Genomic DNA, 121,896 nt, shown 5'->3' on the forward strand with positions numbered 1-121,896 from the left:
ATTCGCTACGTATGTACTACACCAAGGCATAGAAACCTTCTCGTATCTTAATATATATGTTATGGATGCATCAAGTTTGAAGGCGTCCCCTTGATGACTTGATAACGTTTGTGAGCTTAAAAAAAGAAACGTAAAGTCTATGATTTTATATTAACTAGTTACGGTTGCATCTAGAAAGTAAAATTTTGATCGATAATTTAAAATTAGGGTCAAAGCTTTTCGACAATTAAAGAAATAAGTAATTTAGTATTATTTCATAACCTTTGATGGTCCCATAACTTCTTGTCTTATCTTGACAAAATTTTAAATTACTATTGACTTGGCAATGTATGGTGCTTGTTTCCTAGAAATTTGAACATTCAGTCAATGAACTTTATACATTTTAATCATAGAGTAGAATCGTGATATATTATAGTAGAAACATTCCCCCTTTTAATTTGTTGGATTGTCTCTCAATGGATGAGAGAGTGGTCTGGCTGAGTCTTGACCATTAGATAGTCCTCGAGATTTTCACTCGAGGGTTGACTTTGATGTGGCTTACATGGTTCATTATCATGAAATGAGTGAGTATGGGTGGAGACTGTTGACTTTGGGCCATATATCTTTCGACACATGGGCCATCTTGGGTCAAGAATTAGCCCCTTATTTTATAAAATGGGCTTCTAATGGACTTGATTTTAAATTACAAATAAAAAATAAAAAATAATGAGAACTGCTATTAGCACCTCACCTTTTACCTATTACACTCCAATTTCTTAAATCATTTACTGGACACCGGTTAAAGATTAAAACATTGTCTTTAAACATTACGAAGGTTTGACTCAAATTATAATCTCAATATTACAAAATACTATAGAGTCATGCTGGGGTGACATGAACAGAGATACAAAGATGACAAAAATGATATGGTGGTGCGCACATTACCGTAGATGCATTTTTGCAAGATATGAGTAAAAAGCATCTACGGTTATATGCACGCCACGACATCATTTTTGTCACCTTTGTGTCTTCGTTTGTGTCATTCCAGCATTTTCCAATATTATATAACACCTATTCAAATAATTTCAGTAGTTATTTACAATTATGATTAAGTTCATTGAAAATCCTAAACCCTAAAAATGTAAATCTAGGAAATAAAAGATGAGAGAGCTTTTATTGGCACCCCAACTTTTACTTATTCACAGATATTCAATTATTTTCTTTATTTTTAATTCGGTTGTAATAAATAAAAGTCAGGTGCCAATAGCAACTCTCAAAATAAAACATAATTGAGCCCGAACTACCAATTTGATTTTGTGGAAAAGTCGTGATAATCTAATGCCCATCTCTTACGTACGCCCCCATCATAGAATTGTAGATCATTTGCCTTGGTATACCCAAGAAAAAGATTTATGATTTTGCATATCCCGAGTTAAATGATCTACGGTTCTATGATGGGGGCGGGGCGTATGTCAGAATGGGGCATTAGAAAATCATTATTCTTCGTGGAAACCCCAAACCAAACCAGGTTATTAGTAATTGTTGGATCGGACTTTTCCATTGCACACGCATTGTGCGAATCCTCGAAATTTGAAACAGCTAATGATTAGTTTTCTGAAGCCATTGGATCTTTCATCAAAGGCCCCTCATGATAATAAAATGACCGAGTCAATGTCAAGCCATAAGGTATGACCGAGTCAAGTCTAGCTAGAATGTAAGACTTGAAAATCAAATTCCACAGTTAAGATAAAGTAATTTGACCCCGGCCGAGTCAACTCGGATTTTTTGTGGTGCGGGTGGTCGTCAATGGACCACTAACGTAAGTGGCATTTGAGGAGGGTTGGAGCTTTGGGTACTGCCTACATTGGGCCAAACACTAATTTGACCTGGCAGTGCACAGATGATCATAGATTTATTCTCTCGAGATACAAATTAGGGTACCAACGGCTTCCTCTGCACTGCCAGGTCAACTCAGTGTTGGACCCACTGTCCAACGGAGGAGGCAGCAAAGCATTTTCCATTTTTCTAATATCCACCAACATTTGGGACACGGAACGCCATGAGAAAGAAAGGTGTCCAATGAAGTTTGTTTCTACAGAAATTTCAATTATGAGATCCTTAGAATGAGACCACAAGTGGTCCCAAAAATTGAATATTTCTAATCTGAATCAATTAATTATTCCGAAGATGAGAGGAAAAAGGAAAAAGGCTGTAGTAATATTGAAATTGATATCGTTTGGGACATTGGTGATGTTGGTGTGTTTATAAAACCACAGATGCTTTTCATAGAGATACAAGTGAGAAGCATCTATGGTTTTGTGCACGCCCGTGTCTCAAATGATGTCAATTTCAATGTTACTCCAGCACGATTCTAGAAAAAAAAGCCAATTGTATTTAAAGTGGTTATAAGAATTTGAAATATTCTTTGGCAATGAGGTTGAGAGTTGGGGAATATCGGAATGATGTTTTTGGATTTCTTGTCAAACCCATCATCTAGAACCTCCCTAGAAACCCTATCTTATTCTTGTGTATTGAATGTGTTTAAGAGAATAATATTTTTGAGGGCCACAATTAATCAATAGATACCATATTAACTTGTCAATTTGCCAATTTAATAGACCTATTCCTTATTAGGAGAAGTTTATGAATTGATGGAAAAATTCAAAGAATTTTGTGACTATGCTCTCTAGAGGACCAAAGTTAACGGGGTGTATCACCAATTTGAAAACTCAGGTTGTATCACAAATATTAGAAGTGGCAATCTCAACACAACCCATGAATACAACTCGAAAACGACACGAAATTAGTGGATTTGGATAAAGTCTAATTGGGTTTAATGATTTTCTGACTCTCCCCTTTGAAATATTCCATCTCTACTCTTCTCACGTGGCATGTGACAAAATCATAGATATCCTTTCTCGGGATGCACAATTGTAATTCTGTATCTCAAGGAAGAAAATCTACAATTTTGTCACATGCCCTATCGAGAGAGTAGAGGGGGAGTATGTCAAAGGGGGGAGTTAGAAAATCATAACTCAAAATGTATACCATGTAAACTTCTCCTGAAAAAGGAAAAAAAAAAAAAAAATTTCCAATTCAAAATGAAGGGATATTGACTCTAAATATATTAAATATGAACTCGTTCATTAATAAATTTCATAAGGCAGACTGTCTCTTTCTCTAATCCATGCATCCATTCTTAAGAATTATTAGATACGTAAAAAGAGATAATAGATATGATTCGCTAAGTTGACCACTAATAAGAATTAAAACAAGACATAAATAACAATTGACATTGTTGTTCAATAATCCAATCATCGCCCCCCATCGGTCGAGGAACTCCACTTCACCGTTTGTCTTGGCTCAATGTTTACAAATGAGACTCGTATAATTAAAACAAGACATAAATAACAATTGACATTGTTGTTCAATAATCCAATCATCGCCCCCCATCGGTCGAGGCACTCCACTTCCCCGTTTGTCCTTGTTCAATGTTTACAAATGAGACTCGTATAATGAGGCCATGCATGCACGAAGAAATACCATTTCTAGTGATAGAGAAACATGCACTTTGATTCCAAGTTGATGGGATTACGGTTTCGTATGTCTTAATCAACTACTAATTCAAAAGATGATAGAGAAACCAAGTTACTTCAAATGGTTGTAAAGAATTTGAAACAGCCGTTTTGGACTAAATTGTCCTAATAATAATTAAGGTTGAATACATGATTGATTGGAAAGAGGTTGAAAGCAAGGATATTTTTATCATTTTCTGTGGTCTCTCTAGAAAACTATGATTAAGGGTCTGTATCACTGGTTTGAAAACTCAGGTGGTATCTCAATATATATACCAAAACTCAGAGGGGTGTGTCAAAATCATCCTTAAATTTAGATATTTAAAAACCTTTTCTCACAAAAAGGCTAAAAAGAAACAAATAAAGTGGCATACCGTTCATTAGAAGAAGCTTCCGAGTTTTTTACTTCTTTTACATTTTTTTTTTTTAATTTAAAAAGTATAAACTCTAAATAAAAAATAAAATAAAAAAGACTTCATAATTTAATTTGTGGTTTCGGAATTTTTATGCTTACCCAATAAAATAAAATAAAATAAATACATAATTTAGACCTACCCTTGCAAGTTTAAATGAATATTTGAGATGAACCATTATTTTCTAGACCTAAATCTACTTCGGATGTAAAAAAAAAAATTGATTTTCGTGTCCTCGTATTAAAGTTCTAGTTAAAATCCTTTAATTTCAATCATCTTCGAACTTCTCAATATCCTTCTTTTTCAAGTCATCTATTCAATTTTGTGTTCAATCTTTTCTACAAAATTCTTGATTTTTTTCTTACCTATAAAATTTCCAAATCGAAAGTGGTATGTTGAAATTATCAAAACATATTGCATACTTGAGAACCCTTGACTCCGCCACTCTCCTAGGTGTTTGTTTTTGAAAAACAATTTCTATCTCATAAATACTACCATTTATTAGTAATTAGGAGTGAAGGAGAGATGATTGAGACAATGGTTTTCTAAGCTGACCATTAAATTTAATTTTAGAAAAAATACGTAACTGATGACGATGCCAACTATCATTTTCTAGTAGCCTAATCAACGAATATCATTTAAGGCACTCTATCATATAATTTTGTCTGTCACATTTCCATAGTTACCATAGTTTTATTTATTTATTTATGAATTATTAGGGGTGCAACTTGGTTCGATATGAGGTCAAATTAGAATTGAATGACAAAGGTTAATTTCACTAAATAAGAATCAGAATCAAATCAAATGTCATTGAAATCAAATCGAACTTAGGTCAATTTGGTTATGTTCAATTCAATAGTGTGTTAATATTCTATCAATTGGAAGTAATATTTTTTTAATCTATCCATAAAATGACATTAATTTATTTATAAAAATATTATTAATCTATATCCTATCTCCTAAAATAATTCACAATTATTATAGATATATATTAATTTGTTTACATAAGGGTAGGGTTTGATTAGGTTAGGTTTTATATGAGTCTGATTCAAAAATTGAACCAAATCGATCGATTCTCCATTTTCACAACCCATAATCGAACTTCAACTTATTCCAAATAAAATCACCTCAAAACTATCGATTTGAATCAGATCAAGTCACACCCCTAACCTATCTTGCACCCCACAAACCATACATACCAAATAAGTCGGGATAAAAGATCTTTATATCTTGTTACTTTCATATCTACCATAGTTCTATGCTTAACTATTGTAATTTATATTTAAAATACAATTTTAAAAATATTGAATCCAATACTATCAAAACATCATAATCCACAAGATTTGTTTATCGTGAATCTTGGACTATTCGCATATAGACCAATTGGTGCATGGCAGCAGGCGGGGTCTGACCGCAGCTCTGCCCTTCGTAATTTGGTCCACTTGAGTCCGATACTTAATTACGAGCCCACGTGTGAAGTTGTCATCAAGAAACTTTTTTTTTTTTCAAGATCTTGATAACAACCCTCCAAAAAAATCAATAAAGGATGATCGAATTTGAATTTTCCTTTTTTTTCTTCTTCTTCTTATGGTAAGTAAGCCATGATGCACTCGGGTTCTCAATCCAACTGATGTTGAATGAATTTTATTATATTTATACGCGTGAAACACAAAATTTCCATGTAAAAGCAGTTGAACAAAACAATTTCTCAATCAATTATTTATTTATTTATTTAAAAATAATGTTTTTGGTGAATATTAGGGATACTCATTTTGTTTTCACATTGATGACATTTTGGTATGTTTAATAGAAAATGTCTTAAATGCCCTCATGAAAGTAGGTATTTAAAAGTATCGAAACGTAAAATTCAATAATTGGTTTTAGAACTTTATTTCAGAAAACTCTAGCATGTATGACAAATCTCCCATTTAAAAAGAAAAGTGACCTCTTGAATGTATTGCATGCGAAATCGAAAAAAGTTACGTTTCTATCCAAAAATAATTTTATGCATCTTGGGTGTTGTGGGAATGAGAGCGGGGTGGTACTGCTCGGGACGCTCAACCATTTCCCTTTTGAGAGAATAACAAGGTGGATTGTCAATCCCATTCATCATACGTATTCTAACTATTGGATTACCTTGGAAATGGGATAAGGAGGACAAGGTGAGTTTGAGACCCAGTATGAACTTTAATTCCTCAAGGGCCACCAACGAGGGCACACCCACACTTGCATGTTATTAAGTGTGAGGTGCAGGCGATACATGTGTCTCGGGACAATCCTTAGACAAGACCATGATTTATAGACGAGGCAAAACCTAAATACAGGTCTAGTCCATTGTTTATAGGGATACTCGATTATCAGGAGAAAAAAAAAAGTCTACGTGATGAAAGGGAGCTTTGCATTGGCATGTAAATGCTGGTAGGAATCATGGATAAGTCCATCACAATCATTAGAAATCAGGGAGATCAATATGAATAAAGGGGATGAAACTTTTCGTTGACAGGGAGAATGAAATCCACATAAAAATGGCGTTAATTTTACTTCATGTGATTATACTTAAATAAATACTACCTACAAATCCGACTTAAAAATCTTGACATACATCTTTATTATTATAATGAGAGAAAGTGGAGTATAAATGGTTTGACACCAAAAGTTGAATGATCGACCTCCAGCTTTACATTTAAACTTAATATTATCAAAGTCATTTTCACCAAAAATCAAAAAAATTATAATTCCATGACCTTATAATCACGTTAGTTAAATTTTAAAATTATTAAAACATCCCTCTTTTATTTTATCTTCAAAATTCCTTCAATTAATGTTTTAAATTACTTAAAGGTCCACATGATATATGTGAGCTTGCACATACCCACGCCCACACCACACAACCCATAGCCCATAGAAATTGAATTCAAGGGTGCTTTTTCAAATTAAATGTGTCCTTGACGGACAGATTGGATCAAGGAAAGACTGTATATAAGAAGCGTCAGGTTACGAAGCCGTAGCAGTGGGAACAGACTTGAAGATTTTGGTGTTCAGCAATGACGTTGACCTTTATTGTTTATCTTAGTTTGACTTGTGGACTAACGGATCGTCGAAGTCTAGGAATCTAGTTTGTCTTTTAGTCCGTTACATTAGGTTTTGGAAACATCACCTAACAAATTCAAGGTAATTAACCAAAGACCATTTTTTCATGGTAAATTCTCAAATAATTACAAATTTTTTCCGTATTTTCAAAGTGTTACTAATATTGACAGTTGTCACGAAATGTTAAATTCCAAAGCAAACTACGACCCTGATTACACTCACTTGATATAAATAGTCTTGTCGTCAAGCCTACGTGTGCTAGTAGCAAACTCCAGCCCCACCCTGCAAGTGGGGCTTACCGGTTTAGTCAAGTCAAGCCTACGCACGCCAATTTTCTATCATATTACAATTTTTCAATCATAATTTAATAACATTACGTGATAGTTATGTCAACACATGTAACACTTCGATATTTTTGAAAACTGGTAATTATTTGAGAATTTACCTTTTTTTTAAAAGGACAATTTTGAATTATACATGCCCCACAAGGAAGACTGTCAATGGATCGGGTTAGACCCAAAATCCAAGCCATTATCTGATAACCTTGGGCATGGATGGAGGCTTTGGATTCCAATAAGGAACATATCCGACAAGGTTCCAATCCAATATCTAATTGGATTGATTCTAGAGTAACCATGTCTCGATCCGATATGGACCTAATATGATAAAAAGTAAGATAGTATATAAAATCTTACCAAAATAAAATATATTTTATTTAAATATATGAAATTTATTTAGATTTTGTCTATCAAATTAGATTTGACCCAATCCGAACCCAATCCAATTGTTATTAGAATGACGTTTGGTTCATAATATTGAGATCTGATTAAAAAGAAAAAAATCCTATCTGATTATTATCAGATCAATACCATAAGGTTTTAGGTGAAAATTAGAGATGTCAGGATGTTTTTGAACCTAATGACATACCCTGACTTCGATCATTCATGTGAAACAAAGAATGACCAAAATGCCTTTATCTTCAACTTAGTGACAAAAACCCTAGGGTTTTTATCCTAAAATACTTTTCTTGAAAATTTAGAATTCAAATGTTAATTTTGTTAAACAACATTTTATTCTTATATCGTTACCTGACATAAACTATAGCCCAATCATTATATTTATAATGGAACTCACCAAGTTTGCATCAAAACAACACATGCTTGTGCCATGGGCACAAGCGAACTCTAAGTATATACATAAAAGGTTGGAATCTGTTGACTCCTAAGAATGACTCATGAAAAAAACACATGATCCCAAGTTTGTCGATTGTGTTTGGTATAGTCTTACAATTTATAAAAATTATATATATATAATAAAATACAATTGTAAGACCCACTTTACTATAATTTTATGAAAGACAAACATCACATCCATTGCTATAGTTTTGTATGGATTTACATCCTATCTCTAGCTCAATTTTTTTTGGACCTTAAACTCTTCACCTCCTCCAACTTTTTTTTTTTTTCACTTTGAACATTTTAACCCCAAATAGGATGTTTGTGCCATGGGCATAGGCGAATTCTTGTTTATACATAAAGAGTTGGAATCCATTGACTCCTAAAAATGACTCCTGAAAAAAAAAAACACATGATCACAATCCTTCAAACACAAAATCTAATGGTTAAGATTTATCATCAATCTCAATTATTGGATTTTGCGTTTAAAAGGGTGGGATCATGTGTCTTTTCATGAGTCATTCTTAGGAGTCAAGGGATCCTACCGGATCCAACCCCATACGTACATAAATACCAATTACTTCTTCACTTGTCATAAAAAAATGGGATTTTACAAGCCGTGTGCTAATTACACAGTTGATTATGTCATTAATAATAGAATGTTCTTCTTGATAGGAATATCATGTTCAATTAAATATTAAAACATTTGTTTTATATCCATTATTATATATTCCTCTCAAGGTCTACTCCATCATCGTTTTTATAACTTATAATATATCCTTGTAATTTTACTTAGGTAGCTATTCAAAGGTCAGCTTTTAACAAAGCCTTTTAATATTGCAGTTCAATACATATATTTTGTAATATAATAATTTTTTTAATGTCGATATATATATAATATATTAATCCTCCATTACTTTGATGCTTCACAAGATTATTATCTATCATTCAATTCAGATAGTTCACATTCTTTGAGATCAATTCGTCTCGACTCATGGCCCACTTGGATAAGTGCCATATGAACTATTCAATCAGAGACCTGAGATTAAAACGCATCTTCACCTTCTTACAATCAACAAAGAAAAATAGGGATCGACATGTAAAGTCTATAATTTTATAATTGTGATAATATGATTCGTCAGGTGCAGAGTCAATCGACTCCCTAACGTGGATAAGTTTGAAAATCGTAGATTTGTACACCTCAGAATAAATTTTTTACAAGAAAGTGCAATCATATATCTCAAGGCGTACAATTCTACTATTCCGAACTTGTCACGTCAAGGAGTCGATTGAGTATGCCATCTGGTAAGTCATTATCAGGACTCAACTTTAGATTAGCTAGTAATGAAGTTACAACTAATTTAGTATTATTTCATAATCTTTGATAATTCCTTGATTTGTTGTCTAGTTAACTAAACTAAAATTTAAAATTATTATTGACTTGGCAATTGGGTTCACACTTCACATTCTTGGAGAGGGATTGGGGGAGCTGGAGCTTTGTACAATTGAAATAGAAAAATATTAAAGTGACTTGAAATAATACTCACTATGCAAGGGTGAAGACTGTAGAAAATTGTAGACGTTTTTTCTGAAGATACAAGTGTAATAAATTCGAGGGCACTCAAATGATTCTCTACAACTCAGTGCTAATTTGAGTGTTATTTTAAGTTATCGTAACAAGTGCATATGGTAAGTATTCATGGTTTTTAAACTCAGTATCATGTCTCAGCTTGTTCAACTTCGATACCGAGTTGACTCGGATGATACGTCTCGTCTCGTTCGACATTGAGACAATGATTTTTAACCATTTAAAAAATCTGAAAATTTCTAAAATGATTCCTATTAAAAAATGAACCCAAAAAAATATATAATTAAACGAAAAAAATTAATTTGGGGTGAAAGAATAAAGAGTTGAGACTTTAACTCGTTTGTCTCGGTTAAGTCGAACGAGATTTTTAAAATCTCATCCGATACGTCCCATTTAACTCGTGAGTTAATCATTTTATACACTATCTCATTTGTATTACCCAAGATATTGAAAAATATTGTCCGAGACAACTTACTTATCTCACGATACGCGGTCGTCTCAAAATACTTTGTAAGTTGGTCTTGTTCAGCTCCAATACCAAGTTAACTCGGACGATACGTCTCAGTCTCGGATGAGTTTAAAAATCATATAAGTATCTCCTTGAAGTTTTGACTATTCAATCAATGTATGTTTATTGACACTAATTTGATCATACAAAGGATGGGAGATTTCAATAGTTGTAGTGGATTATCTCTTAAACAATCGATAGTTTTCCTATGATATTGACCATTCAATGGTTCTCAAGACTTTCATAATACACATCTCAAGGGTCATAACAACAATTGAATAATCTTCAAGTAACCTTATGTTGTACTTCATATCTCACTTTCCTTAGGTATGTGGAAAAACATTTATGATTGTATTGGCTTTTCAATTTCTTTGAATTGTTCTCTATCGTCACTGGAACTTTGCATTACTTCTGACCTTTCTTCTATGTCTTCCTCAGTGTTACTACTTGAATAATCTGAATTGATAATTAAGTTAGACAATTGGTTTTTTAATTTTTCTTCTATTTCTAATTCATTTATTTTTTGTTTGACTTTACATTGGTTTTTGTAATGTCCTATCTTTCCACATTTGTAACAGGTTGATATTTTTCTTGTTTGTTTTTGTTGTTTTTTAGAACGTTTAAAAGATTTCTTATTTGATGATCTTGTTTTCTTTTTATAATATTATTTTTGGGGTTTTGTCATGAATTTGTTTGTGAATCTTCTATTATTACTATATCGGGGTCGAAAATGTTTTGAACGTCTGGAGTTTTTAGAGGGTAATGAGGCAAAAGGAAGAGGAAGTCCACATTGTTTACAAAATTGTCCTAATTCTTTTCTACTGGAGAAACGATCTTGTTTTAACTTGTGTTGTAGTCTGAGATCATTGCAGAGTTTTAAACCTTCTGAATGGATATATTGTATGATTTGTCCATATGTAAGATCTAAGTATGGAATGTTTCCATTATTAAGAGATCTAATTTTTGTCCTTACCTTTTCTGCAAAAAATGTGGGGAGTTCTGAAATAAATTTTTCTTTCCAAAATACTTGACCACAATCAGTTCTAACCATTACTTTGGTAAGAAATACATCTTTATACCATCTAAAATCATAGAGTTTTGGACATTTTAGATTGATTAGTAATTCTGCAGATCTATCTCGATAATGATCTGGATCTACAATCATAAATGTTTTTCCACATACCTAAGGAAAGTGAGATATGAAGTACAATCTTGAGGTCAGTCTAGTACATGACTCTAAACAAATACAATCATAAATGTTTTTCCACATACTTAAGGAAAGTGAGATATGAAGTACAATCATAAATGTTTTTCAAAGTGAGATATGAAGTACAATCTTGAGGTCATTCTAGTACACGACTCTAAACAATACAATCATAAATGTTTTTCCACATACCTAAGGAAAGTGAGATATGAAGTACAATCTTGAGGTCCGTCTACCACACGACTCTAAACAATTTGGTCAAGTGGTCCTATATGACATTACAGAGCTTGATACACATATGGATCAGGTCAAACTTTTCGTTTAACGTATCATAAAGGGAAAGTGTTGATTTAATGAAGTATTGTTGACTTTTGATGTTGTTCAATGTTAGTTCATTTAAATGAAAATTTATTATATGATGACGTCATACATAAGGTCGTAGTCCTTCCTCACTACAGTGGGCTTGGCTTAGATCTATAGGACTACGGTCCAGTATAGAGCCAAAAATTAATTATTTTTAAAAAATGGGCTTCGAATGGACTTGATTTTAAATCATTAAATCGAACTGGGCCGGAACTACTGACTTGATTTGGTGGAAAGACCGAACAAAAGCCCGTTTTGGTTTTTTGTAATCGTTGGACCGGACTTTTTCATTGAACCTGCGTGTATTGCGCTACTCCTCGATCTTTTCACCTAACGACTCTCTCATGATAACTATATGACGGAGTCAATGTCGAGCTAGTGAAACCATGTTAGATAAGGTACGACCGAGTCAAGGTGAAGATTCAAAATCCACATTTTAACTAAAGTTGTTTGACTCAGTCAACTTGTATTTCTCGTGCCACTTGGGGAAGGTTGTAGGTTGTTACTTGGGACTTCTACTTGAGAGACTTTTTCTAATATATCTAACAACGTTGGACATGGACGAAGGGCTAAGATGAGAAGAAAAAGACAGATGTCCCAATCCTATCTATCTCAGCCGTAAGTTTCAAATTTAGTTTCTAGAATTTTGATTTATGAGTCTCAAGTGGCCCGAAGAAAGAACAATATTTCTAGAGATATTAAGTGGGAGTATTCTAAGTCTGTTTCAATCTATTTAACCAACCAAAAAAATTATAGAGTTTGACGATTTCGTTAGTCTGTAATTTATTGTTGTATCGTGTTTTTTGTGTTCGGAATTAATGCCTTTTTAAAAGGAATATCAATGTGTTTCGAGCAAATGAATTCCGTCGTCTCATCAAGTCAACTCATCAATTCAATCGAATGGACTCGAAAATGCACCGAGGGAGATTAGACCGATTATTTGGTTATTTATAATACTAGAGTTTGGGTTTAGACTCATAGCTCAGTTGGTTCGAAACATTGCAAAATAACTTTGAGATAGTGGGTTCAAGTCCAGCTTACCCATAAAATTTTGATTTATGAACTCACCAAAAATCAGTTCATTAGAAAATTTCTAATCCCATCAAAAGTGGTTTACAAAAAAAAATTACGGTCCACAATTCTTCAACTTTTAAATTGAGGTTAGAAGTTTTAGAATGAACTAATTTTTTGTGAGGATGATCTCCTCGATGTAGAGATCATTCTTATAAAAAAACAATCCATTCTGAAACTTCTAACCCCATCAAAAGTGACTTACAAAAAATTGTTACCATAGATAATGTCACAATTGTTAGTCCTATGAACCATCCCCATAAATATTTATAGGGGGGCATACGGAGGTCCTAAAGAAAGTCAGACATTTTTCAAAATAAGGGTTACAAGTTTCAGAATGAGTTGATTTTTTTGTGAGAATGATCTCTATGGTGAAGAGATCATTATCACCAAAAATCAGCTCATTCCGAAACTTCTAACTCTAGTTTACAAGTTGAAGAATCGTGATTCGTTTTATTTTTGTAAATAACTTTTGATAGGGTTAGAAGTTTCAGAATTGACTGATTTTTTGTGAGAATGATCTCTATGGTGAAGAGATCATTATCAACAAAAATCAGCTCATTCCAAAACTTCTAACTCTAGTTTACAAGTTGAAGAATCGTGATTCGTTCTATTTTTGTAAATAACTTTTGATAGGGTTAGAAGTTTCAGAATTGACTGATTTTTTGTGAGAATGACCTCTATGATATATATATAGGGAAATGTTTAGCACCCAACCATTTGCTCAACATGTTTTGTCCTACATGGGTTAGAAGTTTTGGAATGAGCTGAGTTTTGATAAGGATGATCTCTACGGTTAGAAGATCATCCTCACCAAAAATCTGCCCATTCCAAAACTTCTAATCCCATGTTTACAAGTTAAAAAATCTTGAATCGTCCATTTTTTGTAAACCATTTATGATGGGGTTAGAAGTTTTGGAATGGACTGATTTTTGGTGAGGATGATCTCCAAAACTTTTAACCCATGTAAGACAAAACATGTTGGACAAATTGTTGGGTAAATGGATATATATATAATGCCCACCGACATGGAGTTAAAGGGGTAGAAGAAGAAATACAATAATGTAAGAGGAATATTATTGGGAAAGGCCGGAAAGACAAGAAGAGGAATGACAATAAAATTAGAGAGAATAATGATAAACTAACTCAAATATATTCAACATACGTGGAAAGTGCATAGAACCATTAATTTTTTTTATGTTAGGACATCATTTTTTTAAAGTCAGTTATCACAATCTATTAAAAGAGAAGAAAAGAGGAAAAACAATAAATAAATTTGAAAGAGTATTTTTTGAAAAATGGTTAAAAAACGAAAAGCAATAAACTTGAAAATTGGAAATGAAAAAGAAAATTAAAAATTGTTCAAAAGATGTGTTACAAGATTATCTCAACCACTCTTTGTAGGAGACAAAGATGGGGACGGCTATCTTATCTTATTATATAAATGTTATAGAGGATAAATTGTATATATTTTATTTATTTTAAACTATTTAAAATTTTAATATATATTTTTATTTGATTCGTTTAAGTCAACTTGCAAGTTGTCGACTTAACACCACTCATTGGATATTTGAGAGTTAAGTCAAGTTTATGAATTGTAAAACTATGGATTTAGATTTTTGGGTACGTAGACGAGTGGGGGATTTTGAACGAGTAATATTAGGAGGTGGAAAAGTCATTTCCCAAGATTGGAAAATTACTTTAGGTGGAATATCGAATTCCAAGAAAAATAAATCATCATATCGTACACCTAAAATTTGAATTTTCTAAATTAAATCATTTTTTCATCCATTTTCCATGCTCAATCATAAAGATAGTTAGAGCTCTCCCTGCCCAAGAAATTATGATTTCATGGTTGAAGGAGTTGTTCTTTGTCTTTTTAACCGGAGAGAAAAAAACAAAAAATCAAAATAAGGAATTAGTCCAATTTAGTGGACAAATTGCCTCTAATTCCATTATGAGATCCTTCAACCCATGATTCTTTTGAATTTGAAATGTCTGTCTTGTACACAATGGGTGACAACTTAGGAAACAAGTTGTAGTCTCGATAAATCCAAAAGGGTTGGCTTAGTGGCAAACCGAACCTTAATAAGCTCCTCAGGAAAGGTAGGTCAAGTCCATGTTCAAAATCCCATGAAGCAGTGAATTTCTTGGAACCACCCTCCAGGGTCTAGTTGACCCTCAACTCAATCAATTGCACATAGGACTTTCTGAGGGGGCGGTCCGTATGACTATGGGATTAGTCTCACTTGAAGGGTTGAGATACCCACGATAATAAATAAATAAATAAATAAATAAAAAAAGAAGAATTGTATAGTCTCTATAAGTTTTTATTAAAAGAGGGATAAAATGAGGAGGAGAAGAAGAACGATTATGAATTGAGAATTACTTTGATGCATGTCGAAATGTTGTCTTATAGAAAGTAGACGTCTCCACCCCCTCTAAAATTGTTTTGTTGTCTTAATATTTGCACTAACTTTGAAGAGAACTTGTTGCACAAATCTTTTGATATACAATACCTCTTAAAAATCATATTAAATTACAAGAAAGACTAAAATTAAATAGGAGAAGAGAGATTCGTCCTATTTTCCTGTTGTAGTGTTTCGTACGTAACTTGTCCCTTATGCCATGTCGACCGGGTACAGGCTGAGTGAAACGGGCCTGACATTTTAGCCCAGCCCTAAATATATTTAGGTGGTACGAGGCCCAATTTCCCAGTCCAAAATGAGCTGGGCTGCAATAAGACCTGGTTCATGATGATTTTCTGATGCCCCCTACGTATGCCCTCATACGCTCCTTGATCTGACATATACTAGAATCATAGATCTTTTCCTCGGGATACATTCCTGCACATATTTATGGGGATGTACAATTGTGTATAGCGAGGAAAAATATCTCTGGTTCTAGCCCATGCGATGTCAGGGAGCATATGTCAGAGGGGTGTTAGAAAATCAAGATTCTTTATTATAGATCTATTTATAATAAATTGTGATTATCTGACTTACCCATGTGACATATACATTGACACCCCTGACGTGACATGTTTGGAACCGTAGATCTACATGCCTCGGGATACACAACTTCACTTCTTCATAAAAAAGTGTGTGGAGGGATAAACCCCTTAACACAGAAGAAAGTGATTAGTTGGAGGAATGTACAGCGGTTCGCATGTTCCGGACATCCGAACCAATATAGGTTGGGAAAGACCTACAAGAATAACAACCCAAGAATATAAGGCGTGCAGATCCCTGAATTCTCGGGATTCAAGCGTAATTTCTTAAGAAAATTCTTAAACTCAAGGGATGAGGCATGAATCTTTTCAAAGAAAGAAAGAAGATAAGACCAAAAAACGAAGGAGGAAAGGGGAACTCTATAAAGAAAAAAATGGGATATGTAACAAAGGTATATGATCTTAACCAAAAAGATATAAGAAATTCTAAAAAATTGCTCAAGAGATCTAATTTTAGCATCGGAGACTCTGTTTTTCAGAGAAAAAGGCCAAACTGAGAGTGATACCACAAACAGGAGTCCTAAGAGCCTAAATAGATATCGAGGCTCGGTCGTCATCATCAGATCATCACAAAAATGGCCTCCACAAAGTGTATTTCAAGGGAACCATGTATCCCGAGATGTACAATTCTATGATTTCCAAACTTGTCACATCAGGGATGCTAATTGAGTATGCCACGTGGGTAAATTAGATTATTATGACTCATTTATAATCATAGTCGAAGGGAAGACAGATCTTCTCTATTTAATGGGCCTAAGCTATATCTACAGGTTCATTGGTCGTTATTAGGCGCAATTTAACATGTTACAAAAGGAAAATGCTGGACTGTCATCCTTTGACATTGCGTTCAACACTGTGCGAATGTGGCAGTGTGCAGAGAATCATAGATTATTTTCTTGTATTCTAGGAAAAAAATATATGATTTTCCATGCACTGCGTCATCAGCACAGTGTTGAATGCTCGGTTTAGAACGACTAACAAAGGAAAATAGGCTTCTCATGGGAGATTACAACTTTTCATGGACCAAACGTTCAAATTGTACCATGTAGCGGTGTCAATAAGTCCATTTCAATTCCTTCAAAATTATTAAATTTTATTGGTTTTGATTTTGGTTTTTGTGGGTTCTGATTTCCATCCTCAAATTATTGGACCATACAGAACCATCAAATATTTTCTCTTTTAATGGTTCCACTTCTCAATTCTTATCGATTCTAATTCTTAATCGTTTTGGTTCTAAGTAACCAGATTCTAATCTATTCTAATAAAATGGTATACAAAATCAGTTTCTTCCATTTTGGTTCAGGTTAAATGGGTACCCATTGACACCCACGTGGCAAGTTGGGGATGATACGGACTTCAAAGGACAAAAATATACTTATTTGGGAAGCCTTGATGCATGCAAGACCAACGAAATTTCTGATACTTTTGTTAGACGGTAGAAAAATCTGTGGTTGACAGATTGGTGGGTGCAGCTGAAGGTTTTAACCTATCAAAGATTATGATTTAATTGAAACGTGGGTTTTGACTTATAGAAATGTTGAATAATAATAATAATAATTTGATTAGTGATGTATAAATATTATATTTGAACACTTAGAAAAATCCACCAAAAATAAATCACCTATTAGTATTAGTGGACCTAATTGAATGCGCCACAATATATTTTAGGTGAACATCAAACTCTTTATTGTTGAGTATCGAAGATTGAAGGAGATCAAACCACAAGACTCAAGACAAGATTAAAACCTCTCTCCCCATTTGCCCCCACACCCTCAACTCCCTCCAATCGTATTTTCCAGTACAAATAATTTTCCCATCAAGTTCTTCAACTATACAACTAACCATAGTTTGCCCCCACTACAAGAAAATCCTTGCTCCGCCCCCTGCTTGGGGATATCTCTAATTTTCATCAAAACCCAATATAAATAATTGGGCCCAGGAAAAGGGCTTAATTTTTGGTTCAGCTTTATCTCCAACATTTCGGCCACGTGACTCAAGTCCAAGATACATTGGAGGCCATATCCAAAGATGCCCAAGCTTTGCCCTAAACTTGATAAGAAGGTACATCGGTCTAAGGCCCAAACGTCCCCAGACACTTGACGCCCAAACAGGTGAAAGAAAACAGGAGGTTCAAACATAGTCCCATACGTGGCGGACTATTAATATATAAATATGGCGAGTAAAAACGAAAGATGGGGCATTCCGAGAATTGAACTCGGGACCTCTCGCACCCTAAGCGAGAATCATACCACTAGACCAAATGCCCAATTCGCTACAACACCGGAAATGTATTTATATTTACTTAAAATATATTTACATAAGTAAACACATTAGTCTTTAAGATTTTAATACTATGACCAACAATCAAGTGACATGTGGCCTAACATTTTAATAAATCCAATACTAACACGTGCCTTCTGTATGAGAAAAGCTTTCACACAGAGCCTAGTGTTATAAATCTCAAGAAATATCATATAAGCCAAACAAAAATGACTTAGGGATAGATTTTCAAAAATATATAATTTTTTAATTTTTAGAAATCTTATTACTTTGTCAAAATTTCTATTAACTTAAACATCAAACTTTAATCACAAAATCAAAGAAACGGAAACTTGATAATCTGAATCAATTGTAAAATTGAAGTACAAAGATCGAAGCTGAAAAAAGTTGGATACCAACAATTACCTAATAAATTATTTTTTCTATTAAGGGCTATAAAACCCGTAGCTCTGTTGGTTTAACACATTGTAAAGCAATTTGATCACTAACGATAAGGTTGACTCGTTGATCACTTAATAGTTTTTATTCATTTTCCATTAAGACGTTTTCTACGAAATCATACTACAACAGCAAGAACGATCGAGCCATCTTCCTTTGCACCAAAACCCAAAAGTCTGTATTAGATACCTGGGCCTTGTCCAAGCTTTTCGGCTTGTTCATCCCGTGGCCCATCTAGTCTTTCAGGCCCAGTCACTCTGAATCTTTGGCACAAAAGGTGCCCTTCACTAAGGACTGATTTAGAAGGTGAAGTTGAGGAATTTGGAACTGTAGTTGGGTTTTTAAGTATAAACGTTAGACTCTAGACTCTGATCATCTAAAGGAGTTGGATATCAATTCATTAGTGTACCCAACAACATACAAAGCTAATATCAAACATCAAAAGATTGCCTACGTGTTGTGGCCGAGGTGGCATGGAATCTTGTTCGCATGAGTGCGCTTCGAAGTGATGAACCAAGGCTTGTTAATAAAAGCCCATGAACCAGTTCATAAAACCCATGATAAAAATGAATAAATGCAACAATTACCACAACATGAAAAAAAAGCCTATATCTGATGATCCAAGGCCTTTGATTTTCACAAAATTCAAAATTTTCATTGTCAAATTTTTTTTACGAACCAAAACCAAAACCGTCAAATTAATAGAGGATGGGAGAAATTTGATGGCTCTAAACTGTCAAATTGGGAAACATAAAAAAATTTAAAATTGATTTCTAAAATTTGTGGGTTTTGGCAAAGTAATCTCCGTATGCACCCAAGGTGGAGGATTGAAACCCTACTCCCACACCCCAATTATACAAGCCACGTAAGCCATAATCCAAAGAACTAACGTCAAAATTATCTCCTTCTAAAAATTTCCTTAGATTACGCCTTACATGACATGTATTAGGGTGTGGGAAGAGGGCTTCAATCCTCCACTCTGCGTGCATACGATCCGCAGTCATGATCTAAAGCATATAAATGGAAAATTCTATTACTTAGCCACAAAAAAAAAAAAAAAAAAAAAGGAAAATTCTAATGATTGTACAAGAGCATAAATTGATTGGTATTTGGTACATAGTCTTAAAGATTTCATAGAATGAGTGGTACATTATTCACCAGATGGCCATAAGTGGTATTATATGTGGGAAAAGGATAAGTGGACAGCCCATTAACAAACGAGAGAGGGGACCAAGATTGATGTACAACAACAACTCAGACTTACAGAAAAAAGATGAAAAAGAAAAAGAAAAAGAAAGATGATTGATTAAGTGATTAACAAAGGATGACTTGAAGGTCAGGGTATGCAATCGTAGGGACTAGTCCCATCTCATAACAGTGTGGGCGAAACCTTCGTATATCCCTCCCCACCACCCACCCACACACACACACACACACACACACACACACACACACACACAACCTACCTTTGATATATTAAAAGCCAATCTCAATCTCAACCGCTACCATGAGAGATAATCCTGGATCCCAAGAGAGGGAATCACTTTGTAATGCTAGCCGAGTTCCAATCTCAGCTCGCAATCTTTGATTAGAATCATGAAGATTGGATTATTTGCAACTATATTTTGCTGACACCAAAAATATGTCTTGGGACTACTCAAGACTACCATCCTTGGCCAAACCATAATGATCTAATGGAAATAATTGTAAAAATCTCGTTAACTTCGACTAGGCTGAATGATAATAATAGAGGACATGACATCTGACCCTCCTCCACAAGATCATAAAAGGACTATCATTGAAGGCAAAATTATGTAATCTTCCCTGACTATCTAGAAATAAAAACTCTTAGGCACTCTGAAATTATAAGTAGAAAGAAATGTTTGTCAACATCACAAATCCAGGAGCAGCTTAGATGAATTTACCCAAAATCAATTCAAAAGCTCACTTCATAATCAAATGATCCTTTCTCCAATCTAGAATATAATTTAAACTTGATGGACATTTTTTTTAATGACGGGGTTCCAGACCACAGACCCAACCTTTTGTTAATAATCTCCCGTCTAATTCTTGAAAAAAAAATTTCATTTTTTTTCTATGAAAGTATTATTCTTCGGATTATTGAACTATTCTGAATAATTCACAGATTTTAAGTTTAAAAAGAATAAAATTTGTTTCTTACGGATGTTACGACTTTTATGAATTTTTATAAAAATTCATAAGAAAAAAAATGCTACTATAACTTGTTGTAAGTTGCAAAGTGTAAACTTGTAAGTTGTGACATGTAACACAAGTTAACTTTGAAGCAGCCATGCTTCAAAATTTTGGAGGAATTCACATTTTCACGTGACAAATGTCCATTTTTTTATCTTTAAAAAAAAATTATGACGTGACCCTCTACATTTATTTGAGATTACATTTTAAATTTTCAAATTGATGATTTGAGGCTTAACTTCAGTCTTCTTTTAAAAATCAGTTGAACAACGCCCCCAATGTTCTCATTATCACCACTATCATCTTCACTATTACCATCACCATTAACATCACTAATTTCATCACCATCATTATTAACATCACTATCATATGTCTGAATTTTTGAAATGAAACGGATAAGTATATGCCGTATAATTTTCATTTATTGAATTTTTGACCGAATTTTTATAATCTAAAACCGAATATAACTCTAATTTTTCGCGAATCAAAATTTTACTATATTTTGAATTGCTAACAAGAGACCCAATTAGCATAGGTGAGGCAACTAGCCTCCTAAAGTACCATATCTCGTCCAAATCCCTTTGGGTATATGCAACACCCCCCACGAACCATACGTATCAAGTAAGTAGGAATAAATCCACGTAGATGGTTAATGAGAGGAATTTGAACTCAAGACATCTCTATTTATAATGGCTAAGAAACATCACCATCATTTCTTTATTAGGAGTGCAACTTGGTTCAGATTCAAATTAAGAATCGAATCAAATCAATGGCTTTGGACTGGTTTATTTCGGTTTGAAACAAATTACAATTTAATTCTAAGTTAAAAAAATGAAAAACCAATCAATTCGATTTAATGAGTAACTACTTTGTAGGAGTTATACATAAAGTAAGGACTCATTATTAATGGATTAATTACTTTTACATAAAATTCCATGGTCATTATTATATTTTATTTTTATAATTTTATTTTTTTTTTTTTGTGTGTTTTTGTTGGAGAATGTTTCCTGACACGGTTTATAACGTCAGTTGCGTATGTCCTTTTTTTTATTATATAAGAATGAGATCATTAAATTCTCAAAGTTACGGCTTACCCAAATCCACGTAATCACAAGGCTCTCTCTCTCTTCACCCAATAGGCCAATAGGGCAATAATGCTTACGTAGCCAAAAGCGAAGGTGGGTATGCGTATAGAGCACTCCGCGTATATTACAAGCACGCACATCTAATAACAGTCGGGAACTTAAAAGACTATGCAGCCTAAGTCAAGTGCGGGCCCACTTTTTATTAAAAATGTATGTTTTATACCCAAAATTTAACCGTTAAGGTAGACACGTGTCCCTTTTAATATATGACCTCATCAACTCCTTTGGATCCTCTCCACATATCAATCTCCTCCTTCTCTTTCTTTTGCTTTCAAGCAAATATCTTCTCTCTCTCTCTCTCTCGATTGATTGATTCTTCAACTCTGAAAAAGAGGAGAATTTAGATTTAGACACCCACTTTACAGTAATGGAAAATCTGAAAAATTAGCAATGTTGAACATTTCCTGCTATATTTCAGTGCTGTTCTTCCTCTACTTGTTCATTTTGCTTGGTTTCTTCGGCTATGGAGTTAACGGCGATATTACGGAATTTGACTTTGGGACGTTAACCATCGGTAATCTAAAGCTTCTAGGTGATGCACATTTGAATAACGGAAGTGTACGGCTCACGCGTGATCTTCCTGTCCCGAATTCAGGCGCGGGGAGGGTATTATACAGTAAGCCCGTAAGATTCCGGCTCCCGGGAAGTAATTTTCCGTTATCCTTCTCGACGTTCTTCTCGTTCTCCATTTTAAATCTGAACCCATCTTCGGTTGGTGGTGGACTTGCTTTTATAATCTCTCCAGATGATCAGACCGTTGGAGAGGCTGGTGGGTTTCTGGGCTTAAAGAGTTCTTCTCAATCTGCGTTCGTTGGAGTCGAATTCGATACTTCAATGGATGTAGAGTTCAATGATATTAATGGAAACCATGTGGGTTTGGATCTAAATAGCTTGATTTCTACTCAAGTGGGTGATTTGGGCGCAATTGAGGTCGACCTCAAGAGTGGAGATCTCGTTTACGCTTGGATCGACTACGACGGGTCAATTCGAATGTTTAATGTCTCTGTTTCGTATTCGAACCTCCGCCCCAATGAACCCCTTTTGTCCTTCCACCTCGATTTGGATCAATTTGTGAACGATTTCATGTTTGTGGGGTTTTCAGGGTCGACTCAGGGGAGTACAGAGGTTCATAGTGTCCAATGGTGGAGCTTTAGTTCTTCATTTAATGGGGTTTCAGTTTCACCTTCTGGTTCGCCTCCGCCGCCACCGTCGCCGCCACCTCCAACGGCTAGTTTGACTATCGCTCCAACGGCTATTTCGGTCAATCCACCACCTCCTTCGTTGGCTCCTTTTGGTTCTGTTTCAAATTCTCCAAACCCAGAGAAGACAAGTAAGTCTTCTTCTTGCCATAATCAGCTCTGTAAACGAAGAGCTGCAGCGGTCGCAGGGGTTGTAACGGGTGGGGCATTTTTTCTTGCAATTTTTGCTGGTTTTCTGATATGGGTTTTCTCCAAAAGATTCAAATTTATCAAGAAAACAGAGTCTCTAACATCTGAGATCATCAAAACCCCAAAAGAGTACAGTTACAGAGAGCTAAAATTGGCAACCCGAGGCTTCGATTCTGCAAGAATTATAGGCCATGGTGCATTTGGAACTGTATACAAAGGTATAAATCCAGAAACAGGAGCAATGGTAGCTGTGAAAAAATGTAGTCATAGTGGTGGTCAAGGAAAGGCGGAATTTTTATCAGAACTTTCGATAATTGGGACTCTTAGACATCGAAATCTTCTCCCTCTCAAAGGGTGGTGCCATGAGAAAGATGAAATTCTATTAATCTACGACTTCATGCCTAATCGAAGCCTCGATAAGGCTTTATTCGAATCAAGAATCCCCTTACCATGGCCCTATAGGACAAAAATTCTAATGGGTATCGCCTCTGCCCTGGCTTACTTGCATCACGAATGCGAAAACCAGGTAATTCATAGAGATGTAAAGAGTAGCAATGTAATGCTCGACGAAGAGTTCAATGCCCGATTAGGGGATTTTGGATTAGCGAGGCAATTCGAGCACGATAAATCTCCAGATGCATCGGTGGCGGCAGGAACAATGGGGTACTTAGCCCCTGAATATCTTTTAACAGGAAGGGCTACTGAGAAAACAGATGTGTTTAGCTTTGGAGCTGTAGTTCTTGAGGTTGCAAGTGGAAGAAGACCCATTGAGAACGAGAGTAGTGTGGTCGGTAGAGTGGGTGTGAATAGTAATTTGGTTGAATGGGCTTGGGGTTTACATAGAGAAGGGAGGTTATTAAGTGCAGCTGATGTGAGACTTGGAGGTGAATTTGATGAGGGAGAGATGAGGAGAGTGTTATTGGTTGGGTTGGCTTGCTCACATCCAGACCCATTGGCCAGACCTATAATGAGGGGTGCGGTTCAGATGCTTGTTGGTGAAGCTGAAGTGCCCATTGTTCCAAGATTAAAACCTTCAATGAGTTTCAGTACTACACATCTCTTGTTGAGTTTGCAAGATAGTGTGTCTGATTGTAATGGGATGATCACCATCTCCACCACCTCTTCAGAGGACAGCTTCAATGGAGGTGGACTACTAGCCGTCTGACTGGTTGGGTTTTTTTTTTTTTTTTTTTAAAACTATTGTGATTCCATTATCTTTATTTATGTATTTGAGTATTTATTTATTTATTTTTGTATTTAACACAATAACAAGAAAGTCAATTTATGTATTTAGAAATTAGGAATGAGTAATGAGTAATGAGTACTTCTATTGCCACGCCAACTTTTTCTTGTAACACTCCAGTTATGGAATTAAATAAGTGTTTAGGAGGTGGGCTTTACCATTCCTTCATTTTCAATAGCAACTTCATTTTAGCAAAAACATACGAAATAGCAAAGTTAACACAATCACACAAAAAGATGAGGATTTACATGGTTCAACACTATGCCTATTTCTACGGATCAGATTAAGAATAATCACTATTTTCTCTCAAGTTTTACAATCTTATAAATCGTTATTTATAAATCGGGAATTACAAAAATATGTAAATCTCTTCAAATAAGAAACCTTCAAAAATGAAAAATCCTTAAGAAAATATTATACGATTACTTTTTTTGTATCTCCTAAACAAATTTGGGCAGGGCCACTACAAGACATTTGCACGACAATTTCTTCTTTAAATCAAAATTTAGACAGAGAAAAACAGCATTTTTAATAGAGTTGGTGGATTTAATTAGCAAAAAGGGAGTTGGGTGGGTTCTAAGGGAAAGGTGTCAACAGGGTTTAAGATTGTCTTTCTTGGGTTTAAATCCCAAATTCATCATAAATAACAAGATCTAGAGTTTTATTTAACATCAAAATAAATTATAGACTATAATTAATGGTAATTTCACATATCTTTTGAGAGCAAACAATCAATCCTCCAAACTTGGTAGAAAGGAGAGTATGTGGGAGGGGATGGCTAAGGGTGTCAATGGATTGGTTCTAGTTCAATTTCTATTGGTTTGATTCTCAAATTAATGGAACCAGAACTGAGAAAAAAATTCTCCTTGAACCATTTTGATTTTTGGTTCTTATGGGTTTTTATTGGTTATGGTTCTTAATTGGTTTGATTCCAAGAAATATGATTCTAATTGATTCCAATAAAAAGCGATTCAATTAGAACCGGCATGAGAACATGTCAAATTGTCAAACAAAGAATTCCAATATTATCCTTATTAGATGTAGGCAACCTAAATAAGTAGGAATGTGTAACGATCAAAAAGTAATTTTTCAATCTTTTTAAAGTTATAAGATGAAATAATATAGTACCCTTTATTGGAAAAAAAAACGTCCCAAACACTGGCTTTCTTGCCCCTCTATTTGATCTTTCTTAGTCGTCTTTCCGTGCTTTATTCTCTTTGGGTTCCTTTTTTTTTCTTAGTCTTTTTATTCTAGCTTTTCTTCAAAGAAAATCTTGGAATAAGCTTTTAAAAGATAGATATTAATGTGTGTACTCGTGAAGTTAATATTTTACATATAAACCCTGCTTGGTAAACTACAAATGTTTTGCAATGCAAATGATTTGCGATGAATGATTTACTATTTAGATTTTTTAAATGGTTGAATGATTTAATGTTGTTTGGTAACCATTGGGAAGTCTCTTGTGAATCTTTTTTCGTGATTGGTTGATCATTGTAATAAAAAAAAAATTCATTGTGATTTTGAAAATGATTTGTGATACTTTTTGTACCACAAATCATTTGCCCAAATTTCTTAAGAATTTAGGTGATTTATGCAATTTTTTTGCAATGAAACTCATTTGCATTGTGTAACTAAGTACCAATAAAATTAATTTCAGAAAATTATTTGCATTTGCAAATGATTCGCAGCATACCAAACAAGACCATAGTTTCATTAAAAAAAATTGTTGATACTAGGTTTACCCTCTTGCAAAACGCAAGATTAGATTTACTCCTGTTGATTGTGAGTCAGCATAATTTTTTCTTGATAATTTAACGGTGAAATTTTAATATTTTCTAAATTTTGATTTTGTAATCTAATGAAAAGCATTTAAAAAATAATAATAATAATAATAATAAATAAATAAATTCAAAACGTTACAGTAAAATCATCAAGAAAACTCAACGTTGACTTATGAATAGGGAGTAAGGCTAATCTTACATTTTGCAAGGGGGTAAATCAAATATCACTAATTTTATTGGGGGTGTTTCTAAATTACCCTTAATTGTAAATGTTTTTTTTTTAAATGATGATGTGGCAATAGAAATTCTTTTTAGTAAAATAATGGTTATTTTTTAAATGAATAAGGTGTGAACTTCGGTCCTTTCTCATGAGAGTGAAGTTGAATTAGTAGAAACTATAGACAATTGGATCCAAGATATGTGTTTCTTCCATTTCTATGATTATTTAGTTTTGTGGTGAGGGTGCATTGTTGCTTTCGTAAGTAACCTTGTCAATGGTTGAGTAGAGAGTTATTAATCTAAAAATAAAGGAATGCGTGCATTGACTTTTGGACCATTTGTTTGGTTGGAGAAAAGAAATAATGCATTTAACCATTTTCAATCACTTTTCTTTGTTAAGGGAACCATTACTGCCTACATGACATGTATAACAACATATTGATAATGATTTATGTGGTGGATAAAGTGTTTAGTTATTCAACCATCAAAGGCAAATGAATGAGAAAGAACAATTTCTTAGAAATTAAGAGAGATTCATAAAAAAATAATAATCAAATTCTTGTCCATCTTTATCGAAAGTCAATCCTTGATTCATTTCCATGAGGGTACATAAGTGGTTATAGACTTTAAACATCAACGTTACGTAAATCTAAATTCTACCCTTTAATAAATGTATTAATATATACATTGTATTTCTCCATATAAATCCTTATAGTAAAACTCTTTCCTTACTAACATAGTAAGATTTTGAGCCTTATTAAGGACCGTTTTGCTCAAATAGATTACCACATCAAAAATCCAACGTCATAACCCTCTAAGTTTCATTGAAAAACTCAAATAGAAAAAAAAAAAAAAAAAAAAAAATTCTTTCGAACTAGGTCCAAGGTTTTGAAAATGGACAGTTATCGAACTTCCACATAACTCTCAAACTTAGCAATGAAATTTAACAGTGAAAAATATTTTTCCTTTTTTTCAAAATTCATAGAATTTCGTCCTCTACAATCTAAAGCATTTGATCACGTTTTTGAATGCCAAGAGGTGAGCCCAAGGACCCCTAGTAAGGGTGAAATTCTTACTTACTTAGTAAGGCTAGGGGGGCTCATCCAAGGGAGGAGCCAGGATTTTTTTGTAGTGGGGGCAAACTATGGTTAGTTGTATAGTTGAAGAACTTAAGGGAGGTGAGGATGTGGGGACAAATGAGAAGAGAGGTAAGGGAGTGGGGGCAAATGGGACGTGTAATTAGTTGAAAATATTGAGATGTTTCAAAGTTCTGTGAGGACAATTGCCCCCACCAGCTCCTTACTAACTCCGCCCGTGGGCTCATCTTTATATGGTCTATCATAAAGATGATAATAAAGTTGCCCTAAATTTAAATCCTTCTTTTCAAAGGATACCCTTCGATTTTAGGGTCTATATGATGGTGCAAGAAAAATCGTGGTAAAATAGTGTTTCAATGAAAATGTGATTTTCATGTGTGTTTTTATTAGAAATCAAAAAATATTCTTCGATATAGTCCTTGAAAAATGATTTTCTAATCAAGTGAGAAAATCCCCAACGTTATTCTCTCACGAGTACCATCTACCTCTAAAATGAAAAACCAACTCCCTTTTGGATTTTTTTTTAGGTATAAACAAACACTTATAAGAAAAAAGATCTTCTATGGACCATTTTCTACGACATTTTTTTTTTTCAGAAAATCTTATCCACACTAAATTAACCAATTTTGCTATATTTTTTCAAATCAAACCTACCACCATCAATTTATAACTACCATTAAAGATTCTACCATTTAAAAATAAAAATAAAGGCATATCATGTTAAATCATATTCTCTCTTTTTTCTCCCACTTTGATTTCATTAAACAAAATATATTTTCTCGATCCCATTAATTCTCCTTACTTTTCTTAACTCTCTACCATGTTAAATCCCTATTGTCGGTCGACTATCCCACTTCGAATTTATTAAACCCATTCAACTCTATTTTTTCGTCATCAATAACAACTATGGCTATAATTTCATTAAATTTCCTTCTCATCATAGTTGACAACTATTAATTTAATTTCATCTAATTAAACCATGTCATCAATCGATGATGATGTCTCAACCACAAATAACAAATTTACAGTTTTCATCAAATCTCATAGTGATCTGACCAATATTTAATACACATTTTCTTTTCTTTTTTCAACTCACCTACATTCCAATAAATTAAATTAAGGTTCAACTAGCCTTACTAAGTTAGTAAGGATTTCATATATGCTCACTGAGGGTCCTTGGGCTTAACTTGTGGCATACAAAATCATACTCTGATGCTTCAAGGTTGCAGAGGACAAAATTCACAGTTAAATTTTGCTTTTATATAAAAAATATATAAAAAACTTAATTTTCACAGTTAAATTTTAGAGTTATGTGAAAGTTAGGTAGTCGTCCATATTCAAAACCTTGGATAAAGCCCAAAGGGAAAAAAAATTGAATATTTTTTTTATCTAAGTTTTTTCATGAATCCATAGAGGAATGTGATAATCTATTTGAGTAAAACAAGCCTTAGTAAGGCTTAAGATCTTTCCTAAGTTAGTAAGGACAATATTTGTCATAATTTAATACCTCTTTTTATGTTAAGAAAGAATAATAATTTCCTGACTCCTCCCATCATAGAATCATAGATCATTTGCCTCGAGATACATAAAATTATAAATCTTTTTATTATGTATCTCGAGAAAAATGATCTACGATTCTGTGATGGGCGTATGTCGAATAGAAGTGTCAAATTATCACGACTCATTAAGAAAGAAGTTGTGATTTTCTGACATCCCCTCTGACACACATCCCTTAACATGGCATGTGTTATAAAACCTTAGTTTTTTTTCTAAGAATATACAACTGTACATACTATGATGCATGGTTGTGTATCCCGAGAAAAAGAATATAATTCTAACACATGCCATGCCCGGGCCAATGTGTCAAAGTGGGCGTTAGAGAATCATTACTCACAAGTCCCTAGAAAACCCAAACAGGGAAGATCATCTACACTATAGAAAAAATAAAAAATGAAAAAAGAGGGATAGAATCATTTGCGGCAATTTTAATATTTTAGGTGGGAATCTTGTCCACATTGAAAATGTTAACGTATAGCCAGTACTTAATTAATAATGTGGCACAACATGCATTAAGTGGTTGGTGGCACACATGCAGCACAGTCTCTGGATTCTGGACTCCCTTCCAACCGATGGGCCCACTTCTCATTAATATTAAATTCTTATATAACTTGAAATACAGTCATGATTCGATGTTGGGATGAAGACTTTTCTGTTTGACAGAGTACGAGAAGTTAATCCTCAAGTTCAATAATGGGTGGGACCCACACTTTTGCATGGTCCCGTAAGTCCAATCTTACTGAACTTGATTACTAGATTTGGGATAAATAAATATCAAAAAATTTCGTGAAAGTTCTCAATTAGGAAAATCGTTATTCTAGTACCCTCTTTTGTCGATTACTTACCTAATATTTTCATGGTGGCGTAGATTGTAGACAACTAAACATGGCCCTCTTGACCTTGATCTTCTCTCATGGACTAATGGAACATAACCTAAATGCCCTCCTCTCAAACCCAACATCTTGTAAAAAAAAAAATCACCCCTCAACATTTCAGTCAATAGTTTAGTTGCCCTGTATATCAAAATGATGACATACCCCTTGACCTTAGTCTTCTCTAATAAAATAACAAAATGACTCAGATACCTCAATGTTTTGGTCAAATTTTTAGATGCCCATGGGTTTCAAAATGATGACATACCCTTTGAGCTTACTCTTCTATAATAGAATAATAATAAATAAATAAATAAATCCCTTAGTTTGTTCCTGAAAAACCAACACCTGGCTTACCGTTGAATGGGTAAAAAATTGTATCCAAGATGTTAAAAGAAATAGGATTTTAGTTGTGGGTTGAATATGAGCGCATTTGGATCATTTTATCATTCTATTAGAGAAGGCTAAGGTCAAAGACTATGTCATCACGAGATAAACAAGATGTCTCGGATGATATTTGGAAAATCTTTATGACTCAGTAAAACTTGGCCAAGTCAATTAAGATTTTGTATATTTTAAATAAAATAATTATTTTTTTTTAATTTAAATATTTATTATATAAATAAACCATGATTTCATTAACAAACATCTTCAAATCTACCTTCTCTTCTTAAAAAAGTTATAATTATTTTCATTTAAATATATAAGAAAAAATCATTAAATCGTGATAATCTGACTACCCCACGTGGCACACTCAATCGACTCTTTGACAAGTTTGGGAACCATAGATTTGCACTCCTTGGGATACAAAACTGCACTTTTCCATAAAAATATGTATCTCAAGAGAACTGTGTATCCTGAGACATACGGATCTACCATTCCCAAACTTGTCATGTTACGAGAGCCCATTGAGTGTGCCAGTTGGGGTAGTTAGATTATCACAACTCTAAATTATTTTCAACCGAATTGAGGTATTTCAACGGATTAAGGATTTTACCTCATACAAGACGAGTTGATTCGCCCAAGACAACTATGTCTCCACAAAGGACGAGACAAGACGCCAAACCAAGTGTTGAAACCATGCCAAGGAATGATTGTATGGTGAGGCTTTTCAGTAGGAAAGGTGGGTGTCTCGTATTTCTTTTCCTCACATACCATTACGTGTGGGGAGAGCTCTCAAATATAAGATAAGATGAAATTTGTGCGGCCAACTTTCTATCTGAATTTTGAGTCAACCCTGGTGATGATGTGAAGATCTATCAAGAAATGTTTGATTAGTGGACCCAATTATGTGTGCAAGAAGACACTTTTCAGGAGAACACCAAAGATGATGTGTTTATCAAAATAGCAAATTCACATTCACGCCTAACCCTTAGATGATTTTTTTTTTTTTTTTTTTTTGCCATATTTATTATGATCAATGAAATAAATTATTACTATTATTTCTTGACTCGTTGAGTTCACTTGTGAGTAACAGAGTCAACTCAACCTCACAGAATCGGGATAAGGCGCTGATTTGAAAGAAACTATGACAATTCTAATTCTCAAGCTCATCATTCCTTGAAGAGCTCACGACCGATTATCAATCTTCTGATCTCACTTGTACCTGCTCCAATCTCGAATAGCTTTGCATCTCGAAGAAGTCGGCCTGTTGAGTACTCGTTCACATACCCATTCCCACCTAGACACTGTATGGCCTGTTTCATCCAACATGAACATATTAAGAAATCCTAAATTTAAAATGAAAATCATAATTTTTCTATTTTCTAACAGGTTATAATCTTATGTCGTAAGTCAAATTGTAAGGAGTTCGGCGAGTAAAGTTACTTTACCTGTAGAGCAACTTGGGTGGCTCTTTCGGCAGCAAAAAGTATAACTCCCGCACAATCCTGAAAAGCAGTAAATTCATACAAGTTACTAAACATTCAAGTGTCCGGAGAAAATGTACATAAAAGACAAAATAACCATAAAAGAAATATACAATGTGTAGAAACCGATCGCCATTTTCTTTAGTCCATCCAGAAAAAATGATAAACCAGATAAATAGGATCAGATAGAATACAGGATATAAAATACTCGATGTGGGTGCCAGAAATAGTGGGGTGCCTTACATGTGACCATGTGCAGGGGCGGAGCCAGGATTTTGGTCATGTGGGGGCAAGCAAGAGTAGAAAGAAAAAAAATTGTTGTGGGGACAAGTAAGAGAGGAAGAAAAAAAAATGTGGGGGCAATAGTGGCAGATTTTTAATCTGGCGCTAAAATCTGTCGCAAGAGCTCACTAATCCATGGACTTTGAAAATTTAGAAAACAATCCTTAAAATAGTATATAACATGTAACACAATAAATATGGGAACCAGGATATCGGAGTACCTTACGGTCAACTTTTCCACTATCACAATCCCGTGCAACAGAATAAACGAACGATCTGTAGACACGATAACAGTTAGATTATCTCAAATGAATTTGAAGGCAAACGGAACCAAACATTTTTAGACAAGAAGTTTTAACCTTGAAGATTGTAATGAAGTATACATGTCAGCCATTTTCCCCTGTATTTGTAAGCCAAGAAACATCGTTAAGTGCAAAGGCAGACTACTTCAAATATATATATATATATATAGGTCCCATTCCGCAGCCACGCTTTAGAGATCATCCTCACAAAAATCAACCTAGTCTGAAACTTATAAACCCATCAAAAGTGGTTTACAAATTAACAGTAAAAATCGACGGTCCACAATTCTTCAACTTGTAAACACTTTTGATGAGGTTAGAAGTTTCAGAATGGGCTGATTTTTGTGATGATGATCTCCTCACCATAGAGATTATCCTAAAAAAAATTAGCCCATTCCGAAACTTTTAATTGTAGGACAAAACGTTGGCTCCCTAAGCGTTGGCAGTCAAACGCTATATATATATTAGTTGCTTATATGCCAGTTATGAACCTGTACTAATTGATATTCCCCGATTGGTTGACCAAACTGTTCTCGCTGGCGGACATAAGGAAGAACAACATCAAGGCATGACTGCATTAGTCCAATTGGACCAGCCGCCAAAACAAGCCTCTCTAGATCTAGCCCTGACATCAAGACATAAACTCCTGAAACAAAGAACAATCAGAGAAGTAATAAATTATAGAGAAGATCTTTAACATTTTTATTCGATAGTCTCTCATCCCAATAAGTAGGTATTACTTCATTAATTATGGATTTGGGTTCTTCGTGATGCTTATACCTTTTCCTTCTTGACCAAGAATATTTTCTTCAGGAACAAAGCAATTCTCGAAAACAAGCTCACATCTGTATCATTGTTGATGAGTAGAGCATTAGAACATTGTCGGACGTAAAAGAAAAAATAGAGGAAAGATCGTAACAAATGAGCACAAAGAGCATACGTATCACTTCCTCGCATGCCAAGTTTGTCAAGTTTCTGAGCAGTACTGAAGCTGCATAAAAAAGTTAACAGTAAAAAACCCAAAGATTTGCAATGTTTCTGCAGGCAATTTTACAAACTTCTATCCATGTTTATTAATGAAATATGTTGGGAATTTTTGTGGTATTACTTCTAATTTTGCTGTGATCTAACTTTCCATTTTCCTTATTAAGGATTCCTTCCATTATGCATGCATGTCGGACCCTGCTTCTTTCTTAGCCAGTCAATAGAATTTGACCTATGCAACAATAAAATGGACATGTATGTTGGAGTACAAGATGGCATCTTCATAAAGCAGACATGTCCATACTCCCTGGACATGTATTATAATTGTTTTTTTTTTGTAAGTAATATAAGAAAATATTTTTGTTATATATTATATAAATAAAAAACTTCTCTGAAACAAAAAAGGAAAGGACTATATGAGAAGTAAAACAAAATATTTTCGTGTACCATAACTTAATTTATATAAGTGGGAAGACAATAATACAATTATTAATGTTCTTTTTTTTTTTCCTTAAAAACTAAGTTACTCATATTGTGTATAACAACTTTGTAAAGCAGTATATTGAAAATAGAACCCCAAGGGGTTGGCCTAGTGGCAAGCCAAACCTAGATAAGCTCCTTAGGAAGGGTAGGTCAAGTGTTCTAAACCCCATGAAGCAAAGAATTCCTTGGGGCTACCCTCCAGGGTCTGGTTGACCCTAGACTAAACCAGTTGCAAGAAGGACCTTTCGAGGGGGCGGTGCGTGTGACCATGGGATTAGTCTCACCCCCACGATAAGCAAAAAAAAAAAATATAGAGGATAGAATGCACCCACTCAGATGTTGAATTTGACTGTTCAACTGATTAGGATCATTGATATACATGTATCTACGACCATGGATAATATGAAGGGTGACATCCACTAAATGGATGGGCTCTTGGCTGATTGAATAACATCCGCATCTACTTTTTTTTTATAGGTAGGGTTAGTGGTTAGTTAGCAAATGAAGTTGGGTTCAAGGGGGTTTGAACCTAGGACGTGGAACGCGTCTTCCCACGTCTTACCACTTAGCTAAGTTGGTACTTCAAAATTTAAAAGATTTTTTTTTCCCTTTTCAATTGAACCTTTTTTAGGATAGATAAAGGGTTAGTGTTTGGCAAGGAAGGTAGGTTCAAGGGAGTTTGAACCTAAGACATGGGAACAACACTCCACACTTGATTGAGTTTAGAAGGTTCTCTTATACATTAGCATACATGTACTCAATAGCAATTTACATTTCTTTATAATCATAGTCACCAAGTCAGGGTTCGGGAGTAAGTAGGCAAGGGGAAAATTCGGTAAAATCTGGAAATATCAGAAAAAAGTCAGGTATTCTCATATCATATCATCAAGTTCCATATTGAACTAGAATGATAAATCAACAATTCCCATATTGGTATCATTTATGCAACCAAAACAAGTAACCACATATCCACAACATATTCAAGGTTTATACTATTCAAAATATAAAAAGATCACAATCATGAGTCCAAATTAAGATTCATTAACAGATCAAAAACATCAAATCAATGTCATCCTCACTATTTTACGCATTAATCGTGAGGTTTGTAAAAGTCACGTCTTATTAAAAAAAAGTTGTGATTAAATCAGTGAGGAAAAAAGTCATGATTTAATTGCAATTTTTTCAATATGTCGGAGACTTTGGTGACTATGTTTATAATAACCACCATGCCATTCACCTGTTTCTTAGATCTTCTTCAACAAACAATTATTGTGATTCCTTCAGATCCCGCTGTAATGTTAGTTTTTGCATAAACAACCTAGCATCAGCAATAGCTTAAAAAAATTGTGTAAATAAATACCCTGGCATCCCTTTTTCAATAATGAATGCTGTGATTCCTTTGGATCCTGCTTTAATGTCGGTTTTTGCATAAACAACCTGAACCAAGTCACCAATCAGTAACAACAAAAGTAATGAAGTGGAAATAACATTATCATAAGATGAATCATCAATCACTGCTTATGTGAGAAACAAAATAATTCTGGGTGATTTTTCTTCCTTGTAATTCTTTCGCGGGCAACAAATATTTTACAGATAAAGCATTTTTTTTTACTCCTATTGCTACATAAGTAATGCTGGAAGTAGCTAGATAGTGAAAAATTTTAATCTCATTTCAATGATTAAAAAGAATAAAAAAATTGAGAACATATCAGGGATTTAAAAACCATATGGGGTGGGACAATTCAGTCAGTGAACATGCCCCAAAACCGCTTTTATCAAAAAGCTGTTCTTATCATTAGACCCCCTTCAAATCAAACAAGTAAACTGGCGAACCATTCAAACTGGGAGTTAATCATTTCGATTCTCTATGAATTGGAAGTCTATTATTTGGAACGTACGACACTTGTCTAGATAAAATTTGTTATTATAGAGAAAAAAAAAATATGTTCAAATAAGGATGAGAAAAGAAAAGGGAGTTTTCCCCTCAGTGATGGTCCCTGAAATCCCAAAAGATGGAGTACATCCATTTTTCCTATTTCAGACACCTCACATTTTTGTAGACGGTGTAAAATCAGGTCCAAGATGTCGAAGCCTTATCCCGAAAATTTGGGTTCGGCAGAACAAGATTGCAGGGGCAACAAATCCTAAATTTTGACGACCTTGATGCATCCCTGCGCTGTTGATCTCTTCTTTGTAATATTTTACATTTTCACTCACTAGGAAAGAATAGTATTTCGTGATTATTATTGTTATAAGAAATTTTGGAAACCAAAACAGAGCAAATAATAAATTAATTAATTTAATTTCCAAGAAAGTTGTGTAGATTGTAATAAAACAAGCTAAAGGAACTTAAAAGCCATTCTCGTGCATAACAAAAGATAAAAAGGATTCTCATGGAAATACCAATGTTTGAGCAACTGGACCATTAGTACACCACATTTTGTTCCCATTTATAATATAACCACCATCGACACGATCAGCTTTGCATTTCATGCTAACAACATCAGAACCAGCTGGTCATAACACAAATGAATTAGAAATCCCACATTAAACATGATTGAATTTGTAAGAGAAAAAACTGAGCTTCAATTGTAATCTAGAATGGGAAACAAAAGACAAGCATTAATTCATTGAAGTTACCATTGGGTTCACTCATTGCCAGAGCTCCTACATGCTCCCCGCTGATTAACTTCACGTGGAAATAGTATATATACTTAGTACGGACAAAAGTATTGAAACCAATGACAAATAATAACATAATAAATTGATACCCAGATGTGATTTTTGGGTTATTCTTCCATTTGCCATGTGTTGGGGGCTTTGGAAAGAGAAAAACAAAAGTGTGTTCCAGGGAAAGAAAAATTCTCCTCAAGATGTGATTTTAGAGATTTTTGGTCTTCTCTACTACTGGAGCAAATTATGTAAAGATTTTGAAGGAGTCTATTTTGAGGATTTTGTGTGGGACTATTTATGCGATGTGTAATTGGTTTTGGGCGGGGTTGCTTGTGGCCGTTGGCCTTTGTGTATTTCTTCCTTTTTAGTTTCTTTCCTTTTATGGTATTGGGGGCCACCTCAGCCTCTTGTTCACTTCTTTATCAATGAACTTTTACACTTATAAAAAAAAGTGATACCTAGATTCTAAATGCTCTGAGAAATGTCAAATGGTTCTAAGCAATATTTTCATTTTCTTAATCAGAAAATTGATACCTTTCCTGCATAAATGGCAGGACCGATGACACACAAATACCATCAATAAAAATAGTATCCAATAAGTGTTAGTTCGTTAACAGAAAAGTAGACATCTTGCACACACAAGTGGGATTTAATCAACCAACAGTTGTTACCACAGTGACAATAATGACCAAATTTTTAAAAAATTCACGATTGATTTGCAACTTTTTCAATTGGCTACTTACTCCCAATTAATTAGATAAGGTTTCAAAAAATCACACTTGTTTTTAAAAAATACTAACTTCATGGATTAATCACGAAGTTTGAAGTTGAACAATATTATGTTTAATATATGAAATTTACATTTTTATAATAGATAATATATTTTATTTAAAAAAATCCATTTTTTTGCTGACTTGCATCAAAACACTCTCTCACTAGTGTTGTCATTTGTCCTTGTTGTACGTGCCTAAATTGCCTTAATAGACTTTATTCTATGTCCTAATGGGGTAATTTTTGGATTCTCCTAGTGCTTTTTTCTTTCTTTCTTAGCCTTTCCACTAATACATCTTAACATCCTCATCTTTGCTACACTCATTCTATGAATATATTTTCTAGTTAAGCAAATTCAGCTTCATAAATCATGGCTGACTCGTTGGATTATTGTCTTGTAAAATTGCCTTCTGATTTAACTGAGGCATATTGGTTACAAAACATTTTTTTTGATAAGTAAATTTTTATTGAAAAAGACAAGGAGGCCAAGGCAGCCACCCAACTGTACAAAAGAGGGGGCAACAGACATAGACTACGAAAAAAAAAGGCAAACAACTACAATACTCTCATACATCACATAGAGAATCCCAATTAAACATAAAGTCCTCAAAAAAGCTCCTCTATATTCCTTAAAAGATCTTGCTTCAAGAGAAGACTAATCCCAAAATTGAGGTGATGTCGGTTACACAACATTGCAGAAGAGTGTCTTCGTGTTAGCTACCTAGATAAAGAAAATGGTCGCTTTCAGGTATTCATTTTGGGGTTTCCTTGCCTATCAATCTTAAGTACTGTCTCATCTGTATCAGCACGAGTTCAAACTCATGCAAATAGATCTGGCACAACCCTACTCATTTCATTAGGCATATCTTCAACTATTCAGCTAAATATGGAAAGCATTATAAAAAGGTGAACATGGAAACATGTAAACACAAAACCTTAGGTAAATATTTGTGTTTCTGAGAAGGGCTCCCATGCCGCACCTACAACACAATTGAAACTTTATGTTATTGGAAAGATATAAAGAACTCAGGCAAATATCATTATGTTTAAAACTGAAGTTCTCTCAGTTACCAACTGATTAATGCATAGGTTTGAATGGGCGCCATAAGAAAGACCAACTGATCCAGATGCACGACTGATTTCTTCCATTGCTATGCAGTGGTACAAATAACCAAGACCAAGTCCTCCATACTCCTCTACAAGCAAACCATAAGTTAAGTTTATGGAACCTAAACCAACTAATAGACATTTTCAAAATGCCCAAACTTTTAAATATGAATCACTTGAAGAAAATTAAGAGGAGAGGAGAGGGTAAAGGCAATCTGAACATAAGTAGATTATGATTCACGGAAGAGTGTACCTACATGGTCTATAATTTTATTTTTTTTCTACATAATTGAAGTGGCCTTTTGCATAAAATTGCAAAGACCTAGGAAGTCTTCCATCTTTTATCCATTAAATTCACTGAGTTAAGATTCAAACTTGATCAATTATTAAGATGAGTGGGTGGGTTCGCAAGAATTGGAGGCATGCACAAACACAATATGTGATGTAATTCAAAAAATTAGAAGTCATTCAATCTATCTCATTGTTCCCTAATAAGGGTATCTAAGTTTCTAAATAAACAAAGGATGGTTATCAGCAAAAATACTTCAAATTGAAAAAGAGAAAGGAAAAAAAAAGCATGGATACGCAATGAGTTCGAGTAAAAGATCAGTCTTAGACGAACTTATGGAATGTCTTAGATTCAAGAACTACTTAAAACCAAACAGCTTGAGTTGGGAACTCAACAATGGAAATTAGACAACTGTTTTCTTCAATAAATATAATTGGGACTATAACCTCGGCTAAACAGTCTAAATGAAAGTAGAAAAAATTACAAATTTATCCTTGTTAGGATATACAAAGAATATGCCTTGAGTTCAAATGGGGTACCAATACTGTTCAATAAAAGAGACCCCCATCCCCTAAACTAGAAGTTTTGCATTGCAGTCTTGATAAATATGACTACTGATCTATCCAATCTTACTGATGTGTATTTCTTTGATAAACAACATTTCAAAAAATATAACTATAGTGGTTTAATTTTTTTATTCTGTTCTCCGGTATACAACTATACCTGGTGCAGTAATGCCATGGAGATTGAAATCCCCCATGAGCTTCCACAAGTTAATCTCCTGGAAAAAAAAAATCAAATCACCCAGATTCAATAAGCAAATATTTAGGAAAACTTGAAGAGCTAGTGTTTGATACAAACCTCCGGAAAATAGTTTGTCCTGTCAATTTTTGATGCATGAGGAGCAATATTTTCTTGTGCAAATTGTGCAACACTTTCTTTAAACTGTAAACATCAGAAAACAAAACTATCAGACAGTAATCATAGACTCAAAGAGGCCTCATACAATTCAACCTAGAAATCGACAATTGACTCCAAGAATATTAAATCAAATCATGGACAAACGATAACTAAGCGGATAAATCCTCTCTGGGATTGAATAGAATGGTTTGCAGAAATTATTCCATTTCGTAGTGGGCTTCCACCCAAGATAAACAAGTTTAACGAAAAGGAACAAATACTTGAAACACATAAGGAATCCCATAGTACAACAATCGACACACCCTATTAAGTTCCCAAAAAACAACGATGGAGACTCGACGACAGACCTAAGAACCCATCCCTTCTGAAAGGTTGAAACTTGACACATCAATCCATCTCATAAGGGCAGTTAACTAAAGCCTCTCAAAAATTACTTGGGAGCCAACCCATCTTTAATTACCAAATATTGCAACAAAGAAAATCTCCACAGAAGAAAATAATAATAATAATAATCTCTGAGTTACCCAACTCGAATTAATGGACTAAATCCTCTCAAACATCAACAACACTAGAACTGAAGCAGAATCAAATAAGTTGAAAAAATATACCTGGATCTGGGTATCATCAAATAGTAGAGAAGTTGAAAAACAAGCTTGTTGTCTCTGCTTTCGGATGAGAAGAGCAGATAGAGACCTCACAGCAGAAAATCTGAGCATCTTTGAATTCTTATTGTAGAAAAATATGAGCAAAAAAACTGAAACTTTTTGTGAAATATAAATAAGAGAGGCGACGAGATAACGACAGATTCCTCTTTAACTACGAAAGTTCAATCTAATCTACTTTTGGATATTTAAACTTTAAAGTACACGGACGGGCCAAAGCCGCGTCCGTTAACAATTATAGAAAGAAACTACTATTATACCACACCATATTTCTATTATCACGCACCAATCATTAGGGTTACACTAAAAGATCTCCTCTAACAACCACCAACACGACTCGAATGATATTTTGAAAATCTTAATGGAGTATATTGAGTTTTTATAATTTTTTATTCGATTAATTAACTTTTAATAATTTAAATAATTAGTATCTAAATAAAATTATGATGGTATGAATAATAATCTTATAATCCTCTTTTATTTAAAAAAGATTAATTATAATTATTTACATTTAATCATATCTCTATAATAAAATATATCGATGGACCTGGCTCCTTTATTCCCATATAAGGATGGGTTGGGATTTCGCTATAAATTTCGAGAATAATTTTTAAATTTATTATCTCCTTTTTTTTTTTAATATTGTTTTAAATTTATTATGTTTTATTTTCTACCCTCCTTTTCAAAAATTACCTTCTAATTTTATTGGCTTTTTTTTCTTTTACCCCTTGACCCCAAAGAGGATGTCAGTGCTAATGAAAAAATAATAAAATAAATGTAATATCCTAAAAAATAATTAAATGTATAAATATAATAACATTTGCATATAGAATATTTACTTAAATATAATTTATATATATATAAACTTTATTTCTATCATTTTGTACACTTATAATATTTTTTTCTCTTTAGGGTAAAATGATAATTTCACCTCATGGTAGATTAGTTACTTTGAAAATACCATTATTAGAAAAATATTTATCTTTTTTACTTGAGTTTGATAAAAATTCGGAAAATCATAACTTAATTGAAAAATAATAATTTCTTTATATTAAGGATGTAATCGTCATTTTCATTTGAATAATTTGTACTTTTGGGAACCTAAATGTCAAAATATCACTATGCTCAAAATATAAAAGTTGCATAGAATATAATTTTACAGAATATATCAAATTTCCTAAAATTTAGGAGACAAAATTTTTTTTGATTATTTTGCCCTTTCACATATTTTTATCTCTTCTTTGTTTTCTATGTGATTTATTTGGTGATAATCTTATATTTTATCATGATATATTATATAATAAAGTGTTACAAATAATTTAATAATATTGATGATCTTATTGGTTAAAAGTTGATAATTTTTTTAAAAATAGGTATTTTGGTCTATTTATGCGAGGTCCAATGATAATGAATTTTTCTGAATTTTCAAAAGTCAAAAGGTGGCTCAAAATGTTTTTTTTTTTTTTTTTAAATTGTCTCTAGATTTTAGAGAATAAATGGAATGGTTAATTAATGCTTATCCCATAAATTTAAAAAATTTGAATTCATAAAATTCTCTCATGCCACATGTCACTTTCCTATTCCATAGAATCCTATTTCTTTGAATCTAAAAATAACATGTGTTTTAATTTTATTAGTTAATTATATCAAACTCTAAGAGCATGTGTGGATACAGGAGCCATTAGTACTTAGAACATAAATACTCCTAAAGTACTTTTTGAAGTACTGTTTGGAGTAGGTGGATAACTGTTGTATGTTTGGATGCAGGTTCTGAGAAGTATTGTTAGAAGTACTTTTAATAGAGTTTTGTATTTGAAAAATATTATGAATTCTATTAAAATGACCAGAATGCCCTTATAAATATCAATTATTATTTTTAATATATAACTCAACAAATTATGCTCCAAAAGAAATAAAAGTAGTTACTATTTTTATCTATAAACACTCAACAATTATAAACAAATGGAAGATATTGTCAGTAAATATATGCAACCACTAAAAATATGAAGAAGTTTTCACCACATCAATGGATAGTAAAGTTGTATGTAATTGTTCACATCAATCTTGCAAGAAGAAACGTTCAACCATGGTTGGAATCCTCATGGATAAATAATTGAGTGAACACTTGGGAGAGCTAGAAATCCAAATGCTACATTAAAAGGCTACTACCACATCAATGAATAGTAATATAATATTATTAAATTGCATTTTTTATGGTATATTTATAATTTTTAAAATTTGTGAAGGGCATACTTGTCACAAATGGTACACCAAAAGGCTACCACCACATCAACGGATAATAATATAATATTATTGTAATTACATTTTCGAGGGTATGCCTGTAATTTTTAAAATTTATAAGAGACATACTTGTCCCAAATGCTACACTGAAAGGCAGCTACCACATCAATGGATAGTAATATGATATTATTCCAATTGCCTTTTTAAGGATATGCTTTTAATTTTCAAAATTTATGAGAGGCATACTTATCTCAATCCCATTATTTTGATAGTGTTTTGTGGCTTCGCGCAAGAGTAGTTTAAAGAAGTAGCACTATCAGTATTTTGTGAAAAAACATCAAAATGACTCCAAAGTAAAGTAGTTCTCTCCGAGAGCTATTTATCCAAACACCCTTAACGTGCTTTTAACTCCCTGTAAGAGTCAAAAGTACTTAGAAAAATCAATCCACACAGGCCCTAAGATGTTTTCATGTTGTTCAAAAATAAATAATCAATAACGAAGGTGAAGTAGGGATTATATTAGCCTAAATAAGTACAAATTATAAAATCAAGGCCATACCAGTTTATTGGGAACCTAGGTTATTATTGGGGGATCATAAAATAACTTTTGAGATTTTAAAAATCTTGGAGGTCTACTTAATTTCGTGTTCACCTTATCCCACTTCCAAATATTTAGAGAAACACCATTATTTACTAGAAAAACACCATCGAAGAAGTGCCTAAAACTTTTCTCTACTAAAGTCGTTTGCTTTCAGGCAAAACATGAAAGTTCTTCATTTAATCAATTTAAAACATACTTTATTTATATACCATAATATTAGGTAGGTGCATATTGATATTTTTTCTTAATCTTTTCGTTATAATAGTGTTATCTTATTTTTCTGAAGTTTTGTGTGCATATTTTATTAATGTAAGAAAAATTATGTATTTCTTTTTATATATTATTTATAGGAAAAAGATTCATTAATATAAATAAATCATGATAATAAAATTTGAAAAATGATATATATATATACATTAGCATAGCAGATTAGTAAAAATCCTGATTAAACAAACAGGTGCCAAAGCGTCTTAGGGTGAAATGTCCCAAACTTCTCGTAGAAACCCTCATGTTATGTGAGGTGTATAACCTAGTACATGCATGGCCCGTGTAACGTGGAAAAGACGTTTGCATGAACAAATTTTATTTATTTATTTATTCATTTAAATCTTTATATCAGTTAGACAATAGAAGATTTACAATATTCTTCATTTACTCGATATGATTATTATCTCGAATAAATCATGAGTGAATATAGTAATACTTATGAAGATTTTTCTCACATTGTTTATTTAATTTTTTTTCTAGATGTTCATCCCGAAGAGGTGTCTTAGTCGAATTATAGAAAAAGTGCATTTTTATATTTTTTCTATTTCAAGTTTGATTTGTTACAAAATAAATTATGCGAAATAATAAACCTTGTGGGGATTTATTCATTTTTATTTATTTATTTTTTTTTTAATCCTATGTGATATGTAATAAATCACCTCAAAGGAATGTTTGGGTTGTTTTATGAAATTCTCTGAATAATGAATTAAAATAATAATTGGTTTCTCTTTTATTCCGAACGTTGAGTAAATTAGATTTTATTTATATTTTACCAAATAAATTACTATTTTTGAATATTCCACCATTGATAGAGGTCGAAAGTATCTTTCAAAAATAGAAAAAATCATCGAAAACGAATGAATATTAAGATTTATATGTATTTTTTTTTTAATAAACTATGCAAATATGAATTCTTACTGTCTTTGTAAGTAGGTTCTGTTTCAGTCTTCTTTTTTTTTTTTTTTTTCTAAATATAGTTAAAACACAAAACTTTTAGGTTTATGTGTTAACTTTCCAACCCCACCAATCATTCGCAAAAATACTGAGCATACAATCTACATCGACCATTTCTTTAAAATGGGCCTGTTTTGTCAGTAACGGGACAACACACATTTGTTAATTTTTTCTAAATTTTTCTCTTATATTTTCAACTGTAATGTATAACTATTCTATTTTTTATTTTTTATAAAAAATAGATTGAGTTGAGAATCTAACGATTTAGAGAACACATCATATTGAGGTGTCTTGATAATCGTATGAAATCATACATTTTAGATTACTGATGCTTTCTTCTAATATTGACTATTATAAAAGGTTTTTAAGTGTTAACTATGAAATCTCTTTTACTAAAATCAAACATATATTTTTTATATCTTAAATAATTTATAATTTTCTGATCTTCAATATTCGGATCTACATTTTAACTCACAGGTTATAAGTCAGGTCATCACAATAAGAAGGTAAAACAGTAAAATGACATTTGAACGTTGTCAACTAAGGGTGCAACTTGGTTTGGTTTGAGGTCAAATTGGAACTTGTGAGAGGTATAAAGAAATTTGCCTTTTTAGTTCCGGTTGATTTCGTAAGTTTCTTTGATGGAGTCTCTCTTGCTAAGGAAATGAAAGGTGCTGAGTATTCTCTTCCACCTTGAATATCGAAAATAAGTATATGCGGCTAGGTAGTGCAATATAGCGAACCGACGACGTAGGTCAATTCCACTAAATAAGAACTAGAATCGAACCAATCCAAACCAAACTAAAGTCGATTTAGTTCGATTCGATTCTATGGGTTGCCAATATTCTATAAATTGTAATATTTTTCAATGAAAAACACAATCATATAATAAAAATAAAATTTCATACAATAAATCACTAATCTATCCATATAAAGTCATTAGTTTATCCATGAAAGATTATGGTTTGGTTTGATTCTCGGTTTGAACCAAACCAAGTCGCACCCCTATTGTCAACATTTGTCATGTGGGAGGTAAGTGCAATTGTCCAAACTTTAAGGGCCAACACAAAATTCTACCAAAACATAAGGGGTTAAAGTGTGATTTACCTTTTTTACTAATCCACCAATGCCAATGAAAGAAACATAAAATAAGAGGGTAAAATAGTAAAATGACATTTGAATATCATCCATGTTTGTCGTAGGCTAGGTAAGTGCCGTTGTCAAAACTTTAGGGGTCAATATAGAATTTTACCAAATCATAAGGTTTCAAAGTGTAATTTACCCTTTTTTTATTATCCGCCCATGTCTTCTTCATGCCAAAAGTCCAAAACAGCAAGAAAAACACAACACAAGAAAAGTTGAGAGACAAAGAAGAGAAAGAACAAGATGAAGAAGAAATATTCTAAAATTTTCTTTAAACAAAAAGACCAAAGATTTAACTTCAAAAGGAAAAGAGAAAAGGGAGAGGTAGAGGGAGATCATATAGGAATTTTTCCTTGGAAAAGGTACCTTTAACTATAAAATAATAATAATCATAAAATGACTTATGATGGTTTTTAGAAAAAAAACAATCACTAATGTTGGGGTGACATTGGATTTATTGCGATTCTCACATTCCTAACATGCATGGAGGTGCACACATAATCGTAAATTCTTTTTACTTGTATCTCGAGGAAATGCATCTACGGTTATGTGTGCACCCCACATAAAAAAAAAGGTGAGAATCCTCAATAAATCCCAATGTCACCCTAGCATGACTCGAAAATAATAGAGGGGTAAGCAATTTTTGACATTCAAACAATGTTATTTGATTTAATTGAGATGGATCAATTTTAGGTAGTCGGTTAATACATGATATATATATATATATTTTATATTTGGGATTTTGAATTCTCTCTCATTATTGAAGACTATATATGATCCAAATTTTCCTTCTTATATAAATAATTCTTGAAGAAAATATTAAGGAAATACTAGTCACAACCCACGATTGAGACTCTCCATCAAATAGACGGTTAAGATATTAAGGGGTTCCAAGAAAAATGCATCGCTAGGAAATTAGTACTAATCCCTAGAAAATTTATACTAATCCCTAGAAGGTTAGTACTAATTTTTAGGAAATTTGAGCTTTTTCTTCTTATGAAAAATCTCAATCATAGGTCGATATTAGAAAAATAACAAAAAAAAAAAAAAAAACTAAGAGACAGAGATATTGAATGTCATATATTCTTAGTTGGTGTGATATATTAATTGGGAAAATGACAGCAAAGGTCTATTTTTTGAAAATATGAATCAAAAAGTCCCGTACGTAAAGATAGTAACCATTTCGTATTCACGAGGACTTTTGAATTGAAAATACCTTAATTACCCTTCCAACAACTTTAGAAACTTGAAGAGACGTGATTGTTACACCTCCTCGTGAATATTTGAGGTACCTGTGCATTTTAAAATTAATGATATGCCCTCATCATCATATATTAGATTTACTAAAATATTTAACAATAATTTTAAATATATAAAACATAATTTTAAAACTCAACTTGAATGATCGTAAAATTGAATCAACTAAAAAACTTGACACAAATGAAATCATATCAAATTTAATAAATAAAAATAAAAATATTTTATTTTCTACAAAAATATTAACAAAACCGAATACTCGATCAATATTTTGAACTGACTCGGTACATTTTTGAGCTGACTCGGCTAAGTTGATTTGACAAGTTGGTTCTAGCAACTTTGGGGTTGAGTCACCATGACATCCAAAACATTTACGGAGTCACCTCTAAAACAAACCACGATTCCTTTGAATTTTTAAAGTTGTTAAAAGGGTAGTTTCAGTATTTTTTTAAAAAAATTTCTTGAAAAAGTCCTTTTTGGATTAATATTTTATATAACGTCTGAAATGATCCGTATTCTTTGTTAAGAAACTTTTCGATCCATATTCTCAATAAAGAAGTCTTTTAAGTCACTTTCCCGATTTAATTGAACCAATTGATGCGATGTAATGAAAAGTTAGTTCGAGATAGAAGTTCTTTTAAAAGGGATTTTCTTAATCCGTCTAATCCATTTTACACGTAATCCCTAAAAATATCTTCCAATCATAATAAGAGATATTATCTAAAGATTGAGCAATTATAAATGTCTCAATGAGGCCATTTACAATAATTATTTATAGATGTGAAAAATGCATCATATCTCCAATATTTTTTTCTTCATAAAAAATAAAAATGCAACATCTTTTAGTGAAAAATATCTAATAATAATAATATTATTATTATTAATAACTTATTACTTTTAATCCATAATTTGCATGGCTTTTGTACCATTATCAAATATTTTGATATATATAAAGTTTTTATTAAAAAACTTTTGCATTAATTAAGTTATTCAATTTCTTACCATTAATAACAAAGTACAAGCAATACTTTTTGAATTAAAGAACAATTCCATTCTTTTAAATAAAATTATAGCAAAATATATTTTGATTATTATATATTAAAATGTAAGATCATTTGCATTAAGATTAGTATATGATATCGTCAACCATATGGATAAGATATAGAGTAATGCTGGGGGTGACATTATGATTTATCGCGATTCTCACATCTCTAATGTAAGGTGTGCACATAATTATAGATGCTTTTTACTCGTATCTCAAGGAAACAATCTATGGCTATCACATCAACGCAATGAGAATCACAGTGACCCCTTCTGATTTTCCTAAGATATAATGTTACTTTTCTATTTTTAATTAGTAAACTAATGTAGAATGTGCAATCTCTCGACCATATTAACTATTGTATACTCGAACCAATTAGACTTTGTAGGTAAAAAGATTTACCTCATCTCCAGACTCAAATTTCAATGAAGATCTTTCCCTAGTTCATGTTAATAGTTAAAATTAGGAAGGGTTTCTATTCTAAAACCCTCCAACGATTAAGTTAGTATGAATTAGAAAGAATTTGAGATGGAAAACGAGTCAAGGATTCTATACTTGAGTCCTGACTCATGACTTCCCTATTTAAGATTTATTATTTTCTTCATTCTTTAGGAAACCTTCCTTGCCAAGATATCCTTCTTTAATTTCAAAATCCTTATTGATTATGAAACTTTTCAATCCTATCCTCAATGTATTCGCTCAAACCTCTTCCTAATTTTATCTCATCATCTGTTAAACTTTCATGTAACCATAATTCAAAAGATTTTGGAAAGATCTTCTGTTTTGATTTGCACTGATCCAATTAGGAGTTTCCATGCTCTTTCTTTCATAGGAATGACCACTCGGCCAGAGTTATCTTCAGTCGAGTGCTCTCCTTAAACCACGCGTCTCATCAGTCAAATCTACTATACTAAAAAATATTGATACGTGAGGGTCTCGGGCCAACTCACTTGTCAGTCGAGTTGGTTCTTACAAATAGGAAAGTTAACACATGTTTGCCTTGATTCAATCTATCAAGATAGTAGTTGCCACATGAATGTTTTCTTATTGGTCCACGACACCAGGTGTAATTATGCACTTACAGACCTCGAACCTGAATGGCCATATATGAATTTGATCATTAACCCCAAGTCGAAGCATGACCTAAATGATATTTAGTTGTGCATTTTTATATTAGATTTGTCTCAAGGATGTAAGTTAATTAAATTGGGTATAGTTTAAGTTAGAAAATTTGACCCAACCAACTCTAATTATGCCATAACTTATAATCAAACCAAAAAACCAATTAAAATTCTAAAACCCTAAATCAAAGTGTAGTGAATAAGATATAGAAAGATAAGAGAAATTCATACTATGTCTTTGACATTCTTGCACTTTAGAATTGAGTCAAAGTTGAAGAAGATATTGAAAAAAGAACTGTTGATTTCTCCTATTATTTGGGATGATGGAAAAATTAGAGCAAAAGCTAGGCTCTACAATGAGTCATCAACTCTCAGTTAATTCTCGTCGTCATCAAGTTATTGGTCTCATTAAAAAAAGATTTACTAAAAAAAATTCTCTTTCGGGATTATAACTCTTACCTCTTAGGAAGATAGTTATTTAACTCCTTAAGAAATGAGTTTTGAATAAGAGAGTTGTAAGTAGCACCCAAACTTTTACTTATTACACCAAAATTTATTAAATTATTTATCACACCTGAATTAAAGATTAAAACACACTGTTCAAACATTTTAAAGATTTTGGCTCCAATTAATAATCAACATTATAGCATTCATTTAAACAATTTCAATAGTTGTTTACGATTAGGATTAGGTTCATGTAAAATCCTTAACCTAAAAATAGAAATCTAGAAAAGAGAGATGCAAGTCTCCAACTTTTACTTATTTTTAATTGGGGGGTAATAAGTAAAATTTGGGGTGCCAATTGCAGCTATCTTGAATAATTGCAGAGTTTGCAAGTAACGTTCGAAGTTCAAAATAGCAATTTTTTGAGAGTTGCCAACTTTCACCCCATATTTAATCTTCCAAACAGGCCCTTAAGGCACTTCCAAGTTCCAATTGCCACCAAAGACAGCTTTTGAACTGGAAATAAATCCGGCGTGTCAAGAGCCACCAAAGCAAATGATAGCATATGCAACTCGAAGCAACCATCAGGCTTTGGTAATGGCGGATGAGACCCTCTTCGTCTTCACTATTTGATCGAAGGAACCCTAAATTATTGCCATGGAAGGAGGAGGAAGAGGAACGGTAGAGAAGCGGTCTCCTGCATTGAAACCCTCGAAATTCTCTGTTTATCAAAACCCAGCCCTATCGGCTGCCCTAACAGCCAACAGTATCCGTCCTTCGAAATCCACATTTCTCTGCATCTTGTCGATCTCCACTGCTTCTGCATTTGCCCTCCTCAGCACTGTTGCCAGGTGAGGTTTTGTGGATTGTTTGAGTGGTTCTGCTTCAAATTCTTGAGCTATAGAAGCTAGGGTTTTAGTTTAAAAGGAATTTTGAATTCTTGAATTGTTGTGTTTGTTTGTGGATATTCTGTTTCACATGTTTGATTGGGAGCTAGGTTTTTACAAGCGTTTTAATGATCAATGTTTAAAATTTTCAAATTGTTTGAGAGGCTCTGCTTCATATACTTGAGCTAGAGAAGCTAGGGTTTTAGTTCGAAAGGGGTTTTGGATTCTTAAATTTGTTTGTGGATGTTCTGTTTCAAATGTTTGATTGGGAACTAGGTTTTTACCAGCGTTAGAGTAATAGATTTTTTATTTTTTTTCAAACAATCTCCTTTTTTCCTTTAGAACTCAACAAATTCGAAAAAAATTTTTTAGGGTTCATATGGTTTTGATTTTGTCAGTTTTAGAACTTCAGGAGACTAACACAATTGATGCCTGGATTTGTTGAAGGGAGGACGTGTTCATGGATAGGTTGAGACTTAGACATGTTTCCCCCACCATCGCTTGTAAGCTTCTCTCTCTGTCTCTCTTAAATAACAATGTCTCTTTGATCAAATTCAACCCCTTTTAAGTGATTTAAGTGTCATCTATGTTGATCTTATTATTGTGTTTCAGATTTTCTTACTAAGATTGCACAAATGGTGGTGGGTTTAGTGTTCATGGGGACTCTATCAGCCTTCATGAGAGCCATCTACTTGCGAAAAGCAAGAAATGTTACTGAAGGAGTCAATAAGCAGAAACATCTTACAGAGCGACAACTTGGGCTTTTGGGATTAAAGCCGAAACTACCCGATAGGATTGATTCCGAGTCTGCAAAGAAACCCCCCAAGTCCAGACCCTACTCTACATCTTCGCCTTCGGATATCCTCGTCCCACTCCACCAATCAGTCTCTAGTCCTAATCGTTCATATCGAATGGGTGCTGAGAAGCCAAACACCAATGTGGGAAATAAGATGGGTTCTTTCTATACACCTTCGAAATCTCCATCGTCTCCATCTTCTCTGTACCTCGTCCCATCAGCTTCTTTGCAGAGGCCCTCAGTTCCGACCTCACCTGGTTTAGATCAAGTACTCTCAACTCCATGGTCGAAGCAGAGATCCTCTGCTGGAAAAGAAATCATGACAGAGGAAATGCTTGAACGGTTCTTGGCAGACGTAGATGAGAAAATTGCTGACTCAGCATCAAAACTAGTGACTCCTCCCGCCACCCTTAACAGTTTTGGGATAACCAGTCCCGGTACAATTGCCAATTCAGCTAATAATTCTGGAACTACGAGGAGTACACCACTTAGGCCAGTGAGGATGTCTCCGGGATCCCAAAAGTTCACTACACCCCCAAAGAAAGGAGAAGGTGACCTTCCTCCACCCATGTCAATGGAAGAGTTGATTGAAGCCCTCGAGAATTTGGGAATCTACCCTCAGATCGAACAGTGGCGAGACCGCCTCAGACAATGGTTTTCTTCGGTTTTGTTAAATCCACTTCTTGACAAGATCGAAACCTCTCATATTCAGGTTTGTTGTTATCTTCTCTGATATCTTGGATCTTAAGATTTAAGATATATGGGATACACATTTGAGAGCATACAAGAGTAGTGTGCCAACATCATGCATGTACATGTGTTATGCAGAGAAATCGATCCAAGAAAATAAAGCAAGATGCAATCACACACAAAACACAGTTTTTTTCGTGGTTACCTCAAAATTGAGGTACATCCACTAATCACACTGGTTCCACTATGAAGAGAAAAATCGCAGTTACAGATTACACCCTTTCATCGAATATATACCCCTAGGGAAACCTAACTAGGGTTTTACATACTACTAGTGAAATTATGGAAATACCCTTACGATGTAAGATCTTAACCTTTTGATGGGTCAAGTAGATCCCAAGTGCTGAAATTCAATCTGACTATCTCGGCCATCTGTTTTGATTACTATGGTTCTTCATGAAGCATTTAATACTCTTATATTTGCAGGTAATGCAAGCGGCTGCTAGACTTGGTATTTCAATTAGTGTCAATCAGGTAGGAAGTGATTCACCCAGTACTGTAGCTCCTGCTACAGTATCTCCAATAGATGGGACAAAAGAATGGCAACCAGTATTTACTTTGGATGAAGATGGGCTTCTTCATCAGCTGCGCACTACTCTTGTGCAAGCTCTTGATGCTTCTGTGTGTAAGTTCCTCGTGTACCCTTCTAATATGCTGATCTTTCAAGTTGCTACATTGTATTGCTTATGATTCTGTATTGCAGTATTTTCATGAGTATGCATCTTATTTATGGTCACAGCAAAGCTACCTTTAAGCAATCTGCAGCAACCCTTGCAGCAAAATTCTTTGATACCTCTTATTCAAGAGTGTGTAGATGCCATCTCTGAACACCTGAGGCTTCATGCATTGATGAAAGGAGAGTGGGTTAAGGGTTTGCTACCACAAAGCAGTGTCCGAGCAGATTACACAATACAAAGGATCCGGGGTAAACTTCCTTTTCTTCTTATCTTCCTCTGTGCCTTTGGCCTAGATTTTTTCCCTTGTCACTAGAATTTGGGGCAGTTCTCATAAAATGAAACTACAAGGTGGCATGTGCAACAGCACATGTATCACAGAATGGCTTATTTGTAATTTAAAATGTTAATTAATGGGTTTTTGAAGATTACATAATATATAAAAAAGGATATTTTTGTAATTTTGAAAACTAATCAACGTAAATATAGAGTCATGGGTTGTAATTCTTTCGGGTTTTGACAAAAGGACCCTGATTATATTAAGTTTAAATGTGAGATCCAAATTTTGGTGTCGAACCACTTCTACTCTGCCTTCTCTCATTATAAGAGTCAAGATATATCGTGTGATGACTAGTATAACCATGAGACACCCATTATTTAATTTTTTTTTTTTTTCTTTTCACAGAGCTTGCAGAGGGAACGTGCTTGAAGAATTATGAATATCTGGGAAGTGGAGAGGTGTATGACAAGGTGAACAAAAAGTGGACTCTTGAGCTTCCAACTGATTCTCACTTCTTGTTGTATCTATTCTGTGCTTTTCTGGAACACCCCAAATGGATGCTACATGTGGATCCTACATCATATGCGAGCACGCAATCCAGCAAGAACCCCTTATTTTTAGGAATTTTGCCTCCAAAAGAAAGGTTTCCTGAAAAATATGTGGCTATTATATCTGGTGTGCCCTCCATTCTTCATCCAGGAGCTTGTGTACTGGTTGTTGGAAAGCAAAGCCCTCCACTTTTTGCATTGTATTGGGATAAGAAGCTGCAGTTTTCTCTTCAGGTTAGTGCTATCCATTCTAGATGATCATTATTGCTGAATCCCTGGGCTTATCCCTTTCATTAATATTACTTGTATCATTGGCATATTTTGGTTCCTACTGTATTTCATGACATAGCTTATTCATATATATATATATATATATATTATATATATATATATTTTTAATAAATTGGATATAATAGAAATTTCATCTCAAGTACTACGGTGTATGTATTTGTTTGTCGATATAATGTTGAATTTTTCTTTGTTGAAGGATCAACTTAGCTAAGTTGTTAAGACATGAGGAGTGTTGTTCCCACGTCCTAGGTTCAAACCCCCTTGAACCCACTTTCACATTACTAACCACTAACCCTTTACCTATCAAATTTGTTGTCAATTGCATGACATTTATATGAAATTAAGGATTCAAGACTAGGGTGGATATTCAATATTTGATATGAAAGGATGGTATGATTGTGTTTAGGGCTGGGGAATTTTTAATTATAAAAAGCGTACTGAAACTTGGTACTAGGGTAAGTTTGATTCTATTGATTATTGTTCTATGTCTCATGAGAGGAACACAAAAGATTAAAATGTGAAGATGGGGAAGTATTACCTATACATCAATAACTCACACGCCTTATATAAGATAGCAATGTAGATTATGCAAAACTGCAAAAATATTCCCTAGTTTTTAGGCATAGGAGTGGAGCATTGGGGGAAGACTTTGCATGAAGTTATTGTGCTTTTGGTTAAAATGAGAGATCAAAGAAATGAAATATTTGGGAAAGCGTGGCATTTCTAAAACAAAAAACTTAATTATCCCCTCCCTGACATATTAAACTGATAAAGCCCACCATTGTTAAGTTTTGCTAAATTATAGCTCACTATATAGTATCATTGTAACTATATGCATGAACATATGAGATAGAGAGTTGCACCAACTATCGAGGAATCAACTTTATGAGCCAGGCTATGAATTAGGGCTTAAAATGGGTCGGGTTCGGGTCAGATACGTGTCTACCCATATCCATATCCTGATTTTTAATTTGGGTCCAAATTCGGATCCTACTAGTTCAAACCATATCCGATTTTTTACTTTCATTAAACCCATATCCAGATCCGATCCGACCGAATTAATTAATTCGGGTCGGTTGGGTCAGATAATTTCAAACCATTATAAAGTAATTTAGTAGAAAATGTGATTTGAACTCAAGGCCTCTCCCCTTTTGAAAAGAAGCTTTGACCACTACACCTAATACTCATTTGTTGATGAATGATAGACTAAAAAATATAACATACAACATACAAAATAATATATCATTCGGATATAGGGTTAGGTCTGTATCCGACCCACATTCGACTCGATCAAGGGACATGAACCCATATCCGACCCATATTTTAATTCGGATATACTTGAAGAAACCAAATCCACTAAAAATCAGATTCGGATCACTCGGATTTCGGATAAAATCCAACCCATTTTAAGCCCTACTATGAATTGAGGTAGATAGTCATAGAGAAAAAACTAAGATTTGAAGCAGTTCACTGTCTAGTCATGTAGGACATGAGCAGATATACCATTTTATAATGATGTTTTTTTTACCTGAAACTTCACTTGGCTATATGCTTCCAAGCTCATAGGACCAATGCTCACTTGGCTTTATTGCTGCTTTACTTTTTAGCTCACATGCACTCAGAATAAACATGCTACACTGGCAATGATATGCAATAGTTTTCTGATTTTTGTCAGTTTTTAGTGACAAACATTTTGGTGGCTTTTCCAGGGAAGAACAGCACTGTGGGATGCGATCTTACTTCTCTGCCATAGAATAAAACTGGGATATGGAGGGGTAGTCCGGGGCATGCTTCTTGGTTCATCAGCTTTCAGCATCCTTCCAGTTCTTGATTCAGCAATTGAAGACTGAGGGATGTTTCATTAGAAAAGGGCTTTGATGCTCAGAGGTCAATATTGAAGTTTTGGAGAGTTGTTGTATGTGTCTGCCAGCATTTGCCCTATTTTTTTCGTGTACTGAACCGCATATTATCTTGAGAATGTTTTCACCTCGGGTTCTTTTTGAGATAGGATGAGTTTATAATGTTTTTTAATTCCATTTTTAGAAATTCCGTGTCATTACTTGAAATTGTATCAATTAGGAATTGTGGACGGAGTTGTCAAAAATTTCAGTTACATGGGAGTGGTGAGAGGCTAGCCAATAAAACAAAAGCATCTAGGTGAAATAATGTGGAAGGTTAAGCTTGGGATAGCACACGAGCACGCTCTGCAAACGACAGCCACAGTGGCCCACTCTGGTGGCCTTCACTGTGGTACCCTTCTTTTTTGAGGCCCCCAGATAGTACCTTAACAAGGACTTAGTGTACCCTTAGCGAGTCCTCGGCAGCCCTTTCCTGAGCTTGCCTCTTCCACTGACATTCTAGGTGTTTTATGGTTGTTCGCACTTTGATTGATACCTTTCTTTTGGGGCCTCCAGGTTGTTCCTAAGATACTAGCTACCGATAATTTAGAGTACCTCGGGTTTGACAAATGCTAGTAGATGTTGGAGTCAACCACATTAGCCATAGGAACCTCACAAAATTCAATGGCTACCGAAAATATATGTTGGTAGGGATCCCATATATAGAGTTGATCTTTATTTTTTATAAAGATAAAATTTTATTTTTGAAAAAAATCATTAACTTGTATCTTTAGTATAAAAAACTAAGTTAATAATTTTGTTGATAATATGTTAAAATTTTGAAATGAATTTTTTTATAATATTTTGAAATACTTTTTTTCTCGTTCAAGTCTTGAGAACTGGAATCAATGGGTACCAGTGATTGTTGGTGGTTCTAGTTCCAATTCTATTTATTTTGAAACCTGATCCAAAACCGAACTAAATATAATGATTATGGTTACAATCTTGCATGGTTTTGACACCTTCAGCCGTCTCCAATGATTACTTGTCCCATTTGGAAGGTAATGATTGTTGGGTATGAGTGGGGTGCCGGGATGGGTCTTCTCTACTAGATAACTCTCTATCATTCTTTCTTTGAAGCGCTTGCTGATTCATTCCAGTTGTATCAGTTTGGGGGCCAAGATTCCGGTCGGAAGCCTCCTTTATCTGGATGGCTATTTGGAATAGAGTTCTAACAATGGATCAAGTCATTCGTCATGGTCTCACTGCTAATTTCTATTTGCTTTATATTATGCAGATGGGGAGTTTGTGGATCATCTATTCATCCATTGCAAGATTGCTCGTGATATTTGCTCTCGTTATATGTTCCTATTCATTATTTATGGGGAGTTGAAATTGAGCGTACACCATTAGAGCTTTAGACTTGCAGTGAAGGAAATATGGCTCAGCCATACCAAATAATCCAGTAAAACCCCAACACATTGATATTACGTTAGAATTAACGTCACAGTGTCATGTAATTGTCAAGATTTCAATATTTTTTATTCTCCACCCCCTAAAAATTCATCGGGTTTGGCTGAATTAATGACGCAGTTAAACTTGCATTTTCTTAACAAAACAAACACCTGCTACAACCTCAAAAACAGGACTATTAGATCACAAGCATTGTTACATGTCAACAACACACATCACCTGCAGAAGAGGGTCCAGTCGCTTTCAGCGGAAGTGGGCCCCATTCCACAAGCTGGTTGCAATGCCCAGTTTCAACCCCAACAACCTGGAATTGACTTGGCTCAGCAACATAAGTCATCATCTCTGCTTGTCTCGCCGCAGCTAATGTTTTCAGTCTGATTCGCTCAGCCCTGGACCCAATAACCTGTCCCATTACTGAAGCAGCAATTGTCATCGCCATAGCTGTCTTAGGCATCATCACGGATTTCCTAAGCATGGCTATGAAAGGCACGGCTGCATGCACCGCCACAAACCAAGAGGGCGAGAACTTCTTTGTGTGCTCCCTCCAGATTCCAAGAGGGACGTTGGCTGCCATGCCCAACATACCGATCACCAGCATCTTTGTGGAAAGAACTTGGGGACGAAGGGTCTTCACGAGAGCTGTCCTTGCCAAAGCTGCTCTAGCTGCGACCACTGCTGGTGGGCACTTGAATTTCATGCCTGGTGGGGGCTGCAGAACCTTTGCAACCAATGGCACGATACTGTTGACTGCTCTGTAGGACTTTGCTATTGGGCAGTTCCCAGTTTTCATCCACTCATTGCCCAACACCTCATGCGATGAATCTCCTCTCTGAAAGATCAAAACGAATGTGTCAGGACAAAAGCACAAGAATATTGACACAATACACCCTTCAATTAATGGATACAATGGTCATCTACCTGTGAAGAAGAATCCTTCTTGGAGGAATTGGATTTCTTTTTTTGTTTATTAAACTTCTTGGAGAAGGAATCAAAGCTGAAGGGCCCTCCCAATCCAAATGACGAGAGACTAATGGTGGCTGCCTTTGCTGCTAAAGGATTAAACTGAGGTCGTACGAGCTCAGGCTCCAAATCCTCAGAACACATGGAGGGTCTTCCAGAGAGTGGGACCACTCCATCACGCCCATGAAAAAGCCTAAATGCCGTATCAAAATTGGGTCCATCTTCGAAAATCGGACCCTTGGCTCCCCGTACCTAAAAAATGCAGGACGTGTTCAGATTTAGCAGCTTCATCTAATATATCAACATGTCCCAGAAAGTTGGGAGAATGGCAAGATCCATATAAATCATGTTGGTTGTTATTATGGTACACAATGAAATTAAAAGAAGTTACAAAACAAGGGGGAAAAGAAAACTAACAGGCATTGTGAAATTCACTGGTGAGGAGAAGGAGAAATTAGTTGGTTCGTTAATGTTCCTAAGGAAAGGACATCCTTGAATGCCTTGATGAGCAAAAAGACTCTCGGATGATGGCAGCTCCCTGTTCATGTCTTTAAAGAGAAATTCCATTTCTCCAAGAATGGCTTTATCTGCATAGAGGAAAGTAGATGTAAACAAGAGCATCTTCGCAATCCTAGCATCTTGAGAAGGAAAATCATCTAGATAACCTTAAAAATAAACACAATTCACTTGTAAAAGAAATACCGCCATCAAAGTTGGGTCAAATGTAATATATAAATAAAAATTATACACGCGAGTTTATTCGATTGGAGTGGGGGAATCAGAAAGATGTGTTAGCCTAATACTTAAATAGGTTGCTTACACTAGACCTTGATGGATGTCATCAAATGTATGAAAAACAAAAATAAGTGTTCAATTTTGCAAAAAATTAAAAAAAAGAAATGTACTCCTAATTCCAGAAAGGATATACCCAGGATAAATGTACAACTTTTCTTCAAATCCACAAAAAAATTATCAATAAATGTACTACGCATTCTTAATCTAATATTTACCAAGTAAGACTAAAATTTAGAATATAACAACAACAAAGTCTTATCCTAAAGATTTGGCATTGGCTACAAGAACCACGTTCCTCCATTCCAATCCCAAGGGGTTGGCCTAGTGTTAAGCCGAGATTTGATAAGCTTCTCAGGAAGGGTAGGTCAAGTGTTCGAAATTCCATGAAGCAATGAATTCCTTGGTGCCACCCTCCGGGTCCAGTTGACCCTTGATTCAACCAGTTGCACGTAGGACTTTCCGAGGGGGCAGTGAGTGTGGCCATGGGATTAGTCTTGCCCGAAGGGTGGGTGGAGCTACTAACGCTAAGAAAAAAATATTCCTCCATTTCACTTTGTCCAAAGCCAAGTCTTCTATTATTGATAGCGTCCATATCTGCTTTCCTTACTCCATCTGTGTTCTATAAGGATTTCCTCTTACTCCTTTAGGATCTTTAACTTGAATTTTCTTCTAATTAGCTCTCTGTAATTGGTCTTTGTTGAACATACCCAAACCCTGTCAGCCATTTTCTCTTAGTTTATAGTCTATTTCGTTCTTAATCAAATATTACCATAACAAACACTATCCTACAAATTAAATACTCCTAGACATGTAGAATTATAAATATCCCAGAATTCAGCATTGAAAGAAAAATCATTCATGAAGCCAAGGTACACAAGCTTATTAAAAAAATTGAAGAGTGCAAACCATAGAATTAGAAGACCTTGAAAAGTTCCAGATTCCAACTGTTATTGTAGAAAATTAACTTAAATGCTTCAAAATCTTTTCAAAAAATAACCCCAATTATACAAATCCCTTAGAAAGCATTATAAAATATTGAGATATTTGTCTGCCTAAGCATCGATCCCTCGAACAAATAACACACCAAGTATCTCAAAGGATTAACCTTTTTAACTCAACACTCGAATTGTACACGAAATTGATCCCCAGTTCTCCTATTCAAACCCTATAATCACTAAAGATCAACAGCACAATTAAAGAAGGAATTTAAGAAAAAAAAAAAAACCCAAACTCAAACGTCAAATCTTCATGGACCCTTTTGATTCGAAACTATAAGAGAAACCAGAAAAATTAAGAATCAAATCAAAGAATTTGGGATTTTAATCTAAAAAGAGAGAAATCAAATATGAACTCTGATATAAAAGCAAGAAGAACAAATTTTGTGGGTGATTGGATACCTCTCTAAAACTTCTAGCACCCGAGCTCCTCCTGAAACACGATCTTTAGAGCAGACAAAAAATAATAAAAGAATTCCAATTCGTCTGCAATAATAAAGACTCTAGAGAAGGAAATTATAAAATAAATAAACAAATATAATCAGAGTTGGTGAAGAAGAAGGCAGACGTGTTCAACACACGCCTATTTTGACATTACTTTCAACGTTTGAAGCCAACGGTCAAAGTACCAACATTTAATTTTCACTAATTCCCTCCCCCACCCCGGGTTTTGATGAATATATGAGAATCACCTGCATTGTCAAACTAATGACATATCCCCCCCTCGCTTCAATCTCTTGTTAAAAAATCTTGAAAGCTTTTCATTTTCAACTATAAATTTTGGTAAAGAAATCGTCACTTTTACCTACACATTTAAATTACGCTGATTTACCAAACATGTGTCGAAAATTGTGAAATTCTTATTTCAATGTAGGAAAAAACTTTGAAGCGGTCATCCCACTTCAAAATCTCGAAGAAACCCTCTTCTTTGGATTACATGTGGCATTTCTAAAGAGGTATTTTAAATATTTTGATGACAAACCTAAGGGTGTAAAATAAATACAAAATATTACATGTCTTGAAAAGAGGAGGGTTCCTTAAAAATTTTCGGACTATTTCAATGCACTGCTTATTTTACATTTGAAAAGGTTAAAACGAGGATTTCAATATCCTTTTTTTAATTTTTTGGGTAATTTTTCATTTGATGAAGCACTAAACACCTTTATTATCTCAATTAAGTTTGCAACATCCTCTTTGAAGTTATTAGGGCATCATCTTTGGGGTTATAGGGGTAGAAGAGAAAAGGTAATAAAATTAAAAGAGTTTTACAAAAAAAAAAGATTGTAGAAAAAAATAATAAAAGAATTCCAATTCGTCTGCAATAATAAAGACTCTAGAGAAGGAAATTATAAAATAAATAAACAAATATAATCAGTTGGTGAAGAAGAAGGCAGACGTGTTCAACACACGCCTATTTTGACATTACTTTCAACGTTTGAAGCCAACGGTCAAAGTACCAACATTTAATTTTCACTAATTCCTTCCCCCACCCCGGGTTTTGATGAATATATGAGAATCACCTGCATTGTCAAACTAATGACATATCCCCCCCTCGCTTCAATCTCTTGTTAAAAAATCTTGAAAGCTTTTCATTTTCAACTATAAATTTTGGTAAAGAAATCGTCACTTTTACCTACACATTTAAATTACGCTGATTTACCAAACATATGTCGAAAATTGTGAAATTCTTATTTCAATGAAGGAAAAAACTTTGAAGCGGTCATCCCGCTTCAAAATCTTGAAGAAACCCTCTTCTTTGGATTACATGTGGCATTTCTAAAGAGGTATTTTAAATATTTTGATGACAAACCTAAGGGTGTAAAATAAATACAAAATATTACATGTCTTGAAAAGAGGAGGGTTCCTTAAAAATTTTCGGACTATTTCAATGCACTGCTTATTTTACATTTGAAAAGGTTAAAACGAGGATTTCAATATCCTTTTTTTAATTTTTTGGGTAATTTTTCATTTGATGAAGCACTAAACACCTTTATTATCTCAATTAAGTTTGCAACATCCTCTTTGAAGTTATTAGGGCATCATCTTTGGGGTTATAGGGGTAGAAGAGAAAAGGTAATAAAATTAAAAGAGTTTTACAAAAAAAAAAGATTGTAGAAAAAATATAATAAAGTTGAAGTATAATCTTGAGAAATAAGATACAAGTGCAAAGATACTAAAGTTGAACGGAGCATTCTTAAAAAGAAAGAGAAAAGAAAAAATAATATAAACTTAAAAGATAGTCATTCATACTTCTACCAAGATTAAATCATGACCATGGTTTTAAAACTCGTCTAAGGCCGAGACGACTCGTCCGATACATCTTGATATTGTCCACCAATGAGATAGATAGACAAGTCAAATGTATTGGGTGAGATTTAAAACCCAAATTCATTTTTCTCATTGTTGAACGAGACATCTGAAACATATAAAAAAACTCATCTGAGACGACTCAATATCGTTCACGGATGAGACAAAACGTCAAAATGAGTTTTAAAACCATGATCCTGACCCCTCTTTAGGGGGGAGGGGGGGGATGGGAGGGATAAATAAAATATTTATCCTAAATGATATTTCCAAGTGAATCAAGAGTGGAAGTCGACAAGAAGAGAGGATAGAGACTGAAGAACTTTTGGAGGAAAAGCTATTAAGGATTATTTAATTAAAATCGAAGCTTTTTTTCTTAAAAAATTAAACAAGTCTTAGCCTTAGATTTCATTGGAAAAAAAATATTTATTCTAAATAATATTTCCAAGTGAATCAAGAGTGGAAGCCGACAAGAAGAGAGGATAGAGAGTGAAGAACTTTTGGAGGAAAAGCTATTAAGGATTATTTAATTAAAATTGAAGTTTTTTTTCTTAAAAAATTAAACAAGTCTTAGCCTTAGATTTCATTGGAAAAAAAAGTCAAAGTGGGCTTTATTTATTTACTTAAAAAAAAAATAAAAAATAAGAGTGGAATGTGAGTCATGAGGGCATTTTAGTTTCTCTCATAAAAACCACACACAAGGGGTATGTCATCAATTTGAAAATGTAGGGTATCCCAAAGGTTCACCAAAACTTTGAGGATACACCCATAGAAAAATATAAAAAACAACAGACTTCGAAGGTCGCTTAAATTAATAATAGCTGAATGGAAAAATAAGATTCACAATTTCTCATAGTCGACTTTATCATTTGAGATAAGACTTTGATGATGTTTACGACAAATCATGAGGCAGATTTTAGAGATTTTTTACCTTCTGTATAATATCATCTTGTTATCTCTCTCATCTTTCACTATAAAGCTCTTCTATATATATATATAAAACAATGGTTGTCTTCACCCAATATTTATCCTCCTATAAAGAGTGGTACAGATTCACTCTCACATGTATCTCGAGAAAAAATTTAATTTTATTATCTTTTCTCTCCTCTTTTTCTAAAAATACACTTTCAATTTTATTGTGTTTTCTCTTCTTTCTCTTTTAGATAATAACCCTCAAACATTATTTTCTTTTCTCTTCTCCCCTTTTCCAATAACACCTCTATAATTTTATTATATTTTCTCTTTTACTTTCTTAACCCTAAAGAGTATAACCGTGTTGTATATATGATCAAACTCTTGTCTTTCTTTATGCCTAAACTATCTTAATTATCAAATAATTATTATTTTTTATATTTTATTTCATCTTAGGATTAGTCGTAATTTTTCTCGTATATTCTTATTTTTAATGTTATCTTTCTTAATCATATCTGCCATATATCTCAATATTCTCTCGATGCATTGAAATGTTGGTCGTACCTAATATTTTTTTTTATCAATTATTCAATTTTAGTGAGATCGGTAATTCAGTGTGAAAAACATGGTTTGGTCTCGATTGTATTTTTTGTTTGATAACTTTTTTAGTTTAACATATACTTGAATCTAGTAGAAAAAAATATATTTTTTATATTAAATTTTCCTAGTAGTTGTTAATCTTAGTGTTTGAGACTTGATATTATGAGTTGGAAAAGTTGGTGAAGGATGACTTTTGAGCACTGGTGGTGTTTCTAAAACAGGAGAAGACATAATTAAGAAGCAATCTGGACATTTTAAAATCTTTTCTCTAATTATAGTTCATGCACCTACTAAAGCCACAACCACCTTCCACCAAAAGTTACTACATATGACGGCCTTTCCGAGGCTTGGGTTTGTATTAGATCTATAATTTTCAAAATCGATGAGTCGACTCCGATCAAGTTATTTGACTATATGTAATATGAGAGCGTTCAGAGGCCTTAAAGAGAGCCAAACATTATGCCAAACATTTTTCAATATATGGATTTTGGAATGGGCTGAATTTTTTTTTTTTTTTTTGACGATCATCCTCACAAAAAATCAGTTTATTCTGAAAATTCTAACCTCACTTTACAAGTTAAAGAATTGTGGATCATCGATTATTTGTAAATCACTTTTGATGAGGTTAGAAGTTTCAAAATGGGCTGAGTTTTTGTAAGGATGATTTCCTCATTAAATATCATCCTCACAAAAATTAGTCCATTCTAAAACTTGTAACTCATATGTTAAAAAATGTTTAGTTCTCTTTAGGGCCTTCGAACACTTTCCTATATGATATATTTATAGAAAAAAAAACTATTTTTCTTGATTTTAAGACATACAATACTATTTTTTTTTTTTTTGTTGTAATATTTATAAATTAATCTATTTTATTTTGACTCTTTCAATTCAATTTGTGAGTTTATGACTTGACTTGCATTTTACATTTTTGATGTATGATTAACTTTGCATTTAATTCAATAAAGATTAGCTAAGTATACCCCTCCCAATTTTCAATGGATCAATAAGTGGGCTTGTTTGTGTTTGAGTGGACATGTGTTGATATCATATCGAATCTTGCTCTCCGAGCATTTACAATGGAACAATTAGAGGGTTTGCTTGTGTTGGGCCCACTAAAGTTACTTGAGTTTATTACTCCAACAGACTCTTCATACCCCTCCTTTAGTCTGTCAGATTAACACTTTTACTAGTCACGTTAGCATACCACCACGGATCCTTCAACTCTATTCTCCAACTCAAATATTTAAAAGATGTAAAAAAAAGATAAAAAGGTTTGATCCAACATTTAACTTGTATTAACGCATTTTAACATGAACAATGAAGTTTAGGGTGAATTTTTTAATGAGTAGTAGAAATGCCTACATGACACCTTTTTAGTGATTATTTTTCAGGGGTTTTGGATTTGGAGTTGCTTTTATATCTCCCATGATTCTCATTAAAATCTATTTGTATATTGTGGGTTGATAATTACTCTTTTGACAGATTACTTAGGGCCCGTATGGATACAGTAGGCAAAAGTACTTAAAACATAAGTATCTCCATAATTACTTTTTGAAGTACTGTCTGGAGTAGGTGGATAATTGTTATGTGTTTGAATGCAGATTATGAGTAGTACGATTAGAAGTATTTCTAATAGAGTTTTGTGTTTGAGAACTATTATGAATTATGTTAAAATGACCATAATGCCCTTATAAGTATCAGTTACTATTTTTAACATTATAAATCAACAAATTATGCTCCAAAAGAAATAAAAGTACTTACTGATTTTATCCATAAAAACTTCTATAAACACCCAACAATTATAAATAAATGAAAAAGATTGTGAGTAAATATATACAACTACTAAAAATATGATGAAGCTTTCACCACATCAATAGATAGTAAAATTGTGTATAATTGTTCACATTAATTTTGCAAGAAGAAACTTTCAACCCTGGTTATAACCCTCATGGATACATTATTGAGTGAACAATTGGGAGAGTTAGAAATCCAAATCCAAATGCTACACTAAGAGACTCCCACCACATCAATGGATAGTAATATAATATTATTCAATTACATTTTTTAGGGTATGCTTGTAATTTTCAAAATTTACGAGAGGCATACTTGTCCCAAATGCAACCATTACATCAATGGATAATAATATTACATTATTGCAATTGTTTCTTTGAGGGTATGTTTGTAATTTTAAAATTTTATGAGGGGCATACTGGTCTCAATCCCGTTATTTTGACGGTATTTTGTGACTCCGCGCAAAAGTAATTTAGAGAAATAGCACTATCGATACTTTATGAAAAAACATTAAAATGACTCCAAAGTAAAGTAGTTCTCTCCTGAAATTATTTATCCAAACACTCTTAAAGTGCTTCTAACCTCCCGCAAGAGTCATAAGCACTTAAAAAAGTCAATCCACATAAGCCTTTACTTTTCTCGAGAGAATGACAATATGATTTGAGAGCACGTCACTGCGCACGATTGAATGGGTCAATTAACATGGAGTGGTAGTCGACCATTTTTATAAGAGGTAGGTGACCCATCGAACTCTCTTGAGATCAACTCGTCTCGAATGAGTTTAATCTTTTTCGTGAATTCGATATATCTCATACTCATATATACCTCTAATTCTGACTTGTATGCAAAATTTTCTTACTCCTACAAAATTCCAAGTTATTTTTTATTCTCGATGAAAAACATCTATGGTTTTGACATACATCCCAATCAAAAAATGTCTCTCACGATGTCAATTTCAATGTTACTCTAGCACAACTCATCATCTAATTATACAAAATAGCACCAACCAATGTCACAATCATCACACGGATATATTATAAGGGATCGGTCAGATCGTCCGATATGACTAGGCAGTGGTATCTGAAAAATCCAAGCACTCAATGTTACTTGAAATATTCATAGAATTCGACCATTGACTAGGTCAAACTCGGTCTTGACTCAGTCTACCTGGGCTTGGCTTGGTCATAAACACAGCTTTGAAATAGACACGGCTTGGATTCGGCTTGCCCCAATCTACATTCGCAATCCGACTTGATCGAAACCCTAAGGTCTCTCTCCTCCGTCTGATCTGTTTATTTTAGCTTGAAATTTTCGAAACAAGAGGTACAGAACGATCTATTTTCGAAGATTTTCCCTAATTTTTGTTGATCGATTATCTTGAATCCGTGCTTCATCTCTCGATTTCTCTGAGTTTCAGTAATGGCGGACGAATCTGATTTTGATAACGTGGTATGCTTCGAAGACGATTAGACTCTTTTCCTTTTGTTTCTGTTTATTCGAATCGATTCTTTGGGTTTATTTGACCTGTATATCTGTTCTCATGAGCTTGTGATTCTAATATCTCTATTTATTGAGTTTTATTGATCTCTAGATTTTAGAAGCACAAATCAGCAATCTATAACATACAAGAGATCAAGCTAATATTGTGAAAATAATTATATTTTATGATTTAAATTTGACAATATTTACAACAGCTCAAGAAAAAGGAAGAAAAAAAAAATCATATTTCAAAAGAGTCTGAAATTTCATCATTATAATGACAATCAATGATTTGTATCATAAGCCCGAAAATCACACCCAAAGTTGAGGTTTGAAGCTCTCCCAAACTTAGAAAGAAGCGAAAGACATCTAGTTTTGCATGGAAAGGGCCTTTTGGAATTTATTTAGTGGTATGGACTGCCAAGTTCAACCTGACCTATTCAACCAAACTTTTATAATGCTTGAACAAGTCAAATCGGGAATTAGGCAATCAAATGAGGGGTCCAGTTTTATATATATTATTCACTCGAGATTGGTTGATCTCAAGTTGAATTGTCTGTGTTAAACTAGGATCGGTCGAGTATTAAAACCCTTTTTCTCTCATTTTTTTTTGCTTCAACAATGTGCATGCTTAATTGAGTCAAACCAGGATCGGTCGAGTCTTGAGACCATTTTCTCTTTCTCAGCTTTATCAATTTGCATCGAAGTCCAATGGGTAACTACTAGAAATTATCTGATGCTTGCACTCTTCAAGTTTATTTGAACAAATTAATCTAGTTTTTGTGTTAAATGCATTTGATACAAACATTTATCTATTTATATTTGAACCTTCTTTTTTCCTTGCAAAATTGTTTATTAGTCATTTTCCTTCTATTATGGTTGAGGTATTTGCAATCTCATCAATACAACTTTGAATTTCTAAAATTGGACAAATCATGGATTCTAGGCTGCTTGATGTGCCCGTAAAACATCATAAATTTGTAAAGTTAAAATTTATGTTGCAAAGTATCGTGTCACAAAACTTTGAGGCTTTTTGCAGTGATTTTTTAGGATTTTGTTCTGCCACCATTTCTTAAGGGTAGTCATGGGGGTGCACAAAACTTATGATTTGCGGTTGATGGAGGGCAACAAAGCAACCCAGCAAAAACTTGTCGTGGTTTACAGAGAGGCAGTTGAGACTATAGAGGATGAGCTAGGATCATGTAAACCCTAGTATCAATAATTTTGTAGTTCATGGAGAAGTCTAGGATAATATAAGAAAGTTTAATAAGATTCGGTGGTCTAGTTCTTCTAGTTATCATGATCTTTTGCTTTCCCATCTCTCGTCAATTTACCTTGGACACTACATATATGCATTTTACATGTTATTTTTTGTCCCACCTCTTTGGTTTTTTTTTTTTTTTTTCTGTCTGTGCATTGGCTATTCTGTAGAGGTGAAATACCCACATTTGACACAAAACTCCATGGACTCTATTGCCGCACACTTCCAATTTTGTTTCCTTTTTCATTGCAACATATTGTTATTCTGGAAAATGTAACTTTAACTATATGTTTTCTCTTGGCTACGTATCATGAGATATCCCCATCAAATGATCTTTATTACATTATAATAACTTATGTTTTAAATTATTTAAAATATCACCATGAGGCTATTAATTCTGTTTTTGGAGTTTTCTATATCCATAAACATAGCCTGTCGGTAAACATGCTTTTATAGCACTATCCATTTTGCAAGTATTTCTATTTGCAAAACCATGTCAATTTTTCCCTTGAAAAGTTTCCCCAACTTCACATTATTTTTGGGGTTGTTGAATAATCTATCACAAAGGACAATGCCATTTATTTGTACTGCGGGGTTGTCGGGCATTCTAGGTTACTTGTCAGGAGGATTTTTATTCATCACCAAAGCCTTATCCGAAAGATTTGGGGTCGGCTAATGAATCCTGTTCATTCAATTCTGTCAAGACCCCTTGTCTTCTATTATTAAAAGTATGTTCATATCCCACTTTCACTACATGTTAATACGGATTAGTATAGATAGATTATTGTTCAAAATAAAAAAAGAGGCCACGATGACCTATGAAATAACCATCGGGGAGGTGTCTTCTTCTTATATATTAGTATAATATGCTAGTATGAATGAGTCTGCTTTTTACTACAAGAACAAGCTGGGTAATAAAAGTACTTGTAATTGACTCAAAAGGAGGGCAAAGATTTATTGAGTTTGTTTGAAGGCACTACAAAATCTTGAAGGTTTTATGGTCAGGAAACTTTTTTGGGTTTAAAAAGGTATTTTAATACTGATCCTCGTATGTGGTCAGGCTACAACTAGTAGACTGGTGGCTCCCCTTACTAAAGCAATTGGCTGATTCCGCTGTGACATCATAAATATTATAATCCAGTAATCGTGAGTTCCATGATCATCAAATTGGTATTCATAGTGTATGATTAATTTTAGGGTATTTTAGAAGAACACTCCTGTAAAATTGGTGATATAAGATTTGCCCCCTCATAAATGCAAGATTAGGCTTAAACAATTATCAATTTGGATTATGTTATATTTTCTCAAATTCCCATGTTTTAGTCTGCTTGTTCTTTGACGTCTTTCTTCATTTTGGTTGATGACATATAACATATTTCACCCCACAATCTGTCAACAGGAAAATGTGATTAAGGATGTGGAAGCAAAAGGTTTCAATCCAGGCTTAATAGTCCTGCTAGTTGTCTTGGGTGTGCTGCTGATCTTTCTTGTTGGGAATTACGTCCTCTACATTTATGCTCAAAAAACCCTCCCACCAAGGAAGAAGAAGCCCGTCTCCAAGAAGAAAATGAAGAAGGAGAGGCTGAAGCAAGGTGTTTCGGCACCAGGGGAGTGAGTCATGGTAGAGTGGTTGTGTCTCTTCGGTCCAGTAGCTACATTAAAAGTCCACATCATGTTTGGTTTTTTTTTTTTTTTTGTACAACTTTTTTGCTGGCAGTTATGGGGTTGATGTGTGAGATTGGCTCATTTTAGATAGGATTGAATCTTGACCTCTTCTTGAAAACTTACCCTTTATATGTATTGGTAGGTGGTACCTAGGAACAAGTATATTATTTTGCTCAATCCTCAAAGATTGCTTTGGGTTTTCTCTCATATGATTCGAGTTCATGTCACATATGTAGTTTCTCAATGGTGCAAGGATGATCATTTACTTACCTAGATAGCTAAGGTAGCGACCTTATTTGCAGGCTGATCTTCCATCATTCCATTTTTTTCTTTTTTCTTTTTGAATTTTTGGAACAAGAGAGTGGTGTCTTCAACCTTCAAACAAGTTGAAATGTGTCACAGCCAAACTTGAAATATTGTCAAACTCGATCATGGAGACATCAGTTGCTTGGTTGTGCGGAAAGCCTTATCAAAAGTGGTTCATAAGATGATTCTTAAAAATAAAATAAAAAATTGAATTATGTTTGAACATTTCCTGGTTGGGACAGAGAATACTATCTCAAGGCAAAGACATTTAGCAGAAAATGAATTGTGTGGAAAATTAAATTATATTATTGATGATTGCTTATTTTTCATAAAAAATGTTTTTTCATCCTAATTTAAAAATCCATTCTAAGGTTGATTTTACTTTTCCACCAAATCCCATGGGAAAATGAAATCTGACTCTTATTTCCAACTACTCTTACTCCAGATTTGCCCTCTCAATTTTTTTCACCCCATCCATTTTCCTGTAGAATTTGAAATTCTAACCAACAAATGGATCCTCAGATTTCTTGGGTAAAATACATAAATGCAGCTTCTGTAGGCATAGAGGCCACTTATAAAAAAATATAGTAGAATTGATTCAGTTTTTAAGAATTGGTTAAGCCAAAAACAATTGTATACATGCATGGACCAAGCAATGAGTGACGCTAACAAACTTTCTCAACAAATAACCACCACCACAAGCCAAGATTGGGCTAAATAAATGCATACTTGTGTCTAGAGCTTTAAGTTATGTGTGGAAGACTTTAGGGTGCGTGGTTTGAAAGAGTCCTTATAATTTACCCATCATGTGCAACATAAGAACAGCCCCCTTTTTTTTATTCAAATTTAGCAGTTCATCACATATTTCTCAGGCATTCCACAGAATAACAAAACACAACTATAGATACGTATAGATTATAAACATTACAATACAAATAAAGTATCCCACACTAACACGTCTTATTAAACTTGGTCAAGCAAACCAAGACTGTTGTTCACTGATCACTTCAGATATAGCAGAAATACAAATTTCATAGAAAAATAGATAGGCTAGGCTTCAAGGAAATTGAGATCACCTCAAGCCCCACCACGGCCCATGGTCTGCCCCGTGGGAGGCATCATAACCAAGACTGGTCGACCATTGAAACCAGGATGAGGCAGCCTTCGGCGCAGCTCTCGTCCTTCCTGGCAGAGAGAGCACGCGTGACAGAAGAAGTGAGTCAAGAAGTCGCACACTGATTCACACTGCTCACGTTGCACTTCATCCTCAATGATGCTTCCACAGCAACCACATGATCTAGAGAGTGCTTCACAGCTTCCCTGTTCTCACCACCAACATAAAAAAGGCATAGGAATACTAAACCAATTGAAACCCACATTGCATCACTACAGGAATACTAAACCAATTGTTTTATAATAAAAAAACTCTTAGTACAAAAAAATTAGAGAATCAGTTGAGATAGATTAAAGTCTGTGTTCTTGTGCCATCCATTTCTGATTTGCATTGAGGTTCTTGAAGATAACCAACCAGAGGAAGAAAACTTTGCTCACACGACAAATGTCCACTCGAACCTCAAATTGATAGCAAATAATCCAAAGTAAGCACTCATAGATATTGATTTCCTTGTCCCAATTCTTAATCATCCTTATGTAAATATGAAGCAAATGAATACTTGGAGACAAAAATGGAAAAAAAAGAAGAAGATGATTTGATCTTGGTCGGGCGACGATGAGTTGAATCAAGGCATGAGATGTCTCAAATTATAACCAGAGAAGTGATTGAGAATAAAAACATGAATTTATTGATAACTTCTCGTAAGAATAATCTATAAAGAACACAACTTTTGCATATAGCAGGATGAGAAAAAATCAGTAGAATATCTACACTAGGAACAAAACTATCCATATAAAATGGAAATAATGTTATATGTTTTATAGTAAAGGAAAATTTACCTCAAGATTGAATTTGCGGCGGATCGCTGTGCGACTAAGATACGAAAACCAAGGGGCCAACCAATTCCCACTAAAGAGAGAATTCCCAAGCAGGTAAAGACCGGTGTAAGACAAGCAATGATTTGCAAAAGTCCCGGGACCAGCTCCTAGTCTCTCAACATTACTGCCATATAGCACACAAGGGGCACAACTTCCCAGAAGACCTGGCCAGGTTATTATGGTTCAGTATAGAAGGGAAGGCAAAAGAAATGTATGAAAGTGGTACTAACATGCCAATCAAACTGAATTTATCTCCGCAGCTGGAAACCAGTAAACATTAAGTAATTGCATAAGAAAGCTTCTCTAACCAAGAGCTCTCAAATCTCAATAATATAAGTTAAATGAAACCACAAGTGAAATTTGCCAGAATGTGAAACCTTTATGAACACAGGAATGGAAACATTCACTAGTTGTGCTGCACAAGTGTTATACATGATAAGTAGATGACTCGCATAAATAAAACCAAATTCAATATCCTTTTTCTCAAATTTTATTTAATAAATGAAATAAGTAATAAAAAACTATGCAAATCATTAAATAGCAGAGGCATTACATATATATAAATAATTGATTTTCAACTAATGCATCTGAATCAAATTAATAGGAAAATTTTATAAGACGGTAGTAAGACTTACTACACTTTATGAGCTAAATATTGGGCAAATAAATAAAAAACATATTCATATATTGAGTCACATAGATGAGGATGCTCATAACATATAAATATGTCTAAATTCAAGAGTAGTCCCGATAGGTGATAAATTAAGGAAAAACCGATTTAGATGGTTTGATCGTGTAACAAGAACCGGCAAAATCCCCACTTAGAAGGAACATCCAAATTGAAGGTCTCATAAAAATAAATAAAAGAAAGACCACAACATAGGTGAATTGAGTTGGATATGGACATACAAGTCATGACTTTAAACATAATTGAATGGAGGAACAAGACTCGATGAACAGAACCCAAAGTTTTCGGAATAAGGCCTTGATGATGATATCCAAATGGCAACGAGTTTGCTATACATTGTTGAACTCTCCCTTTCACACAATTATCTTCAACAAGTGGTGACATTTGATGGTTAGTTCTTTGAGAACATGCCAATTGCAGATTTTTCAGCTGGAAAACTTAGTTCCCTAATGGATTTATCAAAAAATCAAACAAAACAAACATCCATTGACTATTATTTACTTTTCTATTGTGGCAATCTTGAAATTTCTCCATAGATCTTGTGTTCCATAGAAAGAGTCTCAAAACAATATCTCAAGCAGATCTCATTCCCTCGCTCTAATAATCCTCGTTGTGAATATCAAGACCTCCAAGATTTGCCTTTCTTGGAACAATGATACAAAGAGATTCACACTAATTAACAGATCATTTGATCCAAACCCTAAATGGATTTCTTTTTCCGTTTTTTCCAATTAGAAAACCAAACCAGAACTTAAATCCGATAAAATTCCCTAAGTCTATAGTCAAATCCAACGAAATCAGAATAACTAATCAAATACGCAATTTTTCATAATTTTTCATCTTAGCAAACGAGAAATGATCATTTCACGTTTCTTGGAACAAATATTAACAAAGATATTCGCAATAATTAACAGATCATTTGATCCAAACCCTAAATCGATTCTTTTTTTCTTTTTCTTTTTTCCATTTTTCAAATTAGAAAACCTAATCAGAACTTCAATCCAACAAAAAAACATTCCCTAAATCTATAGTCAGATCCAACGAAATCAGAATAAAAAACCAAAACTCACAATCAGATACGCAATTTACCATAATTTTTCATCTTAGCAAACGAGAAATAAAAATAAAAATAAAAACTTACAAACTTCAAGATCGCTACTGCAGAACTCATCGTTTCGTCCAAGACAAGCAAAGAGACTTGAATCCCACTTAGTACGAGTCACAGGTTCACCAACAACGCTTCCATGCCCCAAAGGCAATCCATCAACGGTACCACCGCAGATCTTCCTCGATTCCTCCACCTTTGATGATTTCTTCGGTGTTTGCGGTGCTTCTTCTACTTGCTTTGCGTTCGCATCTCCATCGCATTGTTGGTTCAGGAGAGGACTCGATTCTTCTGGATTCGCCATTAAAGCAAACAAAGCAAGCAAACCCTAATAATATACGCAGAGAATAGGAAGAACCGTAGCGAGAGATGGAAATTCTTGATCTTGACGAGTCGGTGCTACCAATCAACGAAGTAAGTTAATTAAAAATAGCTCTACGAACCTACGAGGTCGTTTCTTCGACTTGGTCAGACCGCGTTAAACTTCCCAGCAATGTTTTAAAAACAGAACCGGTCATACGACCGACCGGGTCGGTCCAAATTAATCGGACCGCTGGGTCAAATCAATTGGACCTAAAATGAGATATTAATTAAATTTTTGTGGGGTTACTTCCAAAAGTCTAATTACTCAACTTTAAAACCATAATCTAATATCATAGGAATAAATTATAAGATATATTTTTATAGAAATGTAAATATTTTAAGAATTTAAAAAAAATTATTATTATTTTTTTTTTTACCATTGGAATTGAATTTAAAATTTAAGAGATATTTTTTCACTATCACTTTTGAATTGAAATTTAATAGTTGCATGGATCAAACCAAAAAATAAATATATTTTTATATTTTATTTTATGTGTTTCGACTTGATTTAGGCATGAATTTCATAGTGTTGTAGTGTTATTTCTCCAATGCGATAATCCATGTGAGTTAAATAATTAAAATCTTATTAAATTAGATTATTTTATATTAATTTAAAAGAATAAAACTTTGGCAAAGGAGAGTCATCAATTTCAAAACACAAGAGGTAACACAAATAGTCACCAAATCATGGAGCGGTATGTTAAAAATCATAAAAAAAAATTGAACCGATCCTTTCACAAATCCGATCGAATCACTGGTCCAACCGGTTGAACATGATGGGCTCAGTTTGTTTTTATAAAATCGGGTTTTTTTAATTTACTTGACGCGTAGAAGCTAGTTGGTTTAGTCCAATCTGGTCCGACCGGTCGGTCCGATCTTATTTTTAAAACGCTTTTACCACTACCACACACGCGTAACCGCGTTGTACCAATTTTTAGGCATTTGATCTTTGATTCATCGTAGCCGTTCATGACTTTTAGATGACATGATACTTGTGAAAAGAGATAGACGCGGGCCATGACAAAAAAAAATAATAATTATACGTGTCGCATTCAGACAAGTTGATAGAAGTAGATAGGACAAGGAGTGTTCAACTTTGTGTATCCGTATCCGTATACAAAAAAGTGAATTTAGACTTTTGAACCAAAGCTTTTAAAAACCGGACCGGTCATGGACTAGTATGATTGAACGGATTGGTCCAAAACAGTCCGACCGGTGGGTCTAACTGATTGGACCTAAATATAAAATATTCTCTAAATATTTTAGGTTTCTTCCTAAAAAGCTTAAAAAAACTTTTTAAAAAAAAACTTTAAAAAATGAACATTTACAAAAATTAAATAAATAAAAAATAAAAAATAAAATTTCCCAACAGATTTGAATTTGAATTTAAAATTTAAATTTAAGAAGTTAATGGATGTTTATTTTCAAAGCATGGATCAAACTTGAAAATAATAATTTTATAATTTTATTTATTTATTTATTATTTATTTATTTTAAATCTGGCCTAGACATGATTTTTAAGGGGGGAAGTGTATTCCTTAGCATGTAGATCCAACAATTAAAATCTTACTAAGTTTGATCACTTCCAATTAGTTTGTAGAAGAAAACCAGAGGTCAAGGGGGCATGCCATCAATTTTAAAACATATGAGGTATCTCAAATATTCCCCACATTGTAGAGGGGTATGTGAAAAATAATCCAAAAGTTGGTCTGATCCTCCTACAAATCCTATCAGGTCATTGGTCGAAGCGCTTGAATCTGACGGATTAATTGGTTTTTTTTAAAGGTGTGTTTTTGGTTGGCTGGACCCATAGAAGTACATGGGTCTAGTTCAACATGGTCGGACCGTCCAGTCCAATTTTTAAACACTGTTTTGAGCGTTTAGGATCTCCCATTTGTTTTAAAGGTATACTCCCATGGAATTTCATACCCCCTAGACCTTAGTCTTCTCGGAGAGATTAACACACAAAAAAAGGATGGTGTATATAAATGGAGAATGATGTATTCATAATGGGATGAAACTTTCGGTATATTTTGTTAATTTAAGACAAAAAATGACGAACAAAGAATGATATACTCATAATTTAAAGAATTAATTGCAACTTTTGATCCAAGGGTCCTTTTTCCCACTATTATATATTTTGAATTAAAAAAAAAATCCTCGATTCTTAATGTTTTAGTGTCAAGATGAATGGATCACCTCATTTCCCTCTTATTTTAAAAATAAATAAATAATAATTTCTATTAATAAAATCTATTTAGAGAAACTTCCAAGAGTTGGTGAGATGACCAAGACCACACCTCAAAAAGCAGATGTCTTGAATTCGAATCCCTCCTTAGTAGGCCAACCTTAAGGATTTATCCTAGAAATTACTTGGTGCATATGGAAGGAGGGGACTACATATACCCCCAAGGACAAGTCGTGCTCTCTAAGGGGGCCAGACACCTTGGTTGCAAAAGAAAATAAAATATGTTTAGAGAAAAGACAAAAAAATTTCAAATTATGCCCATTTGACTACTATTTGACATATTCTCATAAAGTAGATGAATTTCTTTTAAGATCTACAAACTTTAAAAAGAAAATAATAATAATGATTTAGACGTATTCTCCCCATTTTTTTTTCCAAATATTTTAGATACTTTTTTGTTTTCAAACTAGTGCCTTACACCCCTTGACCTTGCACCAGACTTGAAGACTAATAAAAATATCCTAAATGCCCTCATCTTCACTCTAGCAAAAAAATCATTATCACCAAGTTGTAAAACTGCTAGGGTAAAAATATTTTTAACCTATTTTAGAAAAGAATGAATTTTTCTCCCCAAAAAATCCATTGATCATTAGGAAAAAGGAATTTACCCTAAAGGGTGAGATGATTGGTTATGAGCAGAAAAAATAAAGATTTTTTTTTTTTGTTTTTCTTGAGGTTGAGGAGGAGGGCATTTAAGATATTTTCATTAGTCTTCAAATGTACACCAAGGCCAAGAGGGGTATGCCATCAATTTTAAAATAATGACGTATCTTTAAAAAATCAAATGCCAACGATCAGGAAAGCTGATGATTTGAGTCTTGTTAACGTAGGGCACACGTTAACGTGCAATAAGTACACCTGCGGAGTGCGGAGCAACCATCTACGGGTATTTTGATAAAACAAATAATTTTTTGAGGGCCTTGTCGGTACAAAATTCAATTTTCCAGGTGTAATTAATGCCCTTCAAGGTGGGCCCTTAGGGCACACGTTAACAAGACCCTTGATTCTTAAATGACTTCAACAACCCAAATGTATTCTTGGGTGTCATTAATTCTGCTTCAATCTTGATCTTACACGTGGCATTATCTATAGCATTGTAGACACCAAATTGTTGCTTAACAACATAAGCTTAAGGAAAAGGGACACCATTCCTTGACTCCTTAAGAATGACATCCAAAGGTTGAGATTTATCTTAGGGATAAGTATCTCCGAGATTTATGTTATCAAGATACTCATAAATCTCAATCATTGGATCTTGTGTTTAAAGGGTTGGGATCATGTTTTTTTTTTTCATGAGTCATTCTTAGGAGTCAACGGATCCTAACCTGAAGGGAACCTCTAACCTCAAATGAGGGTTGAGCCTCTCCATCCAAAACATGACTGAGATGGGAGGATTTTACCTAAGGATGCAAGTTGAAATTGATCTCTAGGAATGTGTACTTTCTAAGAAAATTGTATTTCTATTGCCTGTCAGTCGTTTGAGGTTTATTAATAGAGTGCTGATTTTCTAATTAGAAAGTCTTCACTCGATTGATGTGGCATAGATACAAAATCATAGATCTTCTTCCTCGGGATACACAACTACATAGCCCCATAAAGGATCTATGGTTTCGTATTCCTGCCACGTCAGTCGAATACTGACCGAGTGAAGACTTTCTAGCTAGAAAATCATTATTCTTATTAGTATCTTTATGATTCTATTGAACTAAAATTGGTTAGGAAAGATATGGAAGCAAGTAACAAAGAAAATGTGAACATTGGGTTAAGATCAAAATTAAAATGTGTGCATAGTCGCATTCATTATAACAGAAGAGATGTACCAATTATTAGAGCCCTAAATATAAATATAAAAGTTCTTAGGTTCTCTAAGGATCTTGAAGCAACAACCTTCTTAATTGAAAAATAGTGTCGATACACTAATTTTTAAAAACAACAATACTTCCCAACATGAAGTGTTTGGGCGATGATACCGTTAACCTGGGTTCAATTCCCATTAGCATCGAGTTACCAATCAAATTAAAAACAAGCTTACTTGGTGACGGCACCAAAAAATTTGTTAGCTAGCATAGCTCATAAAGTTTTTGGATGATGATAATATTGACACGAATTCAATTCCCGTTATTATCAAGTTAATTATATATATATATATGGGGAATGCTAATGTCCAAGATCTTATGAGGACGTTAACATTCTCCTAACATTTTATTTTTTTTAATAACACCCTTATTCATTCTGTCTTTTAGTGAAAAAAATAAATAAATAAGAATATGGTAGTCTTTTACACAATAAATACTTGTGTGTATTAATCGTCAAATCATTTATTGCAACAAGGCATTTAATTTTAAAGATTAAATATCCTTAATATTTATTATGAAAGAGACAAGTATTAATTAAATAAATAAATATTTATTATGTAAAAAACTAATATACCCTTACCTTTTTCACTAAATAAAAAAATTAGTAAAAGTATTACTAGAAAAAAAAATGTTGAAGAATATTAACATCTTCATGAGGTCTTGAACGTTAGCATTCCTTTATATATATATAAAAGGACAAGTAGATCTCATCATTATTATTAAGAGTTTTTCAAAATTGACTTCCTTGAACATTGCACTTATGCGACAATGTTCAGAGAATCATAGATTGTTATCTCCCAGATACAAGGAAAAAAAAATGGTTCTTTGCTCACAATCCAACACCGGTTTGACATGTGGTGCAAATGACATAAGCAATAAGAGATAAATTTTCTCTATCTTGCCCGCACATTCTCCGCCCACAAAACTTAATTTAAGACTTCAAATCTTGAAAAAGTTATGGGGCCCACATGGATTGTCATATTGACAATCAAACACCAAAACCTCCAAAAGTTACGAGGCCCACATGGATTATCAATAGTAATTCTAATAAGAGTCGTGATAATCTAACTTTCCCATGTGGCATACCTAAAATACTCTCCTGATGTGACATGTTCTAGAATCATGATTTTTTTTGCCTTGGGATACACACCTGAACATCCTTCATAAATGTGCAATTGGGTATCTTGAGGAAAATTTATGGTTCTAACACATGCCACATCAGGTGAGCATTTTGAGTATGCCATGTGGGAGAGTCAGAAAATCATTACTCTTCTAATAATTGTATCTCTAAAGCGGACATCCCCTCCTCTCATTTTCTTAAGAGTAATGATAATCTGACACCCCCACGTGGCATATTTAAAATACTCTCTTAACGTGGGATGTGCTAGAACCATATATTATCTTTCATTGGAAAACACAACTGCATAGATTTATGGGGATGTGCAGTTGAGTATCCCAAGGCATAAAGTCTATGGTTCTAGTACATGCCATGTTAGGAGAGTACTTTTTTAATATGCCATGTGGGGGAGTTAGGTTATCACGACTACTTTCTTAAAACAAACGTTATTTGGATCAACAATACTTTTTCAAACTTACAAAGAACACATTCATCATCCTCATTTACACAACAAAGAACAAAATACAAATACCACAGTTTAAGAAATACTAGGTTAACCCTTTATAGTCTTATATCTTATACATCTCCTTACCTATTTAATTTTAAAAGGGGTGGACTTAAATTACAATAATCCCAACATCTAATTCTAATTAAAGTAACCTGCTCCTCTCTATCCTTGAATAGTTTTTCCCTGAAAACAAACCAATAAAACAAAGAATAGTCAATAAACACAAACCCCTCCTCCAAAATTCAAACTAAAAACTAAACAAATTCACCCATATATATATAGCATGTATCTTACAACTCCTCCTACACGATGAACTCTTGGTCCCTTGAATTTGGGATGGGTGGCAACAACTTCATGATTAACAGACGGGCCACCACCACTTGATTGATCTGGCGGTGGAATGGAAGAGTGGGTCTGCGGACCTCTATAGTCGATCTCATAGACATCATCGTTTGAGTCCACATGTAATCCTCCTAAGGAAAATCACAACTATTGCATGATAACTACATTCATATATGAATAAATTATACTAACAAATGATTTATGTTTCATAGGTGCAAACCTTGGGATAACATCGGCGGGGCTAGAATGAGGATAAGAAGAAAGACCATAGTGATGCTAGATTTGAGCTCCATTTCGTTCCCGACTCTTCCTTGGCAGTTCTTATTGTTGCTTGGTGAGTAGTGAGTCTTATGAGCAATGTGTCACATACGATTTAGTTTTTCGGCTTTTGGCAATTAAACCATCCCCATTGGCACAGAAAGTAGTTGCAAGGTGGCATAAAGCCAATGTGTTGGGCATTTATGTACTCAAGGCAGGAGCCGCACAACACCAAAGCTAACCATTTTGTTGTGTGTGTGGAGAACAAACGCATGTGTGTACTACTGATGTGGGTGGGGCATACTAGGCCCAATCCATTTACAGCTCAATAAATTTTGATTTTAAGACCAAATGCTTCATATCTTAAGTTCTAAACATGTCTAGCTGTGCACACCATGAACAGCTGTGTTATAATGGGATGGTCTCTCTCTCTTTCTCTCTGTCATGGTCAGCTTTGATATAATTTGAGTGACTAAGACTCAAACCTAGAAAGGCTTTAAAGCCTTCAGGTCCCCTACCAATTGTGAGGCTGAAGTTATTATTGTCATCGAATGGATGGTTTACATCCAACAGAATAGGGCTTTAGGTTTCAATTATTTACATATATATAATATAATTTGAAAGAAATTTGTGGTACATGGGGATTCAGATAATGAGAGTAGACATAATAAACACATTTAAATTAATAGCATACATGACTTTAGACAAATTGATTGAAGAATTCTTTCAATCGAATCCAAATCTATGGATAAGGCTTTGTTGATGATCAAATGAAAAACCTTTTAAGAATCTATATTACTAAACTAAATAAGGGGAATTGAAAATTAAAATTTTATCAGGAAAAAATAAGGAAGAAAAGAAGATGTAACCAAAAGTTGAAGAGTCACAATCTAGAGCGGTGTCCCGTTCCTATAGCAACATAAGGTGTCTACGTGGCACACATAGGGTTGCGTGCAAATTAGAAAATGACTTCGTTAGGAACCCGATATGTTTTAAACTCCAACCAAGACATCCCACGTAGACACCATTCCTATTCTATACGAACGAGACGCCTTAATTAGTAGTTAAATGTGTGTTTTTTGTTCTTTTTTGTTTTTGTTTTGTTTTGTTTTGTAAGCTGAACTTGAACCTATGACCCCAAAGTTGCATTGAGCTTTGGCTATGGGTTCAAGCCCAAAGAATTTAACTAAAAAGAGGTTGAGACCCATTTTCCATCAATCCTTTTAGATTAGAATCCTATATAAAATCGACCAACCTCTGGAGTTTGTTTGGATGAGGTAAATGGTGAACATATCATACAATAGTTTGAAGAATGACTTGTACTGTTGGACTAGTTCTTAAAATTTTGGCTCAAGTTGGGCTTGGGCTAACTCTCAAGCAGCCCGAATTGTAACCCCAATATATAACACAAGTTTGCTAGTGTGAGCCCAAGACAGCCTCTGGTCCCCCTACATTTTTTAAAATTACACAACTTCACAATCATTTGGAACTAAAACCTGATATGTATATATATATATTTAGAGTCATCATTTTCTGACTTGAAAATTTTCATTCGGTCTCTACTCGGCTGATGTGGCAAGAGCACAGAACCATGATCTTTTTCTTTGGGATACACAAGTAAAAGATCAATTGTTTTGTGCCCTTGCCACGTCAGCCAAATACAGAAAGACTGAAAATTTTCGAGTCAGAAAATCATTAGCAACATATTTATTACACATGGTCATTTTTCCAAGAATTGGCTTATACTATGTGTTCTTACTCCCAACTCATATAAAATAAAAGTCTGTTCTAACATTACTTACTGTACAAAGAAAAGTTGATCTAAAATATCAGTACAAATCAAACGTCGAGATTCTTTAATTAGTTGACTGAAAGTATAGGTTTGTGAAGTTGGCTCCAAGGTATGAACGATTCAATTTATGGTTGAATCTTCTAACATGATATTGATATGTACCCCATAATTTGGAGTACAAATACAGAGTAAGACAAGGAGTATAGACTAATTCCTTTACCAAATTTTTTGTGTTAAGTTATGGCCAACATCAAGACCCACTCGTTCCATAATTTGGTAGTATTGAATTTCAAGATTTTCGAAAAACCAAATAACTCCCAAATCATTTTATTTTTTTAAATAATTAAAACACACATGTTTAATCAAAATCAGATTGAATACAAATATTGGTCCCCTTCGAAAATGAGCAGATTTCCTAATAAACCATTGCAGACGGATTGTCCTAGAGATTGAGTGAGCTACCGTGAATAAAGTCGTCAATTGGATGTCAAGTGGGATGCGGGGATGTTAAGAGCAACTCCGTTGCAAATAGGCGTATCTGTGAGGCATCGCTACTAGGCATTTTGTTGTAGAGAGTCCTTTTGCCTATTCAAGAGATCTTCACTCCAACCGTACTAGCAAAAATTAGTGTCTACAAATTCAGCTATAATATGTGTCACAACTGCCATCGTTTTTTACCGTCAACAAGTAGAGAGAGAAAAATCCACTCTCTTCTTTTGCCTCTTGCACTTTTTCTCTCCAGAAAATTTCGAAGTAGAAAGCCAGAGCCTGAGTGCATTAAAGCTTTTTTGGAGAACTCTAACTCTATATAACGACAGTTGGTAGAGATACAAAGTGAAATTGGTCTAAGAGAGGTGACTTAGGTACACCACCTAAATTTGATAGTTGGGTCCCATTGTAAAAGGAATGAAGATAATGTTTAGAGGGAGAGAGTAAGTAGAGCTTGAAGGACATAATTTAGCCGAGCATTTGCAGTAAGAGAATTGGGTAAGAATCATGAAAGAAGGAAGCTCAAGTTGTAGTCCTTCATGTTTTGCTTGTCTATGTTTTCCATACTTTGTGGTGTGGAGTGTCATCTATGTGTCTTCTATCTCCTTTTCTTGAGGGTATACTCCCTTTTACAGACCCTATGTTTCTACTCAAGAAATCACTTGGGGTGAGGAATTATTACTAATTAGTAACTAGAGCAATTAATGCTTTGAGTGAAGTTGGTAGAGCATTACATCATGTTTTTAGTTGAGTCCTAACACGTGTATCATATTGTTAATATTGTCTCTGAATAGTGTCCTACATCGATGTCATTCACGCATTCGTTGGGAGGGCAGTTCATGTGGTGTGTTCCAATATCAAATATGCCTGATGAGGTCTGTCCTCTCCCCCAAGGCTTTTAGAGTGAGATCTTGTTAAAATGTACATCATGGCCATTTAACACTACTACCTGCACCCATCATTATAAATCAATAGAAAATATAAATTTTTTGAAGTATTATTTCATTAAATACCTAATTTTTTTATAAAAATAATTTTCTCTCTATGATACACATTTTAGTAGATGTTTGAGATTCCTTTTTATTTTAAAATTAATGATATATATATATATATATACCTTGACCTTTATCTTCTCTTATAAAATAATGAAAAATCACCATCCTCGTCCTCCTCCTCCTCTCGAAGAGGTTGAAAATGACTGATTTTGAAAAGAAAAATTATGATATTTTAATTCTTTTTTCTTTAATTGAAAAGAAAGACTTAGGTCAAGGGGCATGCCTTCAGTTTAAAACTTAGAAGTTTCCCAAAATGTGGAAGGGTCAATGTCAAGTGAAGGAGATGGTTTCTTCGTAGAAATGTATTTTAGATATTTTTCAATGATATTTCGAAATGTCTTTGCTTGAGCAATGTTTTAAAAAATGGACTCAACTAATCTTATACCTTTAGATCTATATTTTTAAAAATTGCAGCCTTATAAAGCATGGTTTTTCAATCTTGGTTTCTTATAACATTTTATTCATGAACGTTTATTTTCAAGAGTGAATCACAATCTTGCTAGTTTTTCAAGTGACAATTTCGCTAAAAATAACGAGTCTGTGAGATAATCATTTGAAACCTGCAAAAATGTATCTTAATAAAATGAATAGTGGGCCAAAATGAAAATTTCATCAAAAGTTGATCACGTTTTGGGAAATTTCCCTTTTTGGATTCAATATCTCTTTAAGTGATCTCATATTAGTTCACTAAATTAAATAAGAAACAGAGGGCAACCCATACGTAACAATGGAGATCTATAAAAAAAAAATTTAAAAGAAGAAAGTGAGAGAGAGAGAGAGAGAGAGAGAGAGAGAGAGAGAAAGAGAGGAAGCCTTACAAAAAACCCTGATAAAGAAAAAAAAGAGTCAAAAGATGTACTTATGTAACACCAAACAAACAATAATAAATAGTTAAATACAGTTGTTCATAGATTATCAAAATAGATTTAATACAAATCCCCATATCATGTTTCATCATACAGTCTGTACGGCCATGAAAAACTTTTACTATTTGAGCTTAAAGATTCTCTCGTCTACTCGCTAAGAAACTAAAAAAAAAAAAAAAAGTTAATGAAAGCTGGCGTTTCAGCTCAGAGTTCAGATGCTTGGAAGAAGTGTATTAAAATAGCAAAAAAAAAAAAAAAAAATCAGAATCAGTTAAAAACGTGTGGTGGAGATATCAACAAAACCCAACCTTTTCTTCCAGAAACAGCTCTCTGGATCGAACTTCTCCGCTCTTATCACCGGTACGGACTTGCACCTCGTTAGTCTTAGAGGACGAATAGGACTTCCTTCAAATTCTCCAGTACTCCACTTGTTGTCCTCAATTTTAGTAATTTTGGTAATTTTTTCATTGCTCGAGGTATCAAGTCCTTCGCAAAACTCCAACTTTTCCTCGATTTCTGTATCTGTTCTCAAGTCTTTCGACGAATCTCTGAAAAAGGAGTCATTTTTGAATTTGGGGTTCTCTTTATCTTTGCTTTTCTGCTCTGTTTTGTCTTGCTCTGCAAAATCAATTGTAGATGAAGAACCCCAGAATCGACCAGCGAGAGACGAAGCTCGGTGAGGTTCGGATCTGCATCTCATCAGCAATAAAGCATTCTTTGGTGGAGAAGATGAAACAAAAACATTAACCCTTTGTTGTTGTTCTTCTTCTACTTCTGTATCTTCGTCTTGCTCTGTTTCTTCTCTTTTTGTTTCTCTTTTTGATCTTTTTTCCATGATTTCTACTTTTCTTCGATAACCCACTTGAAAGAACACAAACCATCTTCTCCAAAAGGATTGATTCTTCCTAGGCTTCTGTTTTTCATCGAAATTGTTGCAAAATAGATCCCTTCGAATCCACAAGCATCGACTTTTGGGTGTAGTTCGAGCGGTTTTTGCGATTGTTTTCTTCGATTTTTTTACTCGAACTTGGCCCATACATGTAACCTTCGGCGAAGATGGTTCTTGGATTTCATTTGCTGCTTCGATTCTCTTTCGAATAAACATTGGGCTCGAACGAGACCTTCCCCTGCTTCTACTCCCTCCACTATTTCTCAAAAACCTCATTAATGGCGGTGGAAACTTTTCTACTCTACTTGGACTCGAGATGGGTTTCGAGAAAACTCTCATCTTGCAACAAAAAATTCCAAAAGAAACAGTTAGGAAGAACTGATGTTGAAGAAAGGGTTTCGCTTTCTTCTCTCTGTTTATTCTCTTTCAGAGTCTCTGTAAATTAACGCCAACAAACCTACACAGTCGCAGAGAGATTTTTCTTCTTTTTTCTTTTTGGGTGGTGGTTCTGCTGCTATCTTGCACACGTATGGGTGAATCAGCTCCAATTTTTTTTTTTTTTTTTTAATTTTCCAATTTAGAGATTTTAAGGTTCTGCTTCTCTCGCGAGGACTACTGTAGATTTACCTTGATTTCTCAAATGTAGAACGATGTTGGACACATAGTGTCCGACAAGAGGTTGGATGGGAGGGGATTAGTCCTCAATTTGATTGGGCACCGTCGAAGTGTTTATCCTTTTAGGTCCCTTAAAAGAGGAAAGATACAGTGTGAATGGCAACACGTTAACTGGGTAGGACACTTTTACTTTATATCATGATTGGACAGTTATCAAAAGTTTTGAGATGACAATCTGACAACCATAACGTGTGGACCCATCTAATCATTAAATTAAATTTTGGCTATTTTTAATTTTATCAAGAAAATTTGAAGCCTTAAATGACGGTTGAGATTAAGGGATTTTCGTAGGGATTCTTTCCAATGAATCTTTAATCAACCTAACAAATCCTTAGAAAGTCCTCCACTTAACTTCTAAGCTGTTTCATTTGATACTAAAAGAGTTGAATTGAATTTTCTCTCACAATCCTGAACCCTCATTTTTCCAATTAGAGAGTGCTCTTAAAATTTCTCCAAATTTGAAGTGAAATTTATTTATTTAAAAAAAAAAATTCAAATTCTTAGAGAGGGAGAGACAAAAGTGCAAGCATTATTTTAATTATTTTAATAAAACAATTCTATAATTTGTGTAATTTTTTTTTTATTACGATGGGGGTGTCCAAACTTATGCTACCAGGATTAGAAGAGCCAGGATTGGAGACAAGGCATATGGGTCCCTCCCCTGGGCATGTGCAATGCTTATAGATCACATGGACCAGGTAAATGAGGGGGCGCCCTCACGAGTGGCCCCTATGAAATACTGTTCATATTGGGTATCGAACTCACAACCTACGGACTCTCACTGCTTATTGAATCCGAAATTACCATTGAGGCACTCCCTTAAGATTTAATAGAACGTATTAGATTTTTCACAGAGAAATCTCAAACTTTTAGTGATTATTTTAACCAATGTTCCTTAATTCGTGAATTTGTGTGGTTCGAATTTGAATTTGTGGTTCATCATTCTAGAATAAACCCAATTCCTAGGAGTAGATAGAAATAATCCACGAAGATTAGCTTGTGTACACAGTACACATATAATTCAAATACATTTGAGTAAGAAGTACAGCTATAATATTTTATATAAAAAAAATTAAGAATTGGTGAGAAATAAATATATAATGATCTAAATTCTAAAGAAGAGGACTAGTCAAATGCCAATGCAAACCATATTGCAAAGACTTTATATTGATTTGTGATTTGGTTTAAGTTCCAATAAGGGTTGAACCCACATAGAATTCCCAACCTTTTAGAAATTATTTTAATAATAAAAATACATCTAAGTAGGCCCACTCCACAAAAATCTTACAGATCCTTAGAAATTCCTCCATCACAACGTTGTATCATTTGAGACTGAAAGTCATAAAACAAAAAAAAGTAAGATTCACCCAAATGCCACACATTCTACCTTTTTAATGAACTTTTGCATTAGCCCTTAAGGGCCTACATACTTATCAAAATTCAACTTGTTTATGATTTTCAACAATTTCATATGAACTACTTTAAGCAAGCATGAATGAAGGTTACCCAAAAATACAAATTAAAAAAAATTAAGATTGCAATCATTTAACAAAATTATAATGTAGCACTTAGAAATGATTAATCAAATTAGATTTTGATTTAAGGTCGGGTTTCGATGACTTGTGAAAATGACTAATGAGAAAACACATGATCCTAACCGTGCAAATACGAAATTCGAGGAATATCAACATTTACAACTGTCCCAATAATAAATACCGACAATTGAATTTATAAAAAGGTCTTGCTTACATTAGGGCACACATTAAAATGCAATAAATACATTTAGAAAATTTGATTTTGTATTGAAAATACCCTTAGAAAAAGATAACCAAAATACCTTCGGATGCCTAATTGCAAGGTGTAGTTATTGCACCCTAATGTGTGCCATACGTTAACAAACCCTTTATAAAATTAGGATAAAGTTGGAGGATTGCCAAATAAAAAAATAAAATAAAAAAGTGGCGGAACACTTTGCTTTTTTTCTAGGTCTTGGGGTCATTGAGTATTGATTGACATTATATATGGGAATTGACCATAATATATAAACATTAAGGAGCCTAAAAGTGCGTCAGATTTTTTTAGGAAATAAAAAGGTGATGAGGGATGTGGGTGTGGAACAATTCCTACCACCACTTGAAAGCTGAAAGCAAGCTATATATTTAGACAGCTGCTATTAGCAACCCAACTTTTACCTATCACATCCCACTTTCTTAAATTATTTCAACCACTAATTAAAGATTAAATTCAAAGATTAAAAAAGTTGAGTTCGGGTTATTACTTCAACATTACAAAGTACTATATCACATTCAAACAACTTCAACAGTTGCTTACTATTATTAGGCTTAGGCTTAGGCTCATAAAACTCTAAATCAAACAAATAAAAAAGTAATAGAGAAAAAGAGAGTTTCTATTGGCACCCCAACTTTTACTTAGTCTCATCCATCAATTTATTTATTTTTATTTAATTGGGGTGTAATAAGTAAAAGTTAGGGGTGCCAATAGCAGCTCTCTATCTTTATCTGGTTCTAATTACCAAAAAAAAAAAAAAATTAGAACCAGATAAATATCTGGAAAAACCAAGCTCATAAGAAATCAAAAGAATGGCCTTTTTCCCTAAAATAGGCCTAGGCTCACCTCCAAATGGCTTGTGTAAGTTAAATACTATGGAGGGCAATTTTATAAAGCAGAGATATCCATCAAGAGTAGATATAGATCAGATGGTTACAATCATTTTATCACATGGTCCACAGCTCCCCTAGATTTATATCAATGGAAAGAAATGAAAAATATGTTGATTTGATACTCGTCACAGACACAAAATCTGACGGAACTCAAGGACCAGTCCTTGAAATGCATTCCAACCACGTGCAGAGACTACTGCATTATATGACAATCAAACGATTCAAACTCCATCGATCTTTTCATCCCAACCACCAATTTCTGTCCAGTGAGCAAACTCTTGCTACAACCATCAACAAGCGATGAGTTTGCGTAACTGTTCATCTGTTGTTCCACATTCAATCCTTCGGCTTCTTCAGTTTCATTATCTGAGAAATGGAAACAATGCATTAGCGAAAACCAGTACCTCGGTGAGATAAAAGAAAAAGGTCCTTTGGAATAAAACTTGAGCAACCATCGACAGTGCAGTCATCAAGGACTCTAGTAATCTTGGTTTACTCTACAATAGCGCATAGATTCGAACCCATAACAGCTAATCAAAATTCGAAATGACAGCATATATCCTTGAGGTAGGAAATCATACCTGATGCAGTTTCCAGAGAGAATTCCCTGAAGTGACGAACACATTCTTTCAGTGCTTGAAGTTCTGCTTCTTTCTCATGTAGTTTGGTTTGGGCTGAATCCAGTTTTGATTCTAGCTCCCCAATCTGACTTTCCTGTTGTTCTATGAGCAAATGACATAGCTTCCAATCCAGCTCGAATGGCGACACTCCATGAGATTGGATAGAGATGGAATCTATACCCAACAATTCATGTAGGCCTGGTGGCCCATTAGCCGAAAGTTCAGTGTTTGCGACATCTACAAGATGTTCAGGGTTAACCTAAGACAGCAAAAAAATTCAGAGTCATTAAGTGGAAACCATCGTTGCCAAACATCAGAAATATAAGACTTGTTTGGAGTCCAAGGAAAGCACGGAATTTTCTTCACCCTCTATGGTAATGGCCCATTTAATCGACGTAAAAATAGGATGATCTAAAGATATCATGATGTAAAAAATTACTGCCTTGACTTTGAGAATTGAACCACCCTGTACTGACCATTGGAGTGAAAGCTTGTTTTTGCTCTTTGAACCAACTGTTAGAATAGACAATTTGCACAATATTTGTATGGCCCACCCATGAGTTCTCTCCCCCACTACATGATCTAAAGCTATGTTACCTGATTCATGGGTTCATGGTTAGTGGTTCGCCATTCAAGAATGAACCCTGTTCGTAGGGTTAGACGGAGATGAGGGCATTCGAAGGTTGAAGTGATAAATAAGGTAAAAAAGAGATTGAAGATGACAGATTTTGGGAAGAAAAAAATCTGACTATTTCAATTTACAAGTTGAAGATGAGGTTACTTGGTCATTTATCATCAGTCTATTAATAAAGATGGTCACAGGAGCATGCTATCAGATAAAAAATTTTGGGGCATATCTCAAATATTAACATACGGAGGGGATGTTAAAAAATTAAGGTAAAATGACAGAGCTTGTTTGGTTCACTACATTTCACGAAACCATAGCAAACCGTACACGAACTGGTTTGGTTCCAAACAGTTGGCGGTTCAGTACCTTAATAGCGAATTGGGCAACCCAGATTTAAAATGATGCAGTGCCTAAGTGTAGATCTTCAGAGTGTCAAGGACACAACCTTCATACCAGAAGCTGATACAAAGGCTACCCTTCTTTGTAATAAGCTGCACAAAACTCTACCTCAATTTTATAGGCTGAATTGAAGTTATAAGCAATAGATGTATGTATGTTTTTTTTCCTAACAAGTTAGCTCATAGAAAGGAGAATCTTATAGTAGAAAGCTCACCTCACCCAAATCCGATATTCTTCCTTTAAGACCATAAGGTTCTTCTGAGGTGCCACAAGAAATTTTTTGCAATTCGGACTCAAGTTCTGCTTCAAGCCGATCGATTTCCAACACCTCCAGCTCTGGCTCTTCAGTAAGAACACTACTGGCACACTCGCCATCATCAGTTAATGGGAGACCCAATATTCTGCAGTCATCTGGGTTTGCATACTCTATGTCTGACTCAGCGATTAGTGGATGCTTATCTTTTCCCACGGTTTCCTTAGGGCATATATCTACTCCATTTTTACAACTAGAGTCCTTCAGATCACGGGACAATTTTCTTTTGTGAAGCTCAGATTTTAAGTCATGAACAACTTTTGTGGTTTCATCTACAGCTGCGTTCAGCTTGTTGATTTCGGCTTTCCCTGCAGATATCATGTACATAATCCCGACACCGAGTCCCCTACTGAGAAATGAACTACCTAGAAAAAAGTCATCCATTGGGGAACATCATGTTATGCATATCAAGCTAAAACTCAATAGATGAAACAATTTATTCAATATAAAGAAGACTAACCAAAAATAACAAAGACAGAGCCTCAACAACACAGAAACAAGAATTACTCTTGGAGTTTGAAAGTACTCTTAAGAGATTTTGTACGATGAAGAGAGCAGTACACATCCATGCTTAGTGACAAAAATACAATGACCTCGAGGTGGAACTGTGACTAATATAGACCAAGAAGGCAATGCCAGGATGCTTCTACATAGCTAATCACCACAGACGCCTGAACCTGGTTCAAGCCCACGCAACCTATGTGGTAAAAAGGATCATTGCCAATGTTCGAAATATAAAAACATGTCCATTAAGTAACTGAGACAATGCGAACATGTCCTTGTGTGTTGCTATCCTCTTTGTTACTGATACCGAGGATATACACCTCGCATCAGTAGCAAGCCTAGCCTAATGCAGTTAATCACTAACATGTCTTATTGTTAATTCCAATTTTTAATCTAAGTCAAATACATAGCAGATGAACACAAGCACCAAATAATATGAGTTAAAACACCATCAAAGGTTAAATAGATAGCCAAAAAACAAGATATCCATGTAAAGTTACGGTTGTGGGGGTTTAAACAACATAATAAACAAAAAATCATAGCTCAAGTATACCACAGCATTGCAAGGCCACATATTAGCACCATATGCCACAAGATTGGCATGTAACAATGTGATTCATGCATGCAATATCTGACACCATCCAACCACATAAAGTTACAGATTATAGTGATAAAGTCGGGGTTCAGGAATAATTCCGCAAGATAAGGCTTCAGAAAATGTTAGCAAAAGTTGATAAAATTGGAAAAACATTGGATAAATTAAAAAAATAAAAATAATTTTTTTTAATTATGAAAATGTAAGAAAATATATATTTCATATATTAAATGATAAAATAAAACTTAAAAACTACTAAAAAAATAAATTTAATCTGTGATCTTTTTCAAAAAAATCGCCAATTAAATCATTGATTAATCAAGATTTTTTTCACAAGTCATTTAATCGACAACTATTAAATTCGTGATTTTTCTTATAAAAGAATTCGGAGATCTTTGTCACTAACTCACCATGATACAGATCAAGACGTAACTCGACCCCCTTTCAATGCCTGCCTCATATCTCAGTGGTAATGATCAAATTTGCAAAAATTGAGTAGAGATCGACTTCGAGACCAATCAATAACTCTAAATAAACTAAAGAAATCACTTTCAAATAGCCTAAGTTAAAATTGATCAAAATAATTTTAAGCATAAAATGAAACATAGGAATTGAAAAAAAGCAATTAAACACATCTTCAACAATAATTCCGAGTTCGAAATTCCACAAAAAGTAAAATTTACCCTTCGATGAACATGATTCGCATTTCCCAAATCCATTCTTGCTTGTCCTTCTCCTCTTCAAGCAAACTAAAAATCTCCTTCCCTTCTTCCTCTGTGTTACCACTACCTCATCACCATTCATAAAGTCCGATTCTTGCCCAATTTTCTCAACCCTAACCCCAACTCCAACTCTTCTCCTAAAACCATCCACATTTCCTCTTAGCCCCAATTTCTTTCGCAAACCGTTGTTACCCAATCGAGATTCACTTCTTTGACAGCGATCCAAACTCGAAAATCTGAAGATACTCTTTTCTTGTTTCTCAGAACTCCAAGAATCACATATTTCATCAGATTCACTAGGAATCAAAGAAGAGTGAACTATGGAGGAGATCGAAACTTCAGGTTTCACTGGATAAAAAGGTTCTTTTTCTTCTTGTTTTTCTCTTTCGACCTCAAACGCATTTTCTTCCTCCTTTAACTTAAATTTCTCAGATCGTTCACTCTTGTAGAGATCTCCATTGCTGAAGAGGCGTCTCGCGAAGAATCCAGTTCCTGCTACTGCTGCAGCTACCACAAATTGCCACATTTTAAACCCAAATGAAAGCTAGGGTTTTCTTGAAAATTTAAGTTCAAGAAATTAAATAGAGATCTCTCGCACTGTCGCTGATGCAACTTTGGATTCAAAGTAGAAACTTAAGCGATTTGTTTGTTTGAAAGTTTTTGAACTTTGGAGAGAAAGAGAGAGAGAGAGAGATGACAGAGAAGCCTACGGATTTGTCGCAGTTGCATGCAGATGTGGAAACTTGGAAATAGTACAAATTTCTGTCTTTTTCTCTCTTTCTTCTCTTTTTAATTTTCCCGCTTCCTTCGACTTATTCAGTACTTCTCGGGACCACCATATTAAAATGGTTCCCCATTAAGGAAAGATCGCTTCTTAGAAACTGATTTTGAAATCCACAATCTAAAATTAGCTCATTATTTTTTTTAAATTAATTTCAGACTTCAGAGTACAAAAATATTAGGTATGCAAAAAAAAAAAAAATTAAATTAAATTAAATTAAATTAAATCTAAAATTGCAAACTATAGATTCTGTGCTATCTTTTTATCACTTTTATAATTGGATCCAAATATACCAATAGATTCCGAATACAAATCAAATTCTAAAATTCAAACCAAAACCAAATGCTTAAGACCCTAAGTTAGTATATTTCAGAATTTGTATCAAAACCTTGTCAGCATAGTTGATTAAATGCCTGGCAATTGGCAATTTTGGGTTGTTTATTTCAAATTTTGGTAGATAACTTGTATGGAGATTTAACTCTTTTGCATGAAACATTAAAGGGGATGTAGATTTTAGATTTAGTTCCTCAACGATTAAAATTAGAAAACTCTCTTTGAGGTCTAACAGTTATCATTGTAATTTTTCTTTAAATATAATAAAATTTTAATTAAAATATTTACTATAATAATCTTATTTTCACCAAGAACAATATAGTGATATGTATCTGCCTCATCTACCACTTGCCTTTTGTACCATACTAAAAGAAAAGGAAAGATAATAAACTTAGACGGATATCATTGAAAAGGGATGGGGATGAGAGAAAATACAATAATTCAACCACAAACTACAATTTTGTGGGGGTGTAAAGACTATGGGGTCCACAATTTTATTTTATTATATAGACTAGAGTTAGCATGTGCCTATGTCACGAGTATCCTCTTTGGGGTTAAAGAGGGAAGATTGTAAAATTACATAGATATTATTGAAAATGGAAGATGAGAGTAAAGACAATAAAATTGAACAGAAAGTCCATTCATTGGTCTCAATCTTTATAATCTCATAAAATTGTACTTGAAAGAGATCTTACATTGTATTTTATTATATAAAGTAAAGTTTGTCCATGCCTACAGTACGGCTCTTTGGGGTTAAAGGGGTCAAATAAAAAAGATAGTATAGTAACAAGAGTATCATTGAAAATGGGGTAAAATATAAAATATTATAAAATTAGAGGGATATTATTGAAAAAAGTGAAGGAGAAGAGAAAAGATAATAAAATTGAAGGAGTGAAGAAAAATAATAATAAAATTAGATAAATGTGGACAACTCCACTGTAACTGGTATCAGACCCACTGTTATATTTTATTTTATAGATTTTCTATTACCTTTTTCTTTCTTAGAAAGACTAGTGGCCATAATTTAAATAATAAAAAAAAAGTATTAAAAAAAAAAAAATGTAATGGCATTACTTGATAAACGCATGCATTCCCATTCATGATTTTAAATCTCGTTCGAGATTGAGACGACTCGTCCAATACATCTCAATAGCGTCCACCAACTATTGGACAACATTTAAAACCACAGTTAATTTTTATCATTGTTGAATGAGACAACATGAACATATCGAAAACAAGTTTTAAAACCATGCTCCCATTACACTTGTGTTATTTCAGTAAGTGACATAACAGCATCATTTTAAGTACATTAGGGTTATTGTTTTGCACAGGAGCTTTGAATTGGATAAAATTCGAAAGTGCTCTATCTGGCAATAGTGGGGTGGGAGAAAGAAAGGGGAAGCTTATGGTGACGGTGGTAAGCGTTCAAGAGGGAAAGACCAAAATTTGTACCTATTATCTGGTTGCAAAAACCCAATTTGCATGAAAGAACACAGTTTTAAAACTCAGAATCGATTTGTCCAAGCCATTTTGTATCAAACAAGACAAAACTCATCAAGTTTAGAATTTAGATTAAACTTATTGTCAATCATCTAAATGACAATCCCACTGTTTTGGGCTTAAATTTCAACACAAATTACAACTGAGGTCTTCTTAATACAACAAAAATATACAGCACAGTGAAAATTGTTAATCTATATAATCAGTTTAACATTACTTTACAAGGCTAGACATTGGTACAACAGTTTCCGATCATGAAGAGAGATTTTTTCTTCGTTTCTTGGCAGTTTTGGCAAGGGCGTCACATATTTCCTTCTTCCGCTTGGAGTTCTCGTTGCCCCCTTTGCTTGCAGAATTCTTGCCCTCAGCTTCCAATGCTTCCTTCACAAAGAACTTCAATCTCCAAAGTGTAGATTCACTCTGCATTGGCAACATTCCCATGTCATAACCAAATAAAATTTGCAAGGAGCAGAGGTTACTTAGAATTATTCGGAAAGAATTGTTGGGGGTGTATTAAAAATGACCTGTGCATTCATGTCAACATCAACCTCTTCAGCAGTGGCTTGGAAGCTTGAATTCTTTTGAGCAATAATTTCGAGTGCTTTGGTGAGATCTTGAGGAGACAGACGGCTGAGGCCTGAACCAAGCTGTCTTTTCTCTTCTATAGACATTTTCCTAAAACAAAATCGTTTCCAGAGATGGCCTTTAGTTTAAACAAGAAGAAAGCAGCCGGAATGAATGACATATGAAACCCATATAAATGCTTCATTAGCCGAAAATGTAGATCCAGCATCCCAAACTGTTCGTGCAAATAGGAAATTAACATGAACTATTTAGTTTTCTCACATACATGCATATCAAAAATCTCAATTGCTACTGACTTGAGATTTCCACCCTTGCAATGTTTTACATGACAGACACAAATATCATGTTTTTGTGTGCCAACGCTCATAATAAACTAATACAGGCATTATAGGTGTCAATTTCATATCAGAAAACTGAATACTCATCCTTGCAATTGTATAGTTGTTCAAAATATGAAAATATTGGCACAACAACATAAGAAGGATACACCTTCATGGCCAGTTGGTCAATGTATCCAACACACTAAAAAAGAATGAGACGGAATGGAATATTTAATAAAATTATAAATCATTCAACAAGGATCGTATAAAACGTAGTCAGAGCCGAGGAAGAATAGATTAACCTAATCAGCTTCTCAAAAGGAATACAAAGTTTAAAATGTACACTATCTGAATCAGATTTATAGCACAAACCTGCATTTTTTAACCACCATCTCTCTGAGTTCATCCAAATGCATATCAACCTCGTAAAGCTGAAAACAAACGGAGGTTAATTTTGTCAATGCACATCCCTCATCACATACCCACCACCACCCTACAGTGAGGAAAATTAATGAAGTTGTAGTGGTTCAAAGGCATTGACCAACAGGATATTGGACCAGTTCAAGGTCATATAAGGGGATCATCATGTAATGTTAAAAAACTAAGTGCCATTCAAGGTGTACTGCTTTGCAGAAAGATTCTGAAACTATTTAACATACCTCATTACTTATATCTCTAGTCATTTTTGCATTAGCAGCCTCTTGAGCGAGCTGCATATCCATATGTGCCTCTGCTTCCTCTTCTTTTCGTTTGGTTTCCTGCAAGCAACCAGCCTTGAATGTTCACATGTGCCTATATCATGAAATCAAATGGTCCAGCATCATACATCCCCTAATGAAGTTCTAGAAAGTCATTCAATTTTACCTCTTCAATAACTTTGGGCAAAAGTTGCAGCCACTTTTCCTCGAATTTTGCTAACAAGGTTTTGGCCATGACATGAATATCATGTCTCTCGTCATTATATGTCATTGCATTCTTGAAAACCAACCTCACATCGGCACATATTTCTCGGACATTCTTATATCCATTGCTCTCCTTTGCTTCCATTCGATTCTTTATTGTACTGAAATCCATGGGCTTGCCAATAACCTAATACAGACCATCTGCAAATTAATCAATCGCCTAAACTAATTTTTTTTTTAAAGGATCACATCATCAACTAAAATGCTTCCAGAAATGACTTCACACAACTATGCATTAAATTCATAAGTCACATAACGTTTAAACCTTATATATAATAAATAGGCATACTTGAAATCTGAAAAACTAAACAAAACTAATCAGTGTTAGACCCATTATGCATTCTCCAAACTTATATTAATAACCATGAAGGATATATACATTTGGAGAATGCTCAGAAAGCAACAGGGAACATTACCTCATAATAATCAGGTACACCAAGAGCTTCAATATCTACAGGTTCCATAAAGGGCCAAGCCCACTTGTGTTGTGTGATCTGGAAGGTAGAGAAAGAAAGAATACATAAGGAAAATCAACCCATACATTGTTAATGAGAAAAAATAGATCAACAACATGGTCTACACCTCTCCCACAATTTAGGGTCAGCAACATGAATCCAATTTTTCCCCATACAACCCTGTCTAGACCTATATATTCTATCAAGACGAGTGACTTCAAATCTTTCCTCACAACCTCAATCCACTTCATAAAAGTTAGATTTCAATTTTTTACACATAAAGCTGAAGTTATACATTTCAAAATTGAACAAACAATCAAATGGTGCGTCATGGATTTTTAAATGAAACATGGGCGATTGATTATCTTCCTAACAACTACCGAAAAGAACGAAAACTGCAAAACAAATATGTTTCATGGTCAATTTCGAAAAATATGTCAAAGCAATTATATTATGAAAAAAAAAAAAATACAAATATATAACCAATAATTACAGAGAATAGTGTTTGTAGCAATTACTTGGCGCAATATTGTTCCAAACTGACGCATGAGCTCTTGCATTCTCTTTCCACTAGATGCTTCCCTCTTCGCTGCTGCATCTTGTTGTTGCTTCTTAATGGTTACAATTTGTTTCTCCTTATCTTTATCCTTCACAATTGAACTACCTTTAGAACTGTTCAGCTGCTTTTTACTCAAAGATGAGTAAAATTGTGCTACCTCATTCACTCTTTGCTCGAGCTGCACATAAAAATTATAAAATTCACCCATTTTAGATATTAAGGAAAAAATCACATTTTGAAAGTTTTCAACTTCAATCAAACTAAAACATAAATTCAATCTTCTTACAGATGTACAACTATAATAAAATACAAAATTCACCCATTTATGAAAGTAAGGAAAAACCCAATGGTGAAAGCTTACAACTAAACCCAATCTGATAACTTTAGTACAACTAGAAAGCTATAAGCAACACAAACCCACTTGATTGGGTCTCTCGACATCTAAGAAACGCAATCATGGGGGCGATTGAAATTACCAAAAAACCCTTCAAATGTTGCAGACTAGAATCAAGTAGGGGTCTGGGTTTGAGCTAGTAGAACTAATAACAGCTAAAATTCTAATAATCAATTTGAATAAAGAATCTATATATGATTCAAAAGGATCCATCAGCATAGATACTACTTTTAATAATAATTTTTTTATTCTAATTTAATATCTAAGACTATGAGTTTGACACTATTTTATGATCTAATTTGACACGAGTAATAAGTAAGATCGATCCAATATGATTTTCAAACCAAAACCCTAAATCAAAAATCGATTAGTGTATGAATTGTAATCAAGTATTCACCTCATCAACCTTTGCGACCATTTCATCCACTCTGTGCCTGAACCCCTCCACTTCCTCGGCCTCGTCTTCCATCATTTCAGCTCCAACATTACAAATCTCTGGAAGATTTCCATTAACAGGAGCTGTTCCTAGAATCTGTAAATCCATCGGTTTCACTTCCCTCAATTAACCCACACAAGAGAATCGAACACGACTGCTTTCAACTATGATTGGTCAGATAAGGTCTCACCGGAACCCTAGTTCTATAGATAACGGATTTCGCATATTTTGGCCGGAATCCGGTCGGTTAGATTGACGGATTGGAGAAAGGGGGTTTAAAGTTAGGGTTTCGGAGTGAGAAAAAAATTACTGAATTTTAACAAGGACGCATGTGTACTGTAACCGTGTATCTGTGCGAGCGTTGCGGCGGAACGATTTTGATGCGAGTACCTTATAGCATATGGAGCTGCTATTCCCACTCTAACTTTTACTTATTACACCCCAATTAAAAATTAAGAAAATTAGTATGGATCATTTAGAATTGTGGCATAAAAATAAATAAAAAAAACCATGATCCGACGTTTTAAGGTTGTAGAGGACAAAATTCTATGAACCTTGAAAATAAAATTTATTTTTCATCGTTAAAATTCTAATTTTAAATTTGAGAGATATGTGGAACTTCCGTAGCCATCCTTTTTCAAAGCCTTGGATCAAGTTCAAATAAAAATTTAATTAAAAAAAAATGAATTTAAATTTTTCAAAGAAGCCATTATTGATGTGGTAATCCATTTGAGCGAAATATAGTAAGGCTTAAAATCTTACCATCTTAGTAAGGAAAATATTTCCCTTTATATTTAATCTCATATAATGAATTCAACTTTGCAATGGACTAGCCGCTTCAAAATTTTGAAGGACCCCTCTAATTGCGAGACAAGTTAACATTTTGAATTTATTTCACACTTTTACATTTTGACAAATTTTGAAACACATTTAGAAAATGCCACGGGTAATCTGATGGAGAGGGTTCTTTCAAAACTTTGAAGCGGGAAGCAGCCTACCCGTTTCAAAATTTTTTCCCCTTGAAAGAGAGTATATCAACTTATGCAACTAGGAAAATGCTGATGTCCACATCACAGCAATGTGTGAACCAATGTAAATTTTAACGTCACTCCAGCACGACTCTTTCAAACATTCACCAAATCATTTTCATTTTTGATTTTCGTCTCATTCATGAACAATACCAAGATGAATCGAGTTGAACAAAACATCTTATTATCTCGGACAAGATTAGGTATTGTTTGTAGATGTGTGAACTAGAAAGTAGAAGAAGAAGAAGAATAAGGAATGGATTCTCCAAGTGTTCTTGTTTCATTTGTGTACAAAATCACCATGAATCGTAACGTGTATCTTGTGAGCTATCTTCCTTATGCTGGAACGCACATTTTATAATCGATTATGGGGAAATCAATCATCATCATCATCAAAATCTTATTTCACTCGCTAAACAAAAAATAACGAGATAACAATCTGTAATTGCATAAGCAAGAGAAATAAAAACTAATAATCTAGACTGGATTTGAAATTTTAGATTAATAATAAAAGAATCTAAGTCATAATATACTAATGAACTTTTCTATGTTTAATAAAGTTAGTTAAACTTTATTTTCAAAGAATAGTAAATATATTATTCCAATTAATCTCATCTCCCCACTATTAAGAGTTTGGATTAACCCCTATGAGTCTCGAGCACAACTCTTCACTTTATTTCATTTTCTCCTCTCACATTTTCAAGAATATCAAAAGTTGATTTTAAGTCTTGTCTTGTCTCCGATGAGATAAACCATTTAACTAAGGTACAACTATTTATTCATATATATTTTATATTGAAATATTTTTTTTTATAAAGTAGCATAGATGAGAAGATGTTTGATCACAAAATCATATTTTATTTCAATTCAAAAATGAAATAATTATTTCAATTAAAATAATTATTTCAATTAAAATATACAAAATCAGACTCATATTCAAAATATTGTCCGGATCATCTAACATATCTCGCGAGATTCTACAACTGTGGGATGCCACATCCATCCATCTCAAGCATGGACACTATCAAGATCTTTCCTCAACTACCCCTTAATGCATTCCAACAACGGTAAACGGTTGTTCCCTCTCATCTTAATAATAATAATAATAAGCATCTCAAGATTGCTTTTTATTCTTCTCCCGCTTTTAAGAATATCCCTAATTTTATTGTTTTTCCTCGTTGACCTCTTAACCCAAAGAGAATGTACGACATGGGCAACTCTAATATAAATACAAGGATTTGACATCATGGTTTTTAAACTCGATATTGCATCTCGTTTAGCTTCGATACCTAATCGTCTTAGATGAGTTTTTCGATACGTTTGAGACGTCTCGTGAGATAAGTTAAAAAATTGAACGTAAAACGTAAAACTCGATCAGAAAATGACTTTGTGAATTGATCTCGTTTAGCTCTGATACCGAGTTAACTCAGACGATACGTCTCAGTCTCGAACGAGTTTAAAAACCATGATTAACATCAAAGCCAAAAACCTTTCCCTATATATTTAAAACAAAAACAAAAAAAAATTATCTTCTCTTATGCAACTACGTTACAATATATATATATATATATATATATATATATATATATATATAGGGTGGCGTTCAAAGGCCAACTTTTTAGCAAACTTTTTGGCAAAACATTTTTGGTGAGGATGATCTCTACAGTGAGGAGATCATCCTCACCAAAAATCAGCCCATTCCAAAACTTCTAACCCATGTTTACAACTTGAAAAATCGTGGACCGTCCATTTTTATAAACTGTTTTTTATGGGGTTAGAAAGTTTTGAAATGGGCTGATTTTTGGTGATGATGATCTCCTCACCGTAGAGATCATCCTCACCAAAAATCAGCCCATTCCAAAACCTCTAACCTATGTTTTTGAAAAATGTTTTGCCAAAAAGTTTGCTAAAAAGTTGGCCCTTGAACGCCCCCATATATATATAAAGAGAGAGAGAGAGAGAGAGATGAGGTTATATGGACCAAAAGACCATCTATCTCTATGGACCACATGTCAACGTGGCATCCAAATATATCATCTGGTGCCACATATATACAGAACATGAAATTTTATGAACTCCCAAAAAACAGAATTAAAAAAAGAGATTTGTTCACCATTATATTTTAATTTTAAATCTAAGAGTTCAATATTAAGATTTGGCTCCACAAAATACTTTTTTGGGATTTTTTTTTTTTTTTTTTCAAACCCAATCTAAACCACAAGCAGGAGGGCTGAGTTGTCATTTGGACCAATGGCATAGTCCACGTGGCCCAAATGCGGACCTCAGTTCATGCAACCTTACCTATATATACATTTTGGACAAAGTTCTCTTATATGACTAAAAATTTTCGAAATAGGCAGATCTTTTATGAGATCTATGGTGAGGAGATATACTTACAAAAAATCTGTCCATTCCGAAACTTTTAACCCCATGAAAAGTGGTTACAAACTAATCGTAAAAAATTGACGGTCCACGATTATTCAACTTAAAAATTTCAGAATGGGTTATAATGTTTCATCCCCATAGAGATCATCCACACAAAAAATCAGATTCCGAAACTTTTAGCCCATATATGATAAAACACTTTGTCTACGATCTCGATCCACATATATATCCAAGCAGTTAAAAAGGAGTGGTGATAATATGACCCACCCTCTGATGCACGCCCCCCTACGCCCCCATCACAAAACTGTAGATCAGTCGCCTCGGGAAACACAAGAAAAATTTTATGATTATGTGTATCCCGAGGCAACTGATCTACGATTCTGTGATGGGGGCATGTGTGGGGTGGGGTGGGGTGGGGTGCGGTGCGGTGGGGGTGGGGACCTTAGAAAATCATTACACATTAAAAAATCGAGATCAAGATAACTCACCCAAATTATCTCAGTATTGTTTGTGATCGAGACTAGACAACTTAGTGCTCGGGATGACTCGTCGAAACACCTCAGTATCATTCATGAATGAGACGAAAAAACAAGATTGAAAACCATGTGTCAAATACCCGTAAACCTTAATTTTTCCTTGTTGATCTCAAACTCACCACCATAAACCTTGGTTTTACGTAGCACTCACTGACCATCATCAGGAACCAAACAAACTTGCTACTTGCTAACCAGTATTGTGGGTGGGCTGTGATTTGTAAAGTGAATGTGAAACATAATGCATCTTTCTCTAGAACACCCAACAAGAATTGATGAATGATTGCAAATCCATTGGAGAAGAATTGGCAAAACTTTTCTAAGTCTACTGGTCTTGAGGCAATAACACAAAGCTTTAGTAGTAAAGTGCATCACGAAATATTGTTTCTTTGATGATTCAGTCTTCTATAGTTACGTGATATGACATGATAAAAATATTCTCATTAATCACAATAAATCAGTAATGTTTTCAGCCACACTACCTGATCAAACACCTTTTCAAGGAGAAAGGCTTACATTGACGTGTATCGTCTCACATTACCAACATCGTCTACTTTAAATCATAGAATCATTTTCCTGCAAAGAAATAAGGAAATATGTATGAAAAATGCTTTTACAATTATTTTATCTTGAACTAATATGGTTCTCTAATTAAGAGGAAAAAAAGAAAGAGAGAATGTCAAATATTAAAAAGATATTTTCCCACCCTCACACCAACAAATGCTAACTGTTGAAGCACCATTTTTAGCATAGAAGCCCAAAGATTCAAAAAGAAAAGCGCCCACCATTAGATCAAACATTAGAAATCAGTTGAGATCTACAAATAGCTGAGAACCTTACCCTCAATGTTAAGAGTCTCCTCAAGCTGTTGAATTTAATACAAAGTAGAGGCCTCAAAATATCAATAACAACTAAGACAAAGCAGCCATTCGAGGCTTGTATAAAAAGTTTTTCCCATGATGAAAGATGGAAGCCTCAAGTTGGTACGAGGTGTGGAGAAGAAATTTTTCTACAAACAAGTTTTAAATAAATTCATAAAAAAATAAAAAATCGAATGAAAATAAATGAATCAGCTAAAACAAACAATGAAAGAAATAAGGAAAGAGGTAACCTATCAAAAAAAAAAAAAAAGGACTTGTCTTTGATGATTTGCCACAGAAATTCTCAAGGTAATTCCCGACAGGCTCGATAGTCTTTTGGTGCCTGGGGATGGGACACAGACTGCCATTCCCTGTCCCACACCGGACAGATCTTAGTGAATATCAAGATAATTCTCACCATCAACAAGTTAAAGATGAGACAATTGTGCCCACTGTGGTAAACAATGTGAACAACAATTTTTGGTATACTTTTTTAAATACTTGAATGCATTAAAGGGGTTGATCACAGAGTTTAGTATAATCAAACCCTCTTCTCTGAACTCTCACCAAACACCTACTTCTTCCTTATTTGTATTTTATTTTTACAAGCGCATATTTATTAAAAGAAGACAAGAAGTCCGCAAAGAAGAGTACAAGCAAACTTATCAAAAGAAGGGAACAAAGGCAAAAACAAAACAACAAAGAAAAGAAACAACACCCACGCCAAGCCCAAACAATCACCCTCTACACACAATTTTCCTTAAATAAAGCATTAATAATTCTTCTAAAGGCCTATACATGTTCTATGGTTATAATAAGATAATTCAAAGAACGGGGAATATACTAATAAGAATTAACTTATCTAACAAAAACATGGAAATTAGAAAGTGAAATTACACCAGCCAGCACTAGGAGTGCAACTTAATCTGGTTCAAACCAAGAACCGAACCAAACCGTGAGTTTTGGGCTGGTCCGGTTTAGTTTGGACTAATTATCGGTTTAGTTCTAGGTTAATAAAATGAAGAACTGATTGATTCGGTTCGGTTCTCAGTTCAAGCAATGTAAAGAACTGAATCAAACCGAGAACCGGATATATAATATACAATGGTGTGTCCAACGAAGCATTTCAACATTTTCCTTTTAAATAATATTATATTACTTCCATCATAATTTCTTTCAAAAAGGTAAAGTAAAAGACAGACTGTCTCCACCAATTTTCTTTTAAATAATATTATATATTACATTACTTTGAAAGAGGAAACTCAAGTAAAAGACAGGTCGTCTCCAACAAAACAGTCCCAATGTGTATATTCTCCAACCAAAAAGTGTCACGTACATGTAGACATTGTTCATCATAAAAGGAAATACATGTCTTCATCTCATCTCTCTCATCTCTGTGCAAGGCAACAACCTGGAAGACTTCACTTTTTTTTGTTCCAATTTCTATCGTGGTTGCCTCTCAACTCCAGCGAGTTCATCAAGTCATCTCTCTCTCTCTCTCTCTCTCATATATATTGATTCACTTGTGAAACCCATTATTCCAGATTTGATCCTTACTAAGGGTCATTTTTCTCTAATGGATTACAACCTCAACAATCTATATCATAACCTTCTAAGTTGCTTCAAAAACTCACATCCAAAAAAATAAAATTTCCGAAAAACAACTTTTTTTTAACTTGATCCATGGTTTTGCAAGTTTTTTGGCAACCCATAGAACCGAACCGAACCAAACCTAAGGTCGATTTGGTTTGGTTCGGTTCTAGAGCAATCTGATTCTATTTTGGTTCCCATATAATGGAACCGACCTTGGTCGGTTCGATTCTGATTTGGCTCTAAACCGTCTGTATTTTAAAAGAAAATTGTTGGAGACTGTTTGTCTTTTAAAAGAAACCGTTCTGATTCGGTTATAATTTGGTCGTTTTTAAAAGAAAATTGTTGGAGATAGTCTGTCTTTTACTCTACCTTTTTGAAATGAATTATGATGGAAGTAATACAATATTATTTAAAAGGAAAATGTTAGAATGCTTCGTTGGACACACCATTGTATATTTTATATTCGGTTCTCGGTTTGATTCGGTTATTTACAATGCCTGAATCGAGAATCAAACCGAATCAATCAGTTCTTCATTTTATTAACCCAGAACCGAACCAATAATTAGTCCAAACCACGATTTTGTTTGATTCTCGGTTTGAACCAGATTAAGTTGCACCTCTAATCAATACCCCGAAGGCAAAGTTCTTCCACATGATCCCTTTATAGAAGCCCAAAATACCTATGATGTCTCATAAACTTGGAAGAGCATTCAAAGCAAAACAGAAATTCCTTATATGCTCTTGTAGAAAGGTAGGTGATTGAACAATCAACATATGGGAGCACACATGGAGTCCAAAGTCCACAAAGCATAAAATATTTTTTTCTTCCGTTGCTTTTCATTGTTTTTCCTTCACATTTGTATTGTAGGTGGCCTCCTTGGCTGCTTTCCTTTTTTCTGAATCAATAAATCTTCTTAGCTTTGCCCATCAAATAAAAAACTCGTCCTTGTGTGGTTTGCTGAATTGATCCTAAAAACAGAGGAATTGAGAAAACAACCAGCCAGTGTTGGGATGATGAAATGATTGGAAGAGGAGTACATGAAGAAGAGAATTCCAAAATAGAAAAAGTTGCATCCCTGGTGTGGACTATATGGATAAGTGGGCAAAAAAAAAAGGGAGGGGGGAGAGAGATGGGAGGGGAATCCATCTACCATTGCTAATGAGCCAGGAAGAATGATGTACACAAACAACCACTCGGGAAAGCCACAAGTTATACACCAAACTTCTCCAAAAATATTCTTGATAAATATAAATATTTATTAAAAGGAAATCGAGAAGACCTACCAATTACAACGTAAAACACACACTTGGCTTATCTATTGCCCTCACAAACAAAAGCCCACCTATACAAACGATCCTAAAAAAAAGAACACTAGAAAAACTCCTTTAAATCTTTACACAAAAATAATAATAATAATAGTAATAATAATAAACCAACAACACAAATCATAATCCGTAACCTCCTAAAGGGGATGTTATAACTTTGAACCAACAAAACAACTAAATAGCAAACACTGATAGGTATGAAAAAGAGATGGGAAATGAGCTCAAATCTCTCAAATGAAGGAATAAACCAACAATACAAATCATAATTCATAACCTCCCAAAGGGGATGTTCTAACTTTAAACCAACAAAACAACTGAACCACTCAAGCACTAATGGGTATGGAAAAGAGATGGGAAATGAGCTCAAATATCTCGAATGAAGGAATAACAAAATAGGAAATGATTAACCAAGGCACCCTAGCTTTACATAAAAATCATATTTAATCGAGATAATAACCTTAGCAAGGATGTATGATTAGTGGTTAAGATCTTCTCCGAGGTAACATGCCAAATAAATAAAAAATCCTTAAAACAGACCCTAGGGATAGAAGAAATTGGGAACTCCAATCTAGAAGCAGGTACTAGGGAATCAGAGAAAGACTTAACGAAAACCATTCTAACTGGAAGCCCAAGCTCTCTTATCTTCTAGGAGAAAAGGAAATAAAAGTGAAAAGATTGATGATAGTCGCAATGTCTTGCCTCCCAATCGTTGAAATTTCTCTTGAAATGTGAATTCCAAGACAACTTCTTCCCAGAGTAGAACATAAAGTTATTAACTGACAACCCTTTTTCTGAGGATATGACAAGAAAAAAAGGGAATTGCTCCCAAAGGGACAACTTACCCTACCAATGATCCTCCCAAAAGTGCACATTGTTTTCTTTTTCTAACTTTTCATGGCAAGTCTTTTATTTTCAAACATGCATTTTTTTAATAAGTAAATTTTTATTGAAACAAGGACAAGAAGTGCTCAAAGAGAAAAGAAGCAAACAAACAACGATCACTCCCTAATTACATTTTCCCATCTACACATAAATATAAATATTTAAAAAAAAAAAAAAAAACCCTAAACTCCTTAAATTGCTTACACCAAAAGAAAAGCAAATCCCAAATCAAATTACCCAATTGCAATTTCACACTCATATGCAAAGAGAATAGAGAAAGGAAATAGATCGGCATAAATGCATAATAGATAATGTATTCTTTATGAAAGTAATTTCTACCCTTAGAGAGGTATCTAGCCTTCCATGAACCCAATCTTTTCCACACCCTCCAATGGCAAAGTTGCATATTCTTGAACTCTTATAAGGCACCCCAAGAGGAATAACCAAACGGAAAGCCAAGAAAGAATCCACCCAACAACCCCAACACCATGCAAGGGTAATTGGGAATGGAACCGACCCCAAACACGTTATCTAGCCAGACCCAACACCGCCTCAAAACAACAAAGAAGCCCTCCAAGAAAACCTAATTTGATTGATTGAAGACTCAAGGAAAACAAATGTATCAAGTGAGACACCAATAGCCCACCCTCATTGACCTCAAACCCTTTAAGTGTCCCAATGGTCACTACTCTAGCCATCATTCTTCCGAAAGTTTCAACAACAATATTGAAGAGGAGGGGAGACAACAGGTCCCCTTGTCTCAACCGACCAGAACTCATAAAGTACTCTATTGGATTCCCATTGACTAGTATAGAAACAAGGTCGAGGAGACATTTCATGATCCAATTCATCCATCTCCCACCAAATCCCATCCAACTCATCAAATATTCAAAGAAATCCCAATTTACATGATCAAAAGCTTTTTCCAAGTCTATCTCACAAACAAGTCCGAGGATCCCTGACCTCAATCCTGAGTCTCTACACTCATTTTCTATCATAACTCCCTCTAAGATTTGCCTACTCTTAATGAATTGCTTATTTGAGCTCCAACCCAAGCCTCCAAATCGAAGCTTCGAAGAGACTTCTCCCATCTGATGAGATGAATTCTGTCTCTCCCTCCTCATTGTTCAAGGCCAATTACTGTAGGGATAATCATTTTAAGCCAAGAAGCGAGTGTTTTCCATACAATTTTGTACACGGAATGGACTAGACTAACGGGGCTGAGATGAGCAGTAATCCAATAACTCTTGCTAACGTTGTTGGGGCATGGTCTAAATAAAAACAAAAACAACAGATCCGGTCTCTTACTGTGACACGAAAAGTGTTTTGTCAAGACAGGTAGCAAATCAAGAAAAACTTAAAGCCACACAAGATGCTAAATCTCGGGCCATCAAACATCATATTTTTTTATCCTCCCCATTTTAGTGAAAAAGTATTTATATAGTTATTCTAAAATTTCTTGGATGTAATATACAATGTCATTCTTTAAAAAGTAAAATATAAACCGAAAAAATAAACATCAAAACTACATTCAATCGCAGAAACAAGTTTCCATTACACAATCAGATCCAACAAAAATATTTATATTTAGAGGTAAAAAAGGAGGAACCCTACCTAAAAATTGATCCATCAATCCTTGGCGCATTTTCCATCCAAATTCTTCCGAGCAGCTCTAGCATTATCGTACTCAAATTTCAACACATTAGGTATATGAGAACAATCCTTGATATATAACGCCCTCCCCAATTTACTCTCTTCGATTGCAGGAAAATAACAAATCAGAAAAGAATTAACAACACGAAACCAAATCCAACCAAGAACAATTCCAAGAGCAGCCCCAGCAAACACTTGAGCGAGAGTGTGGTAACCCAAATAAACCCTAGAATACATCGTGAGTAAGGCCAGAGGCCATGGAATAAACCCTACAATCCATTTCTGTCTCTGACTCGAAAGTCCAATTCCTTTATAAGTGAGAAGAGTGAAGTAAACAGCGAAGAAGAACATGTATTGAGAGTGACTTGAAGGCCAACCGTGCGAATCGCACATTTCGAGTAAAGCGCAGGTTTCGGGTCGAGATTGTTGGACTGATCTCTTGATGAGTTCGTTGAGGAATTGTGAGATTATGAGACCTAGGGCAAAGAACGCGCTTTGAAGTTCTCTTCGAAAGATGAAGTGTGAAACGAAGCCACCAAGGCTGATGAAGACTGGGATTAAGGAGATCCATGCGAGGAAATGGCCGAATTTGTCTCCTTTTTGATAGCGAATGTGAGTGAGGGTTACAGCTTTGAGTGGAGGAGTCGCCATGGCTTTGCAGGTTGAAGCTCGCAATGTTACAGGAGAGAGAGAGAGAGAGAGAGAGAGGAAAAATCAAGAAACAAATAAATGGGCTTCGAAAGGTGGAGGTTGGGAAAGTTGACTTTTATGGTTAGTCGTGATAAAATGACTCTCCCACTTACTATGACGTGACATGTACTAGAACCGTAGATCTCTACTCTTCGGGATACAACTTTACATCCTTATTAATATGTGCAGATCTACGGTTCTAGAACATGTCACGTCAAGAGAGTCGGTTGAGTATGCCACGTGGAGAAGTCGTTTAATCATTAAACGGTGCGTAACGCGTAAACGATACAGGGAAGATATTTATGGTGATTTTGAATAGTGACGTGTCACTAATCTCTAAGAAATTTTAAGAAAATCGTTGGGTTGTGATGGTTTTATATCTGGTGAAGAAACATTTTCCTTTAGTAGTTAGTAAAGGTTTTAAGTCTTCGTAAGGGTCGTTTTGCTTAAATGGAGTCAACACTATAGCCCGCTAAATTCCATTGAAAAACTATTCAAGAAAAGAAATTTCAATAAAACAATTTTTTTTTGACTTGGTATAAGGTATTGAAAATGGATGACTACCAAACTTTCACATAACTTCAAAACTTAGAAGTAAAATTCAAAAATGAAAATTTTGTTTTTTTAAAGTTCATACAATTTTGTCATCTACATTTATGAAGCAATGTATAATGTTTTTGGATGTCACAAGATGAGTTTAAAGACCCTTCGTAAGGATGAAATCATTACTAACTTAGTAAGCCTAGTTGGACTTTATTTTTGTCTTACATGGGTTACAAGTTTTGGAATTTACTGATTTTTTACGATGAACTTCTAACGCATCAAAATAAATTGAAGAACCGTGGACCATTCTTTTTTTGTAAACCATTGTTGATGGGATTAGAAGTTTCAGAATGAGTTGATTTTTAGTGAGGAGATCATAGAACAAAAAAACTTTAGCTATGGCGACGGTGCTCAAGCTAAATTGTTAAGCACCTTTAACACATGTCATTGGGGAATCGATGAAATTTGGATAAATATTTGAGGTTTTTCAGTGTTTTTAAAAATAATGACATAACCCTAGTTTTTTTTATAAGAGACTAATGTAAATTAAATGAAACAACCTCATCAATATCTTGTCAAAAATCACTTTTTTAGAGATTTACTAAGTAGTAGGGTTGCAACTTGGGCGGGTCAAAACCAAACCGAATACACCTTAATATGATAATAATTTAAAAATATTTGTTTTTATCTCATTCACAATTCACATTTTAAACTTTAATTAGTTATCATTTTTTCTTTACATTTACTTATAATCTAATGTACGTGAGCTTTGAAATATATTTTTATGACAAATAATTGTAAATTTATATATATTTTTCACATGCCACCTCTCCTTAGATAGGTCATTGTCATTTCTAAATTATTTAATATTAATTAGGAATGAACCCACCCGACTTGGATTGAGTGTTTCATGCCTGAGGTTAGGTTGGGAATGACATGGGTTGGGTGTTTGTCAAGGGTGGGTTGGCATGAGTTGATCCCCAATCTACCCTGAGCCTAAGTCATACGGGGTAAATATATTTATTGCAAAAACTTACTTACTTTATCAAGTCTATCATTCAACAAATCTTTGAGTGGGATTCACATATTTTAAAAAGATTAGATACCTATAATATTTTTAGTTATTTAAATTAATATATGTTATATCTTATCTCCTCCTAACATCTTGAGGATATAATAGATATTTGATTAAAAGAATTGAAGATATTATCATGATTTTAAATCTTGTCCAAGATCGAGACGACTCGTCCCACTACGTCTTAGCATCATCCACCAACAAGATGGATAAATGTATCAAACGAGATTTAAAATTATAGTTCATTTTTCTCATTGTTGAACAAGACAACTCAATCATATCGAAAAATTCATCTGAGATGACTTGGTCTTATTCATGGACGAGACAAAATGTCAAAACAAATTTTAAAATCTTGGGTATTATACCTATTTAATCATTTACAATGACGTAAACTCCACTCCAAGATTGCTTAAATAAGAAAAACACTTTCCTTATTAAGTTATACATGCATCCAAAACACATGATTCGATACCATTGGATTGTAAAGGACAAAATTCTAAGAGTTTTAGAATTTTTTTTTTCAAATAAGTATTAATTTTCACAGTTAAATTTTAATGTTAAATTTGTGAGTTCATTAGCCGTCAATTGTAAACATCTTGGATTACACTTATTTATTATTATTATTATTTTTTTTTTTTTGTCAAATCCAAGTTTTTCAATGAAATCTAGAAGGCTGTGGTGTTAGATTGCTAATGTGATTGGCCCAACGACCATTAGCAAGATTAGAAATCTTACTTAATTAGGTTAGCCTGCTTAATAATGTAAGGTTTGTTAAGTGACAAACTTGATAAAGTAAGTGGGTTTTGAAATAAAAATGCAACAAATAGGTCTCCCAAAAATATCTTAATATAAAATCTTATATGTTTAGCTTGTATTCTGAGGACAAGATGGTGACTAACTCTCCATCCAATTAGATTAAATACTTGATTTTTCAGTTGATTCACGTCTTAATTCAATGGGAATAAAATAAATAAATAATATATTTTCTCATAATCGACCTTGTTAATTAATAACTAAGCGTTGCCGACAATGGCTTTTGAAAAGAAAATTAAATGCGTAAATCACCTCTTATCCATCGGCTTTGGCTGTCAATTTTACTTTAATGTGTCAAAAGACGACAAAACAAAGAATCAAATTTGTTACTCTAGTGGTACAGCAAATCCTTCATTTGGGGATCTCCATCAAACAACATACTAATCAATCCCCTTGAAACATTATTATTATTATTATTATTAAATTTTTTTTTTAAAGTCCATCAACGTCTTCCAAAGTTTAAAAGTCCAAGAGAGAGAGACTGCTTGCATTTTCTTTTAATCCCTATCTTTTAAGGTGTGAAGACATGAAAATTTTAAAGTCTTTGTAAATTTTACAAATCAATAAGGTCCTAAAAATCATACATGAACCCACACATTTTGAGTTTACTAGTTGGGATAGACCTTCTAAAGATTGGGTTTTGAATTTTTACGGATAAAGCTCATAATCCAACAAATATAAGTGATCTACATTAAATATTAGGCTCTACACTTAAAAAGATAAAAGAAAGCTCACAAAAAATCTATAGAGTCCTCAAAATTGAAAGTGGGTCACATTATAATTTAGACTAACTAATCAAAGTTCGTTAAATCAATGCATAGTTGGAAGAGTTAATTAACTTAACTCTAAGTTTATAAATATTAAAGTCTCCTTCATTTGAGAGGGGACAGGGATCACTTTATCTTAGAAGATAAAAATTCTTCTTTCAGAGAAGAAAAAACTCTCAAGTCTTCCTCCAGAAAGAAACGAAGCAAAATTTTTCTAGAGATTTAAGCTCTAATTAAAGAGAATATTAAACCTAAAACCCTTATCCGAAAATCAAGAAATCTTCTCAATTGATTAAGTGCAAAGCACGGAGAGAAGAAAAAAATCAAGAAATCTTCTCAATTGATTAAGTGCAAAACACGGAGAGAATAAATCTACACAGAAATCTTTACAAAAAGATCATGCAGAGCAAAGCCACCATTAAAGCAATATTCTCAACTGATCAAATACGAAATCCAGAGAGAAGAAAACTTCACATATCACCACTATGTTTGTATTTGATTATTAATTAGAAGATAATACTGACATCTATATCTTCCATTTGTATCAAATCAATAAGTCACTTGTGAGCTTGTTTCACGAATCTTGGGATAAATTGTGAAATTTGTTGTCAATAGGGTGAATTACTATTTCTTGAGTTGAATTTGGCAACTTCTAGCTCACTGTTCATTTTAATTACTAATAAGCATGATAAAAAATTCAGAGGTTTTAAAGTGACAATTTCACAGGTTTAAAGTGACTATCTCGTTTAAAATAACAAAACCTACTAAATAGTCACGTTAAACCTGTAAAATTGTCACTTTAAAACCTTCAAATTCGTTATCATTAACATTTTGGTAATTAAAATGAAAATTTGTCAAAAGTTAATCATGTATTCGTAAATATCTGTTTTATTCTTCTTTTCAAAATTGGAACAAATTACATTTTACTTCAATAACTCAGTATTTTCTGATGTACCAAATTCTTAGATTGAAGAAGATTTTAACTTTTGAGAAAATGAGTGCAACTTTGTAAGATAATATTATAAGACTGATTTAAACTTTCATGAAAGGGGAGTACATTTTTTCTTCTTCTTTTTCTTTCGAGTGCAATTGAACAGGAGAGAGCTTAATCACGAAGCTCTCAGAATAATAGACTAACTGATTAATCCAACAAGAAAATTAATTAATGATTCAATGCTAAATTTTTTATAATTTTACTATCAATCTCAAAATTTTATTTTATTGAACATCCAAATCTCAATATTAAAGTAGGGTATTTTAAGGCACTTGAAGACAATGGATTTTTAATAAGAAACCCAACATCATTTTATATATATTTTTTAATTTTCCTGAAATCACCATTTTTTAAGAGATGGAGTGCAATGTGCATTTGCCAATTCCACAAATTGCAACTAATCATCTTAAAATAATAATAATAATAATAATAACAACAACGACAACGAACAGGTGTTGGATGGGATGAGATGTAACACTCAGGGATTTGTTCTAATGGATAAGAATGAGTTGGGTAAAGTCCAATCAATCATGATCAGCGCATTAGATTTAGAGATACGTTATTTTAAAAAATAATAATAATAATAAGTGGATAGATCGATAACTAAATTCTACTTATTCACATTACACATAAACCCCGGAATACAAAAAAAAAAAAAAAAAAAAAAAGCGCAAATGATCAACATAGAGATAAGTAAACTCATAACAAAGTAATAGTTAATTGCCCATGATCATATCAGCCCCAAAACTCTTCCCAAGCCGTACCATTCGATCATCCATCAATGTCTTATGCGGCTGTTGTTTTGGTGGGACCACCGCCACAGGTACTGTTGTGATGATGATTGATCCGTTCTGAGCGTTTTTAAGTTGGTTAAACCTCTCTTCAGTCAAACCAAATGACATCGCAACCTCTCTTCCGTTCATAGTCCGCAAGATGGATGTGGCCCCCACCAAGAACTGAGGCCAGTTCTTTTTTGCTGACGTGGTGAAACCAAAGAACTCCATGGGCCCAATGCTGGACGCAATTTGGCAGAATGGGAAGTACCTTGGAATCAAGAACACATCTCCTTCGTTCACCTCTTTATTCATTGCTAATGTACCGTTTGGATTCACCACTTGGATTGAACCTGATCCTCTTGTCACGATCCCGTACTCTGACGCTGTAGGGTTAATGTGTGGCAGCATCATTGATCCCTGTTAAAAAAAAAAAAAAACAATGGTCCTGATTGATGGGTATATGGGAACACAAACTCCAAACCAATGTTAAAATGTATGATTTTAGCATTTAAAAAAGGAAACTGCCTTAAAGTAACATTGAGATTGAGATCGTTTGGGACATTGTTGACATAAATATGTCTATGAACCATAGATGTTTTTCATCGAGATACAAGTGAGAAGTATCTATGGTTCTATACACACCAATGTTTCAAATGATGTCAATTTCAATGTTACTCAGCTCAGCAAGAATCTTAAAAAATTTAAAAGCTATTTAGCATGGACTGGGATACGATGACTTGTGAAGAATGATTTGCAAGAAAACATACAATCCCAACCATTTTGATACAATATCCAACAATTGAAATTTATACCTATCTTGATAACACATATCTTAGATACACTTATCCCGAATATAAATCTCAACCAATGGATTTGTATTTAAATGGTTGGGATTTTGTGTTTTCTCCACCAATTCATTCTACTCATGGCATCCTGACCCTTTAGACATACCTGATCAAATATTAGAGAGACCATGCTTCCAAATTGACGACATACCTCTCGATCTAGATTTTATCTAAGAGACTACTATGAAAATACCAAAACACACTTATCTAATATGAAAAAACCAAAACCCTACCTTTAATTTTTTATGTTTTTTACCAAAATTTCAATTTCACCTCATCCTACCTCTCCCAAAAATCATTCAATAGTAATCATACTTCTAGGGATGAAGATGAGGGTAAAAAAGATTATTTGCAAGATGATGGGGGGTTTTGAGAAATTTCATCTTTTCTATTTTTACAAAATGCCTTATCTTGTTTTTGAGATTTTAAGGTTGAAGAAAATAATCTTAAGGTTGAAAATACTTGATGGAGAAATATAGACGGAGAAAATAGGGTATTGAAGTTATTTACCTTGCCCTATAAAATAATAAACCTGGGTTAAGTGGCCATGTCATCATTTTAAAAAGAACAATGATGAAACGACTTTAAGATTGTACTTCATATCGCACTTTATATAGAAGTGCGTGAGACTTATAGATGCTTTCCACGTAAGGAAAGTGCAATATGAGATACAATATTGAGGTCACTCCACCATAGATGCTTTTCACTCGGATGAAAAACATCTATGATTCATACACATTGCGAAATGAGGTCAATCTTTGAGGTTACTACAGCATTATTCTTGTCGAAAACATGGAGGGGCATGTCTAAATGAATTTGACCTACCCATCTTGACTCCAAGAGTCTTCTAAGTAGATCCAAGTCAAGTTTTAAACTAAACTATAAACCAGTAAATAAGCTAATTACCGCAGAGAGGTTCACATAATAGACACCAAAGTCAGAGTGACTGAGAGGCGAGTAATCGTCCTCATCGAGGGCTATACTCCATCCATAGTCGTTCTTGAAATCAGGCTTTCTATCGTAAAGATTGTAGGAATCAGGACCTCCTCGAGTTTTCTTTCCACTCTTTTTACCTAACACATAGTTCAAAAACTTCCTCCACGTCCACGTGTTTTGATATCCTTTGTCGTTGGACTTATCATCTTCGTTTTCAAAACCATGTCTTTGTTGTTGCTTCAATGAGGCCCATCTAGGTAGCCCATGGGCTTCAGTTAAATATCTGATGGGACCATCTCGTTTGCTGGACATAATTTCATCCAGCTCGCTTGATGACACCTGCAAATAAAAGCCACATTTTGGTGCTTAATTTGTTTGATTATAAAGGAAATGAGACTTTTCTTACAATGAAAAACTAATGGCTGAGATTGGAAGAGAAATATAAGTGACAGGCCTGTCAACGGATGGGATCAAACTTGAAATTAAAAACTATTTGGGTAGCACAACTTCAAGTCTGAATCAAGAATTATGGTTTTATATGAATTGGATCCGGTTTGATAACCTATCAGATCAGTTTTGGAACATTATATCCAATGTGATATAAATGTGAGACATCATGTAAATTATATTATATTATATATTTTATTTCAGAGACTTTTTTTGATTGATTAATGGGGGGTTAGGCATACCCCCAACCAGAAAGAACAGGATTACAATTTATCATAGACATGCCCAGACGCATCCTTACATATAATGTCTACCAACCGTTGAGGGAGGTCTCTATGCTCAAAGTCTTCTTCATGGACACACACATAAAAGGGCAATAAATGCACTTTGAAAATTGGATTTTATATCGAAAATGGCCTTAATTTAAAAAAAAAAAAAAATCAAAATACTCTCAAATTCTAATTTCCAAAGTGCGTGGACCCTTAGGTCACATGTTAACAAGACAAATAATGATGAATGCACGTGATGAATCATACACAATCTGTATGCAACTAATATGGCAAGGGCACAGAATCGTAGATCTTTTCCTTGTGTATCTCGAAGAAAAAGATCTATGATTTTGTGCCCTTACCACTTCAACCACGTGCATTCTTCACGACTCTTACAAAAACCCTTTACTTAAATGTTTGGAGTTGGAATATATTTTAGAGAAAATGCTGAAGTGACGTTGAAATTGAAATCTATTCACACATTCATGACGTGGATGTACGTACAGAGGCATAGATGCTTTTCATGAAGAATGCACGCATCCATGGTTCTATGCTTACCTCCGTGTCAGTTATGTGTGAATCGATGTCCATGTTAATGTCAGTCCAGCACAACTCATATTTTCGACCCCACAATCCAATACGGTGTGCCGTTCCTATCCTATAAAATAGATTAGAATTTACTGGATCAATTCAGGGCCAATGTTCCCAAATTGATTCCCATTCGATCAGGGCCTGATTCATTTGACAGCCCTAAGATCTCCTATTCGTTCGTTGGACATTCACTGTCCAACGACAATAAGTCTTCCATTTCGGTAAAACGAAACAATCTTACATTAAGTGCAATTGCGAGTGTCTTCCGATCGAATCCAGCTAACATAGATGGCGGATCTATTCCTCCTCCAATGAAGAACGACTACAATAAATAAAACATGCAAATATTTGTCAAATTCTTGTAAACTTTTACCATTCAGGGGCTTTAAACTTCATAGACCATATTAATAGTCTATGAGAAGAGGACAATAGATCACCAAAGAAGAGAGAGAGAGAGAGAGAGAGACCTGTAAAACATCCATTCTCAAGCTCTCAGAAGGGTCGATACTGCAAATGATTTGAAGTTTCTGTCCCACGCCTGTGTTTACGATGTAGAATGGAAAACCTGCTGGAATTTGGTACAAATCTCCCAACTTCAATTTTTTCTCCACAAATTCATCTTTGTTGATCCATCCGATCTTCGCTGCGCCTGTCTCACAGCCAAGTGAATAACATAAGCTGGAATGCATACTAAATTTAATTTAATTAATTAAGTATGAATTAAACAATGAAAGCCAAATTAAGTTCAAACTTTTGAAAAGAAAACAAATAAACAAATAAACAAGAAGGAAATGCTTTTCTAGAGAAACTTTCCTTATTTTGTTTTTTATTATTTCCTTTTGTCTATTTGGTCCATTTTATTTTGTCGCATGTGGCACTAAATGACAAAAAGAAATATTCATCAAGAAATAATAACAAATAATCTCGTAAAAATAATAAAATTAATAACTCTCAAAATCCCACATTTTGGTACATTTTATTTCATCATGTGTGGGGCACTAAATGACAAAATTTTCATAAAAATACTAAAATTAAGAAGGAAAATGCTCACGTAACATTGAAATTGACCTCTTTTTTGCACATTACATTGCTGGTGTAGACTTGTGTAGGACCGTAGATGCTTTTCATTTGATCAAGATATGAGTGAGAAGCATTTATGGTTTTGCTCATCAGCGTGTTAAACGATGTCAATTTCAATGTTACTCAAGTATGACTCAATTAATAACTCTCAAAATCCCACAAAATTCGAAAGATTTGAAATAAGATACTAGCAAGACCTTATTCTTAGGTACAACTATGTTACACTTTTGTATCTAATGGACGGTGGAGATGGACAGAGAAGTACATAAAGAAAAAATTACGAATTCTATGATTTTTCTAGTGAAAATATTATTCTCCAAATTATTGAACTATTTTAAATAATTCATGAATTTTAAGTTTGAAAAGAACAAAAACGCCATTTTTACATATTTTTATAAAACTCGAGTGGGAAAAAAATGTTTTAACTTGTTGCTTGTTGCAAAGTGTAACACAAGTCGACTTTGAAGTGGTCATGCTTCAAAATTTTGGTACGTGACGAATGTTTTTTTTTTCTTTCTCCAGATTAAACATTAATTTTCTAAATTGATGATTTGTCCCTCGACTTTGATCTTCTTTTAAAAAAGAATGGAACAATAACCTCAATGTTCTCATTATCATCACAGTCACCACTAACATCACCAATTTCATCATCACCATCATTATTAACATCACAATCATATGCCGCATATTTTTCATTTATAAAATGTTTGGCTAAATTTTAGATTAAATTTTTGGCAATTCAAAATCGAATAGAACTCGAATTTTTTAACGAATTGAATTTTTGCCATAGTCCGAATTGCTAACAAGGGTGCAGATTTCACTAGAGATGAGCACATGCATCCTAGAGATTAGTTCTTGAGAATCCTTAGTTAGTTGAAACCTAGAATTTCCAAATCTCCAAATTAAAAAAACAGTAATTAAATACCTGTACGAATGAAGATGATAAGACTCGAATCGAGGTACTGAGGAATAAAGAGAGACATTGGTTCCATAGATATGAAACCAATATGCATGGGTTTCTGTACGGCCTTCCCCATCTCATCTCCTTTCACCACAATAAACTCTCCTGCTTCACTCTTCATCACATGCTTTGAATTCTTCAACAAAAACAAATCTCCACCACTCTTTCCCTTACCTTCTCCTTCTTCTTCTTCTCCTTCTCCTTCATTTCCCATCACCATGGGAACTGATGAGATCAAAAACAACAACAACAACGCCACCACAAGCAATAACCATGCTCCGCGTTCCATCGTAGAGTTTCCCTTTCGATTTTGGCCTCTGTAGTCTTAAAGTCTTTGTGTGGAGAGAGATGAAACTGGGGCTGAGTTTATGAAGAGGAGGGGAAGTGACACGTGTCCTACATGCATTCTTTTGGTTTTTGCTGGCGGTTTCTGCCCTAGACACCGTGAGGTGAGTGGGTAGAGAAGTTTGGATATGGCATAAAATATAGAATAATGATATAAGATAAATTACACTTTGACTCCCTGTAGTTTTGCATAATTTCATTTTAACCTCTGACACTTAGATAATTATACTATACTCCCCTTTCTCATTAACGGATTAAAATTTTGATGTCATTTTACCCTCTTATTTCATATTATTTTTTATTAAATCCCCGCTTTCATTGAACTTATTTTTTCACTTGCACAAATTGACGGAAGGTGTAAATGAACCTTTAGATATAATTATAAGAAAGATAAGTGCAATTATCAAAATGTTAGGGTAAAATGAAATCATGTCAAACTATAGGGGGTTCAAAGTGTAAAATGACATCTGGATTTTAATCTGTTAATGAGAGAGGGGAGTATTGTATAATTATCAAAATGTTAGGGGTTAAAATAAAATTATGCCAAACTATAGGGAGTCAAAGTGTAATTTACCTTAAAATATAAAGGAGTTTTATATAGTAAAACAACGTTGGACACCCAGCATCCAACTGATGATTAGAGATGGTTGATATAATAATAAATAAATAAAAAAGAAAAGGAAAATGCTGAAGTAACATTGAAATTGACATGTTCTAGACATTGCTAACAGTCTATAGAACTATAGATGCTTCTCATCGAGATATGAGTGAGAAGCCTCTATGGTTTTGTGCACACCAACGTCCCAAAAGATGTCAATTTCAATGTTACTCCAACATGACTTTAAAAAAAAAAAAAAATTCCATCTTGATTTCAGATTTATTTTCATAAGCTCAAATCAAAATGTCCCGATTGATTTTATAGTCGTGATAAGAAATTATGTGCTTCGAAATCAACTTTTTATTATATATAATTTAAATAAAATAAGATATTTGAAGTTATGGGCAGTTAATAAATTCTAGTATTCAAATCAAACACCCCTTTAAACTTCTTTATAGACACCATCCACATTTTTGAGACCATTGGCCCCATGGCCAATATACAGAATAATCATCTTGATTAATGATCTCTAACAATTGGGATGAAAAAAAATATATGTTAGCAATCTCTATAAGTGTATTTTCACATTTTTTTTTCTTAAAAATAATGCATTTTATTTTTAAAATAAACACTAATAACTTTTTTTATA

At 34.0% G+C, this 121,896-nt stretch overlaps 12 protein-coding genes and 1 non-coding gene across 15 annotated transcripts; 3 read left to right on the top strand and 10 right to left on the bottom strand.

Annotated features, from left to right (window-relative positions):
* Positions 1-18,170: 18,170 nt before the first annotated feature.
* On the bottom strand, positions 18,171-18,242 carry TRNAP-AGG (transfer RNA proline (anticodon AGG)). The gene has a single exon. It is a non-coding gene; the product is annotated as a tRNA-Pro (tRNA).
* Positions 18,243-22,292: 4,050 nt separating this feature from the next.
* On the top strand, positions 22,293-24,852 carry LOC147399831 (Concanavalin A-like lectin protein kinase family protein). The gene has a single exon (XM_086445350.1). It carries the CDS (start codon positions 22,444-22,446, stop codon positions 24,604-24,606), a length of 2,163 nt encoding a protein of 720 aa, XP_086301476.1. The 5' UTR covers positions 22,293-22,443; the 3' UTR covers positions 24,607-24,852.
* Positions 24,853-31,617: 6,765 nt separating this feature from the next.
* Positions 31,618-40,659, bottom strand: IVD (isovaleryl-CoA-dehydrogenase). Of its 2 annotated transcripts, none has more exons than XM_086445351.1 (15): positions 40,499-40,659; positions 39,831-39,914; positions 39,693-39,750; positions 38,645-38,769; positions 38,509-38,553; positions 36,770-36,818; positions 36,533-36,642; positions 35,490-35,566; positions 33,603-33,653; positions 33,443-33,507; positions 33,154-33,308; positions 32,720-32,760; positions 32,582-32,636; positions 32,043-32,099; positions 31,618-31,907 (listed from the first exon to the last, which is right to left on the bottom strand). In XM_086445351.1, exons 1-15 carry the CDS (start codon positions 40,604-40,606, stop codon positions 31,764-31,766), a joined length of 1,224 nt encoding a protein of 407 aa, XP_086301477.1. In that variant the 5' UTR covers positions 40,607-40,659; the 3' UTR covers positions 31,618-31,763. The 2 variants fall into 2 exon arrangements, with proteins under 2 accessions (XP_086301477.1, XP_086301478.1); XM_086445352.1 differs by lacking the exon at positions 40,499-40,659 and adding an exon at positions 40,238-40,293.
* Positions 40,660-50,072: 9,413 nt separating this feature from the next.
* On the top strand, positions 50,073-55,855 carry LOC147399833 (cytochrome B561, amino-terminal protein). The gene is made up of 7 exons (XM_086445353.1): positions 50,073-50,473; positions 50,957-51,012; positions 51,122-52,017; positions 52,482-52,680; positions 52,795-52,980; positions 53,415-53,791; positions 55,558-55,855. Exons 1-7 carry the CDS (start codon positions 50,280-50,282, stop codon positions 55,696-55,698), a joined length of 2,049 nt encoding a protein of 682 aa, XP_086301479.1. The 5' UTR covers positions 50,073-50,279; the 3' UTR covers positions 55,699-55,855.
* Positions 55,856-57,271: 1,416 nt separating this feature from the next.
* On the bottom strand, positions 57,272-60,470 carry LOC147399834 (uncharacterized). The gene is made up of 4 exons (XM_086445354.1): positions 60,312-60,470; positions 58,537-58,706; positions 58,078-58,371; positions 57,272-57,988 (listed from the first exon to the last, which is right to left on the bottom strand). Exons 2-4 carry the CDS (start codon positions 58,684-58,686, stop codon positions 57,362-57,364), a joined length of 1,071 nt encoding a protein of 356 aa, XP_086301480.1. The 5' UTR covers positions 58,687-58,706; positions 60,312-60,470; the 3' UTR covers positions 57,272-57,361.
* Positions 60,471-66,707: 6,237 nt separating this feature from the next.
* On the top strand, positions 66,708-70,128 carry LOC147399835 (S1FA-like DNA-binding protein). 2 transcript variants are annotated; one of them, XM_086445358.1, is made up of 3 exons: positions 66,708-66,839; positions 66,934-66,965; positions 69,656-70,128. In XM_086445358.1, exons 2-3 carry the CDS (start codon positions 66,936-66,938, stop codon positions 69,869-69,871), a joined length of 246 nt encoding a protein of 81 aa, XP_086301484.1. In that variant the 5' UTR covers positions 66,708-66,839; positions 66,934-66,935; the 3' UTR covers positions 69,872-70,128. The 2 variants fall into 2 exon arrangements, with proteins under 2 accessions (XP_086301484.1, XP_086301482.1); XM_086445356.1 differs by having other exon boundaries at positions 66,723-66,965.
* A 984-nt stretch (positions 70,129-71,112) lies between these two features.
* Positions 71,113-74,439, bottom strand: LOC147399836 (cell number regulator 8-like). Its single transcript, XM_086445355.1, has 3 exons — positions 74,049-74,439; positions 72,181-72,383; positions 71,113-71,547 (listed from the first exon to the last, which is right to left on the bottom strand). The coding sequence occupies exons 1-3, from the start codon at positions 74,314-74,316 to the stop codon at positions 71,305-71,307; spliced, it is 714 nt and encodes a 237-aa protein (XP_086301481.1). The 5' UTR covers positions 74,317-74,439; the 3' UTR covers positions 71,113-71,304.
* Positions 74,440-80,071: 5,632 nt separating this feature from the next.
* On the bottom strand, positions 80,072-80,858 carry LOC147399837 (uncharacterized). The gene is made up of 3 exons (XM_086446620.1): positions 80,667-80,858; positions 80,399-80,577; positions 80,072-80,287 (listed from the first exon to the last, which is right to left on the bottom strand). Exons 1-3 carry the CDS (start codon positions 80,737-80,739, stop codon positions 80,267-80,269), a joined length of 273 nt encoding a protein of 90 aa, XP_086302746.1. The 5' UTR covers positions 80,740-80,858; the 3' UTR covers positions 80,072-80,266.
* Positions 80,859-85,010: 4,152 nt separating this feature from the next.
* Positions 85,011-86,460, bottom strand: LOC147399838 (uncharacterized). The gene has a single exon (XM_086445359.1). The coding sequence runs from the start codon at positions 86,132-86,134 to the stop codon at positions 85,178-85,180; it is 957 nt and encodes a 318-aa protein (XP_086301485.1). The 5' UTR covers positions 86,135-86,460; the 3' UTR covers positions 85,011-85,177.
* Positions 86,461-89,111: 2,651 nt separating this feature from the next.
* Positions 89,112-93,664, bottom strand: LOC147399839 (POLAR LOCALIZATION DURING ASYMMETRIC DIVISION AND protein). The gene is made up of 4 exons (XM_086445360.1): positions 92,894-93,664; positions 91,013-91,476; positions 89,733-90,030; positions 89,112-89,517 (listed from the first exon to the last, which is right to left on the bottom strand). The coding sequence occupies exons 1-4, from the start codon at positions 93,456-93,458 to the stop codon at positions 89,345-89,347; spliced, it is 1,500 nt and encodes a 499-aa protein (XP_086301486.1). The 5' UTR covers positions 93,459-93,664; the 3' UTR covers positions 89,112-89,344.
* A 1,938-nt stretch (positions 93,665-95,602) lies between these two features.
* LOC147399840 (transcription factor GTE6-like) lies at positions 95,603-99,631 on the bottom strand. The gene is made up of 8 exons (XM_086445361.1): positions 99,219-99,631; positions 98,387-98,605; positions 97,830-97,907; positions 97,316-97,540; positions 97,111-97,209; positions 96,824-96,882; positions 96,071-96,221; positions 95,603-95,966 (listed from the first exon to the last, which is right to left on the bottom strand). The coding sequence occupies exons 1-8, from the start codon at positions 99,363-99,365 to the stop codon at positions 95,799-95,801; spliced, it is 1,146 nt and encodes a 381-aa protein (XP_086301487.1). The 5' UTR covers positions 99,366-99,631; the 3' UTR covers positions 95,603-95,798.
* A 3,906-nt stretch (positions 99,632-103,537) lies between these two features.
* On the bottom strand, positions 103,538-110,247 carry LPPGAMMA (Phosphatidic acid phosphatase (PAP2) family protein). The gene is made up of 2 exons (XM_086445362.1): positions 109,479-110,247; positions 103,538-103,779 (listed from the first exon to the last, which is right to left on the bottom strand). The coding sequence occupies exon 1, from the start codon at positions 110,166-110,168 to the stop codon at positions 109,494-109,496; it is 675 nt and encodes a 224-aa protein (XP_086301488.1). The 5' UTR covers positions 110,169-110,247; the 3' UTR covers positions 103,538-103,779; positions 109,479-109,493.
* Positions 110,248-114,913: 4,666 nt separating this feature from the next.
* Positions 114,914-120,651, bottom strand: LOC147399842 (vicilin-like seed storage protein At2g28490). Its single transcript, XM_086445363.1, has 5 exons — positions 120,269-120,651; positions 118,731-118,912; positions 118,505-118,585; positions 116,927-117,295; positions 114,914-115,592 (listed from the first exon to the last, which is right to left on the bottom strand). The coding sequence occupies exons 1-5, from the start codon at positions 120,591-120,593 to the stop codon at positions 115,116-115,118; spliced, it is 1,434 nt and encodes a 477-aa protein (XP_086301489.1). The 5' UTR covers positions 120,594-120,651; the 3' UTR covers positions 114,914-115,115.
* Between the last annotated feature and the right edge of the window lie 1,245 nt (positions 120,652-121,896).

Source organism: Akebia trifoliata, chromosome 6 (genome assembly GCF_017979445.1).
Source record: "Akebia trifoliata isolate Shusen 1 chromosome 6, ASM1797944v1, whole genome shotgun sequence".
Lineage (NCBI taxonomy): Eukaryota > Viridiplantae > Streptophyta > Magnoliopsida > Ranunculales > Lardizabalaceae > Akebia > Akebia trifoliata.

Bases quoted from the DNA above. Each gene is read 5' to 3' on its own strand.
- IVD (XM_086445351.1), bottom strand. From the start codon at position 40,606: ATGCTCAGATTTTCTGCTGTGAGGTCTCTATCTGCTCTTCTCATCCGA. The intron at 36,819-38,508 runs GTTTTGTGTTTA...TTCCACGTGAAG, and splicing joins AACACAAATATTTACCTAAG to TTAATCAGCGGGGAGCATGT. The intron at 33,508-33,602 runs GTATGCTCTTTG...ACAATGATACAG, and splicing joins GGCATGCGAGGAAGTGATAC to ATGTGAGCTTGTTTTCGAGA.
- LOC147399837 (XM_086446620.1), bottom strand. From the start codon at position 80,739: ATGGAGCTCAAATCTAGCATCACTATGGTCTTTCTTCTTATCCTCATT. The intron at 80,578-80,666 runs GTTTGCACCTAT...GATTTTCCTTAG, and splicing joins CCCGCCGATGTTATCCCAAG to GAGGATTACATGTGGACTCA. The intron at 80,288-80,398 runs GTAAGATACATG...GTTTGTTTTCAG, and splicing joins TTCATCGTGTAGGAGGAGTT to GGAAAAACTATTCAAGGATA.
- LPPGAMMA (XM_086445362.1), bottom strand. From the start codon at position 110,168: ATGGCGACTCCTCCACTCAAAGCTGTAACCCTCACTCACATTCGCTAT.
- LOC147399831 (XM_086445350.1), top strand. From the start codon at position 22,444: ATGTTGAACATTTCCTGCTATATTTCAGTGCTGTTCTTCCTCTACTTG.
- LOC147399835 (XM_086445358.1), top strand. From the start codon at position 66,936: ATGGCGGACGAATCTGATTTTGATAACGTG. The intron at 66,966-69,655 runs GTATGCTTCGAA...ATCTGTCAACAG, and splicing joins AATCTGATTTTGATAACGTG to GAAAATGTGATTAAGGATGT.
- LOC147399833 (XM_086445353.1), top strand. From the start codon at position 50,280: ATGGAAGGAGGAGGAAGAGGAACGGTAGAGAAGCGGTCTCCTGCATTG. The intron at 52,681-52,794 runs GTAAGTTCCTCG...TTATGGTCACAG, and splicing joins AGCTCTTGATGCTTCTGTGT to CAAAGCTACCTTTAAGCAAT. The intron at 53,792-55,557 runs GTTAGTGCTATC...TGGCTTTTCCAG, and splicing joins AGCTGCAGTTTTCTCTTCAG to GGAAGAACAGCACTGTGGGA.
- LOC147399838 (XM_086445359.1), bottom strand. From the start codon at position 86,134: ATGAGAGTTTTCTCGAAACCCATCTCGAGTCCAAGTAGAGTAGAAAAG.
- LOC147399839 (XM_086445360.1), bottom strand. From the start codon at position 93,458: ATGTGGCAATTTGTGGTAGCTGCAGCAGTAGCAGGAACTGGATTCTTC. The intron at 90,031-91,012 runs GTGAGCTTTCTA...TTGCTGTCTTAG, and splicing joins GAATATCGGATTTGGGTGAG to GTTAACCCTGAACATCTTGT. The intron at 89,518-89,732 runs GTATGATTTCCT...TCCATTTCTCAG, and splicing joins CTCTCTGGAAACTGCATCAG to ATAATGAAACTGAAGAAGCC.
- LOC147399840 (XM_086445361.1), bottom strand. From the start codon at position 99,365: ATGGATTTACAGATTCTAGGAACAGCTCCTGTTAATGGAAATCTTCCA. The intron at 97,210-97,315 runs GTAAAATTGAAT...GGTTGCTTGCAG, and splicing joins TGCCCAAAGTTATTGAAGAG to GAAACCAAACGAAAAGAAGA. The intron at 95,967-96,070 runs GTCATTTTTAAT...TTGCCAATGCAG, and splicing joins ATGTTGACATGAATGCACAG to AGTGAATCTACACTTTGGAG.
- LOC147399836 (XM_086445355.1), bottom strand. From the start codon at position 74,316: ATGGCGAATCCAGAAGAATCGAGTCCTCTCCTGAACCAACAATGCGAT. The intron at 72,384-74,048 runs GTAAGTTTTTAT...TAACCTGGCCAG, and splicing joins CAGTAGCGATCTTGAAGTTT to GTCTTCTGGGAAGTTGTGCC. The intron at 71,548-72,180 runs GTAAATTTTCCT...TGGTGAGAACAG, and splicing joins GCCGCAAATTCAATCTTGAG to GGAAGCTGTGAAGCACTCTC.
- LOC147399834 (XM_086445354.1), bottom strand. From the start codon at position 58,686: ATGGAATTTCTCTTTAAAGACATGAACAGGGAGCTGCCATCATCCGAG. The intron at 58,372-58,536 runs GTTAGTTTTCTT...TGCATTTTTTAG, and splicing joins CAGTGAATTTCACAATGCCT to GTACGGGGAGCCAAGGGTCC. The intron at 57,989-58,077 runs GTAGATGACCAT...TTGATCTTTCAG, and splicing joins AGAAGGATTCTTCTTCACAG to AGAGGAGATTCATCGCATGA.
- LOC147399842 (XM_086445363.1), bottom strand. From the start codon at position 120,593: ATGGAACGCGGAGCATGGTTATTGCTTGTGGTGGCGTTGTTGTTGTTG. The intron at 118,913-120,268 runs GTATTTAATTAC...GCTGTGAGACAG, and splicing joins TATCATCTTCATTCGTACAG to GCGCAGCGAAGATCGGATGG. The intron at 118,586-118,730 runs GTCTCTCTCTCT...TATTTATTGTAG, and splicing joins TGAGAATGGATGTTTTACAG to TCGTTCTTCATTGGAGGAGG.